This window comes from Pan paniscus, chromosome 16 (assembly GCF_029289425.2).
Source record: "Pan paniscus chromosome 16, NHGRI_mPanPan1-v2.0_pri, whole genome shotgun sequence".
NCBI lineage: Eukaryota > Metazoa > Chordata > Mammalia > Primates > Hominidae > Pan > Pan paniscus.
Window position 1 is genome coordinate 44440369 of NC_073265.2, and position 136308 is coordinate 44576676.

General features: G+C 40.3%; 3 protein-coding genes and 1 pseudogene across 7 annotated transcripts; all 4 read right to left on the minus strand.

Annotated features, from left to right (window-relative positions):
• Positions 1-7417: 7417 nt before the first annotated feature.
• Positions 7418-23183, minus strand: RSL24D1 (ribosomal L24 domain containing 1). The gene is made up of 6 exons (XM_003827856.5): positions 22922-23183; positions 18828-18941; positions 17082-17154; positions 11464-11527; positions 9417-9502; positions 7418-8329 (listed from the first exon to the last, which is right to left on the minus strand). The coding sequence occupies exons 1-6, from the start codon at positions 23000-23002 to the stop codon at positions 8256-8258; spliced, it is 492 nt and encodes a 163-aa protein (XP_003827904.1). The 5' UTR covers positions 23003-23183; the 3' UTR covers positions 7418-8255.
• Positions 23184-29094: 5911 nt separating this feature from the next.
• RAB27A (RAB27A, member RAS oncogene family) lies at positions 29095-121059 on the minus strand. Of its 5 annotated transcripts, none has more exons than XM_014341503.6 (8): positions 113836-121059; positions 93983-94102; positions 62259-62347; positions 58641-58815; positions 56537-56622; positions 54746-54849; positions 50047-50170; positions 29095-31832 (listed from the first exon to the last, which is right to left on the minus strand). In XM_014341503.6, exons 4-8 carry the CDS (start codon positions 58791-58793, stop codon positions 31634-31636), a joined length of 666 nt encoding a protein of 221 aa, XP_014196989.1. In that variant the 5' UTR covers positions 58794-58815; positions 62259-62347; positions 93983-94102; positions 113836-121059; the 3' UTR covers positions 29095-31633. The 5 variants fall into 5 exon arrangements, with proteins under 5 accessions (XP_014196989.1, XP_063452724.1, XP_003827912.1 ...); XM_063596654.1 differs by lacking the exon at positions 113836-121059 and adding an exon at positions 94687-94741; XM_003827864.7 differs by lacking the exon at positions 62259-62347 and having other exon boundaries at positions 113836-121057.
• Positions 121060-127059: 6000 nt separating this feature from the next.
• Positions 127060-128679, minus strand: LOC129393968 (syncytin-1-like; annotated as a pseudogene).
• A 689-nt stretch (positions 128680-129368) lies between these two features.
• LOC129393969 (uncharacterized) lies at positions 129369-131350 on the minus strand. Its single transcript, XM_055098529.2, is given in 2 exon segments — positions 129369-130397; positions 130399-131350. Coding segments are annotated over 2 exon segments (1461 nt in total). The 5' UTR covers positions 130831-131350.
• Positions 131351-136308: the final 4958 nt, after the last annotated feature.

Genomic DNA, 136308 nt, shown 5'->3' on the forward strand with positions numbered 1-136308 from the left:
AAACATTTGAAGTTGATCCCAAAGTAATAAATAGGCTATAAATATATCTTGCTTTTAGAGAAGAGGGAAGGGTATTAAGAAGAGGTAGATTAAAAGTCCAAAACCTAGATAGGAGCAGTAGATCACGCCTGTAATCCCAGCACTTTGGGAGATTGAGGTGGGTGAATCACTTGAGCCTAGGAGTTCAAGACTAGCCTGAGCAACATGGTGAAACCCCATCTCTACTGAAAATACAAAAATTAGCTGGGCAAGTGGTGGCAGGTGCTTGTAGTCCCAGCTATACTCAGGAGGCTGGAGCAGGAGAATCGCTTGAACCCAGGAGGCAGAGGTTGCAATGAGTCGAGATCGTACCACTGCATTCCAACATGGGCAAGAGTGACGCTGTGTCTCAAAAGAAAAAAAAAAAAAAGTCCAAACCCGAACACTTGGGTTTCAAGGCTGCAGTTAGAGTGAAGAGATTTTGGTGGAGATAGGGAAGCAATGAACTATTTATTAAATCCCCGTAGCTCCAGAGCTTCTTTAAAAAGTAATACTTATTTACTACCCTCATGACTGTAAAGCTCCCTTCCTGGGAAGAAAATAATAAAGACAGAAAGTGGCTTATTTGTTTTTATAAGTCAGCTAAGAAATTCAGAAGATGCTGCTTTGACTAAATCGTTTGTGTTTTATGATGGAAACCCTCCAAAATGAGATTGAATAGTTCATCTGCACTAACACACTGTACCTGTCCATATCTCACTAATGGACCTTGAACTCCAATGTCATTGGGGAAACACAAATCTGATGGTAGAATGTCTTAGTCTGTTTGCTGCTGCTAAACAGACTACCTGAGACTGGGTAATTTACAAGGAAAATAAATTTGTTTCTTACAGTTCTGGAAGCTGGAAGTCCAAGGCTGAGGGAGTCGCATCTGGTGAGGGCCTTCTATCTGCGGCATTCAATGGCAGAAAAGCAAAGGGCAAGAAAGCACATGGGAGAGACAGAGCCCACTCCCAGAGCCATTTTTTAAAGGCGTTAAACCCACCCAGAAGAGTGGAGCCTTCATGGCCTAATCACCTGTTAAAGATACTGTGTCTCAATACTATTACAATGGCAACCAAATTTCAACATGAGCTTTGGAGGGAACAAACATCCAAACTGTAGCAAAGAGGTTCTGATAAAATGCTTCAAGTAATATTCCACTTACTGCTATGCCTGTCCACAGATGGTACAACTCACTTATCTTGGAATAAAAACCCCAATGTCTTCCCTGCATATGTCCTCTTCACCTCCTTTTAAAGTTAGGTGAGTTTTTGTGTGGGTGATAAACCATGCACCAATGTAAGGACAAGATTATGATGAGTGCCTCATTTAGGATCCAAGCAGAAATCTTAGCCAGGCCTTCATAATTGGGAGAATTAAAGATAAAATATGTAGATCCTGGCAAATGGACCATGCAATCCTCACTGTTTAATTCCAAGGTCGCATCGACCCAGAGAGAATATTAATCAAACTCCAATAAAAAATGAAAACGATTGTCTTTGTACCCTGTTTTACAGCTCAAGGAACATCCAGCTAACTATCATAGTGCAGTCATATTAGGTATTTGGAAAATTACGTAACTGCTACTGTAGTTATCCAAGCATCAATCTAAAAATGTTCTCATTATTTTGGTGAGCCACTTGATAACATAAAGAAATACAGTGTTTCACAACATGCCTCTTGAAAAGGCACTATTTGAAAACACCTTTACATTAATTGCCTAAACTAAGAAATTCTAGCTATTACATAGATCACTAGTTCTGAACCTTGGGAACACATTAGGATCACCTGGTGGCTTTTTAAAACTACCAGCACCTGGGCCCCAATCCCAGAGATTTTCATTTAATTATTCTGGGAGAGGCCCAGGCACTGGCAATTATAAACCTGCCCCAGATAATTCTAATATGCAATCAGATTTGAGGCCTCTCTCTCAATGCTACTGGAGCTCATCCTCTGCTGCTTTGACCCAAATCCTCCTGGATACCTAATCTCTAATGGAGACTTCTCAACTCAAAGAAAGAAAACTTGTTCAGTAAGGTAAACTTTATTTCTGGGAGTCCATATAACTAACAGTGGGGATGAAATATTGTCATGTGTGTGATGCACTGAGAGAACATGATCTTAGATTCTTTGCCACATCAGTTGTTAGGAAGACAATTCAAATGGCACACTAGTAGTCGGGAGGATAAGGCAGGAAGATTGCTCGAGCCCGGCAGTTTTACAGTGAGCTGAGATTGCACCACTGCATTCCAGCCTGGGTAACAGAGCTAGACCCTGTCTCTTAAAAAAATTAAATTTTTTTAAAGAAGAAATCAAGTAACACATCAGGCAACTTCAAAGCCTACTTCTCACCTTAGATGAACCCTGACACTTAGCATCCAAACTTTCATGCCCTGGAACAAAGACAGTATTCTTATCGGCAATAATCTCAACAATTTGGAGAACTTGAAAATTGGCACAAGTGCAATAAATATTAGATTTAAATGGTCCTAAAAGACATGATCTATATCTAGAATACACTTCCCTATAATTCAAATTTCTCAAATATAACACGAACTAATTATTTTGTTGCTAAATGAGGCAAGCAATGCCTCACACATAGCAGACACACAATAAACATTTTTTAATCTAATTAATGCTGAAATTGCTCATAAAGTGGGTATTGATAAAATTTAGAATTCTTATTTGATAACAAGATTAGCAGGCATTTCAGCACTGACTGTAAGACAGTTCCTCCAACAATTATACTAGAATTAATATCGTTGCTGTACTAATTTTTTTAAGAACAGTAAATTTCAAAAATTGTCATTTCATTAAAGTTGCTGTCTTAATTACACTTAACCTCAAATGATATCCCGTCAGTCCTGAAAGAACTGGGAAGAAAAAGTATCCATTCTTGTCACAAGAAAAATTAAACTACTCCATAAAATCTATCATTTCCCCAAGACATTTTCTTTTACTGCTAGATTTTTTTCCTCCAATGAATAAAAAACATATATTGAGGACCAACCATGTGCCAGGCAGGCCCCATGCTAGATGCTGTTTAGGATATCGGCTAGTGATTAGGAGTCAGACAGACCGTGCTTGAATCTAAGCTCTGCTAGTTGTTAGTGATATAGATCAAGTTATTCAATTTCTCTAACTTTCCTGTTTCTCATCTGCACAATAAGAAGGGCTAACTTGAGGGGTTGTTGATATTGGGAGACAATATATGCCATGTACCTGGCCTTAATTATTGCTCTGTCATTGGAATCTCACAACTCTGGGACTAGAGGGTACTATATCCTGTTTGCAAATGTGTAATCAAAGGCACTAAGAGGTTGTGACCTAGATACTTTATCTTTTGAGATGCTTTCTCCCTACACTTTTTTCGGGGGGGTTGGGGGCAGACAATCTCTCTCTGTTGTCACCCAGGCTGGAGTGCAGTGGCACAGTCATAGTTCACTGAGGTCTTGATCTCCTGGGTTCAAGCAATTCTCCTGCCTCAGGCTCCCAAGTAGCTAGGACTACAGGCATGTGCCACAGTGCCTGGCTGTTTTTTTTTTTTAAAGAGTCAGGGTCTCACTATGTTGCCCAAGCTGGCCTTGAACTCCGGGCCTCAAGTGGCCCTTCCGCCTTTGCCTCTCAAAGCACTGGGATTACAAGCATGAGCCACCGTGCTATTTCCATTGTATATTCTTTTAATGCATCTTCTGGTAATTCTTGTGTTTCTAGAAATGGAGAAATTGTATCTCTACAGAGTCAGAAAGCTTCTAGGTCTTGTGTTCTGGCAGCATGAAGAATCTGAGAATAGCGAAGAAAAACTCAGGGGATAGGATTGTATGCAACTGTAGCTTAACACAGCATGAACAAGCCTTTTGTATCCTCATCTGCTTTGGGATGGCATACCCTTTTAATCAGGTGAACTGCCTTTAATAGTTGCTTGCTGCCTGCATTGCGTTTTCTGATACCATAAAAGGAAATACGTGACAAAATCCTGAAGTACAGACTAAGGAACTGTATGGGGCAACTGATTAGAATAGCATTCGCACTGGTGTTCCTCTTAAGATTCCAAGGCTTGGTGTCGAACCAAATGTATAGACACTTTCTAAAATATAGTACACTAAACAAAACAAGTATGTAACAGTTGGCATTCTGAAAACAAAGAGTTTCTTACAATACTAAGGAGCCAATGTCCTATATTTTTGTCTTGAAGAAAAAAATCTCTGTTTCAACAGATTCTCCCTAATTCGTTCTCCTTATTTCTAATTTTATACTCTGGCTATTGAAGTAAAGAACTATTTCCATCAACAAAGCAAGTTCCAGACAAAAGTTCTTTAAGAAACTTGCCAAAAAAACAGCTCATGCTGTCTTTCCTGGGATTCTTCGACATGTGAATGCTCCAGCCAGACCCAGAAATGCAGCTTTGTTTTACTACCATTCGATAATGATCTAAGCAGCAAAAATCAGATATGTAACCCTAAAGCCAGCACTGCTCCCCAGCAAGCCTTCCCAACAGCACAGATTTCATTAATGTCACAGTCACACGGGCAGCTTCTGTTCTTGGTATATCTCTCTGTTGTTAATTTATTCTTTGTATCTTTCAAATTACTGGTTATTTTTAAAATAGACTAATGTAAACCTAGCATATGGCTACACACTCATTTTCCATTAAGTTGACATTGACTGAGCACCTTCTATGGTCCTGGTACCCAATACATGCCTGGGATAAGAAACAAACAGTCCCCGCACTCTTGGAAATTATGATAGAAATGCATTACCTGGATATGTTGGAGGATGCCTTCCAGTTAAAATTTGGGGCTGCAAACTTTGATAAAAAGGAACTTATTAGCAGGATCATAGGGAGACACAGAATCAATCAGAGGCTAAAGAAAGAGACCAGGTAACTGGTACCCCAGGGAAGATCATGCGGCAGAAGAATCACCTCTCCCACATGCTAGCTTCAGTTGATTAAGATTAAAACGGGAGAGCTTAAATCAGAGGTCATCCTATAGCAGCATCAGAAGGTAGACTCTTATTTAGCATAAGGAATACATTCTTCAAAAGAAGTAATTTCCCCTTTTGTAGAAACGATTCAAATAAACATGAAGACATGCAAGGTACAATTTGTGGATCTCCTGTTCAATCCTACAACATATTAATCAAGGAATATAGACTGGGAAATCCTTCCAGAGTCCTTGAAATTTAGTTTTTAAGTTTTTAATGTTGATGTTTTCCCCTTGTCTTTTCAACACAATTCAGCAAGCTGCCATGTTAACTTTTACACAGAACTCTGCATTGGATATTAGAATTTACATTAAGCTGTGAGCAATTAAAGTCTGATGTCTTTTTCCAGATCTCCATTTAAAATGTAAATTAAAGGGCAGAGGGAAAAGTAACTTCCCTTATGTCACTTAAATTATCCCTTAAGATTACAGGAAACTATTCATTTTTTCAAACTAAGAGGAACCAAAAATGTATTTCCCCTTCCCACTCTTCACAACAGAAAATGCTGAGGCAGTGAGATGCTCTTCTTAGTAACAGAACTTTCTGGCTGACTTGAAGGCTAAAATTGATGTTTTAAACCATACATGTCCCTGTTTTTGTTGATTAAGTGGACTTCACTCAATTTAGCCACAGCTATCTCCAAACCTTAACACTCTCCACCTTTCTCCCAAGTCGAATCTCATTGCTGTTGCTTTGTGTGGCCACACACAACCAATCCTAATAGCTAACATTTTAACACTAGCTTACTATGGTGGTGGCCTTTAAGTATTTTAAATGTATTAGCTGATTGAATCCTTGCAAAGAATTCCAGGGTTGGTCCTATTATTATCTTCATTTTTCAGATGAAGAAACCAAGTCACAGTCGAGTGTCACTCTCTTAGCTGTTATCTGGACTTGTGAAGACTTGATACACAAGGCTCTGGATAAAATCCTACATAAATGCAGGGAAACAGACTTGTATAAACACAAATCACTAACACCTTGATATTCTAGTTGTGTGGTAAAGGAACAAGTTACCTAGTCCTCAAATTTTTCTACCTATATATTTAAATGGGAATAATGCTATCTACTTACTTAATGAGATACTGTGAAATAAGCCAATCTTCTCAAACTCTTCTAAACTCAAACTCTTCTAAACTTACTCTTCTAAACTCTTCTCAAACTCTTATAGGTTTCTATTTTTAAGAAATAAGAATTTTCAAAAATAGTTTTTCTGTATTCTTACAAGGTATTGTAAGGTATATGTGTTAAGGATATTCCTTCCCATGATTTCCAATCCTGTATTGTTCCAACCTGGGCAAAATGGTGAAACCCTGTCTCTAAGAAAAAAAAATAATAATAAGACAAAAATCAACCAGGCAAGGTGGTGCAAGCCTTAGTACCAGCTACTTGGGAGGCTGCGGTGGGAGGATGACTTTAGCCAGGAAAGCAGGGGTTGCAGTAAGCCAAGATCACACCACCGCACTCCAGTCTGTGCAACATGGCCAGACCCTGTCTCAAAAAAAAAAAAGTTCCCTGTAGTAAACATTATGCTTTGTTTCACTGCTAGCTACTCAGCACAGGCCTCTACCAAACAAGCTAAAACAAGGTAGCCTAAAAGTATTATACCATAACAACTTCTCAGGCAACATTTTCATGGGAAGTGATCCAAACAAGCTTAGAGGGTTATGGTGGGATGAAAAAAAAAAATTATGGCATTTGTATCCATATAGTTTAGAATGAGATCTGGGTTCTCAAAATACTATGAAATCATGACAAGGAAGAGAACTGTTTGGATGCTAAACTTAAGATGCAACATCAACTCTTCAATTCAGCCCAATTTCCCCCAAATTGATGGTCGCAAAGCAAGGGCAGCTTGCTCCTTCGCTGGCAAGGTAGGACACTTGTTTCTTAATAAAATGTAACTTTTAAAATGTTTATTTCTTTAAAAAATGAATACGGTATGTAGTAAAAACTCAAGAAATTTTACAAATGTCTTTCCTAACATGCATCATTTCCCCTAATCTTCAATCAATAATATTGTTTACAAATAAGAATACCCAGGCAAAACCACACTGGAACTCAGGTCTCCTAACACTTGGTCCAGGGATTGGTCTACAGCCTTAGTTTTACCATCTAATACTGAAACAAAAAATGAGCCATTACTTTATAATTATGTAAGGCTAAGAATTAGTGATTTTAAACTCTACCCTAAAAAAACCATTATGCAAACTGATAGTTACTTAATGTATTTAACATACTTAAAACTGTAAACAATGTAAAAACACAGAAACATTAGGTATTAAGTATCTATTTCTCTTTAATTAAATGTATCTCCTACTTAAATGGGATGTGTGGAGGAAGATTTCTTCTTCCAGGTCATCAATATTTCATATCTTTGTTTAGTGCCTTTAAAGAATAAATATCAGCATTACTTTTTAAATGGTTTTATTTTATGTACAAATAATGAACATACGTTGTACCCATAAATTCTACTTTCCAAAAACAGGAGCTTTTTAAAAGAAAACCACATAATAACTTTTAAAAGGCGCTGGGATTCCTCTGCTTCTAGATCATTGCTGGGCTAGAAAAGTAAAGTCTGTTCTATCAGGAATCACAAGTTGGAACTGAGTATTCTCCAAAGTGGAAATTCTAGAGTGTAGTGTCACTCCAGGCAAAGATTATTCAGTTCTCATCCCCAGCATCCACAACTACCTATCAGAAGGGTTAAACCAGGTCAAAACAGTCCAGCATAATTAGGCTTCATCAAACAATGTCATTATGCTCTTCTAAGATGCAAATAAACCAAAACAGGAAATACTAAAATAAAAATATCTGACACTGCCATACAAATTGTTAGTTCCTTTTTTTATCCCCCCTTCTATAACATTAACAAAGGGAATATTTTACTGCAAAGAATATTTTATTTTATACATCACTAGCCATGAATTTTTGCCATTAGTTACTATACAAATGCTGCCCAGTGCCATCATCCAAATAGCACAACCATTTTACGTCCACAATTCACTTCTATAGTTATAAGTAGAATTTTCATGATTTACTTAAGTACATCTATCAGTAAAGATTAAACACTGAGATGCAATCTAACATCCGTAATATCTGATATTATGTAGATGGCAATGGAGGAAACACGTCTTTTAATCGCTTTTCATTTAAGTGACCTTATGTAAAAAATAAAATAATTCAGCAGTTCCAAGTATCCAAAGGGCATTTTCAAATGTACATAAAAGAAATGGTTACAGAGATTTTTAAGGAGCATCTTCCATGTCCACATCCTCTTGTAACTGCTGTACCATTTTCTCTTCCAACTGTTTCCCTTTGCCTTTAATAAAAATAAGTAAAAAATAAACAACTTAATTCAATGTAACCTTACAGAATTCACATCAACACTTTATAAAGGATCGTGCATGTTTTCAAGTAATATTAGCCACTCCTAAGAAATTTAATAGTAGCTAAACTAACATAGGTCTTATGATATGCCATGCATCAAATAAACATTCTACATACATTTGCTCATTTCACCCTCATAACATCCCCCATTTTAAATATGAGAAAACTGAGGCTCAAAGACAGATTAACTTGCTGAAGAGGTCACTCAACTAGAAAGCCATTTAAGTCAAAGCACTGGCATGTGAACCCCAGCCATCTGGATCCAAGGTGCCTGCTCTTAACACTGCTCTATCTACCTCAAAGAGGATTACCTAAAAACTTAGATAACAATGGTTCATTTCTGGTGCTTTTTGACTATCAGTTTGTTATCATGTACATGTGAAACAAATGCTCCAGAATTTTGTCTATTTTGTTTTAATAAAATTTGGTACAAAAATAATACAAGTAGATTTACACAAATGTACTCAACATGTGATTACAGAATTTGACCTTTACTAAGATTTCTTTCCCTTTAAGTGATCTACATAAGTAAATTGCATAAAAGACTGTACTAGTGTTAGCTGAGCAAAAGAAACAGTAGTCCAAATTTTAGTATCAGAATCATCTGGGATGTTACTGAACAGTGGCCCAGACTCAAAGAGCCTGGGCCTATGTATTTATACTAAGTTCCCCAAGTTGGTAATTCTGATACCAACCAAAGTTTGAGAACCACTAATAAAAAATATTGTCCTTTAATCAATACAAGTGCAAGACACAAATCATCTACAAAATTATTACGCAAATCATTTTGCATAACTTGGGGGGATATGGAACATAGAATTCAATGAAGGGAAAAAAGAAACACCATATAAATAGACTGACTGCAATTGGGAAATACACTGAATAAATTACATTTTTATAGACCAAATCATATCATAAATTTACAATGAAAGATAATATTTATAGGAAAAAATACCCAAAGTTAGTTGGTACCCAAATACACAGACCACAAAAATCTAGATGTGCAATGTAGTACTCACCTGCAAGAGGGGCTCGGATAAGATGGATGTTTTGCTTGACTTCTTTGATATCCTGAACTTTCTGTAGCTCTTTATTTTTCTTCAATCTACAACAAAACATATTAAAGCCAAAATTTCAGTTACTAACACTGCTTTAAGAGGCATCAATTCACAATACAGCTTCTAAATTTTGTTACTTAAGTTAGCCCCACAGATGGGGAATGGAAACATGATGGCTGCCCTTCTGTTCACTCCCCTTTCTTCTCCCCACAACGCCCCCCATCCAGCAGGAGCATCAAAACCAAGTGAACAGAGCCTCTCAGTCCTCTCACATTACTCCCAAATGGGAAGTGGTGAACTTAACCTAAAAGAGATATATACCTTACATTTATTCCCAAATCTAAGGTAAGGTCACCTGTTAAGCCCTCACAAATGTACATCTTCTTCTCTAACAACTCAAACTCAAAGTGGTTTTTTAGTTCGTAATTAGCTCAAAATAGGATTCCTACCCTACCACAACACTTATTCATTCATTCATTCTTTGTACCTAGACTGGCACAAAATGGGAGCTCAATACATATTTGCTGAGTAAATGAAGGATGTGAGTCATGAAAAGAAGCAGTGCTCTACTACATAAAACAACCTTTAACTGTTACAGTGCCTAGATCTTTTCTCCTCAAATAGATAAGTCTCTCTTATATAATTTTTAAAAAACCATTGGGTAATTACAAGAGCACAAAACACATGATATTCAATAGAAATGCTAACAGACTAGTTTTCAAACATTTTTGTGAAATGCTTTAAAATTTTTAAGCCAGAAAGCTGCTGGCACGTGCTTCTTTTCCATGACATATTCCATAGCAATTAATTTAAAAGCTAATGGTCCTGCTCTGAAAAAAATAGCTGATTCCAAGCTGGGGAAGAGGAAACATCTTGTTAGCTATAAAACATGAATGCACTCAAAGAATGAGAAGAATTGTCAAAATAACATTACAGTCTGCCTGAAGGAACTCCCACAGGCCAAATATGGGCCACTTAGAACTTCAAAATAAATAATGACAATAAAGAATTATAACCCAATATATACCATAAGAATCCATGAATACACACAGATGTAATATGAATAAAGGAATGAATCTTGAAATTGATGGAAAAGGGAAAGCTCTTTCTTACATGAGAAAATCAACTAAAAAATGTAGAAGAAATGGTGGAATTAGAAAAACCACCATTTGGCAACAATCACAACAATAGTAGTAACTGATTCAGGCAAGACTCTAATGAAAACCAAAACCAGTAGGTATAAGTTTGAGGAGTAATAGGCTTTTTATTGAATCTCTATGTATCTCCCCCAAGATACGTACTGATTATAAGAAAAACAAAATAGTAATCTTCCAGTGGAGAAACCTGACAGACATCACCTTAATCAAGTGATCAAAGTTAACATCACCAGCAAGGTGACATCATGTGCTTCCCGATATGATGCATGAGAAGGATACGCCATCATTTCTGAGACATCCCTGCCAAAGGTGCCTAGCCAAAATCTAATGAGGAATATATCAGACAAACCCAAATTGAAGAACATTCTATACAATAACTTGACCTATAGTCTTCAAAACTATCAATGTCACGTAAAATAAAGATGAGAAACTGTCTAGATTAAAGGAGCCTGAAGAAATATGAAGGACTTTGTGTTGCTATGGACGTAATCAGAATAACTGGTGAGGTCTAAATAAGGTTTATAGATTATATAATAGTATTACATCACTGTTAATTTCCTGACTGATAGATAATCATACTGTGTTTATTTAAGAGAATGTTCTTATTTTTAGGTTCCATACACTTAAGTATACTTAGAAGGAAAAAGCATTATGTCTTCAATACATTGTGACAAGGATAAAGTAAATGTAAAATGCTAGCAGAATATACAAGAGTTCTTCATATTATTCCTTGAAGTTTTTGGTAAGTCTGAAGTTATGTCAAAATAAAAAAATTTTTTTAAAAATACTAATGCCTCTAAATATCTACTAGTAATTATTTTCCAAAAGTTACTCCATACAAATATTCATACCTGTTCATTATAAATTTAGCTTGGCGCTTCTGTTTGATCTCTTCAACTCTCTTCATTGCATCAACTACAAAAAAATTCATGAGTTAGCAAATGTATGCACATTCAAGCGGTATGATCAACAACGGCATTAACAAACACTTCTTTATTATTCTGATTTAGAAATGAATTTACATGAAAAAATTCATTACAAAAACAATCCCTACTCAAAAAGCTGAAGAAGGTATATACTCATGGCCAACATGACTCTCAACATTCTCTTTCACAAGTATCATTTCTCTAATTTTTATCTGACAAAAGTCTCTACTGCTGTTAAATTTTCCTTCCACTTTAAACCAATCCAATGCTTTTCAAATTTTACTATAAAGACTATTGACAACTAATCCCATTCTTAACTTGTAATTGCCATGAATAAAGACAGCATCTTTCTGGTTATGAACACTTAAAAGTGCCTGGGATATGGTCAGCTCATGATATTGGCAGAATGAACCAAACAATCAATACTAGTAAGTTCTCGACCACAAAAATCCAACTGTTTTAGAAAATGCCTACAGGAGTGTTGGCTAAAAGGGGGCTGAGCCCAACTATGCTCTAAAGTTTCTATCAGTACTATCCAATGAAAGACAAACCACATATGAAATTTTAAATTTTCTAGTAGCCATATTTTTCAAAGTAAAAAGGAACAGGAGGAAATTTAATGATATATTTTATTTAACCCAAATTTCCAAAATACTGTCACTCAACATGCAATCTATATAAAATTACTAGTGAAACATTTTATCCCTGTTTTCATATTAAGTCTTCAAAATCCAGCATTCATTTCATATTTACAGCACAACGCAATTTAGACTGGCCACATTTCAAGTGCTCAGTAGCTCAGACACTTCTGATCTAGTCTAGCTCTTTAAAGTGTAGTCTGTAGATCTAAAGAATAATAAGATATTTATATAGTCTTAAAGTATCTCCCAAAAGTATACTTATTAATTAAAAAGAGTAAAACAGTAACTCTTCAGTGGAAAAACCTGGCAGACACCACCTTAACCAAATGATCAAAGTTAACACTGCTAGTAATGAACTAATGGACAGCTTGTGTCTCCTGACAAAACACACTGAAAAAACTCAGCATCAAATCTCTGGTGCTCTTGCCAAATGTGCATTATCCAAACCTAATCTGAAGGAAACACCAAACAATCCAGTTAAGAAATTTTATACCAAACGCCTGGCCCATATTGTTCTAAACCGTCAATATCATGAAATATAAGGACAAACTCAGGAAATGTTCCAGATTACAAGAGATTAAAGAGACATGACATGTACTATTCTTACAAATTTTGCTATAAAGGATATTACTGGGACAATTGGAGAAATATGAATAGGACTAAGATTAGGTAATAATAGTCTATCAATGTTAATTTCTTGATTTTAATAATTGCAGTGTGGTTATGTGAGAGAATGCTCTTATTTCTGGAAATACATATTAAACTAGGGATCAAGAAGTATTTTGCATGCTTAAACAGTTCAGAAAAACATATACTAAAGGGACAAAGGGAGAAAGAAGAGAGACAAAGAGAAAAAATTAATTTAACAAAATGTTAACATTCAGGGAGTCTGGATGAAGGATATCAGGGAACTCTACTCCTGCAACTTTTCTGTAATCTGAAATAAGGTCAAAATAAAAACTTTTAAAATGTAGCCTGGGACCAGTAACAGTGGCATCATTTGGGAGCTTGTTAGAAATGAAGGATTTCAGGCCCCACACAAACCTACTATATCTGAATCTACATTTTAACAAAAACCACCAGGACAATCTTTGAGACCTCTAGTATTAAAGCAATGTTTGTATAAATAACTCTAAGAAAATGTCAACTATAAATATGCGTATGCTGTAGCTCAGAATTAATAATATGCTGGATATGTAACTTTTTTTCTTTGTCTTTCAGCAAAAATAAGGACAAGTTCTAGTACTCAAAAGCATTTCCACACTTTAAACTTATTTAGAAGGGAAATAAACACAAGTGGCAGGAAAATCCCTTCCAAAGAATAATATGCTGTATTTCCAAATATTCCAGAATACTGAAATATTTTAAACCTAAGAAGCATCTAACTGTACAATTCACAACTGCAAAGATATGGAACCAACCTAAGTGCCCATCGACCAACAAGTGGGTAAAGAAAATGTGGTATTTATACATCATGGAATAGTACTCACCCAAAAAAAGGAATGAAATAATGTCTTTTACAGCAACTTGGATGGAACTGGAGGCCATTATTCTAAATGAAGTAACCCAGGAATAGAAAAGCTAACACTGTATGTTCTCACTTGTAAGTAGGGGCTAAGCTATGGGCACGCAAAGGCATACAGAGTGGTATAATGGACTATGGGGACTCAGAAGGGGGAGTGGGGTGGGGTAAGGGGTAAAAACTATAGATCGGGTACAATGTACACTACTCAGGTGATGGATGCACTAAAATCTCAGATTCTGACAATCTACAATTAATCCACGTAACCAAAAAAACCACTTGTACCCCAAAAGCTATTAAGATTAAAAAAAAGTTCAACAAAAATATGTAAAAAGTTAAAATAAAAAATAAAAAAAAATCTGACAGATATTAAAAATTCACCTGCAACACAGACAGCCATGAGGGACAAAGTGCAAACTATTTTTCCTGGTATTTTTGAAATTCTAACATACTACTGTTTCTACAGACATCAGTACCTTAACAAAGGTTGTTTAATCCATATCCTCACACAATTTGATAATGTAAGCAATGAATATACAACTCTTGTCAATAGATTAGTTTATAGACCAAATGATACTGAAATATGAGGGGTGTGGAGAATCAATGAATCTCTTAGAAGAATAATATATTGTTGTGGAACACTACTGAAAACAACTTTTCTTAATTGTATAAAACACCAGGAAACAATCTTAAATTCGAAAGACTCTCATACTATATACCTAGCACTCATACTGTACACTTAGCAGATCTTCTTAGAAAAATCTATTTTTAGGATCCCAGTAAAAAGGAAAGCAGAATCAGTGCAGGAAAAAAAAATCAAGAGCACTGCTTCTTACAGAATTTACAGATGTATAAATGTGGGGGGCAAGAGAATGAGACTCTGTAATAAAACCTAACAGAAACAATAAAATAGGAGTACTCAGTAAGTGCACCTAGAGGGCAGAGACTGTGTGTGACGTGTTCATCTTTGTATGCCACAGGCAGTGCTTAATAAATGTGCACTGAATTAAAATAAATTAAGAACTGTAGAGAACATTACCATTACAGTATGTGAAGTCATACAGAACACAGCAGTATTTCTCTCGAGCAATGTAAATAACATGACACCAGCATGGAGGACCATGGAACTGATTATTCACGTATCGCTAAAATTGGATATGCAACTCTTTTCAACAACAACCTAAATACCCACTAACTAAAAGTAGTTACAAAATATGTAAAAATGATCTGGAGCTGCTGTCTTCAAGTAATAACAACAACAACAAAGGTCAAAATGAAATAAAACTGAATGAAGTCCAGAAATGCCTCAGGACTGGCCAAGTGCGGAGGCTCACGCCTGTAATCCCAGCACTTTGGGAGGCCGAGGCAGGCGGATTGCCTGAGCTCAGAAGTTCACCACCAGCCTGGGCAACATGGTGAAACCCCGTCTCTACTAAAATACAAAAAAATTAGCCGGGCGTGGCAGCGTGTGCCTGTAGTCCCAGCTACTCGGGAGGCTGAGGCAGGAAAATTGCTTGAACCCGGGAGGCGGAGATTGCAGTGAGCCGAGATCCCACCACTACACTCCAGCCCGGGTGACAGAGCAAGACTCCCATCTCAAAAAAAAAAAAAAAAAAAAAAAGAAATGCTTCAGGACTTTCCAATAATGTCCTTGATAAGGGTGCCTTTTGAAATCAATTTAAGAATCCTATAAGTTAATCTCTTTAGAAATCCTTGAGTTTGAATAAGTGTTATTTCCTTACCAAATAAACCCAATAAAAATCAACTGCTTTTCAGAAATTAACTCCTCCTCTAATTATAAAGCAGAAGGAAAAGACCTTATTTTTTAAAAAGGGGTTAGGGGAGACCCAAAGGGTACAATAATTAGGGCTAAGTACAGAAAAGGCAATTCCAAATCTAAACTCCAGTTTCTCCACATGGTCCTAGGTAAACAAAGCTTTAGAACAAGCTTGACCAACCCACGGCCCAATATAAATTCGTAAACTTTCTTAAAACATAAAGAGATTTTTTTGCAATTTTTTTTTTCCCTTAGCTCATCAGCTATCATTAGTGTTAGTGTATTTTCTGTGTGCCCCAAGACAATTCTTCTTCCAATGTGGCCCAGGGAAGCCAAAGATTGGATGCCCCTGGTTCAGCAGGTATAAATACTACCACAAAGGTCCACAAATTTTCAGTTCTTCCCCTGAAGTCTCGTGACTGACTGGAGGACAGAAAGGGATGCCCTGCCTATGATCCATTAGCAGAGTAATAAAGTTTGTGGAATTCTAAGCCTTACAGACTCTGGTTAACAAACCACATCACCCCACACCCAATACTAGAAATAGCTACAGGCTGCATAAAGGTAGCCATGGGAAGAAAAGAAGGCCGGGCCGGTGCCAGGCATGGTGGCTCACGCCTGTAATCCCAGCACTTTGGGAGGCCAAGGTGGGAGGATCACTTGAGGTCAGGAGTTCAAGGCCACCCTGGCCAACATGGCAAAACCCCATCTCTACTAAAAATACAAAAATTAGCCAGGTATAGTGGCATGTGCCTGTAATCCCAGCTACCTGGGAGGCTGAGGCAGGAGAATTGCTTGAACCTGGGAGGCAGTGATTGCAGTGAGCAGAGATCGTGCCACTGTACTCCAGCCGGTGGGACAGAGCAAGACTTTCCAACTCAAAAAAAAAAAAAAAAAAAAAAAGGCAGGGCCAAGGGTCCCAAACATACACAAATGTGGTAGAATCTACAAGCTAGCTCAAGGGATTAACTTTTTCTACATATGAGACTTTTTTCATTAAACTTTCTGCCTATTTCAGGGAAAAAAACAAAACAAAACAAAACAAAAAAAACAAGAACTAGATATTATTGCTTTTAATTTCAGAAGATTATAACTTCATTTTTTACCTAAGTCAAACACTTAGAAATTCTCTCAGAACATTTGTAATGATGACCTTAAGCACTACACTTTTTAATTTTAAAGAAGCACTGAATTTTATAAGGTATACAGAATACAAGTTTATATCCTAAACTATATGGTCTAAACATGTAAAGTGTGTTAGGTTTCACGTGTATTTTAACCGTCCCACACTCACCCTAAAACAGTATTTTCTGTCTCTATTTTTTTCAGCCATTTTTATGTTTTTACATCTCTGTGTGGGCACTTCAAGTAGTATCAAAGTTAATAATTACATTATTTTAAAATGAACACACCAGCCAATTGTAAAAAAAAAATGATGAAAGATCTGACTACAACAGAACCATTAAAATGAGGATAAAATAATAAAAGCCAAGGAATGATAAATGGAAAATTCAATATTTAAACAACAAACTGACACTTAAAGTTATAGTATTATCCCAAACCAGTCTCTCCTCAAAATTACTGGTATTTCTTAGTGACTTACTAGTTTTATTCCATAGCTCTCGCTGGTATTTGATAGGTTCATTTCTACGTTTTTCAAATTCAAATGAATTATCCTGTAAGAGGGAACAGAGGAGATAAAAATAAGGTTTTAAGAAAGGTAGAAAGGAAACATTTCTTAAAACGTCTTCCTTTTCGTAAGTGTTCTGAATGAACATACACCTAGATTCACCCCTCAGGGTATCTCAGAGAATATAGGTTTTCAAATTTTTTCTCCTTTACACACCTCCCTATTGAAGACATCTCTCCATATACTAGTGATTCTCAAAGAGAAAGGAGGAGACAGTAACACCCCCATCCCTCAGAAGGGCATATAACAATTATCAGGATTACAAACTGAAAAACCTTCCCAATGTCCCATTCCCAGATAAGATTCAAAGCCAGAAAACTTTGAATTATGTTGAACCATATGAAACTGCCATTTTTTACAGATCAAAAAAAGCCAACATCAAGAATTCCATGTTCTTCCTGTAGGAGACAGAAAAAAAAAAAAGAGAGAGAAAACTTCATATGGTTCAACCTAAATATCTATGTTATAGCAAAAAGGTATGAAAACTATATGTATCTTCAAATAAATGAGGTGCTACTCTGCAGAATAAAAGTCAGGCCCTACATTTCTTCAGATCCCCTCCAAACACGGTTACCATTGCTAGTGGCTGGTATTTTTACAGTTAATGATCCTTTTAATCTTAAAACACACAAAACAATTTTGGAAAAGCTACAGGTATTTCTTGGTTTTCAAATCTATCTGACAGGCATATAAAACAGCACTACCTCTGGATTCAGCTACTATTTCTTTTATATATACACAGCTTTATTCAGATCATAATAACCTCAGCCACGAGGTAAATGGTAATCAGTAAATGACTGTGACTGGCAGTGTTTCCTCAGGCAGCTGCCACTTGCATTTGGGCTGCTATGCTTCTTTTCTTCCAGAATGAAAATTATTTTTGTGACAGTAATTATGATTTGGCCTTGCATCTGGTCAAACAATAGTCTTTACATTCATTGCAAAGCTCTGGTATTAAGGAGGCCAGGAAAGGGCTTCATGGAAAATGCTTGTAGATACTGCCCTTTAGCAATAAAAAGGTGGGAAAGGGGTCATAGGTTTGGTGGGTAAAGGAAGCCATGGATGGAGGGGACAGTTTAAAAGATCTTCCTCCCTCAAAGGTAGCCTGTACTGCATTTTCATCTCCTTCCTTTGCAGGGACTGAACGTGGACAGCTTCAAAATACCCTTTTATCAATTCAATATAACAATATAATGATGGAGGCTCACTCCATTAAATTCTCTTTCCCCCTGACTTCTCTCTAGTTCTCCTCACACCAACACTACTAATTTCTCTGCTCTCAGATACAAAGTCCTGCTAAGGAAATCCAGAAACTGATAAATGAGTCTATTATAAACTTCACCTGAGCCTTGACTGCTGTTCAGAAATCCTTTATCTCTTAACTTCATCTCAAAATCTTTCAGTAGCAATTCCCAACTTCATCCCAAGCCATTTAAGTGATTTTCCTCTTTGTCTGCAAGAGCTAAAAATAGTAGCTCCACAGAATTACAGTTTTAAGGATCATGTGAGAATGAGATTATTTCCACAGCCAAATACAAATAAGGTACTTATTAATCATGTTATAGGCGGCCTTGTTATGATTGATTAGATGACATATACCCTTCAAATACTAAAACTGTGAAACGTGTAAAAACTATATTGATAGCTAACCATACTCACCACTGTAAGCTCTTTACCAGCTGCTTTCCGGAATGCTTTGGTCCACCTAACTTTGCGAGGATTGCGCTTCTTTTTAAAGTTTTTATGACATTTAGATTTGCAAAATCTGAACACCTACAAGAAAAGTTAAAATATTGAGAAGTCAACATTAAAAACTTTTCTATCACAAGACATTACCCCTGCTAGACAAAAAATACTCTCCCTTCTACTTAAACTGCCATTTAGAAATGTGTAAGATATATCAGATTAAATGGAAACAACTATTTTTTGACTAGCAAACATCATCCCAACCAAAGGCTAAGGGCCCTGAAAATATTATTTTAAATTACTAATCATTTATATAGAATAACAGTAAAATTATTTCAAATAAAGGGAACAGTTTTAAGTAAAGTCATTTATTTAAGTCCTTTCTTAATTCAGGATAATTTTCAAAATTCACTGTCTCTATACCTCAATGGGGATAAAAGTTTCAAACAACCATTCTGAAATCTCCTTTGGGTCTTTCCATCTTCCTTGTTGAAAGCACAAAATAATTTCAAAAGCAACTAAAACTGGTGATACAACAGATTCGTTTTCAACTTACTCACAGATCTGCTAGCAAGATTCTTTACTACTTTAACTCTCCACCTTCATCCTACAAGATTTAATCCTTTAATAGTGCTAACTTACAACTGATGATGCTTCAACATGTCCCTGAAATGGCTTATTAGGACTCATTTTATAAATCTAACAGTATTATTTTGTTACTTTGTAATGCCTTAGAACACACTGCATTTGTGTATGCCCTGGAGGAAATGGGAAGAGAAAAAGTAATTATTTGGGGTTTGTGGATCTTGGTAAAGAAAATTAAGTTGAATTATCATACCTAAAAGGTATGACAGATAATAGGTCAAAGTAAACAGTACAAACACTTCCAACTAAATAAGCCTGTGTATGTATCACAAATCATAATACTTTTCACCTTTTATATATGTTGCCCTAAGGGGAACTTCAAGTAGGTCACTACATACAGTAGGACAGTTTTCTTAGAAACTGCTGCTATTAGTTTAATCTGATCCAGGCCCATACCTCCTACAGAGCCTTCTCCTAAGAGACTAGAGTGAAAGCATGTCTATATCCTTGAGTTAGTTTCAAATAGACTAGAAAATATAAGAACTACTAGTCTCCTGGAGTAGCCTACTATGAAATCATAAATAAATTATGAATATATGAAAATCATTGTGAAATGAATTATATTTTGAGTATTTTCAGCCCAAAATACTATTATTTTTTAAGCAAAAGCCTCCCACATTTAATATCTACTAGATATCCCTTAGGCAAATTCCTTTTTCTACTATTTATCTAATGGGAGGACTAAACTTGTTTTGGCTCCTCTCAATTCCAAATAGACCCAATGAGGAATCTACTTGGTTCCTTAACTAATAGGTATTACCTGAAAGGCACAATGAAGGATCTACAGAGACCTGGAACCAGAGGAGGTGCAAAGGGGATTCAATCAGTAAATAAAGAGCATCTATGTGCCTGATGTTGTACTAGCGCTAAGGATACAAGAACAATCAAAATTTGGTACTCTACCTTGAGAAGCTTAGTCTAGCAATGTCATAATCTCACTTTGCAATCAAGAAAGATCAAGATCTGACTAGGATATAAACAATGGGATAAAGTTATAATCATGTATAATGTAATATGTAAACACATATGAGGAAGTGGTTAAATCTATGGTGGGGTAAGAGGTGGATGGCTTATGTGTCAGGCAAAGCTTTATGGTTTCAAGTTTCTCTTTTAATTTAGTCCCCTAAATGCTAACATGCTAACAAATGATCCCCCATACCTTGGACTCAAAGTTCTTCAAACCTTTCTTATTCCACTAATTCAACATTTATTAAGCCCTCGTTAAGAATGTATTTTCCCTGTTTGCAAAGTATGTGCAAATATAGAGAATTAGCATTAATTCTACCCTTAACCCATTTATGCCTAAGAGTAAAAGGTGAAGTTTCTATTAATAACAGTCTCAGAAACTAAGAGAATAAAGGCAGAAAGACTAGTTAAAGCCTGGGAAACATAGCAAGCCCCTGTCTCTACACACACACACACACACACACACACACACACACACACACACACACAATGTTAATCTCCCCGTCTCTACAAAAAATTTTTTTTGATGTTGGGCATGGTGGTGCACACCTGTAGTCCCAGCTACTCAGCATGCTGAGGAGGGAGGACTGCTTAAGTACAGGAGACTGAGGCTGCAGAGAGCCATGATCACACCACTGCACTCCAGCCTGGGCAATAGACAGTGAGACCCTGTCTCAAAAAAAAAAAAAAAAGGCTAGATAAGAGGCTATAAAAGTGGTAAGAGCCTAATCTGAACTCGGACAGGAAAGTAGAAAGAAGGCAAAGACACCACTATCTTTGCAGAGGCAGGATAGGTAAGACTTGATAACTAGATACAAAAGGTGAAAAGATTCAGACGACTCTCATGTTTCTAACAGAACTATCCGGGCACTTAAGAGTGGTATTAATTCACAGAGCAAAAAGATCTGAGGTACTAAGGAATTCTCTTTCAGTAGGCCCACTGTACCTACTGTTAGGTACATCCAATGGAAAATTCAGATTTGGAGCTCAGGAGATTTAGGTTTGGAAATCAAGCATAAAAAAAGATGAGATACTTGTTCTTTGTTAGTGCTTCAGGCCCTCTATCTTTTATTTCCTCCAACAACTCTCTTCTGGATCCACTGGTGACTCCCAACCAACTCAACACTGTCCTTATTCTTCATCAACTTAACTTCCACTGTGTCTACCAAATCAATACCCAGGTCTTGACAGTTCTCACGATCTGTTGTTCTAATTCCAATATCCAGCCGACAAGCATCCTGGACGAAAATCACAAAATCGTAACGAGATCATGTATAAAACCATACTGCCTACTCTGAATTAGACCCCAACCTGGCAATCTTTTGGTTCATTTTTATAAACTTCTTATCATGTTCCTGAGAGCAAGTATTCAAAATCTTCTAGGTTCTTTTACGTTATCAAACATGGCTTTGGTCCCTCACTTTCAGCTGAATCCCTTGGATCTAATTAATGAGGTCAATATCTTTGATCTGTTACAGAGATATAAGGTGAAGAAGTCAGACTTGTAATTATTTAGCACGTCAAATTAACCTTAATATACAGATTCTTAGACCCCCTTCCCCTCCCCCAAAGATTCCAACTCAACAGATCTGGTGAAAACCAGGAATCTGTAAACGCCCAGTAATTCAGAAGCAAACGTAAGAGATCAAATTCTGAGAAACAATGTGTTTCTCTGAGAAAGAGAGGAACGGGATTCATTCTGTAATGACAGGACAAATTCATGTACCATTCAAAACGTCTTTCACAACTAGGACTCATATTTATTATTTACGTTTACAGACTTATTATACTTGTAGCCCTACGCCCAAGGCTCTATCATCATTTACAATCCAGTCACTTCCTCAAACAAATGTATTTGCTCCGTTCTCTGCCTTTTCTCAAAATGTTCACTTTCCTTCCACTTAGAAGGCCCCCTCCGCTTTCTTCCGCAAAATTCAGGATCCAAGATAAATATCACCTCCATGCTGAGTCTTTCCGTACAGGACCCTCCCCAACTCACCCGCAGTAACTTAATACATAACTCTACCATTAAGCAATACGGAACACTTCCATCAACCTCTACACTTTAGTATGGACCTTAGTATAATGCCTGACAGGGTATACACTCAACAAAGTTTACTGGATTCAAGAATTTGGCCCACGTACATGAGTGGCCAAACAGCCCTCACAGACATCCAAGATTCCTGGTAGGCGCTAGCTGGGATCGCTCCTGAAGTTCCTCGCTGCCAACGCCACCCAAGGGTGGCCTGGTGGCCAGCGCCGCTCGGAAGACGGGCAAGGAGAAACCCCCGAAGCGGAACGTTGAGAACGGAGGCCCAGTTAAGCCACCCTCCCAGGGGAACAACGGGAGGAACCCGGGCCAAACATGGCAGACGCAGAAGCACCCAGCACCGAGCCGCCGCGCCCAGGAACCGCGGGAGCTAGGCTGAAGCAAGAACTGGTGTCGACCGCCTCACCTTGCAATCGTTGCGGACGAACATCATGCCGTGTCCAGGATAGATGGGCCCCGAACAGAAATAACACTTTTCGATACGCATGTTGAACCCGCGTGTGACCCCACCAAACAAACGCCAAGCTTGAGAGGAAGTGATGCAACCCCGTCACCGGAAGTTACCTTCTTCCCTCTTCCTCGACCGGAAAAAGGCAAGCGTCCTTCGTTCTCGCGGGTCTGTTAGACCAGATGCGAACACGACTGTGCCTCCGGCGGCCGTGTGGTCAAAAGCGCTGCCGTTTGACGCAGGCGCAGAGCTGCAGACTAGACCTGTTCGCTGTTACTTTGGGGAAATGTGGTTCTGCGCCACCTTGTGAACTTGCTCTCACAGCACCTAGTTTTTTCTCTCTGTGTGTCGGCATTTATGCACGTATTATGTGTCTTTGGTTTGTGCTTTGCCTCGGAGTACTCTCGAGAGCACTCTCTTAACTCATTTGTCTACTGCCTGCCCTAGACCAGCCGTCGATTCTCGTCCCACAGTGATTTGCAGGGTGTAAGCGGCGAAGACCCTGCAATCCAGCGTTGCTTCGAACATTGCAATGAAAATGGTTGAGTTGCTGATGCTCCAAGGACTTTACCAGCAATTTTTTTAAATATAAAATCGTGTTATCCGCCTCCCCCCCCCCACATTTTAATTAATATACATATGTAGTAAACAAATATTTTCGCCGGAAACTACGACTCCCTCCCTAGACCTGCGGTCTTCCTCCCCAGGGGCAAAACAGTTCCATTTATTACCTGCCAGAGCTTTTCTGTGCATAGGCAAACATGTATATTTGTGTGTTTGCCTGTCTCTACGTCCTGTTCTTTATAATACTAGTTAATATGCTATTTACTCTTTCCTGCATCTTGCTGTTACCTTGTATCCCTTCATTGGAATGTGAGCTCCATGAGGGGCAGGGATTTCAGTTCGTTTGGTTTACAACTACATCCCAGTATCTAGAACAGTCCCTGGCACATAATAGGCATTTGATACATATTTTACTGTAAAAGGGTATTTAACATTTTTTCATATATATATGCCATTGTATGAAAGTATTTTAATTGGTCACTAATCGATGGGCATTCTTATCTTTTGATATAATAAGTATCTTTATTGGTACGCTTTTTCAAGAGAGGGTTTATGTAGAACTGCTGGATCAGAGGAGCTGGATATAGATATATAGTTTTAAAATTTGGCAGATAATACTAAATTGCCTTCCAAAAGTTTTTACCAATTAACACTCAGCATCAACAAATAAGATGTCTGTTTCACTACCCTGCTGTGAAAAGTGATCTTTGCCAACCTGAGATGAAAATTTATCTTATTATTATTTCGACTTGAATTTAATTACAAATGATGTTAAGAATCTTTCACAATGTTTTTCAACTTTTTTCTGTGAATTGCCTGTTCAGGTTCTAAGCAGTTTTCTGTTCTTTCGTTGATTTTCAACAGCACTTTACACGTTAAGGTTAGTCCTTTGCTGACATGCATTTAGAAATTATTTCCCTACGAATGTTTTAAGCTTTGCTCATGGTATTTTTCCATGCAGAAATATGTTGTTTATATATTCAGATTTATCCAATTTTTTTATGATTTTGGATTTGGTACTTTCCTTTAAACTGCACTTCTCACTCCAAAATTGTTTTTCAAAATGTTTTCTCTTATGTTTTGTAGTTTCATTTTTTTGCATTTGAATTTTCAACTCGTCTGGAATTTAAGTATAAATGACATAAGACTCCAGTGTCTTTCCCTCAGTGCTGTATGTTGATAAAGCATCCTTTCCCCCACTCACTCATAATGTCACATCTATGGCTCCATTTCTGGACTCAGTTCCATCGTTTTATTTGTTAATGTGCCACTGCCCAAATATTTAAATTATTGTCATTTTTTGAATAACTGGGTTTACCTCCTCTCCCTTTCTATTAGTTTTCATGCTGCTGATAAAGACATACCCTAGACTGGGCAATTTATACAGGAAAGAGGTTTAATGGACTCACAGTTCCATATGGCTGGGGACACCTCACAATCACAGCAGAAGCTGAGGAGGAGCAAGTCACGTCTTACGTGGATGGCAGCAGGCAAAGAGAATGAAAACCAAATGAAAGGCGAAACCCCTTTAAAATAATCAGATCTCGTGAGACTTATGCACTATCATGAGAACAGCGTAGGGAAAACTGGCCCCATGATTCAATTATCTCCCACCAAGTCCCTCCCACAACACGTAGGAATTATGGGAGCTATAATTCAAGATGAGATTTGGGTGGGGACACAGCCAAACCATATCACCCTTCCTTCCTTGTCCTTCTTACTCATTTTTTATCTGGCTATTCTTCAACATTTATCTTTTCATTTTAACTCTAGAATCAGTTTGTATAGTTATAATCTTCAAATACACACATTTTTCCTTTTATTGGATACTTTTTCTTGTCTAGTCATTCAACCAGTAATTCCAGAGTAATGTTAAATAACAAAGGCACATACCAGAAATTTTAGTAATAAACATCTGCCCAATACTTTATTGTCAACCAAGAGACTGAAAATTATTTTACTTTTCTTTATTCTTCCTCTCCTATCCTCCTCAACAATTATGGAAGAGCCTCACCAATCTTTGCAAACTTTACACAGTTCCTTCCCAACTCTGTTTGTTCCTACTACTTCACCAAGAAATTTTATACCCTTCCCATATACATGAACACCCAGGTTTACCCTCTTACCTTTGATGTCAGAGGCCACATCATTTATCTGTGTTAATTTCATACCTTAAGGCTTCATCTGAGACTTTGTTCCCTTCAGTCCATGAACATATTCAGTGCTTCACTTTAGAATGAATGTGTGTATAGCCAGCCTTAGAAATTGTTTTTTTTCTTTCCACCTATTTTAATGGAATACAAGATTGAACTGAAATCTTGGAAATATGATTCCATTTATCCTTCTTAGGGTTTATGATTCCTAAATCTAAGGGTATGGGTCTTTTATCATTACTGGAAAATTCTCAGCTATTATCTTTTCATATAGTGCCTCTTCCTTCAGTTTCTCTAATTTCTCCTCATAGAATTCCTACTAGATATAAGTTGGAGCTTTTTTTCTTCCCTCTGTGTCTTTTAACCCCTCCAGGACTTTCTCCTTATCTCTGTCTGCTGAATTATGGGTAATTTCCTCTGACCTGCCTTCTAGAATTTCCTCTTCAACTCTGTCAAACCTGTCATTTAACCTCTAACCATTAAGTTTTGAATATCAATGGCTGTATTTTTCATTGTTGGAAGTTTTTGGGGTTTTTTTTTTTTATTCAAACCAGTCTGGTATCTATAATATTGTCTTCTTTTCTGGATTTTTTAGTTCCTTTCATTTTTGTGATTATCTTAAACACTTTGACTTTATGGTCTGCTTCTGATAAGTATATTATTTGAGGTTCTTAAGTGCCAAATCCTGCTGGCTGTTTGGTCTGCTGGCCCTTGCTAATGACTGGAGGTAAGAATGAAGAAGAAATAGATTGTAATTTTTCATTGTAATCTTATCCATAGTAGGGTGTCTTTTGGCCTGTGCAGAAATGTTCCATCTGCAAACATTTTTGCTTTGCTTCCACCAAGTAATCCAGAACAAATCCCTTCTTTAAAATGTTAATTTTTGTTAATTTCTTGATTGAACATACCCAGAAAAATTAGGTATTATACACTTTAACCTTAAACCTGTGTTCAAGCCGACTTGTGGTTGTAAATTTTCACAAGAGATTAAAGACATAGACTAGGTTGGCCGGGCACGGTGGCTCACGCTTGTAATCCCAGCACTTTGGGAGGCCAAGTTGGGTGGATCACAAGGTCAGGAGTTCAAGAGCAGCCTGGACAAGATGGTGAAACCCCATCTCTATTAAAAATACAAAAATTAGCCGAGTGTGGTGGCATGTGCCTGTAATCCCAGCTACTCGGGAGGCTGAGGCAGAGAATTGCTTGAACCCGGGAGGCAGAGGTTGCAGTGAGCCAAGATCTCACCACTGCACTCCAGCCTGGGTGACAGAGCAAGACTCCATCTCAAAAAGAAGAATAATTAAAAAAAAAAAAACCATAGAGCAGGTCCTGGATTTCTGTGTGTTTGGGGACAAAGGGCTGCAGTTTCATCACCCTATTCTCAACAGGCCCAAGGTTTTCTTTACTAATTCTTTGTAGCCATTATAACAAAGCATCCTGATTACCGATACTGGCAAAACCAAACCAAAAGCAAACCACAATCAGCATCAGGTTGTTTTAAGTTCCATCTGTTGTCTGTTTTTAAGGGGAAGGAGGTGGTCTTAGGGCATTGCCCATATTTTTTTGAGAAATCATCAGTACATTTTTAAAAAATATGTTCATACTTTATCCAGCATTATCTAAGTATCTTATAATGGAAGAGCTTATAAGTTTTATAAATACCTATATTACCAATAACAGAAGAGCTGGAAATACCACCATAGAGATTTCCAATTTATAAAAATACTAAGTGAAACATGTCTTAAATAGATTGTTAGCCATCTTGACATCAACTTCAAAAGATCAGAAATTATCTCTCAGAATTCTTAATTTTTTTTTTTTTTTTTTTGAGATGAAGTCTTGCTTCGTCACCCAGGCTGGAGTTCAGTGGCATGATCTTGGCTCACTGCAACCTCTGCCTCCCAGGTTCAAGCGATTCTCCTGCCTCAGCCTCCCCAGTAGCTGGGATTACAGGAATGAGCCACCACGCCCAGCTAATTTTGCATTTTTAGTAGAGACTGGGTTTTACCATGTTGGCCAGGCTGGTCTCCAACTCCTGATCTCAGGTGATCTACCCACTTCAGCTCCCAAAGTGCTGGGATTACAAGCATGAGCCACCACACCTGGCCTAGATTTCTTGATTTCTTACAATGAATTAGTATGGACTTACTATATGTGAACCTTTTTAAACATTTTTAACGCTGTTTTTATTTTCAAATTGCAGTCTTCTGTCTTTTAACATTAACAGTGGCCCCTTTTGAAAACTCTTTCTCTTGACCCTGCTGCCTCTTTAAGTCCTTTACTCAGTCAATTAACAAACATTTGAGTACCTATTGTGTACCAGGCCTTTTTCTGAGTGACGGTAACAGTTTTGAAGAAAACTACCTAAATCCCTGTCCTTGTTTGTGGAGCTTGTATCTTAGTGGATGTAGACAAATATATAAATATGTCAAGTGAATCACTTGTCAGCCTCTTGGCTAAGAATAATTGTACATACATCAGGTGGTGAAATATTTACATTGAGTGATATGAAGAAACGCAAAGCAGAACAACAGGTCAAGGAGTGACAATCTGGTTGGGGCCATGAATGGGAGTGACTGCTCTTTTATATAAGGTGGTCAGCAAAGTTCTTTGGACAAAGTGGCATTTGAACAGTCTTAAAGGATGGGAGAGGTATACATGGAACACTAGCATTCCAGACAGAGGGAACTGCAAATGCAAGAGATCTGAGGCAGGAACATGTTTGACTGCTCCAAGGAGGCCAGTGTGCCTGAGAAGAGTGAGTTGGACAGTGGTAAGAAATAAGGTCAGAAGGTCAGAGAAGCCATCTCTCCACATATACCCTCCTCATCCAATCCATGACTGTACCCGCCCCAGCGTCTCTTGCATCATCTCTCAGCCCTGCCTGATCTTAGTTCAGGCCTTAATCATCCTTGTTTTGTTTATCTGAGATTGTCTACTACAACACTTCCCAAATATAGGTGCTCAATACATGTTTGATAACTTTTTTTTTTTTTTTGAGACAGAGTTTTGCTCTTGTTGCCCAGGCTGGAGTGCAACCTCCGCCTCCTGGGTTCACGCGATTCTCCTGCCTCAGCCTCCCAAGTAGCTGGGATTACAGTCATGCGCCACCACGCCCAGCTAATTTTGTATTTTTAGTAGAGATGGGGTTTCTCCATGTTTGTCAGGCTGGTCTCAAACTCTCGACCTCAGGTGATCTGCCTGCCTCGGCCTCCCAAAGTGCTGGGATTACAGGCGTGAGCCACTGCGCCCAACCTGATAACATTTTTAATTACTTTTCCAGAATATGTTGTCTTGGCTGGCCCCTCAGTGAGCACCTAATGGAACGTGTATCCCTGAATTTCATTTCCTTTGGCATTACAACCTCTGGTATGAAACTTTGTGATAATAAATACAGTTACATTCACACACAAATTTGACAGACTAGACCACTTTTTTATTACAGCTTAATTGGCACATGGTTCACTGAAGATACACTTCACTTTTACATAGGCTTGTAAATAGAAAAATACATTGATGCACAAAAAATATAGTACTTCAATACCAAACTTAAATGATTTCCAAAAAGAATACAGGTTATTTCAATAATTAAAGGTGGCTTTTGTGTGTGCACTATATCATGTATACACTTAATTGTATGTTTAAGGCCAGTGGAATCTATAGCTAATTACTCATTTGGTTCTTGAAAACTGAAACATGCAAACATTCTTATTTTTATGTTTAAAGACATTTAATGTGTTATTCTAACACAAATACACCATATAGAATATGCCCTGATATGTAGCTGTAAAATTATGTTGTACTGCACTGAAGTCTTATGGCAACTATATAAGGCACTGCAGTGTGATTATGACCCTGCTCTTTTTTTTTTTTTTTTTTTTTGAGACAGAGTCTCCTCTGTCACCCGGGCTGGAATGCAGTGGCGCGATCTCGGCTCACTGCAAGCTCCGCCTCCCAGGTTCACACCATTCTCCTGCCTCAGCCTCCTGAGTAGCTGGGACTACAGGTGCCCACCACCACGCCCAGGCCATTTTTTTTTTTTTTTTTTTTTAGTAGAGATGGGGTTTCACCGTGTTAGCCAGGATGGTCTCGATCTCCTGACCTCGTGATCCGCCCTCCTCGGCCTCCCAAAGTGCTGGGATTACAGGTGTGAGCCACCACGCCTGGCAACCCTGCTCTTGAAATGTCTAAATCTTTTCCTCACTAGCATATACAATTCAAATGCACAGGCCTCCGTGACTTCTTTGGAATTTAAAAGAAGCCTTCATTTCAAGGACAGAAATATGTAAAATTTTACCAACCATGGCTAAGTTTGTTATGGGAGTAGTGGAAGGACAGTGGGAAAAAAAATAGGTTTTTTCATGATACTTATATTTTTCCTTTTTTAAAAATAAATTTAGGGGGTACAAGTACAGTTTAGATACATGAATATATTGTGTAGTCGTAAAGTCTGGGCTTCTAGTGTAACCATCACCCAAATATACTTGTATTTTTCTAATTACAGTTCTACCAAACATTTGCCACCACAAAATACATGTATTTTTATTCTTTATTTAAATTATGGTGAGTGATATTTCTTCCTAAATAGCCATTAAGATCTCTGGAAGTTTTGATCTACTTTATTCAAACCACTTTAATAAATAAGACTTTTCACCTAAATGAAATACCTTTGAATTTTATAAACAACTTCCATGAAACATATATTAAAACCACCTTTAATTTGGTATGAAGACACTTTGGCAATGCAGCGGAATAAATGATCTTGGCAAGACCCAGCAAGTACAGTACATGCTCGTGAGCTCTATGAAAAATATAGGCTATAGAATACTTCATTTTTCTTTTAGTGAACTACAATACAAATGTGACTGCTTCAATATGAACATCTATCTTCCACCAAATAGCAAACAGGCATCTTATGTAATTAAAGACTAATTATTTCAATTCCACCAATGGAAAAGCAAAACAAGTTGCAAATATCAACAATACAGAGCCTGCTGGTAAAGACAGAGATGAGTAATTTATAAGCTAATAAAGCTGCAGCCTGAGGATGCCAGATCAACATTATAAATATGAAGAAAAAGAAACTAAATATTTACTCATCACAAATAACTCGGCATAAGCACCAGCTACGTTCAGGTGCGGCCAGCACATAGGCCAAGTATAAATGTACAATCACAGTGAACTAAAGCCATAAAATCTAGTTCCCTGACCCTTCAATCAATCATTCAGAGCAATGGGAATATAGCGGGGAGACAGAAGTCCCACTTTGGTTGCTCATATTACATTAAGCCAGCCTGCCCCACCCCAATCCCCTTCCCACCAACAAAAAAGTCACTGTGAGTGTATAATTGGTCAATCCAGTTTATCCAAGGTCTATAGATATAGCCATGATTTGTCCTATATTCATGTTAAATAGAATGCTTACATAAAATTAATACTCAAAGACATTGAGCTGATGTGCATGTATATTCTTATTTAACATTTAAGTGGCTTTAATGGTATTTTAGAATGTCACCTATGGCATGAGTCTTTAAATCTGGATTGAAGACTGTGGCGGTTTTATAACTGCATGTAAGATCTTAAATGTAAGACTCTGGGCCTACCTACATTAAGGCAAGTGACAGTACCCTCATTCATTCTACATAATAAATACACTCTTCTGTGACTGCAAAATTCTGAATCCTTGAATGATCTACTATAATAGGCTAAGGTTTTATAAGGCACTTTTGGCTCTGAAATATTTCTCCTAACTCTCAGGCTGAATCTTAAAGAAATATTTACAAAGCTGCAACGAATTAATTTTAGAACCGGATGCTTTATTCATAGGTCTAATGGGGATGGTGAGAAGCAATTTGTACACAATGCCCATTAATCTCTCACTGTGCCATGTATCAATCATAGAGAAGATCCCAGGCACGGGCCACCTGAACTACTATGTCGCTTACTTGACTTCTCAACAGCCACATGCCCCTTTCTCCTTTTCTTCACTTAACTGATCCGTAGAGGCATGACCATTTGATCGCACCACTCCTTCAGGAATCCAGGACTTGTCCACACACCGTTCCATTCGCTTCATTATCAGGTCCAGAAGCATCTCAATTGCTTGGCTTATGTTTGTCCCATTGGCAGCACTAGTTTCAAAGTAGGGGATTCTGGAAGACAGAGACAACTGAGGTAACAACATGTGGAGGGAAAGGACAGTGACCTTTGCTCTTGATAATTCAAATTAGAGAATCAATAGAATACAAATATACAAGATGACAAACATTTTACCACCCCAGAGTACATTAAAAAGTGAAAAAGACAATAAAATACTCACACTGCATTTCCAGTAGATATGCAAAACTGGAAATTTTAGACTCTTCAAAATATCAATTTTCGGCTGGGCACAGTGGCTGACACCTCCCAGCACTCTGGGAGGCTCAGGTGGGCAGATCACCTGAGGTCAGGAGTTCAAGACCAGCCTGGCCAACATGCGGAAACCCCACCTCTACAAAAAATACAAAAATTAGCCAGGAATGGTGGCATACACCTGTAATCCCAGCTACTGGGGAGGCTGAGGCTCAAGAATCACTTGAACCCAGGAGGCAGAGGTTGCAGTGAGCCAATATTGTGCCACAGCACTCCAGCCTGGGCAATAGAGTTAGACTGTCTCAAAAAAAATCAATTTTCATTTTTTTAAAGGACCAGATTTATTCAATATATATTTTGGCAATACATATTGATTTACTGTAAAAAATTTATAAAAAGATATAAGTAGGGGATTCTGGAAGACAGAGACAGAATTAAATCTTCTTTCATTTAAGTTTTTGGAGGGTTTTTTGTTTTGAGACAGAGTCTCTATCACCCAGGCTGGAGTGCAGTGGCACGATCTCAGTTCCCAGGCGACTTCCCAGGCATCAATCCTCCTACCTCAGCTTTCCAAGTAGCTGGGACCACAGGTGCACACCACCACACCTGGCTAATTATTGTATTTTCTTGTAGAGACAGGGTTTTACCATGTTGCCCAGGCTGGTTTCGAACTCCTGAGCTCAAGCTACCCACCCGCCTTGGCCTCCAAAGTGCTGGGACTACAGGTGTGAGCTGCTGCACCCGGCCTAGTTTTAAGAATTTAAAACTTGATTCTTGGTATGAAAGCCGTTTAAATTCCTCTAAGTGAAAAGTAAAACTTGAAAACTTTTAGAAGAAAATATAACAGACTTATCTTTTTGACATTGGAATAAGAAAGGATTTCTTAATATAGCTATAAAAGCTCAAACCACGGAGAACAAGTTTGATAATCTTGACAATGTTAAAGTTTAAAACTTTGGTGCCACAACATATATCATAAGCAAAGTTAAAAGATGAGCGACAGGCCAAAATACATGGCATTTCATATAACTTGCAAACGGGTTAGCATCCGAAAAAATAATTCCTCAAATGAATTAAAGTAATAAACAAGATAATATGAAACAGACTAAGGATATGCATGGGAAATTCTTAGAAATTACATTTATGAAAAAATGTTCAACCTCACCCAAAATAAGGGAAATGCAAGTTAAAATAATGGTATATTAACTCACACCCACCAGATTGGCAAAAATATAGAAATCTCCCAATATCAAGTATTGCCAAGGAGAAGAAAAGAGGAACTTGCATTTACTGCTTATGTAAGTATAAACTGTTATAACTACTTTGGAAAATAAGACGGTAATATCTGGTAAAATTGAAACATGCATGCACTATGACCCAGCAACAGCACTCCTGGGTATACATCTAAAGCAGAGCCAAGGCATGTTGATGGGCAGGAAGTGAGTTACAGGGATACATGAGATATCAGCAATCCCTCAGTCCTTAGGGCAACTTAGAAGGTCTTAGGGCAGCCAGAGTCCCTGAACCAGTCTCCTCCAAACTTGAGCAGCCTTATCTATTTATCCCAGTGAGCTGTACAAATATTATCATTTTCTGCAGGTGCCATCCTATGAAAAATATTCAGAAACCCTGTGCTGGAGCAGCACTATCCAATAGAACTTCCCACAGTGACAGGAACTTTCCATATGTATATCATCCAGTACAATAACTACTAGCCACGTGTAGCTATTGAGCACTTAAAATGTGGCTAATGCAACCAAAAACGTGACTTTTTTGTTTTTGTTTTTGTTTTGTTTTGTTTTTTAGAGATGGAGTCTCACTTTGTTGCCCAGGCTGGAGTGTAATGGTGTGATATTGGCTCATTGCAACCTCTGCCTCCCAAGTTCAAGCGATTCTGGTACCTCAGCCTCCCAAGTAGCTGGGACTACAGGAACAGGCCACCACTCCCAGCTAATTTTATCATGTTGGCCAGGCTGGACTCAAACTCCTGACCTCAAGTGATCTGTCTGCCTCCACTCCCAAAGTGCTGGGATAACAGGCATGAGCCACCACATCTGGCCAAAAAACCTGAACTTTTAACTTAAATAGCTACATGTGACCAGTGGCTATCATACTGGATAGTGCAGCCCTAGAGAAGCTCTCACATATGTACACGTGGCATCGTCTAATGGAATAGATATTACAGAACTATTTGTAATAGGGAAAAAATTTACCTAAACGTCCATCAATAAGCGCATGAATAGTGATATTTTTATACAATGAATTATACAATGCTTAAACTGTATCAACATGGCAAAAATTAAACATTGAATTAAAAAACCAACTTGTATGATACAAGATCATTTGTGTGAAGAACACAATTACACATCATTATAAAAACATCTATGTAGTAAAAGTACAACTTCTTGGACTAGAAATATATAATTTTGACTGCTTTTAGCTAAAAGTAACCGAAAATTGTGGCTCAAATTGGCATGAATCACAAGTAGGAATTTATTGTAATGCATAATGAACACAGAACTAGAGAGTTTCCAGTGTTAATTGGGTTGCCAAACGGTAGAAACAAAGAGCCTAGATTCATCTCATCCTTCTGTTCTGCCATCCTCCACATGTCAGCTTTCTCCACAATCTGACTCCCTTCATGACCCCAGAAGTTAAAACATTCCAGGCATCACATCTCAACACACCAAAGTTCCAAGGAAGAAAGGACTCTTCCTCTGTGTGCCTCCCTCAGGAGAGAGGAAATCTTTCCCACAAGTCCCTGGAAGACTTTCCCTCGTGTCTCATTGGTCAAAACTGTATCACATGCCAATGCCTAAACCAAACTCTGGCAAGAGGAATGGTACACCACCATCACTGGCTTAAACCAATCAGTCTTCCTGGGCTGGTGGCTGGCACCTGCCTCTCTTAAGTAGCATGTCCTCTAGAAGCAGAGTAGATAGCTAAAGAAAATTGAAATTCTATAAATAAAGGCATGAATATTGTCTAGGCAACCAACATCTGCTATAGGAAGTAGACATAGTGTGGTTCCCTCTGAGGAGGTAGGAAGGAGAATGGAATCAGCAAGGAATTTTAAAAGGGACTTCAATTGTATCTGTAAGAAAATTTTATTTTTTATTTATGCATAATATAGTTTCAGAGTAAATATGATCATTTAATACACTGATATAATGTGTAAAGATAAGTATACTTGGGATTGCCATAATCTTAAATATTTGTCTTTTCTTTATACTAGAACGATTGGAATTTTTCCCTCCTAGCTATTTCAAGATATACAATAGATTGTTGTAAACTATAGTCACCCTACTGATCCTTCTAACACTACATCTTATTTCTTCTATCAAACCATATGTTTGTATCTATTAATCAATCTCTCTTCATCCTCCACTCCCTCCTACCCTTCCTGGCCTCTGGTATTCTCCAATCTACTATCTATCTTCATGAGATCCACCTTTGTAGCTCCCACATACGAGTAAGAACATGCAACATTTGTCTTTCTGTGTTTGGCTATTTCAAGTAACATAATGATCTCCAGTTCCATCCAAACTGCTGCAAATGATGGGATTTCATTCTTTTTATGGTGGAATAACATTCCATTGTATATATAAACCATATTTTAATTATCCATTCATCCATTGATGGGTAGATTGATTGCATATCTTAACTCTTGTGGATAGTGCTGCAATAAACATGGGAGTACAGAGAGCAAATACCCTTTTGATATATCTGATATACATCTCTATATATCTTTTGGGATATATATATCTCTCTCTCCTAAGAAAACTTACATAAAACTTTTAAGAAAACTTCCACTAATATATATACACATATATATACACATATATATGTGTATGTGTGTACATATACATATATACACACACACGTGTGTGTACGTATACATATATACACACATGTGTGTATATATACATATATACACACATGTGTGTATATATACATATATACACACATGTGTGTATATATACATATATACACACATGTGTGTATATACACATATATGTGTGTACACATGTGTATACACATATGTGTACACACATATGTATATAGACGTATATATGTATATATACACATATATGTATATATACATATATATACACATATATGTATATATACGTATATACACATATATGTATATATACGTATATACACATATATGTATGTACATGTACACACGCATATATGTGCGTATGTGTGTACATGTACATATATACGCATATATGTGTGTACATGTACATATATACGCATATATATGTGTATGTGTGTACATGTACATATATACGCATATATGTGTATGTGTGTACATGTACATATATACGCATATATGTGTATGTGTGTACATGTACATATATACACATATATGTGTGTGCATATACATATATACACATGTATGTGTATGTGTGTATATATACACACATACACATTTGTATAGTGTATATATGTATGTGTATGTATACATACACATACATATATGTGTGTATGTATATATACACACATACATATATGTACACACATATATGTATGTGTGTATATATACATACACACATATGTATGTGTATGTATACATACACACGTGTATGTATACACATATATGTGTACGTATGTATATATATACACATATATATTAGTGGAGTTGCTGGATCATATGGTAGTTCTATTTTTAGTTTTTTTTTTTAAGAACATCCATACTTTTCTCCACAGTGCTTATGCTAATTTACTTTCCCACCAACAATGTCCGTACATTCACCTTTCTCTGCATCCTCACCAGCATCCACTATTGCCTGTATTTAGGTGTGGTTTTTTTTTTTTTTTTTTTGAGACAGGGGGGAATTACTGCCTATATTTTGGATAAAAGTCATGTTAACTGGATGAGATGTTATCTCATTGCAGTTTTGATTTGCCTTTCTCTGAGTAGTGATATTGAGCATTTTTTCATACACCTGTTTGCCATTTGCAGATCTTTTGAGAAATGTCTATTCAGATCTTTTGCCTATTTTTAAAACAGATTGTTTTTGCTATTGAGTTATTTGAGCCCCTTATATATTCTCGTTATTAATCCCTGATCAGATGGGTAGTTTGCAAATATTTTATCCCATTCTATGGGTTATCTCTTCATTTTGTTGTTTCCTTTGCTGTGTAGAAGCTTTTTAGCTTGATATAAATCCCATATTTCTATTCTTGTGTTGGTTGCCTGTGTTTTGTGGTCTTACCCAAAAAGTTTTTGTCCAGACGAATGACCTGGAGTGTTTCCCAAATGTTTTCTTCTAGTAGTTTCATAGTTTCAAGTCCGATATTTAAGTTTTAATTCATTTTGAGTTGATTTTTATATATGGTGAGAGATAGGGGTCTAGTTACATTGTTCTGCATGTGGCTATGTAGTTTTCCCAGCATCATTTATTGAAGAGAATGTCCTTTCCCCTCTGTTCTTGGTACTTTTGTCCAAGATGAGTTGTCTGTAAATGCATGGATTTTTATCTGGGTTCTCTGTTCTGTTCCATTGGTCTATGTGTCTGTTTTATGCCAGTACCATGCTGATTTGGTTCCTATAGCTTTGTAGTAAACTTTGAAGTCAGTGTGAGGTCTCCAGCTTTGGGCTTTTTTCTTCAGGATTTTGTCAGTTATTGAGGGTCTTTTGTGGTTCCATATAAATTTTAGGATTTTTTCGATATTTGTGAAGAATATTATTGGTATTTTGATAGGGATTGCACTGAGTCAGTAAATTGCTTTGGGAAGTGTTATCATTTTAACAATATTAATTTTTCCAGTCCAAAAGTATGGAATATTTTTCCATTTTTGGTGTCCTCTTCAATTTCTCTCATCTGTGTTTTATAGTTTTCCTTGTATAGATGCTTCACTTCTTTGGTTAAATTGATTTCTAGGTATTTTACATTCTTTGTAGCTATTGTAAATGAGATTGCTTTCTTGATTTCTTTTTCAGATTGTTCCCTGTTGGTGTATATAAATGCTAATGATTTTTGTATGTTGATTTTGTATCCTAAAACTTTACTGAATTCGTTGATCAGTTCTAAATGTTTTTTGGTGTAATCTTTAGGTTAGAAAAAAACTCTTAAAGCAGGCCTGTGGCAAGAAGGCCCAGAAAAGTTAAGCGGTCTGATCAATGTTATTCAGCTAATAAATGACAGAGAAGCAAGCAGGCTCTTCCTATTTTCCTATACAGGTCCTCATATACTATACTATGTCTTGTAAAACAAAATAGGAAATGTCTTCTCAGTGTTTAGTTCAAAGAATACTGATTTCCAAAACTACTAACTAGAAGAAAAAAACTGGGTGAATTCAAATTTTGCAACATGCTATTTTATTAAATGAGTTTCCTGGACTATAACTTATTATTATTATTTTTTTTAGCTTTTCCCCCTTTTTTGCTTCAGGGATTTCTTGTATATGCTCTTCAGAGTGTTCTGGTTTGCCTGAATTGAAACTAGCTGATATATATGAGTCATTTAAAATTGAAGGAAAAAATAACTAAAATTATTTCTTGAGCTACCCAATACTATGTGTCTTACATACATGATTCACTAAATATAACCACTACTGTATTCAGGTACACAATATTCCCATTTCACAAATGATTAAACTAAGGCTGAGAAAGATGAAAGGAACTTGCCCAATTCACAATGCTAGAAATTAGCAGAGTTAGGATTTGGGTCCACAGCTAATTCCAATGCAGCCAGTTTAACCATAGGTTCTACTGGTTCCAAACTAGTATGAGGATTTTCAAAATAAATAAATCTTATGCACTGTACAAGAAGAAAACGCTGGCTTTGGGGAGTATTCAGAGGTCACTGGCCATGTTTATCAAAGGCTTTGCCACTTACCAACTCCAGACTATATTTCTGGACCATACACTTGAAGACATTCTGAATTTTACAGCATGAAGTTGCTCAAGAGCAACAAATCTTTTTTTTTTTTTTGAGACAGAGTCTCACTCTGTTGCCCAGCCTGGAGTGCAGTGGCGCCATCCTGGCTCACTGCAAGCTCCGCCTCCCAGGCTCACGCCATTCTCCTGCCTCAGCCTCCCAAGTAGCTGGGATTACAGGCGGCTGCCACCACGCCCGTTTAATTTTTTGTATTTTTACTACAGACGGTGTTTCACCATGTTAGCCAGGATGGTCTCGATCTCCTAACCTCGTGATCCACCCGCCTCAGCCTCCCAAAGTGCTGGGATTACAGGCATGAGCCACCGCACCCAGCCCATCAAATCTTAAGTGTACATTTGTTTTGTTATCCAAAGACCTGTGGTACAGGTGTAATTTTTAAATAACTCACAAAGCATTGCTTCAAAACTGTATAGCTGTTTTTCACATAATCTTGAGAAATCAGTCTTCTTGTCGAAGTCATCCTTTATACATTTGAGATGGTCTTTGCAACAGGATTAATCAAGTGACAAATTCACCTTGCTTTTCAATAAAGCCATGAAAGTCGTGATAACATTGTATTTCCTTCAACTGTTGACTTCATTGCCACCACTTGTGAGGAATCTAACCAAAATGTTCTTAGATATCAAAACAACAAAGCAAAGTTATTTTATTATCTCAGGGAGTCCTGCAATTGAATTCAGTAAAGTATTTCTTAAATTTATTAGAACTTTAAAGTCCTCCACGATTACTGTTCTTGAAGAATGTTTTTGTTTTTCTGTATTCTCATAGCATGTTAACAACTACATCAGTTATTCTGATTACAATTTACCTTACTCTTTTATTCTTTCTTGGCTAGTAACAGCTTCTATATGAGAGCTTGGTAAAGTTTTCTTTTTTAACTTGTTAATGCTTTTACAGATCTTTTCAGAACTCTTTCACTTCTGATGTTACTAAGAAGCATATTTAGATCAAGGGTTCCCAATCCCCAGGCCACAGACTGGTACCAATCCATGGCCTGTTAGCAACCAGGCCACACAGCAGGAGGTAAGCAGGGGGCCAGCGAGCAAGCGAAGTTTCATCTGTATTTACAGCTGCTCCCCATCACTCACATTACCACCTGAGCTCTGTCTCCTGTCAGATTAGCAGCATCATTAGATTCTCATAGGAGCACAAGCCATATTGTGAACTGCCCATGTGAGGGATCTAGGTTGCACTCTCCTATGAGAATCTAATGCCTGATGATCTGTCACTGTCTCCTATCACCCCCAGATGGGACTGTCCAGTTGCAGGAAAACAAGCTCAGGGCTCCCACTGATTCTACATTATGGTGAGCCGTATAATTATTTCATTATATATTGCAATGTAATGATAATAGAAATAAAGTGCACAATAAATGTAATATGTTTGAATCATTCCGAAACCACCCCCACCTCCACTGGTCCATGGAAAGATTGTCTTCCATGAAACCAGTTCCCAGTGCCAAAAATGTTGGGGACCACTGATTTAGAGGATATATGTGTAGGGACATAAGGCTATTTTTCCAGTATGATTCCTCAGTAATGCTGTCTTATTATTTGATAACTTCCTCCAGGAGGTGATAAGGCCTTGCAACTGAATCTCTGCAATTCTCTGTTTTAGCACAGCTATTAAAAACTGGTTGAGGCTGGGCGCGATGGCTCATGCCTGTAATCCCAGCACTTTGGGAGGCCAAGGTGGGCGGATCACAAGGTCGGGAGATAGAGACCATCCTGGCTAACATGGTGAAACCCCGTCTCTACTAAAAATAAAAAAAATTAGCCAGGCATGGTGGCGGACGCCTGTAGTCCCAGCTACTCGGGAGGCTGAGGCAGGAGAATGGCATGAACCCGGGAGGTGGAGCTTGCTGTGAGCCAAGATCACGCCACTGCACTCCAGCCTGGGCGACAGAGCGAGACTCCGTCTCAAAACAGCAACAACAACAACAACAAAAACTGGTTGAGAAACTATCACCTCATTTGAGTGTTTATCCACCCACCTGTGAGTTCTGCAAGGCAGAGTTGCTCCCCTAACTCCACCATGCTCATATTCTATCATCCTTTTATTTGCTGACTCTAAAATATCTTAATCAGAAAAAAGTTTGTTGGGAAAAATGACATGGTCTTCGCAGTTTTTAAACCTCCTGCTTGCCTCTTAGTTACTGTCAATCTTTTTTCCTCCATCTATCACCTTGCACACAAAATGAAGATAATGCATCTCTGTCCCTCAGTAGTCACATGTAATATTTGATTAACAACTTGAAGAGGCAATCCTTGTGACTGGAGTCAATATGTGTTTATTTATCAAGAATCTACAATATTATTGAGCTAAAATCCTGGGGATAGCTTGTGATGCCATTGTTACAAGAATAGAATTTTAGAATGAGATTTTTCAAAATGTAAATTGTTACATTTTCTTCATTATGATCTTTCTCAATTATATCCATTAAAAATCAGTTAATGTCCACAGAACATTTCTTATACTTAAGGAGAGGGCTTGACCATTCTATCACCTTTGAGAAATACATTACATGAAAAAGCAGTTGAAAAACTCAGATCTCCCACAACAGAATAAATTGGAAATTTCTTAAAAAGTAGTTGAACAGTAAGCTTTTTTAAAATGCTAAATCACAATAATGCATACTTCATTTTAAAAATTCTCTCAAAATCAGTTACAAATATCTTTCCAACTCCAGAGTCTCCAGCCTCATTTGATTCCTTAATTTTCCTCCACAGCTCCTGAAAATTACTTCACCATCATTTTTGAGGAATAAATGAGAAAACATAGTGAAAGTACTTTGAAAACTATAAAACCTGTGCATGGAAGTTATCAACAACATGGACCAATGGTTAAGTGTCATAACCTCAGGCCGGGCGCGGTAGCTCACGCCTGTAATCCCAGCACTTTGGGAGGCTGAGATGGGTGGATCACCCGAGGTCAGGAGTTCAAGACCAGAAACCCCGTCTCTACTAAAAATACAAAAATTAGCCAGGCGTGGTGGCAGGCGCCTATAATCCCAGCTACTCAGGAGGCTGAGGCAGGAGAATCACTTTAACCTGGGACGCGGAGGTTGCAGTGAGCCGAGATCGTGCTACGGCACTCCAGCCTGGGCAACAAAGGGAGACACCGTCTCAAAAAAAAAAAAAAAAAAAAAAAAAAGTCATAACCTCTGGAGTCATGCTGCCTGGCTTCAAATCCTAGTAGTACATCTTACCAACTGTGATTCTGACAAAAGTTTAACCTCTGTGCCTCCGCTGCTTCATCTGTAATACCAAATAACATCAGTATCTTCTTGTAAGGATTAAATGAGTTAATATTTAAAGCACTTAGATCAGAACATGACACATGTACAAACAATAAATGTTTCTTATTTCCAACACAGAATTGGGTTAGGTGATAAAAGCTTATTTGTAATGATGTTATTTAAAACTCAGAACACAGCCAGGCACCGTGGCTCACACCTGTAATCCCAGCACTTTGAGAGGCCAAGGCAGGGTCGGAGTTGAGGTCAGGAGTTCAAGATCAGCCTGGCCAACATGGTGAAACCCCGTCTCTACTAAAAACACAAAAATTAGCTGGGCATGGTGGCACGTGCCTGTAGTCCCAGCTACTAGGGAGGCTGAGACGGGAGGATCTCTTGAACCCAGGAGGCAGAGGTTGCAGTGAGCCGAGATGGTGCTACTGCACTCCAGCCTGAGCAACAGAGGGAGACTCTGTCTCAGATAAGAAAAATAAAAACTCAGAATACATCATCCCAAAAAAGCAATGTCACTAGCAACATGGTAAACATTAAATTCTCAATCTGTGTGTTGTGTGAAAAAAAAAGAATAAAAAATAAAAATAAATTTGCAAACTAACCCATGAACATTGGTTTAATCCACAATGTAGCTGATCTATAAAATCTACAATACTGCTCTAATTCTGGTACCTGGGACCATGCCTCCCTACATCAGAGATGCTGCACTCAGACCTGTCCTGGCCAAAGTGCTTTGTGCCCCCAAAGCATTTGCCTCCCTTACTACTCATTAAACTCCTCACTTTCCAAGCAATCTTCATGAAATGCTGGAAGACAATGGATCTTACTCTACTGATTAATACTGAGGTATAAATGATGCTTCTAGCAGAGCTGTGAGCTACTGTCCAATGTTTATTAACTTAAGCAAATATTTAATTGGTATAATTTCAAGGTATAAGAGCTCTAACTTTTCAAGTTACTCATGCTAAAAGACACACAATATTAACAAGACATAGTTTAGATTTGTAACTCCAAATTCAAGTAACAAACTTCTTTCAATTAAAAGTATATTTTCTTGCCATTTGTAAACCTCTAGGTCATGGGACCAGGAGTCAGGTTAACAACTTTAAAAATCCTTAGACTAATCACTCAGAGTTTTCTGAGCAATTTGAGGCAGTAAGATTTTCATTTCTACAGGAATAAGTGAATAGAGTTCACTCCACTCTCAGCTCTGTGCCAGTAATTGGGCTGTAATCTCATCTAGCAAACTAGATGAGAGCCATAGAAAAGACCCTGAATTAAGACTTTCTTTCCATAAGAAAATGATGTTCCAGGCTGGAGGCGGTGGCTCACCTGTAATCCCAGCACTTTGGGAGGCCGAGACTTGTGCATCATTTGAGGCCAAAAGTTCAGGATCAACCTGGCCAACATGGTGAAACCTCGTCTTTACTAAAAAAATATATAAAAATTAGCTGGGCACAGTGGTGCACACCTGTAGCCCCAGCTACTTGGGAGGCTGAGGCAGGAGAATCGCTTGAATCTGGGAGGCAGAGGTTACAGTGAGCCAAGATCGTGTCACTGCACTCCAGCTGGGTGACAGAGCTAGACTCCATCTCAAAAAAAAAAAAAAAAAAAAAAATTCAAGAGGATGTATTGTTCCCATTTTAACCATAGAAAGAGTGCTATTGTTCCTTTTCTCCACATGGTGGTGCTAATGTAGCACCACCATGGAGCCGTATTGTCAAAGATGAAAAAATTCAGCACTGCTCATCGTATTATTAGTCTGTAAGTGGCCACTTACAGGCCATTTGGAGTACATGCAGACCATTAATTATAATGCATTTCCAAAAATAGATTAATCACAAATTTTAAAATAAAAAATTTAAGTAAACAGATTCAAATCAATGAGAGGGGCATAAACATTTGCAGTTTTTCACCAAGATCTTGCTTGTGGCGTAGGTCAGCATCCTGATTTCTTTTCCATTATTTATTCTCACAAAACTAGAAGATCCTAAATCTCAGTTAGAGGTTGCCAGGAATAACAGCAAGTATGTTTGGTGGTTCTGTCAAATGGCTATAGATATTTGGATCACATGTAGATCTAGAAATTATGAACAAACGTCTCACTAAAGTGAGAAGTGAGTTTCACACTACTTTTCATAGTCTGTTGGATGCTAATTGAACAACATTTCCAGGAAATGGCTGATGTGCTGACTGTTTGAACCTGGGATATTGTGGCAAATGAAATCCCAATCCTCTGCTGAGTTAAATGGAGCTCTGCGAATCAGTCTTGTATGTTTGATTATGACTTATTTGTGTACTTTTCAAACATGCCCAATGCTACATCGCTAAGTTATTTCTCAAATCAAGAAAAGATGTAATCAAGTTTGTAAAAAACTAAACTATTAGAGATCAAGCTATTTGTACCGCATTTCATCTAGTTCAAACTAGAGAAAACAGTGAGCATGCTGTTGAATTAAGCTACTTGAAATCCCTGAAATGATCCAATATGATCCATACTGATATTACTAATGTTGTAAATAAATATTTTTAATTCCTCTTTCATTCCAGAATTCTTGAGCATCTTCCTCAGCAATAACCAGCAGCCTTCAGCAAGGAGAACATCATCTTAAATTTGCTGCCCATTTCTTTGCACAGTACACAAAATCTGTACATTCAGTTGTCATTCTTAGTTCACATTCTTTTTTTTTTTTTTTTTTTAGAGGCGGAGCCTCGCTCTTTTGCTCAGGCTGGAGTGCAATGGTGTGATCTTGGCTCACTGCAACCTCTGCCTCCTGGGTTCAAGCAATTCTCCTGCCTCAGCCTCCCAAGTAGCTGGGATTACAGGCACCCACCATCATACCCAGCTAATTTTTATATTTTTGTAGAGACGGGGTTTCACCATGTTGGCCAGGCTGGTCTCGAACTTCTGAGCTCAGGTGATCCACCCACCTCAACCTCCCAAAGTGCTGGGATTACAGGCATAAGCCACCATGCCCAGCTTTAGATCATATTCACATTTTTCTCTATTTTCCTCAACTCTGAATCAAGACCAAAGGCTTATTATGACCACCAACTATCCTCTGTAAATAAAGTATGGACAGACATTTCAATGCAACCATATTTAGTCACAGAGTGAAGCCCTTGTCTGCTCACTTGTGGTTGGTGCTCCCTCACTACCAATGCCAAGGTCCCTTCCAAGCCTATATCATAGGTGATGTAATTAACTGGGTGAGAAAAAAATCTTCCTCCCTTTAGCATGGATTTTCCAATGAGAAGTCATTGAGCATATTTCACTCACTCATGCATGGCACAAGTAGACAACTGGTTCATATCCTGTACAAGAATGACTTTGTCCAAAGAAAATATCTGCTAGCATGCTCACCTGTCAAGCAAAATGTCTGCTAGCATGCGTCTTTGATAGGAACTCAAAGTGTTGTCTTGAACCAGCAGCAGCAACATCTGGAAACTGATCATCAGTATACATTTGTGGGCTCCAACCCAGACCTACTGAATCAGAAACTGCGGGACCCAGTGTTCAGGTGATTGATTCTGATGCACACTGAAGCTTGAGATCTAATAGTGTCTTCCAAAAGAGGAATGTTGCCAATATTTCATTTTGCTTTCTCTTCTATTTGTCACTGACTTCGTAGCTATCTTTTTAAAGTGTTTCAGTAACCATGTGAACTGTAATCACTTGGCTGGCAGGAGTGCAAATTTGAACAACTTTCTGTTTTGTTCTCTTCTCCAACTTCATTGACAATATCACTCAATATAATACATTGGAAACCATTATGTTGCATTTGTTCCAGGAAAATTCAATTGGTTTACCACAGAGATCACTTTGATTTGTTAGGAAGTGACCTAAGAGCTTCCTATTACAATTTAACCAAGTTTCACAGCAAAAACAAACAAACAACAACAAAAAAAAAACATGGAAAATTAGCGGTAGACTCTTAGGCCACTACAAATTTTTTTTCTGATATTCATTATCATGCATACAATTTGCCCTTTACATTTTTGTCTGTTGTATGAAGTCCTCATTCTCAAATTTACTTGTCCCAGCACACACAGATTAACATTCCATTTTCGCACTGTAGTGTTCTTTATTAGGCTTACAAAGTTCTTCTGAGACATGGTGTTTGATTCTTTGATATGTCTATTCCAGAGAACCAATTGTAAACCAATGATCTGGGGTTTTTTTGTTTGTTTGTTTATTTTTGTTTGTTTGTTTGTTTGTTTTGTTTTGAGACAGAGTTTTGCTCTTGTTGCCCAGGCTGGAGTGCAATGGTGCGATCTTGGCTCACTGCAACCTCTGCCTCACCAGGGTTCAAGCGATTCTCCTGCCTCAATCTCCCGAGTAGCTGGAATTACAGGTGCCCACCACCACACCTGGCTAATTTTTTGTATTTTTAGTAGAGATGGGGTTTCACCATGTTGGCCAGGCTGGTCTAGAACTCCTGACCTCCGGTGATCCACCTGCCTTGGCCTCCCAAAGTGCTGGCATTGCAGGTATGAGCCACCACACCTGGCCCCAGTGATCTGTTTTTATGAATTGAGAATAGAAGACAGCATAATAGTAACAAAAAATGTAAATTTATCAAACAACATACAAATTATATGAAGATATGCCATAAACTTTATCCTGTTTTCTGACTGTTAGCACATGGATAAACTAAACAATATAGTCCTTTAGTGCATGTGTAACCAGTGTAAATGTTCTAAGAATGAAACAAAACATCTGTGAAAATAATCATTAAAGTTATATGCCATATTTGTGAAAGGCATGTGAACCAAATTGTTCCATCATATTTTCCTCTAAAAGTGCCAAACAGCCTACCAAACTACATGTTATGCTTTCTGTATCCTAAGGGACTCTGCTTCTAGCCCTTTCCTTTCTTCAAGGGTTTCAATCATTATCTGCTAAATCCTCTTTTCTCATTTTAACCCAATTCAAAAACTATAGATTGAGCTCCTCTCTATGAAATACTCCATAACCATCGTGACCTGGGCACAGGTCAAAGACAGTCCCCCACATCCCTCAGATACCCCATATGACAGAAGGCAGGGTTAGGCTCTGTGAAACCAGACAGGCTGTGGAATCCTAAGACCGAGGGCACAGGAAACAAGCAAAGGGCTGAAAAAGCCCACAGGGGCAAGAAGTCAAGCCTGACCCTCCCCCAGTACTTGAGAATATACTTGAATGTGCTTGTTTGATCTAGCTAACTCCTCTAACTGCCTTTTTCTTTTTTTTTTTTCTTTGCATTTACTGACATACTCTCAAAAGAATGCTCTAGGATCCATGGTTTCCATTGCTTCATCACTTACTTCCTCCTTACCCATTGCAACATACCTCACAGCTTCAACACTTCAGCATTCTCTGTGGTAATCGTTCTCTCCCTGTTTCTTTTCCACTACGTTACATGAGTGCCTCTCAGGGGAGCAGGGGGACATTTCAGACTGGCCGGTAAGGCTCTGTCAACCTCCACCTCAGAATCACCTAAGTCACTGGTTCTCAACCATTGCACATGAAGATCACGTGGGGAGATTTTAAAAGATACCAATGCCCAGGCTTTGTAATGAGTCAGCTTGGCTAGGCTAAACAACATTTCCCAGAATGCCCTTTCTGGTTAGGGTGGGCCACAAAAGAGATTTGGGGGCAATTTTGGGGGTAAGAAGTGAAGCAACCTCCATTTCATAGCCCTCATATATTGTCGCTTATCTGCTGGCTCATCTTATTGTCATAAACCTGCAACTAGACCTGCACCTGGGCCAGGTGATGTTGTTAGCCCTGTGACAAAGGGCCCCAGTTTCTGCAGGACACCCACACCAGCCAGGTCAGAGGCAACAGGAAGTGACATGGGTTTTAGTCCCTCATTATGGGCACCAGCTGGTTCTCACTTTTTCCATCCATCCCCCATTTCACATCCTTCTCCCCTTCCTGTCTGACTGTCCTGTCCTTCAAGCTTCAGCATCAGACACAAAGACAACACCTTACAGAGACTACTTACCCAGCTCCCACAATTGCATATGCTCAAATTCCTGTAACAGATCCCTTCATGTATAGGTATGCTTCTTCAAGTGAACCCTGCCTGAGAAACTCCTCCAAACCAATTATGTCTGATGGTCAGAGGTGAAGCCCAGACATGAGAATGTGTTAAAAGTTCTCTGGATGTTTCTAACATGGTTAAACACCATCTGCCCTAGGGTAAAAACCTCTACATGCAATTGCAAGTCCTTGCCAGAGTAAGCCTATAGTGGATGGGAATCCTTCAGCTGAGCTAGCCTTGAGAAAAACCTAAAATCCTGCCCTACTCTAAGTGTTTTTCCTGATTTATTCTTCCTTTTCCTTTTTCACAAAGCTAGCCTCTGCCCACCCCACAGACCACTGCAATCTATCAATCTCTAGTCTTTCCTCCCTCCCCACCTATAGCCTATAGACTGATCTGGAAATGTAAACATAACATCCCTCCATGCTCAAAGGCTTTCAGCAACTCCCTGTCCTCCAGGGATCAAATCTAATCTCCTTACCTGGTATTCAAACCTCTCCAGAGTCTGGCTTCTTCCTACCTGGCCAACCTATCCTCCCCCTCCCTTCCCAGTATAAACCCTACCAGCTTTCTGAACCTCCATCAACCAAAGAAAGAATAAAGCAGTGATCACACAATAAAAAGGGAAAGGTTTTCTCTTGGCCTTCTTGGATTCTGCTAACCACCAAAGCCACAAACTAGGTAACATCCCCTACACCATCTACACCATCTCTATTTCTCTCCCCTCCCTTCTCAACCCACTTGCTTCCTTCCTCTTTTAATGCTATTAAGGGTTTGAATTTACATATGGGTTCTCATTGTGTGAGAGGCAGAAAGAAAGTAAAGTAAAAATTCCTTTAAGAGGCACCCTTAACACTTTAATACTTTAATAAGCAGCAGCTGACCACTTCTTTCATGTCCCATTCATGCTGCTGCTGCTGCTGCTATGATCCTATTCCCAGAACTCAAGGAGAACGACAGTATTTTGCTGACCCTCCACCACAAGACCATAGACTAAGCCGAAGGAGATCTCACACTCCTCTCCCAGCATAGAAATTTCAAAACCAGCACCTAGTCTGCAATAACCAATAAGCCCTTCTTATATGCTAGCATTCTCTACCATAGTACATGAAGTGGCTTTGAAATTTCCTTGCTGAGGCTGGGTGTGGTGGCTCATACCTGTAATCCCAGCACTTTGGGAGGCTGAGGCGGGTGGGTCACAAGGTCAGGAGTTGGAGACCAGCCTGGCCAATATGGTACCAGAAACCCCATCTCTACTAAAAATACAAAAATTAGCCGGGCATGGTGGTGGACTCCTGTAGTCCCAGCTACTTGGGAGGCTGAGGTAGGAGAATCGCTTGAACCCGGGAGGCGGAGGTTGCAGTGAGCCGAGATTGTGCCACTGCACTCCAGCCTGGGTGACAGTGTGAGACTCTGTCTCAAAAAAAAAAAAAAGAAAAGAAAAGAAAGGAAAAGAAAAGAAAAGAAAAAAGAAATTTCCTTGCTCAACATGGAGGATTTCTTTACCCCAGGAGTCTCCTATTTGCATCTTGGAAAGAAGGCCTTACATACTTAAGGCGCCTCTGAGACAACTCAAAGTTGTCTCTCTGCAAATGCCAAGAGTTTGAGAAAATGGGACCAAAGCACTGAAGGAAGCCCTTGCCACATGCATTTTCAATGGATCCTACTATCATATCGTATAAAAAGGACACATTCAACATGCCCCAAGGCCTATGGCTGAGGTTTTGCTTTAATTGTCCACTTTTGTCTTTTTCATTACCATTCACCTGCTAATGTTTATATTGAAAATGTTTTCTCTAGACTTCTCCACAAAAATACTCACCCATATTTCTCTGCGAGTGCTATGGCTTCCTCCTCTTTCACTACTCTCTGGTCCTCCAGATCACTCTTGTTTCCACACAGCACTATATCTGGGTTTTCACAATATGCATGCATCTGTAGCTGGCCTATTAATATAAGAAAGTTTATTATATATTTAAATAATAATGTAAGTGTATGATCAGTGAACAATACATGCAAAAGTGCTTTGAAGACTGTAATGTATATATAGATATTGGGAATTGACATGCTTTCAAAGCATCAGTAATCTTATCTGTAAAGCTGAATAGTTGGGGCAGAAATATAAAACCATTCTTAAGCACATACCCCAGTTTATTGATATTGGAGAGTTTATAGGAGAATGTGCTACCTCTCAAGTGTGAGGGCCCACATGTGCACATGCACACACATGCACACAAACACATACAAAACACCTTTCTTTTTTATGAAGGCTATTTGAAAAGAAAGTTGCAGGAGTTCCTAGGGTTTACTGCTAATCTTAAAACTGTTTTTATGTGTTTTTTTCTCCATAGCAATGACATTTCTAAAAGAATTGTTTTTCTCCAAACTAATCTATTTCTATCCAAAATGTTTTTCACATTTTTCTATTATCCTAGGGCAGAATCAACTCATTTAAAACAAACAAGATACAGGCTTCAATGAGAAGAAAAGACCCAGAATAAACAGTAAGTGATTCTGTCACCAGAGCCAAGTGGAAGCAGAGGACTATAATTCTTATTCTGCAGCATTTATTTCACCTGAAAACCTGCAAATAGGCACAATTATAAAAAGCAATTGACTCAAACCAAAGAGCTTCACTAAGCTAAATAGTTTAATCTTTCAAAGTAGGAAAATAACACCTCATTTCTTACCCATCACACCCCAGAATAAAATTAAGGCCTAAACGTTCACAGTAAGACATACTTCAAAGTTTATGGCCTAATTTATTTTTTCATCATGGTTAACCAGAAAAGTGTGGACATTTTAGTTCCTCATTATGAAGTCGTGTTCATCATATCTTATCATGAGAAAGTCAAGTAGGCAGGTGTTTACTGAGCATTAGCACAGGCCTGATACTCTGCATGGAATTTCACAACAGTTCTTTGCCCTCCTGGGGCAACTGGGGTAATAAGACCTACAGAGGAGAGACTAAACTGTGTACCATTTCATGAAAAGCCATGCCCTTTCTTTCCTCCAGGTTGTTACACATGCTGTTCCCACATCGTTGAATACTTAACCACAACCTTCCTTCGAGACTTGCTTCATGGTTACCTCATTATCTTTCTGGTCTCCAGAGTGGCTCTGTGCTCTGTTAATGCCTTATAAGGTGTTATAGGTCCATGCCCGGTGTCATGCTATGAGCACAGACTCAGGATCCAGTGTACCTAGGGATGAATCCTGGCTCTGCCATTTACTAGCTGTGTGACCCTGATGAAGTTATTTGACTGCCTCAATTTCCCCATCTGTAAATGGTGATAATGATACTACTTACTTTATACAGTCAAGGTAAGGATTAAAATGAATTAATCCAGTGATTCTGCAGGTAAAGACTGTGAGCCACCAGCCTTAGCATAACCTAAGAATTTGTTGACATGCAAGTCTCAGGTCCCGCTCCAGCTCTACTGAATCAGGAATGCTGGAAATGGGGCTAGAAATCTGTGTTTTAAAAAGTCCTCCAGGTGACTGAGATGCACATTCACATTTGAGAACTACTAAGTTAATATATTAAAGCATTTAGAAGAGCATGTAAGTATCACCAGTAATTATGGTTAACAGTATTTATTTTGGGTAGTCTAGGAAGTGTGATTATTGGTGATTTCTTCTTTTTGTCTCATTTTTCCTAATTTTTCTACTAAGATTGTGCTTATCTAAAAAGCAAATTAATCAGTTATTTTAAAAACTTCACTAAGAAAAAAGTCACCTACATAAACAACTACAGTCTGATACTGGATGTAATAAGGACCCTATACACAGTATAAAATGTAGCAGGGGTTAAAAGGAGGGAAAACATCTAACACAACTAAGTTTATTACAGAAAATCTCACAGAGGCCATCTTTGCTAGGTTTTAAAGAATAAGCAGAACTCCAGTTGGTTAAAAAATGGGGGCAGGTGTGGAAAGGGTTTTTCAGACAGAGAGAATAATGGGAATAAAAAATAAAGAAGTAAAAATATGTAAAATATATACTGTTGGGTTTTTGCACCACTTATGTGACTCTACAGAAGAAAGTTTAGAAATGTAGGCTACTTTAAAGTTTCCTTAGGAAACACACTAGCACTGGATGAAGAGTGACTCTGGGCATGACTTGCTTACTCCTCTGAACTCCAGGAAGACAGGACAGTGACTACCACACTACCAAATTCCTTTCAGATTTCAATCCAGGCCCAGAAGACTCAGCCTCTGTTCTGTCTCCTCATCTGAGTGGGGCTTACTTTAGACTTTTATCACCCTTCTCAAGAGGGCATGGAGAGATTGAGTGAGAGGGAGGGGTCTGCAAGGAGCAAAGGGAAAGGGGAGGGTATATAGACCTGCTCTTCTCTCCCAAGCCAATCAGGGCCCACGAGTCAGCTACTTCTTTAATGCAACACTGTGTTCTGGCACTCACCACTGATTTTTATGTATTTGTGTGTGTGTGTGAGTGTGTATTTGTGTGTATTAAGCTATTATTTTTATTAAAAAATAAGAAATGGGCCGGGCACTGTGGCTCACGCCTGTAATCCCAGCACTTTGGGAGGCTGAGGCGCGTGGATCACCTGAGGTCAGGAGTTGGATGAAACCCCGGGAAATGGGTGAAACCCCATCTGTACAAAAATACAAAAATTAGCTGGGGGTGTTGGTGTGCGCCTGTAATCCCAGCTACTCGGGAGGCTGAGGCAGGAGAATTGCTTGAACCCAGGAGGCAGAGGTTGCAGTGAGCCGAGACTGCACCATTGCACTCCAGCAAGGGCAACAAGAGTAGAAACTCCATCTCAAAAAAAAAAAAAAAAGAATGAATGATCATTGTAATACTCAAAAGGCTGACAGGAAGAAGAAAAAAATAAAAGTACAGATAATTAACAAATGTTTATTCCTAATTAAGATTTGATATTGCCACTTCTGACACTGAACATTACACCTTTTTGTTTAAATGGTAGGGGGTGGAGAATACTTTCTATTAAATATATAAAATCTTCAATACGTATAAGTGTTCTTTACCTAACTGAGCAATAAGGATTCTTTTACTCTCTAAGGAAAACAAAACAAAATACATACATATGTATACATATTTTCACATAATTTTGTTCTTTATCCAACTAGTTAGCCAAGATAGGCAATATTTATCTAATGTCTCAGAGTTTTAGTGTCTACCTATGAAAAACAGGTGCGTTATTTTTTGATGCTAAGATTCTATGCACACTCTCTAGTGATCCTTATAAAATAGTTGATTTTAAAAAGCCCCAGAACTTGTTCTGATGATGCAAAGGAGGGATGATGAACACGGGCTGAGAGTAAGAGACCATAAACAGCCACTGTCATTCAGCTACAAGGGAAATAATGAGGCAACTTAGCCAGGCATCTAGCGAAGTGAAGCCCCAGTAAGCATTACTATATTTGGGGAACTCATATTTAAAGTAATTAATAGCTCTTCAACTCTTAGTGGCCAACTGACTTGAGAACGGGCAAAAAAAAGGCCATTAAAAAGGAAAGCCAAAGCTTCATATCCTTGGATAAGTCTATTACTTTTTAAGGCTCAATGTCCTTCTCCTGAAATAAGGACACAACACTGACCCGAATCTTTGCCCAAGGTGATTGTGAGGATCAGATACAAAGTATGTGAAAACCACAGTGCACTAAATTATTTTTAAACTCATTTTTAATCTAAGCTTTTCTACTATCAAAACTACAGTCAATTACCCTTTCATAATCCCAAAACAGTAATGTTTAAGTAGCAGATCTTTTTAAATCAGTGTTTTAAAGATTTAGATGTTAAGAATTTAATATTACAGCCTTCCCTAATAGATTCTCTAGGGTTACACTAACATGACCAAACAGGGAAAATATACATTTGAAAGCTGTTATGCAGTCAAGTGGCAGAATTCTAAATGGCTATGAACCAATCATTTAGGAGGTTAAAATCTCTCCAAAATAAAGGTTGACATATATTGCACTGGTGACCACTTTTACCAATGCAGTTGTAGAGTTTTCCATGGCAGAATCCTCCTGAAAGATGCTCTAACCCTAAAAGCTAGAAGGGGACTCTAAGCACAGAAAAGACATGAAGCCAGGGGTATGATCCATTAAGTCTTTAAAAGCTATCTGCATCTATGTAATACCCATTTAATGTCCAGAGATGATAGAAGAATTGATAGCATACAATAGACAAGCAGATACTTAGAGATTTAACTTCTCTAGGCTTCTACTTCCTCATCTATGAAATGGGAATAAGAGTCTCTTCTGTGGGATAGACTGAAGAGGAGAGCACACATAAAGTGCTGCCTTGTACGTGGAGCACAGGAAGTACTCAACAAATCAAAGTTATCAGTACCAGGGAGAAGCAGAGTATTTCAATTATCTTTGTCCCTAAACTAAAAACCTTGCTCCTTAAAATAGTATTTGCACTAAGATCTCCTCCAAAACAATTTGTCACAGAAGTAGAGCATAAGAGGGCATTCTATAAATAAGAGGGGACTGTGTAGCAGGACACTGGGGAACAATAACACTTACTTATCCAGTTTCTGACATTGAGGAAACTTTGCTCATTTGTCAGATCAAAAAGTAGAAGAAAACCCATAGCATCTCTGAAGAACGCTGTTGTTAAGCTACGAAACCTAGGAACATAAAAGCAGAATGGTCAGTTAAACTACGGCCCCACTCCTGAAATATAAAACTACAAGCAATGCCTTCAGCCTCTTACAAAAGTTTACCAATAACAAGCTACATGGTGATATTTCAAAAGTATATAGGATAGTTATTTATCACTTATATCAGTTTAAGTGTTAACAGACCATGCGATTTGAAAACCGAGCCTGCTGGAGAGGGATGACAAGAACCAGCTTGTGATCTTAGTCTCAGCCAAGAATTTATGTACAATTATGAGTTAATTTGGCCAAAAGCAATATAGTGTATGTTTTCCTATTGTGAAAGCTTGACTTGACATTACAATGTGTTCCATGATCTTTTAATTTCAGAATATGCACAGATCTCTTATCTCTCATAGCCATTTGTCTGGCTTGAAGGTAAGAATCTCTTGACTCAGACCTTATTCTGCCTTGGTACTCTGCCTTCCAAGGCTTTATCCTTCTGTCTTCCCTGTCTTCTCTCTCTCTCTCCCCACCCCCAACCCCACCCTATCACCAGTCAGTTTCCTCTCGTCTTTGCCTATATGTAAAACCTGTAACTGACAGGCAGGCTCCAGGGAAGAAAATATTGGTATGAATTTGTCATCTAATCAGCAATATTAGGTTTTTCTCAAATACTTTTAATCAATGTTTTTATTAAAAAGAGTTCTTGGCCAGGGGCCATGGCTCACACCTGTAATCCCTGAACTTTGGGAGGTCAAGGCGGGCAGATCACCTGAAGTCAGGAGTTAGAGACCAGCCTGACCAACATGGAGAAACCCCATCTCTACTAAAAATACAAAATTAGCTGTGTGTAGTGGTGCACACCTGTAATCCCAGCTAATCGGGAGGCTGAGGCACGAGAATCACTTGAACCAGCAAGGTAGAGGTTGCGGTGAGCTGAGATCACGCCAGCCTGGGCAACAAGAATGAAACTCCACCCAAAAAAAAAACAAAAAAGAGCTCTTATCTTTTAGAGCTACATTACCACAAGTATTAAAAATGAAATAATATAATGTCTGGAATTTGCTTCCAAATTATATGGTAAGGGGGTGGGGGTGAGAAGAGGTAAGGGGTATAAATGAAATTCTGTTGGCCACAATTTCATAATTGTTGAAGCTGAGTAATGGGTACACGGGTTTATCATATAATCCTTCCACTTTTGAATATCCTTGAAGTTTTCCATAATAAAAAGTTAAAAAACAAAATCCTTCAAGGTGGCTGTGAAAGAAAACAGAAGTTCTAGCTAACTGAAAGCAACTTTATATCAAGATTTCATGTGGCTTATTTTGGTCAAGTAACCCCTGGTCATATGAATTAATTCCAACCAGATATCCCACTAGGTTTCAACAATCAGGTAAGAATAATGCATGTAACTTGGCCGCTTTCTTGTGGTTGAGTAAATAGCAAAAGGAAATGGAGCAAAGTATCTAAGCAAAAAAAATTAAAAGAAGGAAAAGAAAAAAGTCCACAAGTAAGAATCCTAACCTCTCCCTTGACCTTGTATGAAATAAGGCCACCATTCTCAACTCAGACTGACAAATTTCCTGCTAATTTGGCAGCATTCAAGTGCAAACCAACGAATTGGCTGGCTTTTTCCTGCTCAGGTCACTGTTTGAAGAATGTAACTATTTTTCCCTTTCCTTCAGTAAGGAGCACATAACTGAAGATCTCATACCTCTCCTGCCCTGCTGTGTCCCATAACTGCAGGTGGATTCTCTGGCCTCTGCCAATGGCTCCATCCGGCCCATTGGCTCTGTACACCTAAAACAGCAAAGTGAAAGAGAAAACAAAAGAGAACTTCTAACACCAGTGAACACTTCTCACCTTTTTGTTCAGTACAAATCCCAAAGACATCTAAAATTCCAAAGAGAATGCCATCTGGAATACAACCATGTTTGTATTTATGTCAAATAATTATATCCAGGTAATGTAATAAGTTATATTGAAATACATACATATATCTTAAAAATATATTGTAAAATATGAATACAAAACAACTTGTATAAAATATAATAATTAGTTTACCTTTCCTCAAAGTTCTCTTGGGTCACTAGTTTCAGGAAATATTACATTTCTATGGCTTTTCCCAATCTCATCTTTTTTGTTTGTTTAACCAGGGGGTACATGTGCAGGCTTGTTACGTAGATAGATTGCATAATGCTGGGGTTTGAGCATCTATTGAACTCATCACCCAGTGAATGTAGTACCGAATAAGTAGTTTTTCAGCCCCTGTCCCACTCCCTTCCCCCTTTTGGAGTCCCTAGTGTCTACTGTTTCTGTCTTTATGTCCATGCGTACCCATTGTTTAGTTCCCACTTATAAGTGAGAATGCATGTGGCATTTGATTTTCTGTTTCTGCATTAATTCACTGAGGATAAACAAAATGGTATATCAATACAATAGAATATTATGCTCAGAGACCACAGTGCCACAACCAAGGGCTCGCTTACCTATATTTACCTGGTATTCTATCAAGAACTGCTAAAAATTCAGCTCTTCAGTATATTATGTAGCTATAATAAGTAATGAAGTCCTGATACATGCTACAACATGGAAGATCCTTGAAAACATCAGGCTGAGTGTAAGAAGCCAGACACAAAAGGCCATATATTATTCCATTTATATGGTGTGTGCAGAAGCCATTGATAGAAAATTCATAGAGGAATGCCTGCTAATAGGTATGAGGTTTCTTTTTAAAGTGATGAAACTATTCTAAAAATGAATGGCTGTGATGGCCACACAACTCCGAATATATTAAAAACCACCGAATTTTATACTTTAGATGGATGGATTTCCTTTTTTTGTGAATTATATCTCAACAAATCTATTTTTTAAGTTATACAATAAGTAACCAACAAAAATAATCACATACATATATGTAGATTCTATCAACTACACGTCAATACTAAAAATTTCATTAGGGCCCTATTGTTATTCAGTGGGTCTTAATCTCTATAAGCCTCTCTGGTAGTAGAATAAAATACTAGAATGGGCAAAAGGGAATGTTCTTCTGTCTTAAAAGCCAGGGACCTTTCCCCCTGACAGAATATGATCCATTAAAGGACCTTTGTCATTAATTTCCTGACCACTTGTTTACCTGCTTCAGGCCAACAATGGATTTTTCAACAAGAAATGTAGTCTAAGGAGAAGGCCATCTTTCCTCATCTGCAACTGTGACACCATGACCTTCTGCCTTCCCCTCCAACACTAGAATAACTTTCAGTCTCAAAGTCCTTAAAAAATAAATAAATAAAATTTCTCCCTTCAACATTCTGCAGAACATCACATTCACTACTGGCATTCCCCACTCCTACTCCAACCTCACCCTCCTGGCAGCAGTGATAAGTTCTGCCAGTTAGTGTTCCATGTGGAACTGCTGAGACTTTATTAGGAGAAATGCCATTAAAAATAATAAGATACCAAAGGTGGAAGACACAGCCCATAAAACAAGAGTATGAGGGGCAAGGTGGTTGGCAGGCTTCAAGACAAAGGTAGACAAATAACTTTCGGAGTTCAGAGGGAAGATACAAGCCAAAAGAGTACCAAGGTGACATTTTAAAGAACTGTCCACTTCCACTTTGTCTGCCTGGTTTTATATGAAGTGCTGTCAGCACAGCCTTTTCAATCATGTTGCCTGGATTGAACATAACTCACTTTCATATGTACCTTTAATTTCAGATCCCAACCTTTGTCCTCCTAATTCCTACAAAGTAAACTAAACAGACCAGCAAATGTTGACTTAACGATTACATTTTTACATAGAAGGATATAGAACTTACCACTCTTTTTTCCCTGAAATCAATGCCCACTGTTGTGATAAATTTGGAGTTAAATTTACCATCTGTATATTGGTAAAGTACACTGGTCTTCCCTACACCAGAGTCTCCCAAAGCTAAAAACTTGATGAGGTAATCATAATCTCCATCAGACATAATGAAGAACTCAGTAGTTCACCTGTAAAATACACACAAAATTTTTTAATTAAAATCCATTAGAAAACATTAATTATCCATTAAAAAAGTGACAACAATATTCAGTTTAACACCTAATGTTAACCTGTATGTCTACGGGTTGTATGAAAAGAGAGTTACATACATATTGTTCACCATCCTTGAAGACCTAATAACTAGCTAGATGAGAAGCTATTGAAATAGTAATTAACAGTGTAGTTTTAATTTAACACACAGGTAATCCCAGCACTTTGGGAGGCCAAGGTGGGCAGATCACCTAAGGTTGGGAATTCGAGACGAGCCTGACCAACATGGAGAAACCCCATCTCTACTGAAAATACAAAAATTAGCCAGGCATGGTGGTGCATGCCTATAATCCCAGCTACTCAGGAGGCTGAGGCAGGAGAATCACTTGAACCTGGGAGGTGGAGGTTGCAGTGAGCCAAGATCGTGCCATTGCACTCCAGCCTGGGCAACAAGAGCAAAACTCTGTCTCAAAATAAAAAAATAAATAAAAATAAAAATAAAAATAAAAGCATACATATTATAGTACCATTAGGACAAAAATTTCAAGTGGGAATGATAATCAACAAGAAGGTAACAGTCACTAAGTCTTATCTGTAGACCATATAGAACAAAAACTAATACAAGAAAAACAGAGGAAGGAGAATGTTATAAGGAATAACAGTAATCATTAGAGTGCAAGCGGTTCCAATTTCCCCTCCTTTTTCAAAGTCTCCTAGTGCTAAAATTTGCAATTGCAAACATAAGGAACCAGTCCAAATGCTCACCAGTCAATGAGTAGATAAAGAAATTGTGGTACACCACAATTTTTTTATCTGTATATATATACACACACCATGGAATACTACTCAGCCACAAAAAGGAACGAAATAATGGCATTCACAGCAATCTGGATGGAATTGAAGACAATTATTCTAAGTGAAGTAAGTCAGGAATGGAAAACCAAACATCATATGTTCTCACTCATATGTGGGAGTGAAGCTATGAGGAAGCAAAGGCATAAGAATGATACAATGGACTTTGGGGACTCGGGGGGAAAGGGTGGGAGGCGGGTGAGGGATAAAAGACTACAGATTGAATACAGTGTACACTGCTTGGGTGATGGGTGCACCAAAATCTCAGAAATCACCACTAAAGAACTTATCCATGTAACTAAACACCACCTGTTCCCCAAAAACCTATGGAAATTTAAAAAAAGAAAGAAAAGAAAGTCTCCTAGTGCTAGAACCTTGCCTTTTCTCTCTTTTTACATGGACATCTAGGCAATTTCATTTATTCTATTCATTTTCACATGTTATTACGGTTCCTTCAAAGACACTGTTATTTCACAAGTAAATTTAGTCCCTGCTTCCTTACATATTACTATTAATATGTACTACATATTAAGTCAGACTTCTCTAGAGTATCACTGCTCACTTGGGAACTGAGTTCCAGATTTGAACAGTCACTGCTCAGAGACCATAGTGCCACAACCAAGGGCTCGCTTACCTATATTTACCTGGTATTCTATCAAGAACTGCTAAAAATTCAGCTCTTCAGTACCGACTAAAACAAAAGTCTACCTTAAAGAAGAAAAATTCATTTATATCAGCAATACCTAACCACGGCTATTTTTGGTTCTTTGCAATCAGCACTTTTCATGATTTGTATTTACCTTCTAAATAGATTCAAACCCAAAATATCAGTCCAACTAGAAATGGGATCTCTCTCCAGGGGAGGTTTACTTTTTCATTAAAATTTTATTGATACATAATATTTGTATATTTTTATGGGGTACATGTAATATTTTGTTACATGCATAGAATGTAATGATCACATGAAGGTATTTAGGGTATTTATTACCTCGAGTATTTATCATTTCTATGCATTGAGAACATTTCAAGTCCTCTCTTCTAGCTATTTTAAAATACACAATACATTTTTGTTAACTATAGTCACCCTAGTCTACTGTTGAACATTAGAACTTATTCTTTCCATCTAACCATATGCTTGTACACATTAACCAACCTCTCTCCGTTTCCCCCGCCAATGCCAATAAACTCTCCTGAAAATCATAAAAACAACTAGCTATCTCATTAACGCTGACGACTCTACATGACTATTCAAACATACATATTTATCCATCTATACACATGCCAGATGTCCTACATTAGATGCTACTGACTCCCGGCGTTATCCCCTTTTTACCCAGCCCCATATCCAGAAACTTGGCTGCCATATTCAGTGCTTCCTGTAGGACTATTTCTATGTATCCATAAAATTAATAAAAACTCAGAGAAGAATATTTACTGGTTTTCAGTGTTGCCTCCCTCACCCCATCCTCAACTTGGGGACTCACCTTATGCTGAAAACTCCTGAATGCTGAGCCCCAAGAGCCACTGCAGTGTGTTTCCTCAGAGTGCTTCAGTGCAGATCTGCAACCTCACGTTTCAGGTATGGCTAGCCCGTGGATAAGGGCAGAGCCTCTACAAACATTCAAAATTCTATTTGCACACTATAAAGAGTGACACTTCACAGATGATGCCTTACCTGTCTTTATAGCTTGGATATTTGCAAGTGTAGGTCACCAGTATTAATGACATATAACAGAATTCCTCTCCAAAAAACGACAACTTGGACATCAACATTATAGCACGTCACATCACAGCATCACACCTGGCTCTAAGTTATTGGAAATAAGAGCTAAGAATTGAAAAGCAAGTCCAGATAATGTTGACTCATTTGAGGGCTTCCCCTCAAACTGAATGGAGCAGCAGATAACAATACCGATCCTGCAGTGAGAATGATGCAAGAAGACACTGTGACTACCTTATTTCCTATTTATTTTTAATTTGAAAAAAAAGTTGGTATAACTGTTTTTTACATCACTTAGGGTTCAGGAAAAAATGCTGTCACCAATGGCATCATATTCTAGAATTCTCTGAACTCACTTAAGTGGAATTCAAAGACTTAAATGAAACTATCTCTAATGTGTTTCATTTCCATGGGTAATCACACATGTAAGTCTACAAATGATCTTCATGAGTTTTGTTTTCTATTCACAATAGCAATACTGGCCAAGTAATCATAAAGGGACTGTTAACAAACCAAATACCACAAATTGAAGGTATAGACACCACCATCAATATTAATCATAGTTTGCACTTTTCAGATTGTATCTTTAAGACAATTATCTGCTTTCTTGATCTGAAAATAAATGTTCAGACCTTCCACTCTCTGGGTTCAGTTTTCTAAAGGGTAAAACAGAACCCAGAGAGGTAGACTGATTTGCACGATCTAGAATCTAGATCTCCTAGCTCCAAGTCCAATGCCTATTCTACCCCAAGCTTCATATCCATTACTCATTTTTGTTATAAATGCACATTGGGCTTTAAAGTGACCAGTAGTAAGGTATCTTACAAGGTAACCTAATAGGAAACTCACCAAGTCAAGCAGAGCTGGGTTTGAATCCCAAATCTCCCAGATACCAATTACTTGGATGTCTTTGAGCCTTAGATTTCCAGGTTTCTGTTCTATAAAAAAGAATATACACTACCTCACACCATTATTCTGAGGATTCAATGAGATACTGTTTATGGAGTGCCCAGCACAATGGTTGGCATATACTGGGTACTTAACTGTTAGCTCACTTTATTCTCCCCATTGTGGACGTTAAGACTGGGACTGAAGATCTAGAACAAATTTCAGATTGACTCTGGCCAGCTTAAAACATGTCTTTCTAGCACAAACGATTGCTAACTGGCTCAAAGTGGTCGGCTGAGTCAACAAAGATCACTTTCAAATAATTCTGATCCTTTTTGGCTGGTTCTAACCATTTGCAATTCATTTAATACAGATATGTTTACTTCAAAAGAGTTCTGATCAACTTAAAAAGAGGTTCAAATCCATATAAAATACACCCATCCATTTTAGCAAGTTCATAGTTGTTCAAAAGAATCTGGTTCATATTATTTTACGGTGAGTTAAAAGAGGTTCTCCTACAAAACTACTTTCTGACTTTGGCTAAAACCTGATATATCTAACCAAAATTACTGGAGTCTCATTGTAATTAGCTTTAATTGCTTCAGACTGGTTTTAGCTAGTTCAAATAGGCTCTGACTTGGACATGCAGGTTCTGACAGGCTTCTAAAAGTTTTAGTTGGTTCTGAGTATATTTTACTGAATCAAACTGTGCTGACAAATTAAATCTACTTTCAATTGAGTCACACTGGTTCTACCTCTATTAAACTGCTGGAAACTAGTTTGATAACTATAGTTATCTATAAAATTGTTTTTACTGGTTTAGACCAATATAGACTGGTTCAAAACAGTCTGAAATGTTTCAAATTAATTTCAGATGTTCAAACAGTTCAAAACTAGAAATGTAAAATGACAATCAGAAGCATCAAAAACAACAGTTTGGTGTTTAAAACTTGTGCCAAACCAACAAACTTAAAATTTTATTTTTAAATTACCTCATTTGTAGATATTCTGTATCCAAAAATTTATCTCCACCATTATATACTGTATCATCACACTCGAACAGCATGTATGTGTTCGAGTACAGTAAAGGATTGGGAGAAAGGAGCACTGGCATAGGAGAAGATGACAGATAACAGGGAAAGATGTGATGAGTGACACAGGCTTCCTGGGTTGAGAATTCGCCTCCCATTTTACCTGAAAGACCTGGCAACAAAACATTCACCCATGACCCAACAATGAAGATTCTGATTGGGGAAAACCTTTAGCAAATTTGGAGGCTGTCTAGAGTTTGTTCAAAACTGATCACGCTGACCAGGCTGGTCTGGGTTAAAAGAGACCAGAATTCCAAAGAATAAGAAAATTTCAGAGAAATAAAGGGAGTTGGGGGCAGGCAGGTTTTCAAAATAACAGATCTTTCAAGGTTTGGGCATGGTGTTGAGGGTGACAGCCTTCTTATCTGAGCTTGCAGTCCAATTAGTGAAAGCCTGGAGTTAGTGGAATTACCCCATCTTTCAGCAGAAAATCATTCTAGTCTATAGCAGACTATACTCCTACCTCCATCCTGCAAGTCCATACGTGGCTTTCTCATCACTACTTATCACTACTAGGTGAAGACAATTTAATGTTAAGTCTCAATTGATGGTATATTTTCATATAAATAATTTTTGTTCTCTTATTATTCAAGTCCTGAGTAGTATTCCTAGGGCCTGTTTTCCAGAAAGAAAATACTCCACTCCTCAAATACAGAAATCTAATAACGTAAATGATTTTCGTGTTGGCATTTCATTTCAGGAAGGAGTAAACAGTGAGAACACACAGTACCAGAATTTGACATTTGGGGCACCCAAACAACGTTGTATGCTCACCATTTCCTGCTTGTACTCCAGCCTACTGAGGTTTGGGAAGCCGGTTCACAAGGGCTTCCCTCTGATACTCTCTTGCTGAAAATGGGTCTGAAACCTAGGTCAGATGCCCACATGTCAAGCACTTTACATGCATTAGCACAACAATCCTCATCACTGCCCTATACATAGCATATACACTGACTCCCTCAGAAAGATCTAGAGCTGTTCTATCATAAGTGCTTCAGTGAGGGCATAAGTAACTGAGTCTTGGCCAGTCTACCCACATATTAGCATGGGCGCAATTCCAATCTATTGTTGAGAGACAGGAAAAAAAATGGAGGTTAAAGGCAGAAACTCTACAACCAAGCCACCTGTATTTGAGTCCAGTCATGTAACTTTGGAAAATTTATTTAGTCTCTTTTGCCTTGGGCTCCTCATCTGTAAAACAGGAAAGAGATTCTATTTTATCAATTCTAACATGCTTTCTTATTTTAACTTCTTTAAAATTGGGGTGCATCTTACATTTCAGCCTTACAATCCAAGACATCTTGCAATTGCTATTATTGCAATTGCAATAGAGATACAGTTGTGTGAAGGCTTTTTGTTAGCATCTTCTAGCAAGGTCAAGAATGCATCATCAATATATTTTAGACTCAATGAAGCACAATAATAAAGCTATTTCTGAGGGCTATTGTGAGGACTGAGCTAGTGTATACACACAAAGTTTGGAACAGTGCACAGGACATAGTAAGTCCTATGTAAGTATTAGCTGTTATTAGCAGCAGCATCCAGCAATCTGGCTTCCAAGCGTCAATATGCAGGCAATGTTCTTTTCTTTCCTAGAAGTATAAGAAAGTACATTGAGCCCCTAAACCAAAAATTAATTTTTAAAAATAAGGATCTGCTAAGAGTATTTGAAGCCAAGGTTATATATTTAAACTCTGTACTGCCTTGAGAAAAGTGCTGTCTACCTCAAGGAAATATCTTCTAAAAAGTCAAGAATGACCTTAATTTGGGATATGCAAAAGACTTTCTTATTCAGCTCACTTCTCTCTCTCCTCCTTATACAAATATTTTTTCAAAGTGCTCTCCACCCTCACTATCATCAGATTAACAATAGAAAGCAAGGAACACCCATTTCCTCAACATGTACTATGTGGTGTTAATTGCCTGGTGAGAGAAAGTCTATCATCTTCCTTATTTTTAAAATAAAACATATTTTCACCTGTAATACCAGTGACTGAGGAGGCTGAGGCAGAAGGATGGCTTGACGTCAGGAGTTCAAGACTAGCCCAAGCAACTAGCAAGACCTATTTCTTAATATATATATATATATAATTTTTTTTTTAATTAGGCAGGTGTGGTGGCATTAGCCTGTAGTCCTAGCTACTTGGGAGGCTGAGGCAGGAGGATTGCTTAAGCCCAGGAGTTCAAGTCTGCAGTAAGATATGCTCACATCACTACATTGTAGCCTGGGCAACAGATTAACATCCCATCTTTAAATAAATTTATTTAATAAATAAAAATAACTGCACATGTACCCCTGAACTTAAGTTGAAGGAAAAAACACTTAAAGATTTTTAAATGTTTTTAAAAATACTTTTTAAGTGTTTTTTAGGAAATAAGATAGAAGAGAGTAGATTTAGTTAAGAGCAAAGGGAAAGATCTAGTTCTATTTCTCCCTCTCTCTCTCTCTCTGCTACACACACACAGACATATCACAGCCCAGATTTTCCATGAAGTGTCATATTAAAGTGAATCATAGACTCCAACCTTAGGATCCCCCACTATTAGGCAGAATCATTCTAAAACTACTCTAGATAGGTCAGCCATTTTCTGAAAGCCAAATTTTCCCTCTATTACTCATATTTAGTACAGAGCAAAAGAAAGGGGAGGAATAATATTAACTGAACAGCAACATGTAATAAATATACTTGATTTTATTTTATCTGCTCATCATCCTTAAAAAGAACTTCATGTCTGGACAAGACTCATACCATATAGAGAGTGATGTTTTCTCAGTGTGATGGCAAATAGGCTTGAGTTCAAATTCTGACTTTTCTACTTTGTATGATCTGACCCGAGTTTTTTATACTAAGCCTTATTCTTTAAACTGTAAAATGGAGATAATAACAGTACTAATCTCATTGGGTTGTTTTAAGGACTAAGTGAGATAGCCCACAGAAAGCTTTTAGCACATTGTTTGCCCTGTGCTAAGTGTTCAATAATTGAGACTTATTAAAAATACTATTATTAATAGTTTCACCAAGTTCTTCATTAGCAAGGCATGTAATTTTATAACCTATTCTTAATGTAACCAGTACCTGAACCTTCAGAAAAATCATAGAAAGACATTTAAGTTAAGTACAATGATTTGGGGGTGCCCTATCCATCACAAAATCTACCTTGGCATTCCAATCTAAGAATGAGTTGTATCTGGGTGATTTTTGGTAATTTCAGACCTAGGAGTACCCATCAGTTGAATGCTCTAATTTCCAGAAGAGGAAACTGAAACCCAGAGAAGGCAAATGAATAGTCTGAAATAAACCAGCTAGTTAGACATGGGGCTAATCTAGATCTCATGTCTCCTAAATTCTAGTCATGTATGCATATTTTTCTTCTGTCTGTATTCCTTCCTTCAGAGCGAGAAACCTCAGTTACAGCTGCTTGAATTCAAGAAACAAAAGTTTTCTTCAGTGCCAGCAGTTATAGCAGTGATAAAATGCTTTACAATTAAGGCTTGGGCTCTCAGAGAGGTTGGGTTGAGGGATCTGTACTTCTGTGCTCGGAGTCCCTCTATCAAGAAGCCCTTCATCCTGATGGGCTCTGCCAAGGACAGAAGTCATAAATTGGGAGCTTGTCTGCTTCTTGTTGGTCATTGCAAATCCAAGAAAAAAAAATAACTCTTCTTAATACTTGTACCATATCCCATAAATCATCTTTCTTTCCTATGGTTTCAAAATGAAAAGCAAGCAGAGCAATCATGAAATTTTTCATTTACCTGTAGAATTGCTCAGCCCCTTTTTCTCTCAAATAAGTATTTTCCTCTCAAATAAGATTATTTTAGGCCAGGTGCAGTGGCTCACACCTGTAATCCCAGCACTTTGGGAGACCGAGGAGGGTGGATCACCTGAAGTAAGGAGTTCAAGACCAGCCTGGCCAACATGGTGAAACCCTGTCTCTACTAAAAATACAAAAAATTGGCTGGGCATGGTGGCAGGCACCTGTAATCCCAGCTTCTTGGGAGGCTGAGGCAAGAGAATAACATCAAGATCACACCACTGCACTACAGCCTGGGCGACACAGCGAGACTCTATCCCAAAAAAAAAAAAAAAAAAACAAAAAAAAAACATTATTTTCTCTGACATCATGTCTCTGTAAGGACACTTCTGGCCCTCTCTCTTTTTCCTTCATTCAATAAATATTGATTGAATACTTATTATATGCTAGGTGCCAGGGTACAATGGGGATCCAACTCAGTTATATTCAATGTGGAAAATCTCTTACTCTTGCCTACCTAAGACCTTATAGTTTTAGCCATGTCCCAGTTTAACTTCTCCCAACAACTATACCTGCCTTTGGGTTTTCAAATAAGTCCATCTTTCTGAACATTTTAAGCTTCTCTCATAAACATAACATAATATGACATCAAAATTCATATCCTAAGTCACATGTTTGACAAAGATGCAAAAGGAATAAACATGGAAAAGGAATAAAAGTGTGAAGCTTGGGCGGGCACAGTGGCTCACACCTGTAATCCCAGCACTTTGGGAGGCTGAGGCGGGTGGATCACTTGAGGTCACGAGTTCGAGACCAGCCTGGCTGATATGGTGAAACCCCATCTCTGCTAAAAATACAAAAATACAAATGGCTAGGCATGGTGATGGGTGCCTGTAATCCCAGCTACTCAGCGGGGTTGAGGCAGGAGAATCACTTGAACCTGGGAGGTGGAAGATGCAGTGAGCAGAGATAGCACCACTGCATTCCAGCCTGGGAGACAGAGGGAGACTCCATCTCAAAAAAACAAACAAACAAACAAAACAAAACAAAAAAACACATAAAGCTCAGTAGAGAAGAAAGAGACAGCCTCAACCTCCTGGGCTCATGTGATCCTCCAGTCTCAGCCTCCCAAGCAGCTGGGATCACAGCAGTGCACAACACCATACACCACGCCCAGCTTTTTGTTGTTGTTGTTGTTGGGGAGAGATGACATCTCCCTATGTTGCCCAGGCTGGTCTCAAACTCCCGAGCTCAAGAGGAGAAATTTTTATAAAGAGAAACATAAGGTATATTATAAAGAATTTTTTATCTGAAAATATTTTGAATTTTTTAGAATGGTTAAATATTTGAGTGTTCCTATGTAGCTTATGGACTTCACTTATTGCAGTGCAAAATTATTTTTGCAGAGAAACAGGAGCAGGTGAATATAACTATTACTTTTCAGATAGCACAGAACATCAGCATTTATGTGAATTATAACACCACATGTTCTTTCATATAATTTAACATCCCCTTGTTCAGTGATTGATTTGGAGAAAATGTTCATATACAAATGACTGGCATAGAAATATAAACCTTATCAGTGCTTTTATGTTTAACGTTAAAAAGCAGTAGGCTTTTCTTGCTTTTTTTGTTTTAATAATGCCATTGTGGACCCATACCCGGCATTCTGGAAGGAAACACATAACAGAGACACCAAAAGCAAGGAAGAGAAGTCACATGGCATGAGGCAGGCTAGAAGAGGCATTTTATAATGTACCAAGATATATGAGTAAGGACACTTGTATTTACCAAATGAGCCCTGGCCACAATTCTCACAGACCATTACAATTCCTACACCCTGAGGTGGAACACAGCTACTTTCACTTCAAAAGCAAGATGCATACTGCCCAATAGCAGGAACCCCATTTCCATAAGTGGAGACAGCCTATGTCTTCCGTGCAGTTTACTCATCTCAACTTCTGGTCTAGATGTGCATAGATATGGTTGTGCCCTCCCTAATATGTCAAGAGTGGAAAAAATGATGTTATAAACAAAAGAGCTCATCTTGTTTGTGCAAAATCTCAGGCGGAGAGAAGTGGAAATCTAACACCTTTGAAAAGTAGAAGGAAACAGGAATATGATTCTTTCTTGTTTCTTATTAAAAGATGAGTTTGATTTTATCTAAATTCAGAATATTAGATAACTGCATTTTATATTCACCTATAACCTAAGATTCATAAGTGCATTCCTATCAGTGCAGTATTTTATAATAATAACATAAGTCCATCCTTAACAGTGATGTTGAGGCAGCAGAGAAGTTCATGGCTAGAAAGTGTTGAGATCTTAAGTTGTATAGCATTTGGCTTAATATTTATAAATGCACTTGCTACATAGGAATATTCCATTTCCCTCACCAACTGCTAGAAAACTGCTAGACCAACTTCTAGCAGATGGTGATATTCCACTATAGCAAGTTCTTCAGACAAAAAATAAAATTATCTGTAAATACTGTTGAATTAAATATACATTTCTGGGCCGGTCATGGTGGCTCATGCCAGTAACTCCACCACTTTGGGAGGCCAAGGCAGGCGGATCACTTGAGGTCAAGAGTTCAAAACCAACATGGCAAAACCCTGACTTTACTAACAATACAAAACAATTAGCCTGTAGTCCCAGCTACTCAGGAGGGTGAGGCAGGAGAATTACTTGAATCCGGGAGGTTCACGGGCGATAATGCCACTGCACTCCAGCCTGGGCGACAGAGTGAGACTTCGTCTAAGATATATATATGATATAGATATATATATAATACATATAAATATATATATACACATTTATAAATGCTTCCAAAACACCAAAACATACATCATTTTTAACAGCATCTTCCAGACGTTCATAATTTTTCTTAAAGAGAAAGACCAGGATAAAGAAAAAAATAAGCAGTCATAGCCCAGAAATCCATCAACTATTTCTGATTTGTTACCATCACCTCAGTGGGTGACCAACATAACCCAGTAGGCAAATAACACAAACAACTATATGTTAGGAAACAAGAGGGCGTTGAAATGATTCCTGAAAGCAGAAAAGGTTCTCGAAGACCAATGTCAATAACTCAAATGAGATATCGGCTTTTTTTTTTAATTTATTGAAACCATTGACTTCATTTACCCAAAAGACATTATTTGTTGCCCAAGGCTCTTCCAGGATCAGAATATGAATGTTTATAGAGATTTATGGAAAGTAAATTCACCAAAACACTGGGTCTTATAGTACTTATAGTTTGTGACAAGTACCCCTTGCTCCATAGATATAGGGTAATAGAAAAAAAAAAGCACACATAGAATATATGTCATTGGTAAAACATAGGCAATACAGTGGAAACAGGTGTGGCTGTTTGATTTGCTTAGTAATATCTCAAATAATGTGACAGCAGTCTCAGAATGGACACAACCACTCGACACTCCAAAAGTCTGCTCAACCCATAGCTAAACATGCCTCTTACCACCACCAAGAAGCAAGCAGTCTCCAAGAATTTGGAATGAGTGCAAAATCTATAAAGTATGCTCCCACTGAGTGGTTGCTTTTTGTGAGCACATAGAAGACAGTGAAACACAGACTTCGGAGTCAAGTTCTCCTAAATTCAAATAATAGTATACCACCTCCTACCTGTACAAAGTGAACAGCAAAATGCCTGATGAAGATCAATGAATCATAGCTATTCTTATGATTATGACAGATTAAGGCTTAAACCAGGCTTGAGCACTGATCCTGGTGCTTTTTCCAGTCTACCTTCAGGATGACACTGAGACTTCATAAAGCTATCAAAGAATGGAGTGGAAATATTTCCTGAAAATGAAAAAGGAGGAACAACTTAAGCTACCTGGAAGGTAGAACATCTGCAAGTCCAACTGGTAAGTACAGGGAATTCTGGTATTTACAAGCTCTGAAGAGGTAAAATGAAAAGCTTTGGTTATCTCAGAGTGCCACCAAACTTGTGGGCCCAAGGCTCAAAGGCAGAAAAAAATAGAAATGACAGCACTGCTACCACAGCCAGGACTGAGAGAATTACAAATCAGACAGCACTCAAAAGAAAAAAAAAAAAAAATCAGATAGCACTCAAAGGACTTCACATTGCAAAGAGAATTTCCAAGTTGCAAAACGCAGACTTAAAAACAGTGTCAAGGAATCTGTCAAGACTCATCTTCCTAGAACATGAAACATGCATGGAAAGCTTTTGGCCAACACAGACTGACTCTCCTATTGCATCTCACCTTCCTCAAGTTTTCTGTTTGCTGCAACACAGGAAAGATGTTAATCTGTTAGGGAAATGCACCAATTCAAAAAGCAAACCCTTTGCTTTCTGAAGGAGCAATGATACTTCTTTCCTTCCAAGAAAAATGATGAATTAGAAGCAGCCAGACGTGTTAAAGATGACTGTCCAAATAATAAAAACAATTAGACAAATATCCATGAGTTGGCAGTAACTGGGCAAGAGACGGGCGCATTTATCATTGACTTTGTACAAAATGAGAATATGAGTACCATCAGTTTGACACATAGATACTTACAAAGACTACTAAGAGGCATCAGGTATGGCTTCATGCCTCCCTTGTCCTGCCTACCCAACACCCTCTTCCTCACTAACCACATTTTTTTTTTTTTTGAGACTCTCGCTCTGTGGCCCAGGCTGGAGTGCAGTGGTGCAATCTCTGCTCACTGCAAGCTCCGCCTCGGGGGTTCACGCCATTCTCCTGCCTCAGCCTCCCAAGCAGCTGGGACTCCAGGTGCCCGCCACCTCACCCGGACTACAGGCACTAACCACATGTAAGCAGATACATTCTCTGCCCACAGGAATATGTTCTTCAGGTACATGGTGGCATGCTAAAGCACACAGGACTTCCATCTCTTCACAGCTGATTTTCATTTCCATAGTCAAACATCCACCCTACCACACCCCATGCTGTGTTCCAACAGCCTCACTTCCAACCATCATCTGGGTGCCATAGCCTCTCTACAGTCTTCTTCCTCTCCTGGCTTTCCTGTCCCTCATCTCCAGGTACTATTGCCAAACTCCGGTTTGCATGTGCAAAAAGTGACATGAAACTAACAATACTAGGGCTTTTCTTGTAACACACTGAGTTGCTATATCAACTTCAAGGTGTTCAACCCTCCTCAATAAATTCATAATGCTGCTGTGTCTTCAGGTACTCCCACTTTTCCAATCAGGAAGAGTTTTTCCCCTGCAAAGTCTAGGAAAAGAGCCATTCTGGAAAACCAAGTGTTTCTTAATACTATGCCAGTTTGGGTTTCACCATAATGTTAATGAAAAGGTAACATTCTGATACAAATAGGTCACGTGTTTAAAATATTAGTATCTATAAATATGTTTATTATATGCCAACTTAGTTCTTTTAAAAACATTAAACTAGGCTCAGAAAAATCAAGGCTTTTCCTGATGTTTTAATACCACTAAATCAATGATGCCAGGATTCTTAGCTTCTTCCATTTGTTGTCAATAAGCTGTAGACAGCCAGCTATATATAGGTCTTTTTGGTATTTGTCAAGTCTACTGTCTCCATTAATATATATTTACAACACATGTTTAAATGTTCCCTAAATATCATATTCTTTAACTGAACCAAAAAAAAGGAAACTCACCTAATGGACAAGGTCAAATCAGATATACTTCTTATTGCTTCTCAAAGTCTTTCCTTATTTCACCTATTATTCAGTATGCAGAGTCTCAGAATTGACTGTTTGCATTTCTATCGGCAGCTGTTTATAGAATGGGGTGTGACTTGCGTTTGCTTATGCAAAATGACTGAGGAACAACAATGCACAGCCATCCAGCCAGTTTCTAACTCAGCCTGTCAGATTACAGTTGGCTTTTTTGCTATTATTGTTGTCCATCTCTAATTTTATTGCATTGTGATCACTAAATGTGGTCTGCATAACATCAAATTTGGTGGAATTTAAGAGGAATTAAGTGTATTTATTTAGAGATAGGGTCTCACTCTGTCACCCAGGCTGGAGTGCACTGGCGCAATTATGTCTCACCGCAGTCTTGACCTCCCCAGCTTAAGCAATCCTCTCACCTCAGCCTCCTAAGTAGCTGGGATCACAGGTATGCACCACCAAAAATGGATAATTCTTTTTAATTCTTTTTGGAAGACAAGGTGTCACTATGTTGCTGCCCAGGCTGGTCCTGAACTCCTGGGCTCAAGTGATCCTCCTATCTCAGCCTCCCAAAGCGGTGAAATTACAGGCATGAGCCACCATGCCCGGGCTGAATTAAGTTTTATAAATGTTCCATGATTATGTGAAAACAATCTGTACACCCTGTTAGTTGGATGCAAAATTACATACATTCTAGTCAAGCTAGTTAGTTGTAGTTTTTGATCTGATATATCCTTATTTATCTTTTTGCTACTTCATCTTTTTCTAAGAAAGGTGTGTTGAAACTCCTAGATCATATTCACTTTTAGAAAATAAGCCCAAGGTCATGTTTAAAGAGGATGAATATAAAGCATAATAAAAGAACAAGCATTGCAGCCCTTATTCAGAGAAGCATTAAATTTGTGCTTTTCAATCTGTTTTCTATGAAACTCTGGGATTCATGAAAATACTTTAAGAGTTCTGTAAACTTATTAAGATTTTTTTCTATGTTTGTTTTTTGTTTTTTGAGACAGAATCTCACTCTGTCACCCAGGCCAGAGTGCAGTGGCCTGATCTCAGGCTCACTGAAACCACCACCTCCCGGGTTTAAGCGATTCTCATGCCTCAGCCTCCTGAGTGGCTGCGACTAAAGGCCTGCGCAACCACGCCCAGCTAATTTTTGTATTTTTTAGTAGAGATGGCGTTTCACTATGTTGGCCAGGCTGGTCTCAAACTGCTGACCTCAAGTGATCTGCCTACCTCAGCCTTCCAAGGTGCTGGGGTTACAGACGTGAGCCACCGCGCCTGGACTCCTTCTACTATGTTTTTTAAAAACTGGAATAAAAAAAAGTATATAGTCAAATAAGTTACATGCCAAATTTAGAGACCTCCAAGTTATTTACTTATGCTACTTTGTTAAGCTATTTATGGCTACCTTTAACGTATACATGTTATTTGGAATTCCTATAATTATTAGTTGAGAAGACTGTACTTTGCACTAGACTTCTCTCCTTTTCTTAATCAGAATGGATTAATTTGTCTGTTGTGAAATTATTTAAGGAAGCACATGTGAACTACATTCAATAAACGGCAGTCAAGGCTCAGGCACATGTTTCAGCAGATGTTTGCTTTCATCCTGTTACAACAGTCAATTGAGCAATAAAGAATGAACACAACATATTGCATCATAACATTTTATTACAGATCACTATAGAGATTATTCTTTGGGAAGCTTGCTGTCTGACTTCTAGAAGCATGAAAGGGCTATTCTAGGTTTGGGCTACTTCTTTTTCATAGCAGATGAGTGTCTTCACAGTCAGTTCCTGCATAGGAAACCTACATAATGTCATTGCAACAAACCTTTCATTGCCTCAGAAAACTGCTCTGGCCCAGCTGGTTGCAAACTTTCTTTAGCAATAAAACTGTTTCTTCAAATAAAATCTTACATGGCACCCCAACATATAAAATAGATGGCAGCAGAATGATTCTAATGAAAGGAGTGAAGGTTAAGACACCAACGCCCATAGACCCAACAAGGACATAAGAAGAATCTCACTGTACACATTTGGAAAATCATTGCAGAAAGGTCTACCTACAATGCAGCTCTGAATCATCTCATTTGCCTTTGGCTTTGTCCCTAAACACTTCCTCTCTGCCTAACCACTTCAGTTGACAGCTCATTTGTAAGGTCTGCCACACTCTTTTATTCAGCGTCTCCTAAAGATGCCAACTCTCAGATATCACCTTAACACACTTATCTGGGAGGGATTTGAAATGCTTTGGGTGTCCGTGGTGAGAACTGCAAGAGGAGCTATTTAAAGCTTGAGAGAATGAAACAAGACCATAGGAAGAGTCTTGAGAACAACCATCATTGGGTCATTCCTGGGGAAAGGGTCCTGGAAATAAGTCCTGGAAAAATCGAGGCCAAACTGCCCAAAAGGGAACCAAAGAAGCAGCATCGACCATGGGATAGGAAACTGGTGTCCTTAAAGGGGCAAGAGAGAAAACTGCAGGGAGGATGTCTGTAACCAGCTACACTGGTGATCCTTTCTTGTATCTAAATGGACACTTTGAGGTCATCAGAAAATATGACCAGATTAGTCCTGATGGGCTCAAATATCTATATATGGATGAACCCTCAAAAGTCAAGATATGGTATGAAGAACACAATGAAATGTTGGCATAGCAACTTTAAGATAACTGAGAATATATTATTTTGTGCTGTATCAGAAGCCACTTCATACTAAATTATAGCACAAAAGGGAATAAAGAGGTACAAAAATTTTTTTAAATACTGATCAAAGTAAAAGTTCAGATTTTCTCTACTAACTTCATTTTCTTTCTATGAATTCAGAAGAAATTTCTAGTATTAGGCTCAGCTAATGGTTGTGTCATGAGGAGTGTTTTATATGAAAGTACCCTTGCTTGAAACCATTACAAAGTTCCAGGGAAGGAGAAAGCGGCATGAGGTAGAGGGGACAGAGAAACCCCTAGCATTCCCTACCTGGCTTCATGTCAAGGCAGCACAAAATCAACTCCAACCCACAGGGATTAAGTACAAAGGGAGTTTTCAGACAGGTGTTCAAAGTCATATCAAGGTCAAACACCAAGAGACTAAGGAGCAGGTCAACAAAGGGGAAGAGTAGTTTATGGATCTGGGAATCTTGGAGGTCAGCATTCCAAGAATTCAAGAGGACATCTGGGCAGACAACACAGTTCATTAGAGCCCACAGCAACAGTAGCTAGAAAAGACCGGGGGAGGGTGGTGAGGGATATAAAAACTACATATTGGGTACAATGTACACTATTCACATGATGGGTGCACTAAAATCTCGGAATTTACCACTATATTATTCATCCAAGTGGCTGGGCACAGTGGCTCACACTTGTAATCCCAGCACTTTGGGAGGCCAAGGCAGGTGGATCACTTGAGGCCAGGAGTTCAACAGCCTGGCCAACATGGTGAAACCCCATCTCTACTAAAAAATACAAAAATTAGCTAGGCGTGGGGACACGTGCCTGTAATCCTAGCTACTCTGAAGGCTGAGGCACGAGAATGGCTTGAACCCGGGAGGCGGAAGCTGCAGTGAGCCAAGATCGCACTACTGTACTCCAGCCTGGGCGACAGAGTGAGATTCCATCTCAAAAAAAAACGTAGAGAATAAAATAATAATTCATCCATGCAGCCAAAAACCCCAAAAGCTATTGATTGATAGATAGACAGACAGACAGATAGATATACGTATCTATCTATCTATATACAAAAAAAAAGACCCATAGTAGTTGTTGCTTTATCAAAAGCCAGAGAAATGTTCTAACCTTCTAAGTTACAGCAATTTATTCAATCAACTTGCTTTCCTCTACTCTGCCAACCAGTTTGAAAGGCTCCCTGGCCGGGCGCAGTGGCTCACACCTGTAATTCCAGCACTTTGGGAGGCCAAGGCGGGCGGATCACGAGGTCAAGAGATCGAGACCAGCTGGCCAACATGGTGAAACCCCAGCTCTACTAAAATTACAAAAATTAGCTGGGCATGGTGGCATGTGCCTGTAATCCCAGCTACTCAGGAGGCTGAGGCAGTAGAATCGCTTGAACCCAGGAGGCGGAGGTTGCAGTGAGCCAAGATAGTGCCACTGCACTCCAGCCTGGGTGACAGAGCAAGACTGTGTCTCTGAAAAAAAAAAAAAAGAAAGAAAGGCTCCCTAATGGCCAGGCGTGGTGGCTCATGCCTATAATCCCAGCACTTTGGAAAGCCAAGGCTGACAGATCACCTGAGGTCAGGTATTCAAGACCAGCCTGGCCAACATGGTGAAACCCATCTCTACTAAAAATACAAAAATTAGCCGGGCATGGTGGCGGGCGCCTATAATTCCAGCTACCCCAGAGGCTAAGGCAGGAGAATCGCTTGAACCAGGGAGGCAGAGGTTGCAGTGAGCCAAGATCGTGCCACCGCACTCCAGCCTGGGTGACAGAGCGAGACTCCGTCTCAAAGGAAAAAAAAAAGAAAGGCTCCCTAACTATTCCAACTAGGTTCCTTCACTAAGTTTCCTTTTCCTACCTAGGCAGATGGAAAGCCAAGCATCCAGGTTAGAACTTAGTCCCCCAAGGCCTTATCTTGTCTCTGTCCTCAGCTAAGCCCAGGATAAGGCCATCTATGGAAACAAAGCTCCTATTTTCGTAACATGCCTCTGAGAAAGATATTTGAAGCCTAGAGGTTAAGAACATAAGGGCTAAAATAAGCAGGCAAGAGGGTGACTCAGAAAGAACAAGAGCCTTGTTTAAAAAAAAAAAAGAGTCGGGGAATAAACCTCAATACAGATTTACTAACACAGAAATAAAGACTTTGTGTTAGCAAAGAGACTATGAATCAGCAAGAGAACAACGCAAGAGGATAAAGGAAATTGTAGACAAGAGCAGCATAAACCATGAAGATGTAAGTATCCACGTGTTTATAACATGGATAACTGATAAGTAATAAGTAAGTCTTTAGAAACTATGTTTGAGTGTTCAGGGGAAATCACAAAAACAAGTAACAGTACACTTAATTTTTTAAATGAGGTTGAAATGAGATTCTGCATGAGAGATAACTGTAAAGTAGTAAAAAAGGTTTCAGAAGCCACACATGAAAATCAATCTCATAATTCTACAATCACATTTTAGTATGTCCACATTTTAAAGTATAAAATTAGACTTTATATACCAACAAATTTGGCTGCAAGGTTTGTAAGTTGAGTTTTGACCTCGAGAAATACCTTCCTATTTTTTAAAGAAAGAAATATTATAATGATATTCCTTTTAAGTTATTACTTTCCTATACATACTTGCTTATCACATAAAAAATATAATTGCTATATAGCCATCAAGCATTAAAAATAAACCAACACATCTAACAATAGGCCTCAATGGTACTAATCTATTTTCCTAGATATATCACTTTAAAACCATATATGAATGTCCAAGAAATAAAAGTTTTTTATTTTTCTTTTAGAATCTACAGCATACATGATAAAATTATTTTGTATAAAAATTATAATTTTTAATTAATTTGAAATAATTTCCATTAATTTCTGATGCTTGTAAGCATTTTAGATATACATTCCTTTAGCTCTTATAATATACTTATAAACTGTGAAAAATTCTGACACAGGAAGGAACAGATATTAAAATTCTATTACTTCTAATCTAAAAGCCCTCCATCTTATGTTCTCTGTAGGAGACAGAAACTCACAAAAGAAAATGTTTGGCTTCTACTATTAAGAAATTGGACATTTTTCACATATATTACAGTGGAAGGGGTTTTACATTTCTTTCAGGCACAAAATATTTATGAACTCGGGAGCAGCCGAAACATCAAGATAAAATGCAGCATGACTTTCCAAACCAAAATCTGGGGCTTATGTCTATGGATTTTTGTGACCCTTTTGGGAAAAGGCAGAGTTGGAAACACAATTTAGTTGTCCAAGTATTAGAACTTTTAAAGCATCTCTTTGATTTATGAAGAAAATGCACAAAAATATGTTAAAGGACGCAGTACCAGAAAATCCAGCAAGTTGCTCATCACTACACACCTCTCTGCACAGATGACATGAGCAATTATTTGTCTTTCCTTCACTTCTGACTGCCAGGGCTCAGGGCTGAGGTCCTATTGACTGCACATAGTATAAGAAAGGGAAGAGAAAGTTGTTTTAACGGCAACATCCTCACCTACTTATGTCTCTTTTCTCATGGCTCCAGTAATTAACAGAATGATCACAAACTGAAACCAAACTGCAACTCTATCCCTTCCACTCTAACCCTGGAAGCCTGTTCTCATAAATCCATCCTCCTCGGGGTATTCCTTTAATCAATGTTTATTAATATGAATGAATGCTTTGGCTAACTGGTACAGGTCATCTGCCACTTTTAAGTACTCCATTCCCACCTCATGGGTATGTTTCATCTCTTTGGTACAGTTGCATATTTCCTGAAAAGTCTCATTTTGTGTATTGCTTCTCCACTACCCCTCACCACTGGACAGACAACTGGCCAGCTGTCACTCAAATGCTAATTGTGTCTACCATCTGCTTTCTCTAACAGCCTTTTCCTTCCCCTGGTTCCCTCCATTCCCTGCCAATTTTATTTAGAAGTGACTCCAAAAGTGTCTGGGGACTCCACTGATAGCTGTGCTTTTTTGATAATTAAACCATATTTACATCCAATTCAACAGTATCTGGTAAGCAATTACTACCTTTCCAGTACTGTGCTAGCAACTACGAATGGCATGAAAGAAACACAGGATCCAACTGCTCCCTTCAAGAAGTTGGTAATTAGGGTGAGGTGGAATGATGTACTCATTTACAAAAAAGGACGGATAAGACAATATTATCAGGGAGAAAAACGTCTGGTACACCATGTGCACCAGCCAGCACAAGAAATCAAAAGTGAAAGGGGCTTCAAGTCAAAAGACCTGAACTCTGCTACTTCCTTCCTAGCTATGTGTCCTGTGGTGAGCCAGACAGCTTCCCCACACTGTTTCCTCAATATGGGAATATTTATCTAGCAAGATTATTGGAAGGATTAAAGGGTACATTATGTGAAATGCATTTTATAAACTGTAAACTACTGGGTACATGTAAGATCGTTGTTTTACAAGTCAAGTAGAGCCTGGGAGGTCAGAAAAGGGGAGCAATCTGTCGGGCATGGAGGCTCATACCTGTAATCCCACCTATTCAAGAGACTGAGGTAGGAGGATTACTTGAGCCCAAGAGATCAAAACCAACCTGGGCAACATAATGAGATGCTGTTGTACAAAAATTTTTTTAATTAGCACGGTGAGGTGGCCTGTGCCAGTAGTCCCGGCTACTCAGAAGGCTGAGGTGGGAGGATCACTTGAGCCCAAGAGTTCAAGGCTGCAGTGAGCCATGACTATGTCACCACACTCCAGCCTGGGTGACAGAGTGAGACCCTGTCTCAAAAAAAGAAAGAAAGAGGGAGCAATCTGACTATGACTCAAAGCAAGAGCCAGGACCTGAGCTGAGCACCTTCTTCAAAGCCAGACAAGATTTAGCTAGATAGTGAAGAACAGGATACACAGCATGTTTCATGCAAGGGCATGTTTTGACTTCAATTTAACAAGTATTGAGGAGGCTTGCTAATCATTTCAAAGGATACAAATGTGCCTAAGATATAATCCTCTAAGTACAAAACTGGCTGTAAACTCAAAGGAATGCTTATGAGGTAATGTGGCAAGTTGAGGAGAGCAGGACGACTAATCCATTGGTATATGGGGTTCCTCTGCCACCTTCTGTTTAGACCCAGGATAGGTCACCATCCCTCTGCAGGCCTTGTTTATCAAATATGAAATAAGAGGTTTGACCTCAATGGTCTCTTTCCAACACAGACATTCTATGCTGTATGATTCCAGGTTCAAAGTTCAAAGCTTAGCCATGAGAAATTTAAGTGGGGTCATGGTGACAGTTGTCCCTTCTATCACCTCTCACTCCTTGCAGATGAGAGCCTAGATGAGAGCAGCCACATGGGAATGGGAAGAAGGGGATCCAAGATACACTAATTTTTAAAAAATAGAACAGAGTTCCACATCAGGTGGAAAAGGACACAGCAAAGAGAACACCAAAGAATAAAGCCTAGGGGGCCAGGAGGCCAAAATAATGTTGCCAACAGAAGCAGGACATTTGAAGTGGGGAAGGGAAAGAGTTGGAATGGGCATAAGGTGTTTGTGGGTGGTATCAGATTTTTGGAAGGGAAGGATGATGAGATTGGATCGGGGCAGGTTCAGCGTGAGAGATCATCAAAGCCACATGACCGAGAAATGCTTGAAAATCATCCCCAGTCCCTGTGGCCCACATTTACCTCTGCCCTTGAGACAGAGGCAGAGTAGCCAACAGTGAAAGCTCCAAAAAGAGGGCCATGACTGTACAAGCCACAGAAGAGGGAACATGCTGTTAGTTCAGGATGAACAAGACCAAGGATAACAGCAGGGTGCTCTCAGCCAAACTCAATTACACAGGACATGATGGGCAGTCCCTGCTGCTCTGATTAAACTCGGTTTCCAGATACTATCTCCCTGTTGTAAAGTTCTTTATCTGGCAGTGAGTAAAAAGGAAATGTCAGGGAAGACAGCTAGATGTCCTGCACAGCATTCACTCCCCTTAGGAGCCTGCAATAGGCACCTCCTCAGATTCCAAACTTAGGCCTTGCCCATCATCATCCACCACCCATCTGAATGTATCTCAATGAAAACACACACTGGCTGGGCATGGTGGCTCACGCCTGTAATCCCAGCACTTTGGCAGGCCAAAGCTGGCGGATCACCTGAGGTCAAGAGATCGAGACCAGCCTGGCCAACGTGGTGAAACCCTGTCTCTACTAAAAATACAAAAATTAGCCAGGCGTGCAGGTGGGCACCTATAATCCCGGCTACTCAGGAGGCTAAGGCATGAGAATTGCTTGAACCTGGGAGGCAAAGGTTACAGTGAGCTGAGATCATGCCACTGCGCTCCAGGCTGAGGCACGAGAATTGCTTGAACCTGGGAGGCGCAGGTTGCAGTGAGCTGAGATCGCACCACTGCACTCCAGCCTGGGCGATACAGCGAGACTCAGTCTCAAAAAAAAAAAAAAAAAAAAAAAAAAAAGGAAACACACAGTGAGGAGGAGTTGTAGTATCATTTTCCTCCAGCTCCTTCTCTGCACCTCTCACTCTCCTTGAAACCACTGACACTAAGAAATAAGAGGTTAGAACCCTTCTCTTATTGCCCTTATCTAATTACTTAATGTCTCTGTGTTTTCCTAGAAGAAGAATTCACTACCTATACCAGGTCTATCCTGTTTTTGGTCTCACTTAACACTGCTATATGTATGTGCATGTCTCCTAATGCACACCAGCAAGAGTTTCTCTAGAAAATTGCTTTCCAACCTTGTTCATGATATTTGTATGACCTACCAGGGCATATGCTCTTGATCAAAGGCAATAGGTTTTAGGGCCCCAGAAAGGCCAGGCCCTGTCCAGCCACCCTGAGGGACAAAGGGTTCAACATCTCAACACATCTGAACCAATTCAGTGCACACCAGGGGGAGTCACCTCCTCTAGGGTAGGCGTCAAAGCGTGAAATTCCTGGGCTTTACCTATGCACACATGTTCAGTAATACAAGATAATGTCAAATTGCTGTCCAATATAGTTGTTTTACACTCCCAACTTCATATCTTCACCAACATTTGGTGCTTGTTGTCAGACTTCTCAAAATGGTAACACATTGTGATCTAAATTCACATTTCTCTGAGTGCTAATGAGTGTGAGCATCTTTTATTAGTTTCTTGGCCATCTAGTTTCCTCTCACTAAAATGCACATTTGTATCTTTCTCCTTTTTTTCTATTGGGTTCTTTTTCTTTAAGACAGAGTCTCGCTCCGTTGCCCAGGCTGGTGTGCAATGGCACAATCTCATCTCACTGCAACCTCCGCCTCCTGCATTCAAGTGATTCTCATCCCTCAGCCTCCCAAGTAGCTGGGGCTACAAGCACGCACCACCATACCTGGCTAATTTTTGTAGAGATGGGGTTTTCCCATGTTGGCCAGGCTGGTCTCGAACTCCTAGCGGCAAGTGATCCACCCACCTTGGCCGTCCAAAGTGCTGAGATTATAGATATAAGCCACCATGCCCAGCCAGGTTTTCTATGGATGTGCAGTTCTTCATATATTCTGGAGGCTATTTATAAGTTACGTATGTTGCAAATATATTCTTACTGTTTTTGGTTTGTCTTTTCACTTTTTTAGTGGCTCTTAATCTTAAAATAGTCAAATTTATTCTTTTTTATAGTTACTTATTTTATATCATATCAAGAAAGTCTCTTTTTTTTTTAATGGAGACACGGTCTCACTCCAGTGCAATGGCACAATCATAGCTCACTACAGCCTCAACTTCTCAGGCTCAAGTGATCCTCCCACCTCAGCCTCCCAAGTAACTGGGACTACAGGCATGAGTCGCCACGCCCAGCTAATTTTCTTTTCTTTTTTGTAGAGATGGGGTCTCACTATGTTGCCCAAGCTAGTCTTGAACTCCTAGTCTCAAGTGATCCTCCCACCTCAGCCTCCCAAAGTGCTAGGATTACAGGTGTGAGCCACCATGCCCAGCCAAGAAATTCTTATCTAAAGCAATAAAGATATTCTTTTATATTATGTTTATAAAGATACTGCCTTTTTATTTAAGTCTTTAATACACTGAGAATTCAAGGTATATGTAGGGATCCAATTTCATTATTTTTCCCTTAAGTATATACAATCGTCATAGCACCATTTATTGCATAAAATTATCTTTTGCCCAGTGATATGCAATAAATGAATGGATCTGTTTCAGGGCTTTACATTTGGTTTCACTGGTCATTTTGACCATCCCTGGGCCAGTGCCACAATGCCTTAATCACTATGACCCTAAAATATAACTTCATACCTGTTACGACTGGTACCCACCTTACCAAGGACATGAACCCTTCACATTTCCATCTGAGTTCCTCAAAAACCATATGGGGATTCTTATTGGAATTGCATTGCATTGCATTGGGATCACATAAATCTATAGATCAAATTAAGAAGATTGACATGTTCATGATGTTTAATTTACCTACCTAAGTACATGCATATTTCTCCATCTATTTACGTATTTTTAGTGCCTTTAAAAATATTCTCAAATCTCACAAAAGAAGATATACAAATGGCAAATAAGCATATGAGAAGATGCTCAATATCATATGTTATTAGAGAATTGCAAATTAAAACAAGAATGAGATATCACTATACACCTATCAGAATGACCAAAATCCAAAACACTGACAACATCAAATGCTGGTGAGGATGTGGAAACCCAGAACTCTCCTTCATTGCTGGTAGGAATGCAAAATGGTACAAGCCCTTTGTTATAGACAGTTTGGCAGTTGTTTACAAAGCTAAACTTACTCTTACCGTACAATCCAATCACATTCTTTGGTATTTACCCAAATGAAGGGAGAACTCATGTCCACACAAAAACCTGCACACTGATATTTATTATAGCAGCTTTATTCATAATTGCCAGAACTCAGAAGCAACACGATGTTCTTCAGTAGATGAATGGATAAGTAAACTGTGGTACATTCAGACAATGGAAAATTATTCAGCACTAAAAAGAAATGAGCTATCAAGCCATGAAAAAACATGGAAGAACCTTAAATGCATATTACTATCTGAAAGAAGCCAATCTGTATGATTCCAACTACGTGGCATTCTAGGAAAGGCTAAACTGTGGAGATAGTACAAAGATCAGTGGTTATTAGGGGTTGGAGTGGGGGAAGTGAAAGAGATGAATAGGCAGAGAACAGACGATTTTTAGGGCAGTGAAACTATTTTGTGTGACACTATAACATAGATAGATGTCATTATACATTTGTATACATACCCATAGAATGTACAACACCAAGAGTGAACTCCAATCTAAACTATGGACTTTGGATGATAATGTGTCAATAGAGGTTCATCATGTGTAACAAACGTACCACTCTGGTATGGGATGTTGATAGTCGGGGAGGCTGTGCATGTTGGGGGGTTTGGGAGGGAAGGGAATATATGGAAACTGTACTTTCTACTCAGTATTACTGTGAACCTAAAACTGCTCTAAAAACTAAAACTCGGCCAGGCATGGTGGCTCATGGTGGCCTGTAATCCCAGCACTTTGGGAGGCCGAGGCGGGTGGATCACGAGGTCAGGAGTTCAAAACTAGCCTGGCCAAGATGGTGAAACCCCCGTCTCTACTAAAATATAAAAATTAGCCAGGCGCGGTGGCAGGCACCTGTAATCCCAGCTACTCAGGAGGCTGAGGCGGGAGAATTGCTGGAACCCGGGCAGCAGAGGTTTCAGTGAGCCATGATCGTGCCACTGCACTCCAGCCTGGGTGACAGAGTTAGACTCTGTCTCAAAAAAAATAAAAATAATAAATAAATAAACTCTAAGAAAAGAATATTTTTGGCTGGGTGCTGTGGCTTACACCTGTAATCCCAGCACTTTGGGAAGCCAAGGCAGCCAGATTATGAGATCAGGAGTTCAAGACCAGCCTGGCCAACACGGTGAAACCCCATTTCTCCTAAAAATACCAAAAAAAAAAAAAAAGTTAGCTAGGCTTGGGGGCATGTGCCCGTAGTCCCAGCTACTTGGGAGGCTAAGGTAGAAGAATAGCTTGAACCCAGGAGGCGGAGGTTGCAGTGAGCCGAGATCACTCACTGCAACTCAAAAAAAAAAAAAAAAAAAAGCATCTTTTTGAAAAGTTTTCGGGCCAGGCGCAGTGGCTCATGCCTGTAATCCCAGCACTTTGGAAGGCCGAGGTGGGTGGATCATGAGGTCAGGAGTTCAAAACCAGCCTGGCCAACATGGTGCAATCCCATCTCTACTAAAGATACAAAATTAGCTGGGCATGGTGGCATGCACCTGTAATCCCAGCTACTCGGGAGGCTGAGGCAGAAGAATTGCTTGAACTCGGGAGACAGAGGTTGCAGTGAGCCAAAATTGCACAATTGCACTCTGGCCTGGGTGACAGGGCGAGACTCCATCCCAAAAAAAAAAAAAAAAGTTTTCAATAAACTCTTTTCATGAAGATATTGTACATCTTTCAACTTATTGATACTTTGTATTTGTCACTACTGTAAGTGATAACTTTTAAACATGTATCTTCTATTTCTTACATAGCCATATTAATTCCAGCAATTTGTTAAACATATTAGGTAAAAATAAATTACTTCTTCCTTTCTAATCTTACCTTTTAGTCTAATTATAAAAAGTCGGCCAGGCGCGGTGGCTCATGCATGTAATCCTAGCAATTTGGGAGGCCAAGGTGGGCGAATCACAATGTCAGGAGATCCAGACCATCCTGGCTAACACAGTGAAACCTCGTCTCTACTCAAAATACAAAAAAATTAGCCAGGCGTGGTGGTAGGCACCTGTAGTCTCAGGTACTCGGGAGGCTGAGGCAGGAGAATGGCGTGAACCCGGGAGGCAGAGCTTGCAGTGAGCCGAGATCACACCACCGCACTCCAGCCTGGGCAACAGAGTGAGACTCTGACTCAAAGAAAAAAGAAAAATAGGTAAAAACAAAACAAAACAAAAAAACAGTGAATAGACATGGTGATACAGGTAGTCTTATCTCTTTTTTTTCTTTTTTTTTTTTTTTTTTGAGACAAGATCTCACTCTGTTGTCCAGGCTAGAGTGCAATGGCACAATCACAGCTCACTGCAGCCTCGGCCTCCCAGGCTCAGGTGACTGTCCCGCCCCAGCCTCCCTTGTCCAGGCTGGTCTGGAACTCCTGGGCTCAAGCCACCCACCTGCCTCAGCCTTCTAAAGTGCTGGGATTATAGGTGTGAGCCACCACGCCCAGCCCAGTCTCGTCATGTCTTGATTCTAACATTTCACTGTTAAGAATGACATTTGCTGTAGATTTTTGGTACATATTTTTATCAGGTTAAGGAAGTTCATCTATCCTAGTTTGCTAAGTATGAGTATTATGAATGGGTGTCAACTTTATCACATTTTGTTTCAGCATGTATCAAGGAGACTGCTACTTTTTTCCCTTAATCTGTTAATTTACCAGCTTTTATATTTATTCCGCCTTTGATATTTTCTTTTCCTTTCTTCTACCTTCTTCTCTCACTTTCCTGGTTTCTGCTCTTTTCTCATACTTTCTACCTAGAATTTCTCTTTCAAAGTAATTCTGTTTCTTCCTTTTGCATTCGCCAGGGGATAGGGGAGAGCAAAGGGAGGTAGTTCTCAGGGTAATTAATAAATATTTGAATGGCTAAAAAGTGAAATACCTAATAGGTGCCAGGTCCTTGAGGTGACCTTACCCAAAACCAGTCTTCAAATGTGCCATATTACATTTATATAAGTCGCTCCCGGCTTAAAAAAAAAAAAAAGTTACTTGAGATGCGGTCACTAGAGGAAGAATTATAGTAGAATGCTTTAAACAGAAATGGTGTTTCACCCTCTAGAGAAACATCGAAAATGCATTAGCTATCATCCGAATTTTCTTTTGAACACAGTACTATATTTAATTTTAACTACTAGCACTTGGGTTCCCCCATTTAATACCTAGAAAGTAGGGCACTAGATTATAAAAATGCCAAGTATCTTAAGAGAGACAAGGAATAACGTTTATGCATTCTGTAATTCAACACTGTATGTTAAAGAGGCCAGCCCATGTCTCTTCTTAATTTTAAAATTAAAGAAGCCGAACCCAAATTTCTGAATTCTAGCTAATAATTTAGGACCCACTTAAAAAAACTTTGCCAAGTTTTTCCATTAGTCTATATTTAATTGTCCTAAAGTCTGTATTTCATTTAACTCCATGAAATGCATATATTTGAGGAACGATGTTAGAGTAACCATGATCTAGAAATGAAAAGGGCACTTACACAAAAGAAACAAATCAGCAAACAACTCTGTAACAGAATTCTGGAGTCTTTAGTCTTACAAAAAACCACATTAAACATCATAAGAGAATACAACTTTTAGTCCACACCTGACTCCAAAGAGTCTCTCAACTATAGCCAGGGTTACTTTTTCTGTTTGTTTGTTTGTTTTTGTTTTTTGAGACAAGAGTCTCGCTCTGTCACCCAGGCTGGAGTTGGAGTGCAGTGGTACGATCTTGGCTCATTGCAACCTCTGTCTCCTGGATTCAGGTGATTCTCATGCCTCAGCCTCCCAAGTAGTTGGGAGTACAGGCATGCACCACCACATCCGGCTAATTTTTCTATTTTTAGTATAGACAGGGTTTCGCCATGTTGCCCAGGCTGGTCTCAAACTCTTGACCTTAGGTGATCAGCCGGCCTCGGCCTCCCAAAGTACTGGGATTACTTTGGGTGTGAGCCACTGTGCCCAGCCAAAATCTTTATTTTGTGATTTCTACAAACCTTTAATCACGTTTAGATTTTAAACATTTTTCCAACCTCTATAAGCTAGAATAGATGGGGATCTGTTTTTTAACAGAAATTTTAAGCTGTTTTAGAGAAAAATAAACTTGGCTCAAATGACAAATGTGAAATTATCAAAATTACGAAGCATAGGAGGATGTGGGAAAGGGTTGTAGTGTTCACAACACATAGGAAAGTATTTCCCAAAAAATATATATTAAATGTACTTCAAATATAACAGAAGTTAAATGCAGAATAGCATACATATACCTCTCCAAAATCTGTTAATAATTTTAAATGAGGTTTGATAAGTAAATTGGCCTCCACCAATGATCCAAAGATATACTAGTAAAGCTTGATGCCACTGAGGAGGGAGAGAGCCTGGTTTAAATGACTGAAATTCATTCAGTCATTTAAGCAGTAGCTCATGAGCACGTCAATTAAACATCTAACAAACAAGAATTGTGGATGTGCCACTATGTTAAGCACCAAGAATGTGGCTCTAGAAGAGCAACAGTCTAATAGGTAAGCTGTTTGTGGAAATGCCCAAGGAAAATGCGTGGAAAGAAGAACTATAGGGCCCGGCATGGTGGCTCATGCCTGTAATCCTAGCACTTTGGGAGGCCGAGGTGGGCGGATCACCTGGGGTTGAGAGTTCAAGACCAGCCTGACCAACATGGTGAAACCCCATCTCTACTAAAAATACAAAATTAGCCAGGCGTGGCGGCGCATGCCTGTAATCCCAGCTACTTGGGAGGCTGAGGCAGGAGAAACATTTGAACCCAGGAGGCAGAGGTTGCAGCCAGCCGAGATCGCACATTGCACTCCAGCCTGGGGGACAAGAGTAAAACTCTGTCTCAAAGAAAAAAAGAAGAAGAAGAAGAACTGTAACAGAAGTATGCACAAGTCGTTGGGGAGATGGGAGGGCTGGGGAGATAGCACAAGAGGGAGAAGAAGGAGCCCACGATGTCTAAGGAGGGAATCAGAAAAACTTCACACAGGGGCATCTGAGCTAAGGACTAAAGTCAGAATGTGAGTGTACAGGCACACATAAGAACAAGTGACAAATGTGAATGGACAAAAATTACACAGTGCACTAGATAATGTGGGGAACGACTTTACCTCACATGTCAGCCAAATAAGCATTATCCTTTCAAGATAACAGAAACTATAAGCAAATAATTCTTGACGCCAATCCAAAACATGTAACTGAGTTTTGATGGAATTTGGTAAGGAATGCCTGATGCTCAAAATTAAAAAAAAAAAAAAAGACCAGGTTTAAAACCATCAGGAGGGAACACATCTTGGGCTGACTGATGCAGGCAGGTAAGGGTTTGAGGGTTTGCGCTTGCAAAGGTGTAAGAGGCTAAGGTTACTTAGGATGCATTAAAGGACTTCAGCAGTGGATGTGGCTGAAGGGATGCATGGAGGTAGGGGAGAATGTATCCAGAACAGAGGCTGAAAACATGGGAAAGTGTTTGAGACCTGGGTCTAAAAGGACTGTGACATGGCACTAAAAAGTTTGTGTGTTATCCTCTGGGCAACAGAAGGCCACCACGGGCTCTTTATGCAGGAGAGGACCATGAGATGTGTGCCTTAGAAAGATCTCTATGGCAGCCACGTGGAGACTGGAAATACACAGAGCATCAGAAGGCTCTAATGTTACCGACTGAATGTTTGTGTCTCCCCAAAATTTGTACGTTGAAATCTAATCCCCAATGTGATGGTATAAGGAGGCAGGTCTTTGGGAAGTAATTAGGTTTTGAGGATAGATCCTTCATGAAGGGGATTAGTGCCCCTATAAGAAGAGGCCAGAGAGCTACCTTTCTGCCTTGTGAGAATACAGTGAAAAGTCAAGTGTCTGCAACCTGGAAGAGAGCTCTCACCAAAATCTGAGCATGCTGATACCCTGATCTCAGACTTTCAGCCTCTAGAACAATGAGGAATAAATTTCTGTTGTTTGCAAGCTATCCAGTCTATGGTACTTTGTTGTAACAGTTTGAACTGGTTAAGACATATGGAGAGAGATTTTGAGGGTTTGAATTGTGTTGGTGACAGTAGGGATGAAAAAGAAGTGATTAATTTGAGATATATTTAGGAGGTAGAAATCAATATAACTTCTTAACAGACTAGTATAGAAATTAAAGATAACCAAAACTTTTAGTTTGGTAAATAAACGGTATAACATTAACTGAAAAAGGAAAAGATGGTTTGAGAAGATGATAATTATTATAACTAACACTAAGCACTATTCTAAATCCTTTAAAGCACTAACTCATTTAGTCTTCACAACAACCGTATAAGGTCCCTAAATCTACAGATGAAAAAAACCAATGCACAGAAAGGTTAATAAAGTTGCCCAAGGTCACACAGCCAGAAATGGCAGAACCAAGATGTGAACTCAGACACACTCTCAACTACCACATTACACTGTACGGTACACAACCAGTTAAACATCTCTCATGTCTGAGGGACATCAAGGGAGTTGTGTTTAATTTGCATTTGGAAAACAGACCTAGGGCTCACAAGAAGAATATGGCTATGAATTTTAGTGTCATCAACATAATAGTATTTCCTGAGGCCATGGGAAAAATAAGATGGACATTTAGAGTGAAGAGAGAACAAAAATGTAAGGAGCAGCAAGACAGATACAAGAAGGACACTAGGAAGGAGATTTTTCAAGCAGTGATTGTCCACAGGCTGGCTCAGTTGCCACACCACAGAGGTACAAACTTGAAGTGGTCTGGGCCTTCTCCGTGTGAAAATGGCAAATCCATTCACTGTTTGCTGGATGAATGGACTTATCATTGAGCTATTTGCTGGATTTACCATCTAGCTAAAAGATAGCTAAAAGATTCCAGCTTAGACTATGTCATCAAGAAAGGAGGCCTGATAGAGTATAAAACGGGGATAACAAGAAAAACAAACAAAAATGGATGCTCTCAGCTCTTGAAAGGATGATTTATACCCGTGTTTGAGCAAAGCAGATTCTGCCTTCAGAGAAGCAGCAGCAAAGATAGCTCATTTCTCAAGCAGCACCCCATCTCATCCATCACCCACTTCCCCTACCTGCCCCCCAGCCTACACCACAGGACCTCTGCTCTGCCAAGAGGGCAGGGCCCCAGCCACGCTGCAGCAACACCAGAAGCGCACAAGAAAACGTGCTGTTGCATAGACAGCGCAAATAAATAATGGTTCTTGTGATAATCAGCTTTTGCTTTTAATGGGCTTCACATGACTCATCAGCTATCACGTATGCTATAGCCTGAGCTCTGGCTCTAAATCAAACAAGTTCAAAGGGAGAAGAAAGGAATAATAGCAAAAGATGAGCAGATATCTCAAGAAGCCTTAATCCTACTGAGGAAAAACAGAAATGGAGGCAGGAAGAAGACAGTTTCCCCTATGAGCACTCAGGTACCGAGGGTCCAGAGAGGGCGGAAGCTGAAACAGCCGCAGAGAGAGGCAGCCTAGTTGCCGTGGTGCCATCCTGCCAGCCAGCAAGATTTCACCAGACCGTTCCCTTTCTGCCACAGTTCCTGTCTTGTGGGCAGCAGAAGCACCAAGAAAGAAGAAAAATGGTTGTTTGTATTTTTATGGCTGCAGGGTCATACCTCTGTGACTTAACTATTTCAACAAGTGACAAGGAGAAAGTGGTAAGAGACAGAGAGAGCAGCCAAGATGGGGGTAAACTCCTTTGGAATGTATTAAATCCAACTTCATTCTATGGATAAAATGCCCTCATGAATAAACACTCATCCCCAAAACATCTTTTTTTTTTTTTTTGGTATTTATAATCCAAGAACCTTGACAGAGAATGTCAGCTTTTAATCAAGGCTCTTTCCCACAGTGACTTCTGATAATGGAGGTTGGGGTTCATTCCCAGGTGAAAAGCATGAGTTTGTGGCAAAGAAAACAGTATTGTTTGGTCACCACACTGGAATGGAAGCCAGGATATTCTGAAGGATGCCTTGGCACTAATACAAATTAGCAAATGACTTTAGCACTTCTGAGCCTCAATTTCTTCATCTGTAAAATGAGAAGAATGGACTGGGTGAATATGAAGTCCTTCCACTCTCTTAATCTATGCTTATGGGTGCTCAGAGCATGGGAACCCTTCCAGGTGTCTCTTGTGGTTAGGCTGTCCATGTGTCAGGACCCTGATTGTGCTCCCAGGGACACACAAGTGTGAGAGTGGCTACAACTCAATGGAAGCAATAAGTAAACACATACACACTCACAAAGTTAGATCCCTATATTTGATTAAACCATGGGTTAGTAGACAGGAACCATGTCTTATGCATCTTCACACACTCAAAATCCAGCCCAGTCCAGGCACTGGGCTTAACAAATGTTTACTGCATGCATTTTGAGGCAAATCTTTAAAATGTCATATTAAGAAGCTTTTCAGACATGTAGGTTATGGATTGAATTGTGTCCCCCTAAAATTCACATGTTGAAGCCCTAACTCCCAGTACCTCAGAATACAACGTTTTTTGGAGCTAGGACCTTTATAGAGGGAATCAAGTTAAAAAGAGGTCATTAGGGTGGGTCCTAATCCACCCTCACGGTCTCTTCACAAGAAAGGCACTGGGATCACAGATATGAACACAGGGAGGATGGCATGAAGAGACATAGGGAGAAGACAGCCATCCACAGCTAAGCAGAAAGGCCTGGAATGGATTCTCCCTCACAGTCCTCAAAAGGGACCAACCCCGCTGACATCTTGATCTTAGACTTTCAGCCTCCAGAACTGTGAGGCAATAAATTTCTGTTTTTGAAATCACACAGTTTTAAAGCCACCCAGTTTATGGTACTTTGTTATGGCAGCTCTAGTAAACTAATACAATATCCAGAAGTAGAATTATATAATGAAATCTCCCATCACACTCACCACCCAGATCTTTCACTCTGGCATACTTCATTTTGTATTTCTAAAATATATGGACATTTCCTTACATAACAATACCCTTATCAAACCTAACAGAATTAACACTAATTTAAAAGCAGATTTCATTCCCAGAAGAAATAAACCTTATACTAAAACACACACTTACATTCCTCCATTAAAACTATTAACACTATTAGGCCAGGCACGGTGGCTCATGCCTGTAATCCCAGCACTTCGGGAGGCCCAGGTGGGAAGATCACTTGAGGTCAGGAGTTAGAAAGCAGGCTGGCCAACATGGTGAAACCCCATCTCTACTAAAAATACAAAAATTAGCCAGGCATGGTAGCGTGGGGTCCCAGCTACTCAGGACGCTGAGGCAGGAGAATCACTTGATCCTGGGAGGCAGAGGTTGCAGTGACCTGAGATTGTACCACTGCACTCAAGCCTGGGCGACAGAGCAAGACTCTGTCTCAAATTTAAAAAACAAAACAAAACCAAAAAAAAGCTATTAATACTATCAAAAACAAAACACCAATAAGCTTGAATTTTTGTCAAACAACCCTCAGAGGATAAGCAAGACTCTCAGAATAATTCAATTTCCTAATCAGCTCTCATATTCAACAATTTCCTGAAAGTAAAAACCTATGTTTCTTTATTCAAGTACAGAAAAGAAAGGAAGAATGCGGTCAGTATTCATACCCACTCCCTGGTCACTGAAAATGCACTTTTCAAACTAATCCCAAGAAATTTAGTAGACATCATTAAGTCTTTAGTTTAAAAACAGTACGTGCAATGGTATTGTATGTTATATTGCACATAATTTAAGCGCATGAAAATTGACATGACAGAGCTCAAAACCACTACCAAAAAAAAAAAAAAGATAAATACAAAACCATACCTTTACAGGGTAGAGAACCGCTTGTTATGATTTTCTAAAACGTTAGAGACTGGAGTTACCAATGCTTCAACAATTGACAACTTCCAATCACATGTCCTCTTCAGGAAGGTTACTTTTTGTCTAATGTTAAGACAAAGAGAAATGTTAAAGTCAGAATGGCCTACTTAAAAAGTTTTTCAAAAGAGTCTTTGGAAAAGCAGTTCGCTCCATCAACTTTCAAAACAGGCATCGCTGTAAAAACCCACAATCCAGCTAATTAGTCTCAGCTGTTTGTCATATGGCACTGCAGACCAGTCAAGTGATTTTTGCCCCTTTCAAGCTTACCAAGTTCCAGTTCGACTGGCCACTCAGAGGGCGGCTTTATTAACCTCTTCTGGTGTTAGAAGACTCTGCACTTCAGCTCTTTCTTCCGCCCACCTACCCCGTGAATCAAAAAAGTAGAACATTTGTTTTCTTGAGAAAACATTTAGAAAAGTATTGTATTCTCAAGGCCCTTAAAGGTTATATTCATATTGTTGCTTACAAATACAATGCCTGATCCAAACAAACAATATGGGGGATCAAATGGAAGTGGCAGGAGGGATGGGGCTAGATTACTTACCAGACCTTGCAGCTGGCCTCCAATTTCATAAGTAAAACTGCCTACAAGGGAGTCCACCCAGATATCTTGCTGGCATCTCAAATCCAGCATGCCCCGTACTCACCTCCTTTGCTTTTCTCCACAACCTTGCTTCAAACCCACTTCTCTTCCTGTGTCTTGAATCACACAATCCCAACACAGCCAGAAATCTGATGGCTCTCATTAACTCCTCCCTCTCTGCCCCTCCCACTTCCAATTGGCCACCAAGTCCTAAGGATATTCATCTTCTTGCTCTTACTCCAAGTTTTTATTATTTCTTGGATGGCTATAATAAACCACTTATTTGGTTTTCTGGTCCCCACGTATTCTTGACTCTGATCCACCCTCCACACCACACCCAAAGTGATCTTTCCAAAAGGCAAATGAGAGTCCATCACTCTCCTGTTAATGGCTCCCCACAATCTCCACAATAAAATCCCTGCTCCTTAAGCTTCTGCCTTCAGTATCACCTGCCTCCTTCCTATAAGCTGCTAGAGTCCAGCCATCAGTACGTTTTATAATTCTCTAAGTTAAGCGGTTCTCAAACTGTGGTTCCAAGACCAGTATTATCAGCATCTTCTAGGAACTTATTAGATTTGCACATTCTTGGGCCCGCCCAACTGAATCCGAAATTCTGAGGATAGGGCACAGGTGTCTGTGGTTCAACAAGCACTCCAGGTGATTCTGATACACACTAAAGTGTGAGAGCTGCTGCTCTAAATCCACCAAGTTCTGTTCACTAAGAGAATCAGCTCCTTGGCTCCTTGTGCCAGCAATGCTGAGCTGGATACACCTTCCCTGTGTTTACTGTTTCTAGAACTGGTCACCCCTGTATGCTAATTATTCAATTTATTTCTTGGTCTTTGCTGTTGCTTTGTGACAATCTTGAAGACAGGGGTTGTATCTTGTTTTTTATTCATTCACCCCACAATCACTTATTGAGCACTTATGAATTATTGGGTGAAATGTCGGACATAGAACTAATCAATCTATCCCTTGCCTCTAGGAGAAGCTACGCTTTCATTATGGCAGCTCAACGTGTGACTGAAGACTCAATCTGTCCAATCTAAAAAAACCACCACCGGCCTCAAGAACTGTGGGCAACTAAGAAAAGTCTGAGCACAACCAGTCTGACATCTCTTCTCATGGTAAATGAAATGGAATTTTCGTTTCACACCTGACGAAAATCTCATGAAAATGCACCCCTTTCTTTTTTATATCACACAGCAACCTCGAGAATTTTGAGAACAATTTAGTAAGAAAATGTATCAAGATTTTTAAATCCCAGATTAAAATTCATTAGAGTTAGCTTCCTTTAATTACAAGTTCATATTAGCACTTCTCAACCATCAGGATATATAGGAATCTCCTAGGGATCTTTCAAAATGCTAATTCTGATTCAATATTCCTGTAGGGGGAGATCGAGACCATCCTGGCTAACACGGTGAAACCCCGTCTCTACTAAAAATACAAAAAATTAGCCAGGTGTGGTGGCGGGCGCCTGTAGTCCCAGCTACTCGGGAGGCTGACGCAGGAGAATGCCGTGAACCCGGGAGGCGGAGCTTGCAGTGGGCCGAGATCGCACCAATGCACTCCAGCTTGGGTGACAGAGTGAGACTCCGTCTCAAAAAAACAAAAACAAACAAAAAAATCCTGTAGGGGGCTCAGGAGTCTGTATTTCTCCTAGTAAGCACCCAGGTGATGCCCAGGTAATACTAACATTCCTAACTCTGGAACTATAATTTGAATAGCAAGTAAAATTATGACAATACCATCTTTCATAGTCTGCTTAAAGCAACAAAACCTTTTTTGGATGCTTCTGTATTGAAAGCTTTCTAAAATATCTTTCAGACTTCAGAATAAAGATGGCATGCTCAACATGTACATGTGGTTCTGCTGCCTCCCAAAATCTCACTAATATAGCAATAAAGAATGTTTTATTTCTTTTAGACATAAACTCACAAGGACAAAGATCAGGTAGTGGAAGCAACAAAATGGTAGAAGCTACAGAGTAGATGGACTAGAGGTAACTGATTAGCAGACCTCGGAAAGCTGACTATCTGCCAGTAGGGAAATCCAAGAAGGAACTCATCACAGAATCTCCAGAAAGTCTCAGGGATTCAGAACCCCAAAACTTCTGGAATTTGGGGGACAGTAACATAGGGACTCAAAACAGACAGAATGGTGGTCATCTGCTTAAAAAGCAGCTCAGCACACCAAGAGAAGAAGAAAAGAAAGAACGAACTACCAAATAGAAAATAATGAACAAAATGGCATAGGAAGTCCCTATCTATCGATAATTACTTTAAATGTAAATGTATTACATTCTCCAACTAAAAGACATAGAGGTTGGGCACGGTGGCTCAAGCCTGTAATCCTAGCACTTTGGGAGGCCAAGGTGGGCAGATCACTTGAGGTCAGAAGTTCAAAACCAGCCTAGCCAATGTGGTGAAACTCCATCTCTACTAAAAATACAAAAAAATTAGCCAGGCGTGGTGGAGGGCACCTGTAATCCCAGCTACTAGGGAGGCTGAGGCATGAGAATTGCTTGAACCTGGGAGGCGGAGGTTGCAGTGAGCCAAGATCGCGCCACTGCACTCCAGCCTGGGCGACAGAGCGAGACTCCATCTCAAAAATAAAAATAAAAATAAAAATAAAAAATAAAAGACATAGAATGACAGAATATATATAAAAAATAAGATACAATTATTTGCTGCCTGAAAGAGAGTTGCTTTAGATTTAAGGGCAGACAGACTGGAAGTAAAGGGATGGAAAAAAATATTTCATGCAAATGGAAACCAAAAGAAAGCAGGGGTGACTATACTTATATCAGAATAGACTTCAAGTAAAAAACAGTCCCAAGAGACTAAGAAGGTAGTTATGTGGTGACAAGGAGGTGAATTCATCAAGCAGATATAACAGTTGTAAACATGTAGGCACCCAACATCAAAGCACCTAAATATATAAAGCAAATATTAACCAAACTGAAAAGAGAAATAGATAACCATACAATAATAGTAAGGGATTTGAATACCCTGTTTTCAACAATGAACAGATCATCCAGATAGAAAATCAATAAGGAAATGGCAGATCTGAACAACATTATAGAACAAATGGAATTAACAGGCACATACAGAACTTTCTATCCAACTAGAGGGGAATATACATTCTTCTCAAGTGCACGTGGAATATTCTTCAGGATAGAACATACAGTAGGCCACAAAACAAGTCTCAACAAATTTAAGACGATTGAAATCATATTAAATATCTTTTCTGACCACACCGATATGTAACTAGAAATCAATAACAGGAAGAAAACTGAAAAATTCACAAATCTGTGGAAATTTAGTAACATAATCCTGAACAGCCAATGGGCCAAATAAAATCAAAAGGAATTTTTTTTAAATCTTGAGATACATGAAAATAGAATACAACACATCAAAATTTTAGGGGATTCAGGAGAAGCAGTTTTAAGAGGGAAGTTTACAGTGATAAATGCCTCCATTAAGAAAAAAGAAAGCTCTCCAGTAAACAACCTAAGTTTATACTGCAACAAACTAGAAAAAAGGGAACAAACTAAGCCCAAAATTAGAAGAAAGAATGAAATAATAAAAATTGGAGCCAAAATGAAATAGAGACCAAAAAAAACAGAAAAGAAAGAAAAGATGAATAAAACTGTTTTTTGAAAAAATAAACAAAATTGACAAAACTGGCTGGGCGCGGTGGTTCATGCCTGTAATCCCAGCACTTTGGGAGGCGAAGGCGTGCGTATAACCTGAGGTCAGGAGTTTGAGACCAGCCTGACCAACATGGCAAAACCCCGTTTTTATTAAAAACACAAAAATTAGCCAGGTGTGGTGGCAGGTGCCTGTAATCCCAGCTGCTTGGGAGGCTGAAGCAGGAGAATCACTTGAACCTGGGAAGCAGAAGTTGCAGTGAGCTGAGATTGCACCACTGCACTCCAGCCTGGGTGACACAGCAAGAATCCGTCCTTAAAAAAATAAATAAATTATATATATATATATGTATAGACAGAGAGAGACAAAACTTTAGCTAGTCTAAAAAAAAGAGTAAAAACTCAAATAAATAAAATTATAAATGAAATAAGAGGTGTTACAACTGATACCACAGAGGTACAAAGAATAATAAGAGATACTCTAAACAATCCAGTCGGGCGCAATGGCTCACGCCTGTAATCCCAGGACTTTGGGAGGCCAAAGTAGGTGGATCACTTGAGGTCACGAGTTCAAGACCAGCCTGGCCAACATGGTAAAAGCCCGTCTCCACTAAAAATACAAACATTAACTGGGGCATGGTGGTGCACACCTGTAATCCCAGCTACTTGGGAGGATGAGGCAGGAGAATCACTTGAACCCAGGAGGCAGAGGTTGCAGTGAGTCGAGATTGCTCCATTGCACTCCAGCCTGGTGACAGAGTGAGACTCCATCTAACAACAACAACAAAAAAAAGACAAAAAAAAGTGGGATTACATCAAACTAAAGCTGCTGCACAGCAAAGGAAACAACAAAATGGAAAGGCAACTGGCCGGGAATGGTGGCTCACACCTGTAATCCCAGCAGTTTGGGAACCCAAAGAGGGCAGATCACTTGAGGGCAGGAGTTTGAAACCAGCCTGACCAACATGGCAAAACCCCATCTCTACTAAAAATACAAAAATTAGCTGGGCACGGTGGTGGGCACCTGTAATCCTGGCTACTCGGGAGGCTGAGGCACGAGAATCACTTGAGCCTGGAGGCAGAGGTTGCAGTGAGTGGAGGTTGTGCCATTGAACTCCAGCCAGGTGACAGAATGACACTCCACCTCAAAAAAAAAGAAAGAAAGAAAAGGCAACCTATAGAAGGGAAAAAAATGTAAATCTGATAAGGGGTTAATATCCAAAATATACAAGAACCTCATACTACTGAATACCAAAAAAACACCCCCCAAAAGAAAAAAAAATTTAATGGGCGAAAGACCTGAATAGACATTTTTTCAAAGAATACATTAAAAATGGTCAACAAGTATATGAAAAAGTGCTCGACATCACTAATCAGCAGAGAAATGCAAATCAAAACCACAATGATTTTGATTACCTCACATCTGCTAGGATGGCTAATTTAAAAAAAAAAAAAAAACAAGAGATAAGTGTTGGCAAGGATGTGGAGAAAAGGGAACCTTGTACGCTGTTGGTGGGAATACAAATTGGTACAGCCACTATGCAAAACATTATGGAGCTTCTTTAAAAAAATGTTTTCAAAAATTTTTAAAATAGAATACCATAGGATTTGGCAATCCTACTTCTGGGTATAATACATCTGAAAGAATTGAAATCAGGATTTCTAAGTGATATCTGTACTCCCATGTTCACTGCAGCATTATTCACAATAGCCAAGACTTAGAAACAACCTCAGTGTCCACTGACAATGAATGAATGAAGAAAATGTGGTCTATACATACAACGAAAAAGTATTCAGCCTTAAAAAAGAAAGAAATCCTGCCACCTGTGACAATACGGATAGGTGGAAAATATTATACTAAGTTAAATAAGCCAGACACATAAAGAAAAATACTATGTGATCTCCCATATATTTCATATATAGAATCTAAAACGTCAAACTCTCCAAGCATGGTGGCCACTCCTGTAGCCCCAGCTACTCAAGAGGCTGAGGCGCGACAATTGCTTGAGCCTATGACTTCAAGGCTGCAGTGAGCTATGATCACGTCACTGCACTCCAGCCTGGGCAGCGGAGCAAGATCTTGTTTCTAAAAGAAAAAATTTTAATTTAAAAAAAAGTAACTCAAACTCCCAGAAGCAGAGAGCAGAATGATGGTTGCCAGGGACTGGGAGGAGGGGGAAATGGGAAGGTCATAGTTAAAGAGAACAAGTTTCAGTTATGCAAAATAAATAAGTTCTGAAAAGCTATTATACAGTATAGTGTCTATAGCTAATAATACTGTATTATATACTGAAAATCTGCTAAGAAGATAGATCCAGTGTTAATTATTCTTATCACACACACACAAAAATGCAATAATAATAAAGCAGGCAGGATAAAACCTTGGGAGGTGATGGATACATTTATGGCCTTGATGGTGGCGATGGTTTCATGGGTGAATAATTATCCCCAAATTCATCAAGATGTATACATTAAATATGTACAGACTTTTTATCTGTCAATAATACCTCCCATAAAGTAGTTTTTTTAAAAATAAATTGTTAAGTAGGGGAAGGAAAGAATGAACAAACAAACGTAGGAACAAATGAACAAACTCAGGTAAGAAAGAGGAGATGAAAATGGCATACTTGTGGCAGGGGTGGATGGAGCAATGAGCTAAATTCTCTACTTCTGTAATAAAGTATCAATAGATAATGACTAAAACTGAAAAACTGACCACAGAAATATAAATGTGTCATTTAGAGACTAGATGTATAAACTACTGCAAGACTTCAGTGGTTAACTCTGGAGAGCAGGAAATGGGCTGGGGGAGAGGAGTCTACTGGTTTTTTGTAACAGCCCTTGTAGAACAACGTCCACGTATAACTTTGGTAAATTTGGCAGGGCACGATGGCTCATACTTGTAATCCCAGAACTTTGGGAGGCAGAGGCGGGCAGGTCACTTGAGGCCAGGAGTTCGAGACCAGCCTGTTTGCCTCCATAATAAATGGCTCCTGACCGCTGTATTTATTTCGTGTCTTTTGTTAATTTATATTTCCTTCTCCCTCCCCTCACCTTTGCTGTCAGGCAGCTATCCCTCACCACAGTAATCAGTGTGCCTTCCTGGGACAACCCCTACCCCTTCCGATGCACTGTTTTTAATTGACAAGGCACCTGGAAACCAAATAACCAAGCTTATTAGAACTGTGTGTAAAATGAAGAAAAATGGGCACCAAAAAATGTTCTGAAAGTTGCTCTGTGATGCAGGTTGGCAATTTTCAATACATTAACCATTTGTCCAACTCAGAACCCTTTGGCCTTACTATCAACTATGGGTCAGTAGGCTGGGTGACACTCAGTGGGACCAACCATCCCAGTTTAGTGGGGACTGAGTTATAGCACTGAAAGTCATGCATCCCGGGAAACCATATCCCAGCATTGGGCAAATTACTTCATCTTCTTCAACCTGTTTCATCATCTGTAAAATGAAAGATAATATCTGCTTTGAAAGATTGTTGAGGATTAAATGAGAAAATGTTTGTATAACTCTTGACACATATGGTAGCTGTAGTTATTATACTCACTTGCATATTGTTATTATCAACCCTAGTATCAGGTAGAAAAAGAAAGTATTCTTAGAAACATAACCTGTAATTTGCTTTATATATAGTGGACTTCAGGAAGCTGCAATGTTTGCTTTTGTGAATTTCCTTCCCATTTTGTAACACACATTTTGTTTCAGGGACTAAACCATATTAAAGACATTTAATAGTTCAACATTTCTGATTTCTCTACTGGACAAAAGCCTGGCAGGTTTCCACTATATTTTCATAGAAATGACTCTTTTACACTATGGGAGCCCTGGGGTATTTATGTCAGTAGCCGTTTCTAAACTTGTGAACAGAAATCAGCCTGCCACCTCACAAAGAAGAGGCATCATATCTGAAATTTGTTTTTAATTTCCATTTCACTTTTTTCCTTCATAATAGCACCAGATTATTCAGTCTTCTAATCATTATTTTTTTTTTTTTTTTTTTGAGACGGAGTCTCACTCTGCCACCGAGGCTGGAGTGCAGTGGCACGATCTCAGCTCACTGCAAGCTCCGCCTCCCGGGTTCACGCCATTCGCCTGCCTCAGCCTCCCAAGTAGCTGGGACTATAGGCGCCCGCCACGACGTCTGGCTAATTTTTTGTATTTTTAGTAGAGACAGGGTTTCACCATGTTAGCCAGGATGGTCTCGATCTCCTGACCTCGTGATCTGCCCGCCTCGGCCTCCCAAAGTGCTGGGATTACAGGCGTGAGCCACCGCACCCGGCCCAGTCTTCTAATTATTTAGTGAATTCAGTACGTTGGCGTGGGGCTGAAAAATCTGCATTTCTAAGTTCTAAGTTCTAAGCCAAGTCATTCACTAATTATGTCAATTCTATCCCTGAAAAATAAGGGCTTGTATCACCAAACGGATGAAATACCATTTCTGAACTCAAAAGCTGAAGCAACTCCCTACTCCACAGTTATTAATTACAGCCTGAAGGAAATTGCTCACATCTATGCACCCCACAGACAAAAGGGCACAGTTGCTAAAAGAACAGTTCCAAACTTTGGGATAGATAATGGAAAGAATCACAAGTTACTCAAAGCCAAAATATGGCCTAGGAACCCTCTAAGAAGCAGTAGAGACAGCAGAAAGAGCCAGGCAGATAACACTCTTAATAAAGGCTCCCATGGCCTGTCCCCCCATACTCTATTTCTTCTCCACCCAGTGTCCGAGGCCTGTGACCACAAAACACAGGACAACACAGAACCTCAGAGAAGCCTTGAGGGGCAACTGGTCAACCAATTAGGGCAGGTGAAAATGGATCCAGGACTGGCAGCAGAATCACCTAGGGTATGTGATGAAAATCCAAAATTCTGGGTCCCATTCAGGCCTCTGAATTAGGATCTCTGCAAGGGAGGCCCAGGGAATCTGCATTTATATCAAGCTTCCCAGGGGCTTTCTGGTTATACACAATCAAGTTTGTAAACCACTGTTCTAGGGAGACAACAGATGGCAAAAATGTACAACTACAGTTAGGCAAATAGCCTGTACATCAAGATCATATTTAACTTCTACTAGCCTCAGATACCAAATCTGTAAAATAGGGATAATAATACTGACCTAGCAAGGTGGTTGTGAGAATCAAATGAAATAAGTAATAGCCTCACACACAGTGTCTCACATACAGCAGGTGCTCAATAAAAGTCCATTCCCTCGCTTGTGTATGGCATTCTAATGAAGACTTACAACAATAGTTTTTGAATAAATGTCACCTGTTTTGAATAAATATCACCAAGGAAAGCAGATGGCTAGGAAAGTTAAGGCCTCAATGTTAATGACTCATCAACTACAAAGGCCGAGGTCAGCAGCCTTAACCAGCGATTGAGTCATGAAATGTACTTGTAGACAGTGGTTCTCAAGCTTCGGGGTGCATCAGAGTCACCTAGATGGTTTTAAAACACAGACTCTAGGCCCCACCAGAGTTTCAGATTCAGTAGGTCTGGAGTGGGGCTGAAAATCTGCATTTCTAAGTTCCCAGGTGGTGCTGACGTTACTGGTCCTAATCTGACACTTTGCAATAAAAAAAGAAAAACTATGCTGTGTATATTTCCTGTTTGACACTAGACTGGTTAGTTTCATGTAAATAGAGAAAAAAACTAAGAAACCAGCAATTTCCGAGGCTGTGCTGCCTCTGTCCCTGAGAATCTTACTATGTTGTTTGAACAATGCATAGAGAGGACAGGGAGATTTGAGTTCTATCTTCCCACTCACTTGCTGTGTGACTCTGCATGAGACATATGATCTCTTCCAGCCTGAGTTTACTCAGGCTGGGAGTAAAGGTGAGCTAGACACTGGTTCCCAAACCAGGTTGTCCACCAACAATCACTAGAGCAGTATTTAAAATAAAACATAGATTCCCAAGCCCTAGCCACAAACCTAATAAATTAGAATCACCAAAGGAGAGACTGAAAAATGTGTTGTTGTTTCTTGTGGGTATGGTTTTTTTATATATATATACACTTTAAGTTCTAGGGTACATGTGCACAATGTGCAGGCTTGATACATAGGTATACATGTGCCATGTTGGTTTGCTGCACCCATCAACTCATAATTTACATTAGGTATTTCTCCTAATGGTATCCCTCCCCCAGTCCCCAACCCCTGACAGGCCCCGGTGTGTGATGTTCCCCTTCCTGTATCCAAGTGATCTCATTGTTCAGTTCCCACCTATGAGTCAGAACATGTGGTGTTTGGTTTTCTGTCCTTGTGATAGTTTGCTGAGAATGATGGTTTCCAGCTTCATCCACGTCCTTGCAAAGGACATGAACTCATCCTTTTTTATGGCTGCATAGTATTCCATGGTGTATATGTGCCACATTTTCTTAATCCAGTCTATCATTGATGGACATTTGTGTTGGTTCCAAGTCTTTGCTATTGTGAATAGTGCCACAATAAACATACGTGTGCATGTGTCTCTATAGTAGCATGATTTATAATCCTTTGGGCATATACCCAGTAATGGGATTGCTGGGTCAAATGGTAATTCTAGTTCTAGATCCTTGAGGAATCGCCACACTGTCTTCCACAATGGTTGAATCAATTTACACTCTTTTGTGAGCATGTTTTAAACAAAAGCTCCCTGTGCGATTTTCATGTATAGCCAGTTTTGAGGAAGCATTAACATGGTAATCTTTCTCCAGCATTAAAGCTCTTGGGTCTTTTTGATTTCCAATTCACTGGGTCCTGAGTCTATACTTACCCAGTAGCCTTCTCCTTTTATATTTGCTTCACCTGGCTATTCTTCCTAAAGGAAGCATACACTGTCCTCAAAAAAAGGAATCTACTCTGCTTAGCAGTTCCATTTCTCATATATCAATAAACTGGCATTCTGGTTTCATTTAAAAAATAAAGTCCAGGATAGGCACAGTGGTTCACGCCTGTAATCTCAGCACTTTGGGAGGCCAAGGCAGGCAGATCACTTGAGGTCAGGAGTTCGAGACCAGCCTGGCCAACATAGTAAAACCCCATCTCTATTAAAAATACAAAAATTAGCCCAGCATGGTGACATGCTCCTGTGGTCCTAGTTACTTAGGAGGCTGAAGCAGGAGGACCCACTTGAGCCCAGGATGTTGAGGTTGCAGTGAGCTGGGTGACAAAGACAAGAAAGAAGGGAAGGGAAGGAAGAAGAGAAAGGAAGGGAAGGAAGGGAGAAGGGAAGGGGGAATGGAAGGAAGGAAGGAAGGTAGGAAAGGAAAGGAGAAGGAAACAAAAAGAAACCAGAGGCCCTTACAGACCACAGGTACATATTTGGATCTTATACCTATTACAATGAAAGCAACTAAGGGATTTTAAGCAGAAGAATATGAATTAAATTCCTTTAATTTTTTAAAATTTTGTCTCATGCTCCTCAAGAGTGTGAGTTCCTTTTTTGGGACATCACTGGCTTTATGTGAAGAATGGGCTATGGCGGGGAGGGGCAAGAATTGGAACAGAAAAGTAGCAGTACAGGCCTTTAACCAGCAGCTGGCACAGAGCAGGCACTTGGATATTTCTGCACTGCTTTAACATAGGGAAATCATAATATACTTGTTTCACCTCCTAATGTATTTCAGAGGAGTTCAAGGAAGATACTCTGGGTGTTAGCAAAGTTCCATCCAGATGTCACTTCTTTTGAACAACACATACAATTTTGGATTGTCCACAGTACAACTGGTTCCAATCAAGAAGTATTAGAATAAGAACATAAAAAGAACACACCAGGAAACCATCAGACCAGGCTTCTGGAACCATCCCTGCCATCAATTAGCTATGTGACCTGAGGCACAGCTCTGGATTTCTGGGAGGGGAGCCTGGGCTACAATTTCCAAGGTCCCTACTAGCTCTTAAATTACACAATTCTGTAAGTGTAACAAATGTGGTTTCCTTATCTGGGTGGCAAAATGGGCTGATGACTCAGGGTGAGGTTTTTTGTTACAGATTTTCAACCTCCCAGAGAAGTTCTAGTGAAGCTAGAATCAGGGTGTTAATAAAGAAACTGTCCAGTTTTATTATTTCCTTTCCAGGGTATGGTGGTCAGCTGGAAATCTGGGAAGTAGACATTCCTGGCAGCTGCGAGCTTATCGTGCAAAGACTGAGAACCCAAGTCCCTGTGTAACCCTTCAGGTACACGTTCTCTGTGGTCCCCTGCTCTTGTGGCTTTCGCTCATGTGGAAGCACACAATAGACAGGCACTGAAGACCAGCCTCTCACTTCCTCCTGCTGGTAGGCTGTTCTCAAAGGGTCCACTCCTCTCCTATGGCCAACCTGGCACCTCCACGAGAACCCCATTTCGCATGATCCCTGGGGGCAGTGGTTCTCAGTCTCAACTGCAACTGCCCATCAGAATCCCGTGTGGAGACAATAAATAAATAAATAAACAAACAAACAGCCTGAGCCCTACCCCACATTTACTGACTTAGAATTGGGGTGAGGGAGAGGTTAGAAAGACAACAGTGGTAGTTAGGCTTAGTTAGTTTTACATGATGGAAAGAACGTGTAACTTGGGAAACTGCAAGCCAAAGAGGTTGAATGAGTTGTCTAATGCAGGGTTTCTTAGCCTCGGCACTGTTGACATTTTAGGCAGGATAATCCTTTGTTGGGGGCTCTCCTGTGTACTGAGAATGTTTTGCAGCATCCCTGGCCCCCACCCACTAAATGCCAGGAGTAACTCCCCAGCTGTGACAGTCAAAAATGTCTCCAGGCATTGCTAAATGTCCCATGTGGGGTGGGGCAGGGGAGAAAATCACCCCCAACTGACATACACTGGTGTGATATCACATAGCTAATAATCAGGAATATGGAGACTAAAAATCGACCTACTGATTCCTGACTGTGTTGATTCTTCCACATTCAAGCAGGAGGTCCGGAACACAGGAATGAGCCACCACCTGAGGAAATACCACAACCCACTTCACTACACGACCCACTTCAATACACAGCCTAGGGCAGACGTGGGACCTGGGACAGCTGACCTTGTCCCTAATGAGAAAAGCCACATTAGGTCTCCAGTATTTGACTGTGAGGACAATGCCTTATCTTTTCAAGGACTGTTACACCTCTTCACTCATTCTTGGAGTTGTTTCCTTGAAATGATGAGATTTATTATGAAAATCACTATTTTCATAATGATTTCTTAGCAAGAAACAAAGAAATCCTGACCACAATCATAGGTTATATTTTAAAATTCTTTAGTTTTGCACATGAACATTTAAGTCATGACCTATTTCTGTATGTTTCATTTCTCCCCTTATTAGGGCTAGTACAGCAAGAACAAAAGTATCATATTATTGTGTTTAACTAGCTGATTTAGACCTTGACTTTGCTTTTAACGATACAAATACACAGCAGATTAGTATTTAGCCGTACCCTGATAGGACTTGACCAGCCTCCCAGGTGGTGGGATCAGGCCAAGGTAGATAAACTGTAGCAAATAAGAATGAACAGACTTTTCAGTCTCTTGGCAACCAATTTTATTATTATGCTTTGACCTGGCAGCTGGTAAGACTTTATATGAATTAACCAATGAGACTATGAAAAAACAAGATTAGTGGTTCTGAAATATGGTATTCAAATAGCAGTTAGAGAAAGCAGTTCATTTTCAAGGCTGCTTTCTTTTAAATAGGTACAAATAATTACAATAAAAAATAATAAAATCTTGTTTAAAAAGAACAGATCTCTAGTGAGCAAGTCACATACACCTCTCTATCTACCTTGGTCCTTGTCATATGTATATCTTCCATATTTATTCTACCAAAATAAAAAGGGGTGAGGAATTTTGTGGGAATAGGCCACTCAAAGCAAGCAGGCTTTCCATAAGACAACACTTAGTTGTTGTGGAATTATACTCAGTAAGACCACCTTAATCAAAGCACCTTACAATAAATACTCCAGAGGGTCAAAAGTGTTAACAAAACCATAAAAAAAAATAAAACCACATTGAACTACAGGCTTTCTGGCATAACAGCAGGGACAACAACCACATGGGGCTTTCAACAGTTATGCGGCTCTCAGAGAAAAGTCAAAGTGTCTCATGAGAATGGCTTTGGCTGCCACATGTTGGATCTGGGGACTGAAGGACAGTATGATAACGAGGTGATCTTGAGTGGATGGCTAGAGATGTGATTAAAGGTCAACATGAAAACATAAGCAACTTCTTCATGACCTCTTAAGGGAAGGGATTATGCAGCAGAACACTGCTGGTTCCAGAGTCCCACTTCCAGCTCTGCCACTAACTCTATGTGACTTTGACAAAGTGACTTAACCTCTCTGGAGTAAATTCCATTAACTATAAAAGACTAGAGTAAAATGAAATGTTCTCTAACTTCCTTCTAATTCTAATACTCCTTGGGTTTACAAATCTTCTCTTTTGGATACATGCACAATCACCAAAAATCAACCATGGCTCAATCATTCTTTGGACATTTTCACCATCGATGCATTTCCTATGCATAAACATAAACTCCAGCTAGGGCTGCCAGACACAAAACAAGACATCCAGCTAAATGTGCATTTTGGATAAAGAACAATTTTTTAGTAAAAGTATGTCCCAAATAATGCATAAGATATGGAAACAATTATTTAGTGTTTTTCTGCAATGCAAATTTAACTTTTTTTTAGTTTGCTAAATCTGGCACCCCACCTCCATCCCCACGTTAGAATCAAAACTCTCACTCCACACACGGGAGGTTGGCTGACTAAAGCACTACATGGTAAACTTCTGTTTAAGGGCAACATATACAGACGAAAAACAAACAACCAAAAAAAAAAAAAAACAGGAAAGGAGGAACAAAACTTTCAGCATTCCTCGTAAGAGAGGCATCTAATTTTACTTGACAATAAATAAAATATGAGTATTACTAGACCTCAATCATACAAGTACCTGCAAAACCAGAGAGTCCAAACAGAGCTGAATGCTCTCTACTCCACACACCTTACCCTACGAACATAAGTAAATTACAAACCCTTTATTTCTGCCTCCAGCTCAGGGCTCATGTCTGCAACTAGCTTAAGGGAAGCCAAATCATAAACTCAAACTTCCTGACCAAGAGGCAGAAGAACAAATACAGTCCAAGAAAATCTGCAAGTGGCATAAAAAGTGAAGGCTATAGAAGGGAAAAATTACTCTTTTCAAGAACCAATCTTGTTTTAGCGATGGCAAGACAATTTCCCTTCTCAGGGGCCTGGCCAACATGGTGAAACCCCGTTTCTATTGAATAAATAAATAAGAAATGAATTTCCATTTTCTTAAATTTCCAAAAAACTTCACTCTTCTTAAATCAGCACAAGAGGCCAACACCCTGGAGATAGGCACTGAATGGCCCTGCCCAGTTTGCCCAGGATATAGACAGAGGGCTCCGGTCTGCCACTGTGGGAAGGACCAAAATCCTCACCTTTCTACTTATTTGACCTTTCCCTTTTTAAGGAAGATAAGACTATTATTTTTGGGAAAGTAGGACAGAAGACGAGAGACTTAGGAGATGTTGGTGTATCTATAGACATTGCTTCTCTTAGAAAAAAATGGATGGAATAGTGGGAAAGAAATAGCAGAACACTCTACAGACATACCATCCTGAATGTGCCCGATCTCCTCTGATCTTGGAAGCTAAGCAGGGTTGGGCCTGGTTAGTACTTGGATGGGAGAAATGGCAGAATGATCCCTATTGCTCTGTCTTCTGTTCCCTTTTTCATTAGTTCAACACATATCTCTTTGAGTGCTTAATATATGTCAGAAACCATTCTATGTGCTATGGACATCACAGTGAACAAGGCAGATTACTGACCATCCTGGAGCTTGTCTTCTACCAGTGAAAGACAAATGTTGTGTGTGTGTGCTGGTCTGTGTATGACAGTTCTATAAATACTCTAAAGAAAACAAGGCAAGGTAAGGGGGCAGAAAATGATAGGATAGGTGAGGGATACTATTCTAGATGGAGTGGTCTAAGAAGGCCTCTCCAGAAAAATGACTTTTCACCTGAATGAAATAAATAAGAAAGCCATGCAGACATCTGAGGGGGAAGAGCATTCCAGGCAGAGGAAACAAGTGCAAAGGTCCTGAGGTATGGCTGGAGCAGAGTCAGCAAAGGCAAGAGTGATAGCAGATGAAGCCGCACTCCATGCAAGGGCTGTAGAGACCATGGTGAGGACTCTGTCACTTCTGAGATAAAAAGCCATTGGAGAGTTTCAAGCAGAGTGACATAACAGACTCTGGCTGCTGTGTTAAGAATAGAGTGTGGAGCAGTAAGGGTGGAAGCAGGGAAGCCCTTCAGAAGGCTTTTGCAGTAATCCAGGTGACAGAGATGATAGAACTTGGTGGAAGCAGCAGAAGTGGTGAGAAATGGTTATCATCCTAGATGTATTCTTTTTTTTTTTTTTTTTTTTTTTTTTTGAGACGGACTCATACTCTGTCGCCCAGGCTGGAGTGCAATGGCACGATCTTAGCTCACTGCAACCTCCGCCTCCTGGGTTCAAGCGATTCTCCTGCCTCAGCCTCCTGAGTAGCTGTAATTACAGGCACCCACCACCACGCCCCGCTAATTTTTGTATTTTTAGTAGATACAGGGTTTCACCATGTTGGCCAGCCTGGTCTTGAACTCCTGACCTCAGGTGATCCACCTGTCTCGGCCTCCCAAAGTGCTGGGATTACAGGCATGAGCCACCGCGCCCAGCCAGATGTGTTCTTAAAGGAGTATCAGTGAGATTTGCTGAGGAATTTTTTTTTTTTTTTTTTTTGAGATGGAGTCTCACTAGGTTGCCGAGGCTAGAGTACAGTGGCGTGATCTCAGCTCACTGCAACCTCTGCGTCCTGGCTGCAAGCGATTCTCCTGCCTCAACCTCCCAAGTAGCTGGGACTACAGACACGTGCCACCACGCCCGGCTAATTTTTTGTATTTTAGTAGAGATGGGATTTCACTGTGTTAGCCAGATGGTCTTGATCTCCTGACCTTGTGATCTGCCCGTCTGTCTCCCAAAGTGCTGGGATTACAGGCGTGAGCCACCGCACCCGGCCTGCTGAGGAATTTAATGTGGGGTATAAGAGAAAGAATCAAGAGTGATTTCAGGGTGTTTGGTGTGAGCATCTGGAAGAGTGAAGTTGCCATTCACTAAGATGGAGAAGACTAGGGGAAAAGCAGCTTTGGGAGAGAAAACTTAAAAATCTGGCTCCTAGAGATTGTTGCTCACTTTAAAACCCTTACATCTATTTTAGAACCAAAACAACAGAAATTGAGAAGCTGACTTTAAATTTCATGTGGAAGGCCAGGCATGGTGGCTCATGCCTATGATCACAGCACTTTGGGAGGCTGAGGCAGACAGATCACCTGAGATCAGGAGTCCGAGACCAGCCTGACCAACATGGAGAAACCCTGTCTCTACTAAAAATATAAAATTAGCCAGGCGTGGTGGCACATGACTGTAATCCCAGCTACTCAGGAGGATGAGGCAGGAGAATCACTTGAACCGGAGAGGCGGAGGTTGCAGTGAGCTGAGATCGTGCCATTGCACTCCAGCCTGGTAAATAAGAGCAAAACTCCATCTCGAAAAAAAAAAAAAATTCATATGGAAATTCAAGGGACTGGATAGTCAAAACAATCTTGAAAAAGAACAAGGTTGCAGGACTCACATATCCTGATTTCAAAACACTATGTAGCTACAATAATCAAGGTAGTATGATACTAGCCTGAGGACAGACATACAGATCAATGGAATAGAACTGACAGTCCAGAAATAAACCTTTACATTCATGGTCAATTTATCTCAACAGAGGTGCCAAAACTATTCAAAGAGGAACAGTCTTTTAAACAAATGGTGCTGAAAGAACTGGATATCCACACGCAAAAAGTTGAAGTCAGACCCCCTGCCTCACACCATATTTAAAAATTAACTTAAAATGGGTCAAAGAATGAAATGTAAGAGCTAAAAACTATAAAACTTTTAGAAGAAAACATAAGTATAAATCTTCATGATCTTGAATTTGACAATGTTTTCTTAAATTTGACATCAAAAGCACAAACAACAAAAGGAAAAATAGGCTCGGTGCAGTGGCTCAAGCCTATAATCCCAGCACTTTGGGAGGCTGACGCAGGTTGATCACTTGAGGTCAGGAGTTCAAGACCAGCCTGGCCAACATAGCAAAACCCCGCCTCTACTAAAAATACAAAAATTAGCCAAGCATGGTAGCACACACCTGTAATTCCAGCTACTCTGGAGTCTGAAGCAAAAGAATCACTTCAACCCAGGAAGCGGAGGTTGCTGTGAGCCAAGATCATGCCACCGCATTCCTACCTGGGTGACAGAGTGAGACTGTCTCAAAAGAAAAAAAAGGAAAAATAGATTAAATATACTTCAACGAAATTAAAAATCAAGGCACGTCACAGAAATTAAGGAAGGAAGAAAAAAGGGAGGGAGGGAGGAAGAGAGAATGGTAGAAAGGAAGGAAGAAAAAAGTAGGAATGAAAACATAAAACAACATAAACCAACATAAAATACAGAAAATAATGATCCTCAGTCAAGTTCCTTCAGCATTATATTAACCTTTCTTCACTTCTAACCATCTGCAGAAACTGTTTTCCAGATTGTATTTTCCCTCTAAAGCAAGTTTTTAAGGCCAAAAAAAAAAAAAAGAACAAGAACAGTGAGTGGAGAATCAACAAATTTAATTAGCAATGATTACAGAAAACTTAAATAGCACACACAACTCTATAATCCCTCTACCCCCAATTCCAACATCTGACTGATCAACCAACCATAAAATGTGAGAATCCATCCAGAAGGAAAGAACAGCTGTTAAGCTGTAGAGGTAAGGACCCTGTGGCAGAAGACCCTGAGGCCATGTGGGCCCAGGTGGCCAGCAGGAGCGGAAAGGCTGGGAAGGCTCCTCAGTCCAGGGCTCACAAGACTCCCTTCGCTTCAGGCCTGACTTTGCTGAACTGGTGATCTATTGGGACAGAGACAGGCTTTGGCAATAGTTACCAAAGCCTGTCATCATATCTGCACCACCACCAGTCCCGACCGGAGGGCCTGGCTGCCAGGTAGAGTTTTCAGTCTAACTGACAGGAGAAGGGAGAGCCCCTCCCTCGCAGCTAGTCTGCAGTCCAGACCCTCACCAACCGGAGGGCAACCAGGTTAAACAGTTAAACTGAAAGCAAAAGAGGGAGGAATGAACCGGGGGGCGTGCAGGAGGTCGGGGACTTTCCTCCTTTCCCTCCTGGAAAGTTTCCTACCCCTAATGGGCATCCTCCCACCTGGATGCAACCCGGAGGCGATCTGAGACCCTGGCCGGACCTGGGACCGCACCTGGCCAGCACCAGGCAGTTGTCATCACTGGGGTCTGCGCTGAGGGCCTGGGAGAGAAGCCACTTTTCAGGCGGGCTCGGGCGCCAGGAGGCGGGGAGGAAGGGCGGCGCAGCCTCCGACCCCAGCCCTAGGACGGCCCCAGGGGGACGCCTCGCTCGGCCCTCCCGGAGGGACCGGACCCGCCGCGCGCCTCCCGCTCCTCAGGCCCCCTCACCTGGCTCGCCCCGCCGTCCTGTCCCCGCCTGGCTCGGGTCCTCGCGCGCCGCGTCCACCCGCCGCCGGCCTTTTTTGGGTCGTTGGCGGGTATTTTCCGCCTGGCCCCACATCACTTCCCGTAAAGGAGAGCGAGGTGGGGCGGGACCTTCTCTCCTCCACCTCCCGCCTTCTCCTGTCACCTCGGGAGCGGCCCCCGCCCAGCTGGCGGGGGGCGGGGTGCTGTCGCGCTCTCCCCGGCGGCCGCGCCTCCGAGGGGTCCTCTGTGAGCCCCGAAAAGGCCCCGCTCGCCTCCTTTGTCCCAACACTAGTTTCCGCTGCCCCATTCTGGAAGGCGCTAGAAAATATAGGAGTGTTTTCGTTTTGGGACACAGGAGGGACATTTACAAACTGCACCAAGGACCGGTGCGCGGCGAGGTGTCGTTTGGGGACTCTCCCCTATTCACCTCCCCCAAAAGCCATGTTCTAAGGGTGTTTTCCACGGCATCAGTTCGCGGTCGCCACCGTAGCAGCCGGAGGTGCCGGGCGCACTCACGCCAGCCCCGCCCGAGGTTCCCGAGTCCGCGCGGCTCCTGAGGCGGCGTCCCAGGCCCGGCCCTGCCCCCGGCTTCCCGCCCCTGCGGCTCCTGGCTTAGGTCGGCCTGGACACGGCGTTTCCGGGGCAAGGGAATGCCCAGGATTCCTGGAAATAACATGGGAGAAAAATAAGTAAAAAATTTCGCAGGAAAAAAATCAATGTAATTCCGGGAGGAAATGGCAAACGGAGTCTCTGCTCACACTGTGTAATTCAAGAATATAAAACCACTGTAAATTTCTAAGAGTGTTAGAGCAATGAGTTTAAAAAGAAGAAAACTACAGTATGTTAAGGAACCGCCTCTGTCGGAAGAAACCTGCGCGCCTTTGCTGCCACCCAGCGGCTCTCTTCTCCCAGCGCCGACGGTGTCGCTCGGGCCTGCGGGGTAGTGAACCTGGGACTGCGTAGGGGGTCAGGCCTCGTGGTTCCCACTCAGAGGCAGCCAAGTTCATCCCTCTCAGTGGCCAGGAGGTGTGAACAGCAGCCCTTGGGCCTGTCCCTATGGAGTCTAAGGCAAAGGCCCTTTGAACCAAATGTTTCCACTTCTAAGCAGAGTAAAATGTTGAGAAGCCTTAGTTCAGCTTCTCTTCTGCCTTCTAAGCCGTCTCGCTGACTTGTGTCTACCTCCACCGCAAATTCCAGCTGTCGCAGGCCCACCCGGTCAACTCCATCACCTTTCCAGTCTGTAGCTACTCACAGTTGGCATTACAGCAGTTAGCTTCTCAGGTGGGTCCAATTTACAAAATCACATATAGGATGAACCATATGAAATTACAAACAGTTGGCAATTTCATACATTTGATATAACATTTCCAGGCAAACGTAACACAATAAACTCGGGTTTAGAGATAACAAATGTCCTAACAGGTTGATAACTTCAAGAGCTGTTCCCGTGTGAGAGAAGGGCCATCAGACTGTTGGTGAGGTTGAGAGAGAAAAAGGCCGGGTTAGGTGGCTCACGCCTGTAATCCCAGCACTTTGGGAGCCCGAGGCGGGCAGATCACGAAGTCAGGAGATCGAGACCATCCTGGCTAACACGGTGAAACCCCGTCTCTACTAAAAATACAAAAAATTAGCCGGGCGTGGTGGCACGCGCCTGTAGTCTCAGCTACTTAGGAGGCTGAGGGCAGGAGAATCGCTTGAACCCGAGAGGTGGAGGTTGCAATGAGGCGAGATGGCGCCACTGCACTCCAGCCTGGGCGACCGAGCGAGACTCTGTCTCAAAAAAAAAAAAAAAAAGGGAAAAGGTAGCCTCATGTTCATGTCCAGAGGAATAGTCCTGGGAATCACTGATCAGCTAAAATCTGGGAAACCAATAATGTAGTAATTGCTAATGGCTGATATGGCACAGGGAAAGCCTGCCTTCAGCTTTCCCCACTCCTGTGGCCAGGCAGGGCTCTCACCAGGAGTATACCAGACAGGAGATCAGAAAACCTAGGATGGTGCTATGGCCCATTCATCACCCATTCATTCACTCATTCATCAAGTCAGGCACCCTATTAGTAAACAAGGTAAACTGGTCCCTGACCTCAGGACTTACTTGAGAGACCATCGAATAAGTAGGCAACTCCAGTAGTGAGATAAGAGCCTCAATAAAGGAAGTTAAAGAGTGTTATTGGAGCAAAGATAAATGACACCAAATCAAGAGAAAGTTAAGGATAAACTTAGAATGAATGAGGGCAAGGGGCAAGGGAGAAGAGAATTCCAGGAAAAGGGAGCAGAGGGAAGGCCTGGAAGCAAAAGATAGCATTCAACACTGGAGCAACAGGAAGAGGTTCAGAAAAGCTGAAAGACTGAAAGCAATCAGAAAAGAAAATGGAGAAATAACAGAGGCTGTGCGGTGAATAACGCTGCAATGATGATCATGATCATAACTAACATTTCTTGATCATTTACTATGAGTCAGCCAATATGCTAATAGTTTTGACTACATCACCTCATACGTGTCTTACAACTACTTTATGAAGTAGGTACTATTCTTACCTCTGTATTACAGATGAGGAAACTGAGTCCTAAAGCGATTAAGCAGTCTGACCAAGATCATGCAGCTAATAAGTGGCACAGCCAGGCCTAAAACTCAGAACTCAAGTTTTTAATGGTTCTAAGAATGGGTCTGAGAGGTCAATTAGCACGCTGTAATCCAAGTGAGGGATAATAGCGATCTGATTACGGCAGTGGCCATAAGGATGGAGATGAATGGACATATTTGACATATTTAGGAGACTGAATCAAGAGGACTGGGATGTGGGGGTGTGAAAGAGAGGCAGGAGTCCATAGGGATGCCCAGTTTCTGGTTTGGGCAACAAGAAACCATTAAGCAACAGGAAGAAAACCTAGTTGCAACCAGGAGGAAGGGTGAAATAGGCCATAGTGATGAGTTTAGGACATTTCCATTTTGACACACTAGCACCAACAGAATATCCAAGTGAAGCTGTTTAGTATGTAGTCAAACAGGCCTATCTGAAGCACAGAAAACATGTGCTGTAGCTATTACCCAAAAGGTACTGGAAGGCATTAGAATCAATGAGCTAATCTAGAAAGTGAGCTGAGAGGGCAATAGGCTTGTTACAGAACCCAGATGAACACCCAGCATTTAAGGCATGAGCAATGGAAGTTCAAAAAGGAATCCAAAAAAAGAGTATCCAGAGAGGTAAGAAGAAAACAAGGAGAGTGTTATTACAGAAACTAAGTATACTGAACACATCTCGTGTGTCAGTTCAAAGTCATCTCTACGCCACTTCTTACTGCAGCCACAGAATCGATCACAGTATACCTCTTGCTTCCCACACTGGGGCTTTTCTGACACTGCTACTTGCAACATGGAGAGTTCTGCCTCCAGTTTTCCTAATAGAATTAAAGTTGATGGAATCAATAAGAATTCATGGATTTTAATACATAAATATAGATATATGTATGTGTATATGTATGTATTATCTAGCTCTGTCTGCTAAGAGGTCCTAGAAGCAATTATATCAAAGTAGCTACGAGTACACTTAGCACCTGGATGTTGATTTCTTAATATCCCTTTCCAACAAAAGGAACCAATTACATAATATTATATATGGAAAATCCTAAATAAAAAATCTATTAGTGCTAATAAATGAAATAAGCAAAGATGCAAGATACTAGATCAACACATAAAAATCAGTTGCATTTCAATGTATTAGAAATGAACAATTGAAAAGGAAACTTTAAAAGTTCCGTTTATAATAATATCAAAAAGAATAAAATACCTAGGCATAAATTTAACCAAGAAGGTGCAGGATTTACACATTGAAAACCACAAACCACTACTGAAAAAAAAGAAAATCTAAATAAATGAAAAGACATGGCCAGGCGCGGTGGCTCACGCTTGTAATCCCAGCACTTTGGGAGGCTGAGGCGGGTGGATTACCTGAGGTCAGGAGTTTGAGACCAGCCTGGCCAACTTGGCGAAACCCGTCTCTACTAAAAATACAAAATTTAGCTGGGCGTGGTGGTGGGTGCCTGTAATCCCAGCTACTCGGGTGGTTGAGGCGGGAGAATTGCTTGAACCAGGGAGGTGGAGGTTGCAGTAAGCCGAGATCGTGCCACTGCACTCCAGCTTGGGTGATGAGTGAAACTTCTCAGATAAAAAAAAAAGAAAAGAAAAGACATTTAATGTTCATGGAATCAAACACATAATATTGTGAAGATGGCTATATTCCCCAGATAGAGCTACAGATTCAACAACATTTTTGAAGAAATGGAAAAGCGTATGCTAAAATGCACATGAAATTGCAAAGGACCCAAAAATTTAAAAAGCTCATGCTTCCTGATTTCAAAATGTACTACAAAGGTATAGTAATTAAAAAAAAACTATGGTATTGATATAAAGACATATAGATAAGTGGAATAGGCTTGAGAGTCTAGAAATAAAATTATGCATCTATAGTCAAGATCTTTCAATGGAGAAAGAAGTTTCCTCAGCAAATGGTACTGGGAGAACTGGATATCTACATGCAAAAGAATGAAACTGAGGCCTGGCGCAGTAGCTCACGCCTGTAATTTCAATACTTTGGGAGGCCAGCATAGGTAGATCACTTGAGCTCAGGAATTCCAGACCCAACTGGGCAACATGGTGAAACCCCATCTCTACTAAAAATAGAAAAATTAGCCAGACGTGGTGGCTTGCACCTGTAGTCCCAACTACTCAGGAAGCTGAGATGGGAGGATCACTTGAGCCCAGGAGGCGGAGGTTGCAGTGAGCCAAGATCGTGCCACTACACACCAGCCTGGGCGACAGAACAAAACCCTGTCTCTGAAAAAAAAAAAAAAAAAAAAAAGGAAGAAGAATAAGAAATTGGACTCTTACCAATACCATATATAAAATTACATGATACACAAAAATTAACTCAAAATGAATCAAATAGCTGAATATAAGAACTAAAACTCTAAAACTTTTAGAGGAAAACATAGGCATCAATCTTTATGACCCTGGGTTTGGCAATGATATTTCTTAGATTTGACACCAAAAACACAAGCAACAGAAGAAAAGAGTAGATTAATTAGACTTCACCAAATTTTTTGTAAATGGTGCATAAAAGCACACTATCAACAGAGTGAAAACACAACCTACAGAATGAGAGAAAATATTTGCAAATCATATATATCTGATAAAATTATAGTATCAGAATATATAAAGAGGGGTAACTACTCAACAACAAAAAGACATAACCCAATTAAAAAGTGGGCATATGAATACAATTGAATATACATTTCTCCAAAAAAGACATAAAAATGGCCAACTTCAAATGAAAAGATGTTTAATGTCATTAGTCATTAAGAAAATGTGAATCAAAATCACAATGAGCTGCCACTTCAAACTCACTAGGTTGGAAAGAAAGAAAAAGCAAGAGAAAGAGAAAGAAGGAAGGAGAAGGAAAGGGAGGGAGGAAAGAAGGGTGATTTGGCAAGGACATGGAGAAACTGGGAATGTAAAATAGTGCAATCACTTTGAAAAAGTTTGGTGAGTCTTCAAAAAGTTAAACAGATGACCTAGCAAGCCCATTCCTAGAACTATGCCTAAAAGAACTGAAAACAGGCATCCAAACAAATATTTAATACTTGTACATAAGTGTTCATAGCAGCATTATTTACAACAGCCCAGAACTGGAGACAAATGGCCACCAAGGAATGAATAAACAAAATGTGGCACATCCATATAATGGGATTTTATTCAGCCATAAAGAGGAATAAAGTATTGATACATGTTACAACATGGATGAACTTCAAAAACATTACACTAAGTGAAAGAAGTCAAACACAGAAGGTCACATATTGTATAATTCCACTTATATGAAACATCCACAGCAGGTAAATCCATAGAGACTGAAAGCAGACTAGTGGTTTCCAGAGGCTAGGGAGAGGGAGAAATGAGGTGTTGACTGCTTATTGCACACGAGGTTTCCTTCTGAGGTGATGAAACTGTCTTGGAACTAGATAGAAGTGGTATTTGCACAACATTGTGAATGTACGAAATGTCACAGAATTGTACACTTTAAAATGGCCAAGACTAATTTTTTGTGATGCAGATTTTGCTTCAATTTTTTTTTTTTTTTAAAGAACCAATACTTTTTTTTTTTTTTTTTTTGAGATAGAGTTTCACTCTTTCACCCAGGCTAGAGTGCAGCGGTGTGATCTCGGCTCACTGCAACCTCCGCCTTCTGGTTTCAAGCGATACTCCTGCCTCAGCCTCTCGAGTAGCTGGGACTACAGGTGCCCGCCACCATGCCCAGTTGTCTTTGTATTTTTAGTAGAGATGGGGTTCCACCATGTTGGCCAGGCTGGTCTCGAACTCCTGACCTTGGGATCCAACCACCTTGGCCTCCCAAAGTGCTGGGATTACAGGTGTGAGCCACCGTGCCCAGCCCCAGTACTTCTTGATTCAAAACTTGGTGTGGGGCCTGACGCGATGGCTCACACCTGTAAGCCCAGCACTTTGGGAGGCCGAGGTGGGCAGTCAGGAGTTCCAGACCAGCCTGGCCAACAGGATGAAAACCCGTCTCTACTAAAAATACAAAAATTAGCTGGGCGTGGTGGCACATGCCTGTGGTCCCAGCTACTCGGGAGGCTGAGGCATGAGAATCACTTGAACCCGGGAGGCAGAGGTTCCAGTGAGCCTAGATGCCTAGATCGTGCCACTGCACTCCAGCTTGGGCAATAGAGCAAGACTCCATCTCAAAAACAAAAAAACAAAGAAAAACAAAACTTGGTCTGGGAAGGAAAAAGATGAGCCAGAAAGTAAAAGAGTGCTCAGAAAATGACAGTGACATGCAAAGGACACAGGATCCATCCTGAGGGAGGACTATTCCTCAGTTAAAGACTTATTTATTTTTAATTAGACTATAATTTTGCTTTTTTTTGGCACAATGGAGCATGCTGAGAGCCTGGAGCCTCTGATGACATATGGGTCTGAGGCCTGCTGCTGCCTATTCCCTACCCCCGGTCCCATGGTCCCTGCCCAGCTTTGCATTCCCTGCCTTGCTTCAGAGCAGTGACTGGGTCACCTTGGCTAGGGGAGGCCCACGTTTTGTCATCACCTTCCACCCTGGCAGAAACCTAGGTATGGATAGGTGCAGGAGGGTTCAGGGTTGGGCCCATATCCCAGGGCACTGTCAACCTAAAAAAAAGACATCAGAAAAAAATATTTCATAATATAATTATTTTATCTGGGAGTAAGCAAAAAGGATTATAACCTGGGATGCACAGTTATAGCAAGCCACAAATGCATCCAGAGAGGGGAGGGTAAAGGGAAGCCTTTATCGGTACAACAGAGAAGTTCATGTAAGCTACTTAGAAACAGTTTATTGGTACCAGAGGCTCAAAGCCAGAGTTACTAGTAGAGCACTGGTAGAGAAGCAATTATCAGGCAAGCCTTCTTTTGAGATCATCTTATCTGAATTGCTGCAGTCCTAAAAAATGTCTAGTAAGAAATTGTGTCAAAGAAATATGTGCATGTGTGTGAAACATGCAAGCCGTGCAAAGCATAAGATGCATGAAGGACATGAGAGAATTTCTTGTGGGTTATTGCCTGGAAACAGCTTTTAGCTGTAGACATGCAAGCATGAGCTCCTCTCCTTTGTGCTCTCCTAGCTCCAATTTGTCTGGGTCTGAGTAAAGTGGACTTTATCCTGTAACTGCAACTTTCATAGCACCATGGGGTGATCAAGAAGGCGGTTGTCCCCTCCCTAATCCGACAGTAGCACAGCACATTCTGCAGGCCATTCAGCTGGGGCCTCTTACCAGTGCCATCCAACAACTGAGAACAAACCAGCATGGAAGGTACAGTTCCCTGGGCATTGTCCATTTGCATCGACTGGAACAGCCAGTTTATGAGAAGAGGAAATTGGCTTCCTTGTCCCCACCCAGGGCCCTGCATTTTCATTTGTGCTGGGCCCCACAAATTACGCAGCCAGCCCTGATAGTAGTAATGGATTGTAACCCACAAAATAGGAATCCATGAATCATGCTAGTACATCATTTCTGTATATTTCTACCAAATTGAATCTATGAAATAATAAAAAACCATCAACAAACCCAATTTAATAGACATTCTACAACATAGCAGGCCAGCATTCTTAAAAAATCCCAGTTGTGGCCAGGCACAGTGGCTCACGCCTGTAATCCCAGCACTTTGGGAGGCCGAGGTGGGCATATCATGAGGTCAGGAGATCGAGACCGTCCTGGCTAACACAGTGAAACCCTGTCTCTACTAAAAAAAATACAAAAAATTAGCTGGGCATGGTGGCGGGAAACTGTAGTCACAGCTACTTGAGAGGCTGAGGCAGGAGAATGGTGTGAACCCGGGAGGCAGAGCTTGCTGTCAGCTAAGAGTGCACCACTGCACTCCAGCCTGGATGACAGAGCGAGACTCCGTCTCAAAAAAAAAAAAAAAAAAAAAAAAAAAGTCAGTTGTGGGCCGTATTGGGGAACCTGCCCCGATAGTCACGTAGGTTCTTTTCTATTTTTCCTAAGCATCGGCCAGCTTGAGAAATAAAGGGACAGAGTACAAAAGAGAGAAATTTTAAAGCTGGGCGACCGGGGGAGACATCACATGTCGGTAGGTTCCGTGATGCCCCACGAGCTGCAAAAACCAGCAAGTTTTTATTAGGGATTTTCAAAAGGGGAGGGAGTGTGTGAATAGGTGTGGGTCACAGACATCAAGTACTTCACAAAGTAATAGAATATCACAAGGCAAGTGGAGGCAGGGCGAGATCACAGGACCACAGGACTGGGGTGAAATTAAAATTGCTAATGAAGTTTCGGGCACCAGTGCCACTGATAACATCTTATAAGGAGACAGGGTTTTGAGAGCAACCAGTCTGACCAAAATTATTAGGCGGGAGTTTCTTCTTCCTAATAAGCCTGGGAGCGCTATGGGAGACTGGGGTCTATTTCACCCCTACAGTCTACAGGCCATAAAAGATGGGCACACCCAGGGGGGCCATCTATAGACCTATACCCCCAGGTGCGTATTCTCTTTCCCAGGGATGTTCCTTGCTGAGAAAAATAATTCAGCAATATTTCTCCCATTTGCTTTTGAAAGAAGAGAAATATGGCTCTGTTCTGCCTGGCTCACCAGCAGTCAGAGTTTAAGGTTATCTCTCTTATTCCCTGAACAATTGCTGTTATCCTGTTCTTTTTTCAAGGTGCCAAGATTTCATATTGTTCAAACACACATGCTGTATAATTTGTGCAGTTAACGCAATTATTACAGGGTCCTGAGGTGACATACATCCTCCTCAGCTGACAGGATTAAGAGATTAAAGTAAAGACAGGCATAGAAAATCACAACGGTATTGATTGGGGAAGTGGTAAGTGTCCATGAAATCATCACAATTTATGTTTAGAGATTGCAGTAAAGACAGGCACAAGAAATTATAAAAGTATTAATTTGGGGAACTAATAAATGTCCATAAAATCTTCACAATCCACGTTCCTCTGCCATGGCTTCAGCTGGTCCCTCCATTTGGGGCCCCTGACTTCCCGCAACAGGGCCGGCCACGGTGCCTCATGCCTGTAATCCCAGCACTCTGGGAGGCCAAGGTGGGTGAATCACCTGAGGTCAGGAGTTCAACACCAGCCTGGCCAACATGGCAAAACCCCGTCTCTACTAAAAATACAAAAATTAGCCGGGCATTGTGGCTCACACCTGTAATCCCAGCTACTCGGAAGGCTGAGGCAGGAGAATTGCTCCAACCCAGGAGGCTGAGTTGCAGTGAGCCAAGATCACACCACTGCACTCCAGCCTAGGTGACACAGTGAGAATCTGTCTCAAAAAAAAAAAAAAAAAGTCAGTTGTGAAAGGCAGTGACTGAGAAACTGGCTCCAGAATAAAGGAAACAAGAGACATGACAACTAAATTCAAATATGATTCTGGATTAGTTCTGGGACCAGAAAAAAACAAGTTTGTCTTATTCTAAAGGACATTAATGGGACTTGGGAGAATTTGGATGATACATGAAATTAGATAATAATGTTACAGCAATCCTACTTTCTTTTTTTTTTTTTTTTTTTTGAGACGGAGTCTCACTCTGTCACCCAGGCTGGAGTGCAATGGCGCGATCTCGGCTCACCGCAAGCTCCGCCTCCTGGGTTCATGCCATTCTTCTGCCTCAGCCTCCCGAGCAGCTGGGACTACAGGCGCCAGCCACCACACCCGGCTAATTTTTTGTATTTCTAGTAGAGACGGGGTTTTACCGTGTTAGCCAGGATGGTCTCAAGCTCCTGACCCCGTAATCCGCCCGCCTCGGCCTCCCAAAGTGCTGGGATTACAGGCATGAGCCACCGCGCCTGGCCAATCCTAATTTCTTGATCATTATATTGTGATTATGAAAGAAAGTATCTTTGTATTTAGGAATGAAATACTCAGGAACAAAAGGGCAACCTGCGTATGACTTACTCTCAAAGGATTCATGAAAATTATAATATGCTTGCGTGTGTGTATATATAAGTATACATACACTGTCATGGGAAGCAAGCCGGGAGTGCAACCAGGGTGTCTTGACCCAGAGAGATCTGTGGTGATGGCAAAGAGATACGGTATTCTGAAAGGAAAGACAAAAGAGGTGTTTCTTGGTCAGGCTTCATGGCTCACACCTGTAATTTCAGCACTTTGGGAGGCTGAGGTGGGCAGATCACCTGAGGTCGGGAGTTTGAGACCAGCCTGACCAACATGGAGAAACCCCGTCTCTACTAAAAATACAAAATTAGCCAGGCATAGTGGTACCTGCCTGTAATCCCAGCTACTCAGGAGGCTGAGGCAAGAGAATCGCTTGAACCCGGGAGGTGGAGGTTGCAGTGAGCCGAGAGTGTGCCATTGCACCCCAGTCTGGGCAACAAGAGCGAAACTCTGTCTCCAAAAAAAAAATGGGGAGGGTGTTTCTTGACTTACATATAGTTTTCATAAAGGCAGGGGGCGAGGGCAGGATGGTAGGAAATCAAGAACTAGTGGATAGAAGGCTGATGTCAGTCTCTACAATGGAAATCATGGTCCCTCACAAGTTTACTGATCTAAGTCATTTCACAGACTTCATAGACTTAGAGCCCAGTGATTCAAATAGCTGTATCCACCCCTGGGGAAGGACTCTTCAATGCCACAAAAATATGCAATAACCATTCTCTTGCTCTTTTTCTCAAGAGACCCAAAGCCATTAACCAGGCAGATGTGCACTGGGGAAAGAAAAATACTCAGACTTTGATGGCCACTGGATACAGGCCCTAAGTTGACACTGGTACAAGCAGACTAGAAAATGCCACCGTGACCTTTCAGTTAAGAGTGGGAGTTCATGGAGGTTAAAGGATGAATGCAGCTTTGGACCAAACTAATCTAACAGGACCTTTGCAGGACTTTTTTCTCCTGGGCTCAAGCGATTCTCCTGCCTTAGCCTCCCGAATAGCTGGGATCACAGGCACAAACTACCACGCTCGGCTAATTTTTCTATTTTTGGTAGAGACGGGTTCACCATATTGGCCATTAAAATGTAATTTAAAATGACAATTTAAAAAATAGATGGATTGTAGACTACCACAAGAGCAAAAAAACACTGGTCTGCCTTAACTGCAGCTGCTAGTTTGGATGCAGTATCGTATTTTAATGACAGCTTTGAGATATAACTCACGCACAATAAAGTTCACCCCTTAAAAGTGTACAATTCAGTGGTTTGCATGCAGTGTCTTTATGACAGCTTTGAGATATAATTCACACACAATAAAGTTCACCCTTTAAAAGTGTATGATTTGGTGGTTTTTAATATATTCGCAAAGTTATACATTGATCACCACTATTTACTTCCAGAACATTTTCATCACCCTAAAAATCTTTTTTTTTTTTTGAGGCGGAGTCTCACTGTTTCCCAGGCTGGAGTGCAGTGGCATGATCTTGGCTCACTGCATCCTCCAGCCCCCTGGGTTCAAGCAATTCTCCTCCCTCAACGTCCTGAGTAGCTGGGACTACAGGCATGTGCCACCATACCTTGCTAATCTTTGTATTTTCAGTAGAGATAGGGTTTCACCATGTTGGCCAGGCTGGTCTTGAACTCCTGACCTCATGTGATCCACCCACCTCTGCCTCCCAAAGCATTGGGATTATAGACATGAGCCACCATGCCCAGTTCATCACCCTAAAAATAATCCCCACGGCCGGGGGCAGTGGCCTGGCCAATATGGTGAACCTGTCTCTACCAAAAATAGAACAATTAGCTGACCATGGTAGTTTGTGCCTGTGATCCCACCTATTCGGGAGGCTAAGGCAGGAGAATCGCTTGAACCCGGGAGGCAAAGGTTGCAGTGAGTCAAGATCACACCACTGCACTCCAGCCTGGGTGACAGAGGGAGACTCTGTCTCAAAAAAAAAAAAAAAAGTCATCTCCACTAGTAATCATTCTCCATCCCCCCTTCATTCAACCCCTGTCAGCCACTAATCTACTTTCTGTCTCTAGACATTTACCTGTTCTAGACATGTCATACAAATGAAAACATACCAATAGGTGCCATCTTGTGCATGGCTTATTTCGTAATGTATTCTAATTTTTTCCATGTTATAGCACATACTTCATTTATCTTTTTGGCTGAATAATATTCCATTATACGGAAATACCACTTATTTATCCATTCATCAGTTAATGGACACTTGGGTTTTTTCCACTTTTTGGCTATTATGAATAATGTGATGAACATTCATTTACCAGCTTTAGTGTGAACATATATATATATATATAGTGTGTGTGTATTTTGTTTGGTTTTGTTTTTGCAGTTGCAAGATTTCATAGAGTGAAAACAGAGCTCCCATACAAAGGGAGGGGACCCAAAGAGGGTAGCAGTTGCTGGCTGGAATGCCTGAGTTTATATCCCAATCATTGTCCTTCCCACTGTGCTCTCAGGCGATAGATGATTGGCTATTTCTTTTCCTCCTGTTTTTGCCTAATTAGCATTTTAGTGAGATCTCTTTACTACCTGATTGGTCAGGTGTGAGCTAAGTTGCAAGCCCCATGCTTAAAGGTGGATGCAGTCACCTTCCCAGCTAGGCTTAGGGATGCTTAGTCAGCCTAGGAAATCCAGCTAGTCCTGTCTCTCAGTCCCCACTCCACAGGAAAACCCAAGTGCTTTTGGGGAGGTTGGCCGACGACCATTCTAACTGCTTCCTGCTGAACTGGGGCATGGTAGGGGCTGTGCAGTTGAGATTTCCTCGGGAGAGGTGACTTTGATGTCATTAACATTGGAGCATGGGCTAGCAGGCTGGTCCAGGGGTCCGCGGTAGATCTTAGTCATGGACTGCATCTGGGGCTCCATTTGAAGAACCATTTGTAGCTTTACAGCTTCGATTCTGGAGAGACAAACTTAACAAGGAGGTTAAAGATACAGGGTCCAAAGAGGAGTAACAATATTATAGCTGCTAGAGGTCCCAAGAAGGGAAGAATCCAGAGCATCCATTGGCTGAGGAGGCCCCAAGTCTGGTGTTTTGAAGCTCCTCTGCTCTACGTTGTATTTGATCTTGAATTTAACTTTCTTGGTGACAATTCCAGATTGATTAACATAATAACAGCATTCTTCCCCTAAAAATAAACAGATTCCCCCTCTTTCAGTGGTTAGCAAGTCTAAAACTCTTCGATTTTGAAGGACTACTGCTGCTAGGAAGTTAAGTTGATCTTGCTCGGTGACCAGGGAATCGGCGACCCGTTCCATGTCACCATTTATTTCTTGAAATAATTTGTAGTAGAACTGAGTACAGGTTGTGATACTGCCAATGCCAGTACCTATTCCGCCTAGCACTCCTGCTCCAATAACAAAAGGAAGAATGGGTACTCTTTGGTTGCAGGGGTTAGGTATGACATGATTATATGAATCTTGTTCAGTGTAGATGGTCATGGGGGGCACTAAGAATGACAGGAAGCACATAGATTCTGAAGAGCCATTCAAACAACAATAGGCTGAGGTACCACAGACAAAAAATATTCCTGAGGGTAGGCAGACTATTCGTTGGGGGGAGTTACCCACCTGATGCATTGGGAGTTGGTTGTGTCTATCGTATTGCTAAATTTTACACAGGTGAGGTTTGAGGTATGGGTTATTTCCAGATTGGAAACAAGAGGTCCTACTAAAACGGAAGTGGTGTTTATTTATGTGTTGAAGTTGTTCCCTTGTTCAGGTACAGGGATTGAAATGTATGGCCTGAAGTGCAGAGGGAGGCACATCCAACAGTTAGTAGGGTTTTGGGCCGAGACCTCATGAAACCCAGTGAGGGTGGTATTAAATAGGCTTACCAGGCGAGTATGGGTACGGAGGGTTTCATGTAGTTTTGAGAGATCTAGTCCTTTGTAGGGGCTAGGCGTGCTATGTACTCAGGTCAGTTGGGAGATTACTTCCTTTACGTGTTTTTCTCTTGCCTGATCTTGAACTGCACCCCTATCAGACATACCAGTATGGGTGAACTAAGTCCAACAGACAGTGGCTCCAAGTCCTCCAGGACAACTAGGATTAATCATTTTCCCTGTGCAATAATGAGTATTTGCATGCATGCAAAGAGTGGCAGAGTTATAGCAGTTGTGGGGCATATGGGTCTGGGCGGTGAAGGCGGGGTTTCCCTTAGATAAACTCCTATACGATGGGGCATCAATGTCTGGGACGCCGCATTCTCCATAGAAACGCTTGGTAAGGGGAGCTACTGGTCGTACAGTGGCATGGAGAGGGTGCAGTGAGACTGAAAGGTGCTGAGAGAACAGTAAAGAGAAAAATACAATAAGGGAGGGCCATGGGGATTTACGATTTTAGTTACTTTCCTCATGGTTGTTGCTTGAAGAGCAGGCACAGATCCTCTAGAGGTTCAAAGAAATAGCTAGCGTTGTCTCCTGGATTTTCGGGTTCCTTCGGCAGTATCCAGGGTTTGACTCGAGTGTGATGTATCCAAGACTCCACTCCAGCCACTTTAACCGCAGTTGGGATAGATAAAATGACTGGGTAGGGTCCTCCCCAGGATGTGTCTAGGGATGGGGAATTAGAGGGAAGGGACTTGACTAATACCATGTCACCAGGGTGGAATATTTCTTTTCCCTCCTCTCAGGGACAGGCTCCTTGTAATGTTTTAAGAACTTGTTGATATTTGGCTAAGGAGGTGATGTCTGCAACTAAGTTGGCCATCTCTTGGTCAAGCAGAAGGTCATTGGTTAGGAAGGACCGTCCATACAGCATTCTGTATGGGCTAAGTCCTGCTTTTTGGGGAGAGTTTTGGATTCTTAGTAAGGCTATAGACAACAGAGCAGACCATGCGAGGTGGGTTTCCTGGGTTAGCTTGCTTAGATGTCGTTTGAGTGTTTCATTTTCTCAACCTTCCCTGAGGATTGTGGCCTCCAGGTGCAGTGTAAGTGATATTCTATACCTAACGCCTGGGATACTCCCTGGGTTACTGTAGCCTTGAAAGCAGGACCATTGTCACTCTGTAAGCCTCAGGGAAGTCCGAATCTGGGAATTACTTCATGAACTAGTGCCTTTATTACCTCTTGGAACTTTTCTGTCCTACAGGGGAAGGCCTCTGCCCAACCAGTGAAAGTATCTACCCAGACTAGTAGACACTGAAATCCCTGCGATTTTGGCATGTGGATAAAATCTAGTTGCCAGTCTTCTCTTGGGTAATTGCCTGTTCTTTGTTCTCCTGAAGGAGCTTGGCGATAAGGCAGGGGATTATTTCTTTGGCACACTTCACAGGCCCTGACTATCTGCTTGATAGTTTTGAAAAGGCCTGGTCCAGTAAATAATGATTTGGCTATCTGATGGGTGCTATCAATGCCTAAGTGAAAGGTTTGCTGAAGGGTTTTAAGTAATTTCCATTGGTTAGCTGCCGGCAAAAGTATTTTTCCTTCTTCAGTGGCTAGCCATCCTGAGGGGAGGAAACTATGTCCTCGTGAGGTTCCCCATTCTATTTCTTCTTCTGAGTACTGGGGCTTGGTTTCCCGGAGGGGATTACCCCATACTAGGGGTCCTTTTATAAGCATTTCTAACGGAGGGTCCTGCCTTGCGGCTCTTTTGGCTTCAATATCCTCTTGGCGGTTCCCTTCTATTTCCCTTTCCTTTCCTTTCTGATGACCCTGGCAGTGTAAGACTGTCACTTCTTTAGGTTTCTGTACAGCCAATAATAATCTCCTAATGGCTTCCTGATGTTTGATAGGTGTTCCCTCAGAAATTAGGAATTCCCCTTCTCTCCATATTGCTGCATGGGCATGGAGGACTAGGTAAGCATACTTAGAATCTGTATATATATTTACCCTTTTTCCTTCTCCTAATTCTAGTGCCCGAGTGAGGGCTATTAGTTCTGCCAGCTGAGCACTAGTTCCCGGAGTGAGATTACTTTCAAGTATTCCATTATCACTGACCACTGCATACCCTGCTTTTTGAAGTCCTTTTTCTACAAAGGAACTTCCATCAGTATACAAGTTGAGGTCAGGATCAGTCAAGGGAACCTCTAAAGGGTCCCCCTCAAGCGGTGTAGGTTTGAGCAATTACTTGTTGACAGTTATGTTCTATCTTTTCTTCATTGTCCGGAAGAAATGGGGCTGGGTTAAGAGTTGCACAAATGCGCAGTCGCAGCACTGGCCCTTCAAGTAATACAGCCTGATATTTAAGTAAACGGTTGTCTGACAGCCACAAGTCTCCTTTAGCAGTGAGTATGCCGTTCACATCATGAGATGACCACACAGTAAAATCTCTTCCCTGTATTATTTTAACTGCTTCAGATACTAAGACTGCTACTGCTGCCACTACCCATAAACAATGAGGCCAACCCTTTGCCACTACATCAATTTCCTTATTCAGGTATGCCACGGGTTGCAAGCTCGTCCCTCGGACCTGTGTAAGGACTCCTAGAGCTATTCCTGGTTTTTTTATGACATATAAAGAAAAGTCTTGCCCCATCAGCAAGCTTAACACTGGGGCTTGGGTTAGGGCCTTCTTTAGGGCCTGGAAAGCCGCTTCTGCTTCAGGTGTCCATCTTACTAAATGGGTATTGACTTTCCAAGTTTCCTTAATTAGTGTATACAATGGTCTATTTCACCGTACCTGGGAATCCATATTCGACAGAAACCTGTTATGCCAAGGAACCCTCTTAGTTGCTTTAGAGTTTTGGGATGAGGATAAGCCAGTATAGGCTGGATATGTTCCTCACTGAGGGCCCTGGTGCCTTTGGATAATTTTAGCCCTAAGTATTAAACCTGCTGAGAGCAGAGCTGAACTTTTGGTTTGGAAACCTTGTAGTCACAGGCAGGAAGGAAATTTAAGAGTGCTTGGGTGGCTTGATGGCACAAGGTTTCTGAATGGGCAGCTAAAAGTAAATCATCCATGTACCAAAGGACAAGAGTGTCCAGGTATGAGAACTGGCTTAAGTCTCGGGTTAATGCCTGGCCAAATAGATGGGAGCTATCCCTGAACCCTTGGGGTAAAACAGTCCAGGTGAGTTGAGATGTTGGGTTCGAAGGATCTTCAAAGGCAAACAAGAATTGAGAGTCAGGATGTACAGGGATACAGAAAAAGGCATCCTTAAGGTCCAGGACTGTAAACCACTCTGCTTCCTCTGGTATTTGGGAAAGCAGAGTATAAGGGTTAGGTACAGCTGGGTATAGATGGACAACGGCCTCATTGATAATCCTGAAATCTTGCACTAACCTCCACTGTCCATTGGGTTTCTGTACTCCTAAAATTGGAGTATTGCACGGGCTACTGCACGGTTTTACTAGGCCTTGGGCTTTTAGGTCCTTAACAATTTTTTGGAGTCCTTGTTGGGCCTCGAGTCTAAGGGGGTACTGCCTTTGGTAGGGAAAGGAGGCAGAATCCTTTAGTTTAACTCGAACAGGACGGGCATTCTTTGCTCGTCCATATTGTCCTTCTGTTACCCAGATTTCAAGCAGGGTACAACAAACAGGTGTTCCTTCTCCTATGTTCAGGTGTATAATGGCCCCTGTTTTTGCTAGAATGTCTCTCCCTAACAAGGGTGTGGCAATTTCAGGCATAATTAGAAAAGCATGTGAAAAGAGTAAAGTTCTCCAGTCACAACTTAGTGGCTGAGAGAAGTATCTAGTGACTGGCTGTCCTAGGACCCCTCAGATAGTGACAGATCTGGAGGACGGTTGTCCAGGACAGAAGAGTAAGACTGAGAAGGCCACGCCAGTGTCCAGGAGACAGTTAACCTCCTGGCCCTCAATGGTCAAGCACACCTGGGGCTCTGTGAGGGTGATGGCATGGGCTGGCACTTGCCCCGGGCACCCTCAGTCCTGCTGCTAGATCATCTGGCTAGTGGCTTCTGACTCAGGACCTTCATCCCCTGGGGCAGTGGGCCTTCCAGTGATTCCCTTGACATAAGGGGCATGGGGCGGCTTATTTCTACTTAGACAATCTTTTTTAAAGTGTCCTTGTAGACCGCACTGAAAGCAAACCCTATTAGGCATTCAACTTGCCCAGCTTTTCCCTTTTCCAGAGCCTCCAAAGTCTGCTTGCCTGAGGGCCATGACTAAAGCAGTGACCTTTTTTAAAATCCCATTTGTCCCATTCCTCCTGCTCCTCCTGATCTCTATTATAAAAAACCGAGGTTGCCAAGTTCAATAGGTTTTCTAAGTTTTGCTCCGGGCCTAAGGCGGACTTTTGAAGTTTCTTTCTAATGTCTGCAGCTGACTGAGTGATAAACTTATCCTCTAAGATTAGTTGGCCTTCAATATAATCAGGTGACAGAGAGGTATGCTTCCTCAATGCCTCCCTTAGTCTCACCAGAAAGGCGGTAGGATTTTCTTCCTTTCCCTGTGTTACAGTGGACATCATTGCCAATAATTCATAGGCTTCTTCCTAGGTTTCCTTAGTCCTTCTAATACGCAGGTTAGCAAATGTCTGCGGCACCAATCTCCATATCCTGATTCTGTGTCCCAATGAGGGTCTACACTGGGAACTGACTGCTGGCCTGTGGGGAATTTTTCTCTTTCCTCTGTTGTCATCCTATCACTGACCTGACTGAGATACCAGAGATCGCCAAACTCTCGGGCTGCAGTTATGGCGGCACTTCTCTCATTTGGGATTAGTATCTGATTTAGCAGTAACATTGTTATCTCTCCATGTCAGATCAAAGGACTGTCCTAACCCTTGTAAAACCTCAATATAGCCATCAGGGTTATGTGAGAATTTACCTAGGTCTATTTTAATTTGCTTTAAGTCTGAGAGAGAAAAAGGTACACGCACTCTGGCTGGGCCGAATTCTCCTCCCACTGCTTGGAGTGGGCATAATCGGGGAAAATTGCACTCTGTGGTTCGTTGTTTACCCCTTTGTCTATCTCCTTTTGGACAGTTTGGGTTGAAGGGGGGTCCTTATTAGTTGGGGAAGGAGTCGAGGGGACGCTGGGGTAGGGAGGTAGACTCTGAGGGCTTCCTGTAGGGCATAAATCACACTTTTTACATAATTGTGAGTTGTCTCTTAATGAAAAGAAAGTTTGTACATATGGCACTTCACTCCTTATGCCTTCTTTTCTACAAAAGAGGTCTAGCTGTAAGCTAGTGTTATAATTTATACTTCCCTCAGGAGGCCAGGTTTCTCCCCCTTGAAGAGGATATCGTGGCCAGGTGGTACTGCAGAAGAATATAAGTCGTTTCTTTCTTAGCGTGTGAGAGTCCAGTTGGTCCCAATTCTCCAGAATACATCTCAGGGGCGTTTCTGCCTTGGGGGGAACGTTTCCCATTGCTTTGGAGATCCCTTCGTGGTCACCAAATGTTACTGGGGGTCCTTATTCCCAGAGCTCCCAAGATAGTGGCAGGCTGCTTCCAAGACGGTGGCAAGCCTCGTGTTCTCTGACCTGGGGTTCTTGGCCTCACAGATTCCAAGGAATGGAATCTTGGGCCATGCGGTGAGTGTTATAGCTCTATTAGAAGCCGTGGGTCACGGAAGAGAACCGTGGAACCCAGTGACTAGTGTTCAGCTCGATTAGGACGAACCCAGGCTCTTAGCCGTGCAGGAACAATGGCAAGCCTTCAGTCCGATCAGGAGTGGCAATGGGCGCCTCGCTGGATCAGGAGCACAGCAGACACCCTGCTGGATCCGGAGGGATGGAAGTCAGCGGCGGGTCTGTGACAGCGGCAAACAACAGGGGTGGATGGCGAGCAAAAGCTCAGCTGGAGCCGTAACAAATATGGACCAGAAGACTGCAGATGCAAGACTTAATAGAGTGAAAACAGAGCTCCCATACAAAGGGAGGGGACCCAAAGAGGGTAGCCCTGAACATATATTTTCAATTATCTTGGGCATATGCCTGTAAGGGGAATTGCTAGGCCATATAGTAGCTCTACGTTTAACCATTTGAAGAACTGCCAAACTTTCCCAAAGTGACTGCACCATTTTACTTTCCAACCAGTAGTGTATGAAGCTTCCAATTGTTTCACATCCTCACCAGCACTTGTAATTTTCCATCTTTTTGACTGCAGTCATCCTAGTGAACATGAAATGGTAACTCAGTGTGGTTTTGATTTCAACGAATGCAATATCTTCACCAGGAAAAAAAAAAAACTCAGCCTCTGGCACTTGGTATGTAACAACTAAACTGGCATCCTTTTCAAAAGGGGGATCAAAAGCAGCTTACTTTAACTTGATGTGTTAGGATTATTCCTCAAATGTAATAACATTATGTATTCCTGTCACGTGACTTGAGTGTGCATCCTATGAGAAGAGTCCATGTCCCTTGCCTTGATGACTTTAGGCTTGAGCATGTGACATGCTCTAAGACAAAATACGAGAAGATGTGATAATGTGCCACAATTGAGCGGAAACTTACAACTGCTCTCCATCTCTCTCTCTCTCCTACACTCTGTCATAGCCCTGACAGACGCTGCTCCTTGAGCCCCGGTCCCAGAATGAGAAGACACAAACAACAGAATTCCAGTCTAGAGCTAAGCAAAGCCAAACCTCTTACCCAGCAGACATTTGGTATTTAAATTAAAATTTTTATAACTACTTTTAAGTGCATAGGAAAAAATCTTGCCAAGCACAGTGGCTGACGCCGAGAATCCTAGTGCTTTGGGAGGCCAAGGGAAGAAGCTCACTTAAGTCCAGGGGATTAAGACCAGATTGGCCACAGAGTGAGACCCCATTTCTACAAAGATTTGTTTTAAATAAGCCAGATGTAGTTGTGTACAACTATAGTCGATGAGACGAGCGGAATCACGTGAGCCCAGGAGTTCAAGGTTATAGCGAGCAATGATGATACTACACTCAAGCCTGGGTGACAGAGCGAGACCCTATCTCTTTAAAAACAAAAAACAAAAAGAAAACCTCAAAAGATCACACTAAATTGTTAAAGGTACTGAATAAATCCATTTATACAACAATAATTTTCACTTTTCACTTTGTTCATTTTGTAATATTAGAATGCTTTAAGGAACATATAGTACTTTTGTAATTTCTTCATTTTCTATTTTTAAAAATTACCTATGCTAGGCCAGGCGCAGTGGCTCACGCTTGTAATCTCAGCACTATGGGAGGCCAAGGCAGGGGTATCACTTCAGGTCAGGAGTTGAAGAGCAGCCTGGCCAATAGGGTGAAACCCCGTCTCCAATAAAAATACAAAAATTACTTCGGGAAGCCGAGGCGGGCGGATCACGAGGTCAGGAGATCAAGACCATCCTGGCTGACATGGTGAAGCCCTGTCTCTACTAAAAATACAAAAACTTAGCCGGCAGTGGTGGCAAGCACCTGTGGTCCCAGCTACTCAGGAGGCTGAGGCAGGAGAATGGTGTGAACCCAGAAGGTGGAGGTTGCAGTGAGCTGACATCGTGCCACTGCACTCCAGCTTGGGCAACAGAGCGAGACTCCGTCTCAATAAATAAATAAATAAACCGGGTGTGGTAGCAGGCACCTGTAATCCCAGCTGCTCGGGAGGCTGAGGCAGGAGAATCACTTGAACCTGGGTGGGAGAGATTACAGTGAGCCGAAATCACGCCATTGCACTCCAGCCTGGGCATCACAGCGAGACTGTATCTCAAAAAAAAAAAAAAAAAATTACCTATGCTGGTCTCCACCTAACATAGCTGAGATTAAGTTATAATGAATTTACATTTTAAGAAAAAGGATATCAATATAAAAACATGTTGATTTAGATAAAGAACTTTGTACATATGTGATTACATTTATAGATCTCATTGAAAACACAAGCTTAATGGAAGCATTCCCTTTGAAAACCGGCATAAGGATGCTCTCTGTCACTATTCATATTCAACACAGTATTGGAAGTACTGGCCAGGGAATCAGGCAAGAGAAAGAAAGAAAGGGTATTCAAATAGGAAGAGAGGAAGTCAAATTGTCTCTTTGCAGGTGACATGATTGTGTATTTAGAAAACCCCACTGTCTCCACCCAAAAACTCCTTAAGCTG

Coding starts and splice junctions, on each gene's coding strand:
- RSL24D1 (XM_003827856.5), bottom strand. CDS start 23,002: ATGCGTATCGAAAAGTGTTATTTCTGTTCGGGGCCCATCTATCCTGGA. Junction 17,155..18,827: donor CTGGTAAAGAGCTTACAGTG/GTGAGTATGGTT, acceptor TCCCTCTTACAG/GATAATTCATTTGAATTTGA. Junction 9,503..11,463: donor GCTAAATTTATAATGAACAG/GTATGAATATTT, acceptor GTTTTGTTGTAG/ATTGAAGAAAAATAAAGAGC.
- RAB27A (XM_003827866.8), bottom strand. CDS start 58,793: ATGTCTGATGGAGATTATGATTACCTCATCAAGTTTTTAGCTTTGGGA. Junction 56,623..58,640: donor ATTTCAGGGAAAAAAGAGTG/GTAAGTTCTATA, acceptor TTGCTGTTTTAG/GTGTACAGAGCCAATGGGCC. Junction 31,833..50,046: donor GCACTCGCAGAGAAATATGG/GTGAGTATTTTT, acceptor TCTGTCTTCCAG/AATCCCCTACTTTGAAACTA.